This window comes from Pelodiscus sinensis, chromosome 10 (assembly GCF_052426305.1).
Source record: "Pelodiscus sinensis isolate ZL-2025 chromosome 10, ASM5242630v1, whole genome shotgun sequence".
Taxonomy (NCBI): domain Eukaryota; kingdom Metazoa; phylum Chordata; order Testudines; family Trionychidae; genus Pelodiscus; species Pelodiscus sinensis.
Genome location: NC_143061.1, coordinates 1240323 through 1382633, shown reverse-complemented (window position 1 = coordinate 1382633; position 142311 = coordinate 1240323). Strand labels below are relative to the sequence as shown.

The 142311-nt window shown below is 51.3% G+C and overlaps 2 protein-coding genes and 2 long non-coding RNA genes across 17 annotated transcripts; 2 read left to right on the top strand and 2 right to left on the bottom strand.

Annotated features, from left to right (window-relative positions):
• Positions 1–2642: 2642 nt before the first annotated feature.
• On the bottom strand, positions 2643–10172 carry LOC149523838 (uncharacterized). Of its 5 annotated transcripts, none has more exons than XM_089780686.1 (2): positions 9737–9867; positions 2643–5540 (listed from the first exon to the last, which is right to left on the bottom strand). In XM_089780686.1, exon 2 carries the CDS (start codon positions 5535–5537, stop codon positions 3777–3779), a length of 1761 nt encoding a protein of 586 aa, XP_089636812.1. In that variant the 5' UTR covers positions 5538–5540; positions 9737–9867; the 3' UTR covers positions 2643–3776. The 5 variants fall into 5 exon arrangements, with proteins under 5 accessions (XP_089636812.1, XP_089636815.1, XP_089636813.1 ...); XM_089780689.1 differs by having other exon boundaries at positions 9741–9847; XM_089780687.1 differs by lacking the exon at positions 9737–9867 and adding an exon at positions 9075–9352.
• A 17669-nt stretch (positions 10173–27841) lies between these two features.
• On the bottom strand, positions 27842–135524 carry ATP13A3 (ATPase 13A3). Of its 9 annotated transcripts, none has more exons than XM_075938299.2 (35): positions 132210–132364; positions 121507–121640; positions 114562–114639; positions 87905–87998; positions 84382–84555; positions 82204–82365; positions 81729–81799; positions 79729–79809; positions 76185–76254; positions 75339–75473; positions 72161–72233; positions 70962–71093; positions 69291–69470; positions 65940–66097; positions 63160–63348; positions 60767–60828; positions 59926–60076; positions 57962–58078; positions 56981–56998; positions 56716–56869; positions 56512–56632; positions 53767–53891; positions 52915–53093; positions 51521–51643; positions 51355–51434; positions 50041–50083; positions 49823–49932; positions 48501–48597; positions 46182–46254; positions 44961–45138; positions 43630–43817; positions 40566–40654; positions 40082–40162; positions 33085–33174; positions 27842–31890 (listed from the first exon to the last, which is right to left on the bottom strand). In XM_075938299.2, the coding sequence occupies exons 4-35, from the start codon at positions 87953–87955 to the stop codon at positions 31693–31695; spliced, it is 3753 nt and encodes a 1250-aa protein (XP_075794414.2). In that variant the 5' UTR covers positions 87956–87998; positions 114562–114639; positions 121507–121640; positions 132210–132364; the 3' UTR covers positions 27842–31692. The 9 variants fall into 9 exon arrangements, with proteins under 9 accessions (XP_075794414.2, XP_075794415.2, XP_089636810.1 ...); XM_075938300.2 differs by having other exon boundaries at positions 114604–114639; XM_089780684.1 differs by lacking the exon at positions 132210–132364 and adding an exon at positions 122885–123289.
• On the top strand, positions 104906–108702 carry LOC102451038 (uncharacterized). 2 transcript variants are annotated; one of them, XR_016350327.1, is made up of 3 exons: positions 104906–105294; positions 105370–105468; positions 106654–108702. It is a non-coding gene; the product is annotated as an uncharacterized LOC102451038 (long non-coding RNA). The 2 variants fall into 2 exon arrangements; XR_016350328.1 differs by having other exon boundaries at positions 106502–108702.
• Positions 129301–136311, top strand: LOC142830825 (uncharacterized). Its single transcript, XR_012906344.2, has 3 exons — positions 129301–129544; positions 131385–131492; positions 134922–136311. It is a non-coding gene; the product is annotated as an uncharacterized LOC142830825 (long non-coding RNA).
• Positions 136312–142311: the final 6000 nt, after the last annotated feature.

The following is a 142311-nucleotide window of genomic DNA, read 5'->3' as shown; positions in this document are numbered from 1 at the left end:
GAGGGGCTGGCTCGCCTGGACCAAGCGTGTCCACTGCCGTCTCGCCCGCCACAGCCACAGCCGGCTCTGGAAAGTCGGCCGAGGCCACGGCTGCGCAGGGCGTGTTTAAGGGCCCCGGGCTCGCTTCCTCCGCAGGGTGGGGCCGGCCCGGGTGGTGGGAGCAGGAGCAGGAAGGGAAAATCCCAAGTCAGCGCTTCGCCAGTGCGTTACCGGGATCCGCCGCCTCTCTCGGCGGGGCGGGCGCACTGATTCTGCCCCCGGCGGATCTCTCGCCCCGGCTCCGTGCCGCACTCGGGCCAGTGTTCGGCTCCCGGCTCTCACAAGACGTCCCAGAGCAGTGCACGGAGTCCCTGCTCGCTCACGCTGGTGTGAAACAGCAGTAGCACCACCGACGGCCAGGGCCCTACGCCAGTGCAACCCTGGTGCAAAGGGCCCTACGCCAGTGCAACCCTGGTGCAAAGGGCCCTACGCCAGTGCAATGTAGTGGGGGGGGTGTCTGCTCTGTAACCCGGGGTCCCCCTGTGCTGTGCGATTCCCACTGACTCACCCACATGGGGATTGGCCCAGACACCCAGGCCCATCCTGAGCAGATAACAAGGCTCTTCCCCGGGGGAGAGACAAAGGGGGGAGGCGGAGACGGCACCTGGCTGGGGGCTGGGCAGTTGCTGGATGGGAAACGTGAAGGGAACAGCCTAAGCTGGGGACTGAGGGCCTAGGGGGGGATGGACCCCCACCCCAAGGGGGCTGAGGCTGCCTGGCCCTGACTCCTGCAGCCACCCAGGGCTGTGCTGGGCTGTGTCCGGCGGGGTCTGTTCTTGCTGCTCCGGGGTGCAGGGCGGGGACCCGCCGCGCCGTCACAGCCAGTGCAGCCCTGGTGGAAGGGACACTGGTGGGGACACGGGCGATGGCCGTACAGACTGGGGGCGGGGCAGGGATCGGGCTGGAGCTGGCAGCGCCAGGGGCGAGTGCAGGGTGTCCTGGGGCCTGCTGGTCCGTCGCTCCAGCCAGCCACTGGAAAGCCGCTTCGACTGCGTCCCCGGCCGGTTCTCTGCGCGGGGCTGAGCTGCGGGAGCCTCGGCAGGTTCACGCTCCCCCGACCGTGCCACAGCGAAGTGACGTGCGAGCCCGGGGAGCCCAGCGGGTTCTGCCCCCGGAGCCAGCGGCTGTGGCCTCCCGGGAGGGGACGGGCGCTGCAGAGAGCGGGACCTGGGCTCGCTGAACGGGCCCCCCAGTCCAGGGGGGCAGAGGCCCCAGGCGTTTGCAGCTGCAGGGGGCGAGGGGCGTGCGGGGGCTGCCACGCGGGCGCCGTCCCAGCAAAGCTCACCTCACCGAGGCAGAGAGGTGACCCGCTAGCTTACGGGCTCGGGGGGGCTCACAGGGCATCGCCCCTGCCCTGGGCACAGGGGGAGACCAGGCCCCTGGCACCTGGCTCCCTGCCCCCCGGGCCCCTGCCCCCCAGACTCCGGGCCCCCTGCGCCCCAGATTCCTGGCCCCCAGACCCCTGGCCCCCCGGCCCTCTGCCCCCCAGACCCCTGGCCCCCCGGCTCCCTGCCACCCAGACCCCTGGCCCCCCGGCTCCCTACCCCCCAGACCCCTGCTCCCCTGGCTCCCTGCCCCTGCTTCCCCACAAGCAGCCCCCTGCCTGCCAGAATGGGAGCCCCACTGGGCCTGGGATGGCCAGTGGGGAGGGAAGCCAGCTCCACACCCTGGAGGGTTCCTGTCCCGTTCACACCAGTCCGCCCGTCTCCTGGGAACCTCAGGCAGCAGAGGCGGCTCCGAGCTGCAGGGCAGGCGCGTGGGGGGCGCAGACAGCGGGGGGCCCTGGGGAGGTGGCTCTCAGAGCTGTGCGTGGGGCGGGGTGTTAGTGACTTGCGCCGGCCACAGACAGAAGAGCGGTGGGGTGGGTCAGGGATACTTTATTGGTATTGTTCATGCTGCTGGGGAGCTAAGAACCACGGTCCCGAGCCAGACTCCCACTGTGCAAGGCGCTGTACAAAGGCTGAGCAAACCGAGGTCCCTGCCCCGTGGGGCGCACACGCTAAGTATTCACCGAGACACACCGTGGGTGCAGACGGCACGAGGCCACGAGGAGACCCTACTGGGGGAGGGGTCGGCTCTGGCCCCCGAGAGGGGAGATGGCTCTGGAAGCGGTAGGTGAGGGGTCCAGCCGGACTGGCAGTGGGGGGCGCGGTCCCATAGCCACGTGGGGAGAGGCAGACACTGGGCACTGCTGGGAGGGTTAGAGACGGGGGTGGCGAGAGGGGAAGAAATAGGAAGGTCTCTGCTCCACAATGAACAGCATGTAGTGCTGGAATGGGGGCCCCCTCCCCTGCCCACCCCGTACTGCGCTGCAGACACGCACCAACCCAGCCCAGCCCTCCGACCACAGCCGCTCCAGCGCCCAGCATCTGCGCTTTTCCTGAGTGGCCAAGCAGTGCCGTGAGTGGCCACGTGGTGCCGTGGTATCCACACAGTGCCATGGGTTGCCATGATACCCACGCAGTGCCATGAGTGGCCACACAGTGCCGAGGGTGGCCACGATACCCATGCAGTGCCATGAGTGGCCACGCAGTGCTGTGGATTGCCACGATGCCCACACAGTGTCATGGGCCACAATACCCACGCAGTGCCATGACTGGCCACGCAGTGCGGAGGGTGGCCACGATACCCACGCAGTGCCGAGGGTGGCCACGATACCCACGCAGTGCCGAGGGTGGCCACGATACCCACGCAGTGCTGAGGGTGGCCACAATACCCACACAGGGCCATGGTATCCACGCAGTGCCGAGGGTGGCCACAATACCCACGCAGTGCCATGAGTGGCCACGCAGTGCCGAGGGTGGCCACGATACCCACGCAGTGCCATGGTATCCACGCAGTGCCGAGGGTGGCCACAATACCCACACAGGGCCATGGTATCCACGCAGTGCCGAGGGTGGCCACAATACCCACGCAGTGCCATGAGTGGCCACGCAATGCCGAGAGTGGCCACGATACCCACGCAGTGCCATGGTATCCACGCAGTGCCGAGGGTGGCCACAATACCCACACAGTGCCATGAGTGGCCACGCAGTGCCGAGGGTGGCCACGATACCCACGCAGTGCCATGGTATCCACGCAGTGCCAAGGGTGGCCACGATACCCACGCAGTGCCATGGTATCCACGCAGTGCCGAGGGTGGCCACAATACCCACGCAGTGCCGTGGTATCCACGCAGTGCCGAGGGTGGCCACAATACCCACGCAGTGCCATGGTATCCACGCAGTGCCGAGGGTGGCCACAATACCCATGCAGTGCCGTGGTATCCACGCAGTGCCCCCCATAGTTGCCCTGCAGGGCTCTGGTTTTGTCTGAATTGGGCTGATTTCGTGCCCCCAGCCTGGGAGCAGGGAGCGCAGAGACCCGGGCTGTTCCCTGCCGCCAGGGCGATGGAGCTGGGCTAGTGAGCGGGATGACGGGCCAGGGGCCAAGGGCACAAACGCCCCCTCAAGCGCCCAGGGCTCTACCTCAGCCTTTGGTGCCTCCAGCGTGCCAAGGCCGGGCCCATGGGGTGCCCGAGGGGCAAGGGTGATGCCGTGGGGCAGGCCTCAGGCTCCAGGCCACAGGAGGGGAGAGGAGTCTGGGTCTGCGAGGAAGGCAATTTAGCTCAGTCCTTGTGTGCGCTGTAAGGCCTGCTGGGACCATAGGACCGACCCCCATCTCCCAGCCCCACATGCTGGGGGGAATGAGGGGCCCTGCAGCGCCAGTGCAATCCGCACAGAGCTTCACGCCCCGGCCTAGGCCTTGTTCTGGCCCTTCCTTCGCCTCCACCCCCCCCGGCCCCTCCTCTTACAGCCGAACGCGCCCAGCGCCACCAGCGTGCACAGCACCGCCAAGCAGCCCAGCGTGATGACAGCCACCACCACCGCGCTCTGGGTGCGAGTCAGGCCCCACAGCCCCTTCTCCTGGGCCCCGGGGGGCCCAGCCGGGGGCCTGCTCGGGGACCCGCTCGCCGTCCCTGCGTCCCCGGGCCCGGAGGCCGTGGGCGGCACTTTCTCGGGAGCGAGACGGCCGGAGGGGGACGTTTCGGGGTGACCAGGGGAGGTGGCGTCCGGCCCGTCCGTCGGGGCCCCGGAAGGGGTCTCCGGGGAGGAGGGCCCCTCCTCAAAGCCCACGACAGGGGCCCCCCTCACGAGCAGCGGCAGGGCGCACACAGGCGGGCTGTCCCTCACCTTCTGCCCGTTGGCTCGGAGCCAGCCCCGGAGCGCCAGGATGCCGGAGTCGCAGCGCCAGGGGTTGTCGTGCAGCCCCACCTGGCGCAGCCGGGCCAGCGGCTCCAGGAGGCCAGCAGGCAGGCTCTCCAGGGAGTTGTTCTGCAGCTGGAGGTTCAGCAGCTCCGGGGCGTGGCGAAAGAGGCCCCCCGGCAGGGCGCGCAGCTGGTTGCTGTGCAGGGAGAGGTTCTGCAGCTTGGGCAGGCCCCGGAGCAGCTCCCCGTCCAGGGTGTGCAGGGCGTTGGAGTGCAGGGACAGCTCCAGCAGCTCGCCCAGGCCCTGGAAGGCTGCGGGGGCGACGCTGCCCAGCTGGTTGCTGCTCAGGACCAGCACCTGCAGCTGGGTGAGGTTGCTGAAGAGCAGGTCGGGCAGGGTGGCGAGCTGGTTGTCGTAGAGCCAGAGCTCCCGCAGCTGGGGCATGGGCCCGAAGGTCACCGGGGCGAGGTCCCGCAGCGCGTTCCGGTGCAGCGTCAGCTTGGAGAGCTCGGGCAGCCGCAGGAGCAGCCCCGGGGGCAGAGCCTCCAGGAGGTTGTTGGACAGGAAGAGCTTCTGCAGGCGGGCATTGTGCGCCAAGAGCCCGGGCGAGAGGCTCCGGAGCCGGTTCTGGTGCAGCCCCAGCTCCTGCAGCTCCCGCAGCCGGTCCAAGGCGCCGGCCGGGATCTCCTGCAGCTGGTTCTCGTACAGCCGCAGCACCTGCAGCCGGGGCAGGCGCCGGAAGGCCTTGGCGGGCAGGGCGGCGATGCTGTTCTTCGCCAGGTTGAGCTTGGTGAGGCTGGCGAGCCGGTCGAAGACGCCCTCGGGCAGGGCCTGCAGGCTGTTCCCATGCAGCTGCAGCTCCTTCAGGAGGCCGAGCGGGGCGAAGTGGGCGGGCTGGAGCTCCCGGATCTGGTTGCCCGAGAGCAGCAGGGACTCGAGTTTGCCCAGGGGCTGGAAGAGCTCCGGGGGCAGGTCCTGCAGCCGGTTGCTGGCCAGGCTGAGGTAGCGCAGGGCGGCCAGGCCCTGGAAGGCGCCGGGGCTGAGGCGGGACAGGTCATTCTTCTCGATCCGCAGGGCGATCAGCTGGGAGGCGTTGCCGAAGGCCGCAGGGCCCAGCTCCTCCAGGCGGGTGTTGATGATCTGCAGGCTCATGGCGTTGCTGGGGAGGGGGCTGGGCAGCTGCGTGATGCCGGCTCCGGCGCATTGCACCTGGGCGGACTTGGAGCACTGGCACGGCTCGGGGCACTGCGCCAGCGCCACGCACAGCCCCTGCAGCAGGACGAGCAGCAGGACGCAGCCTCTCAGCGCCATGGCCTGGAACACAACACAGAGCGTCAGCGTCAGCGTCAGCGCCCGCCCGTGAGCCCCTCACCGCAGCCAGCCTGGCCAGGGACCCGCAGGGCGCTGGGGCGCTAGCCGAGGCGCCCTGCACCGGCAGGCCCAGAGACATTCCTGCTAGCGAAGGGCGACCCTCCGGGTCTGCCGGGCTCTAGGGACAGGGCCTAGTTACTCCCGCTCTGCCGTGGGGAGGTCTGCAGAGCATTGGGGCAAGGGCCCAGGTGCCCAGTCCTGGCTCTAACCTTTAGGAGATGCTACTGCTCTGATGAGCATCTGAGGGCTCCAGTCACAGCTGCTCTGGCCTGCCCGGGGCGCGGGGCCGACGGGTCACGGCCGCAGGGATCTCCCACTCCTGCCCCGGCTGGAACGGCCTCTGGGGCGCGGACGTGCCAGATTCCCCGCTCCCGGGGAGCCCCCGGCCCAGGCACACACATTCCCGCCTTGGGCAGATGCCAGTAGCCCCGGGGGGGACACGGGCAGGGGGCCATAGCCCGGAGCTGCCAGCCGTGGCCAATTGCCGACACTTGCACAGGGAGCACCACATCCCGCGGGCTGAGCCCCGCTGCAGCCGTCAGCAAGGCGCGTGCGGGGCTGGCTGCAGGGAGGGGCAGCGCTCGGCTGGGCTCTGCGCCAGACTGTGCACGCCCGCCCCGCCCCTGAGCAGATCCCAGCTGGAGGCCTCGGCACCCTGCTGAGGATGCAGACAGGCTGGGAACGGGCTCTGTGCCGGTCTGGGGTCGCCAAGATCAGCCTGGACAAACACGGGCAAATCTGGAACAGGCTGGGAGCAAAGCCAACGGGAGCGTCTCCCACGCCGCCCAGCAGCCCCCGCGCCCGCCGCTCCGAGGAGCCTTCCCAGAGTCTGGGTGGCCAGCAAGGTTTCCGGTGCTCCCGCTGGAGCCAGCGTGGGAACGGCGCCAAAGCAGAACCCGAGGGGATCTCAGCGCGACAGGGCAGGAGACAAAGCAGAACCCGAGGGGATCTCAGCGCGCTGGGCGTGGGAAGGAGACAAAGCAGAACCCGAGGGGATCTCAGCGCGACAGCGGCCGGCCTGCGCGCCGGGCGTGGGAAGGAGACAAAGCCAGGCCAACAGGGCTACGTCTACACTGGTTTGATTTTCCAGAAATTCTTTTAACAGAAAAGTTTTCCGTTAAAAGCATTTTCGGAACAGAGTGTCTGGATTGGCAGGATGCTTTTCCACAAAAGCACTTTTTGCCAATCTAGACGCGCTTTTCCGCAAAAAAGCCCCAATCGCCATTTTCACCATCGGGACTTTTTTGCGGAAAACAAATCTGAGCTGTCTACACTGGCCCTTTTGTGCAAAAGTTTTGTGCAAAAGGACTTTTGCCCGAACGGGAGCAGCACAGTATTTCTGCAGGAAGCACTGATTTCTTACAGTAGGAAGTCAGTGCTTTTGCGGAAATTCAAGCGGCCAGTGTAGACAGCTGGCAAGTTTTTCCGGAAAAGCGGCTGATTTTCCGGAAAAACTGGCCAGTCTAGACACAGCCCAGGAGCGCACAGCCACGGAGGAGCACAGCTCTGCCCATCCTACCCGCGCGCACACAGCACCCAGAGTTCATCGCCCTGGCGGCAGGCTCCTGCCCGGAACGAGCCGCCTCGCCCCAGAGAGAGGAGCTGCGGACAGCCAGGCCAGGTACTAGGCCAGGTGGCGAGGCCAGGGCCTGGGAACGCAGAGCCCTGGGCCGAGCCTCAGGCTCTCCAGCGATTCCGCCCTCGCACGCTCACGGCTCGCTCGGCAGCCCCGGGACACCCAGTGCCACTTCCGCAGCCTGGGCCGGACCCGCCAAGCCCTGGGCACTTTGGCTTGGTGAGCTCGAGGGGCCGGCCGGCAGCACAGGCCAGGGAAAGCCTCCCACATGCGGCTGCTGGTGGCCCGGAGCCCAGTCCCAACGAGCCGGGCTGAGCACAAGGTGCAGGAGGGCAGCCAACAGCTGTGCTTCGGAGGGCCGGGCCAGCCCTGGCTCCAAGGGCCCGGCAGCTCGCCCAGGCTCTGGTGCATCGAGGCGCCTGCAGCTGGACAGGCAAAGTGCCAGGCTCTGCAACCCCCAGAGTCAAGCAATCAAAGGCGGCAGCTCCCCTCCCCCCCCCCACCTCCCCCAGCGAGGCCGCAGCCGTGGGCCCGGCACCGAGGCAGCCTTTGCTCCCGGGCTCCCGGGCAGGGGCCATGCTGAGTCCGGGCAGCTGGGGATGGCAGGGGCTGCAGCTGCCCGGTTTGCGACTGAGTGCCCTCTGGCGGCTCAGGCCAGTGCCTGCGACCAGGCGGCGGGGGGCTCAGGCCAGTCCCTGCCTGTCCTGGCTCCACGCTGCACCCCAGGAGCAACCGGCAGGTCCGGGTCCTAGGCGGGAGCTGGGGCTTTGCTCCCGCCCCAAGCACCAGCTCCACCATCCATTGGCCAGGAGCTGCGGCCAATGGGAGCTGCAGGGACGGTGTCTGCAGGCCAGGGCAGCGCATGGAGCCTCCTGCCCCCTGCCTAGGAGCCGGACTTGTTTGGCCTCAGCCCCTCTGCGACTGACTGGCATTGCCCATGGTAAGCACAAGTCACAGCCTCCTGCCCTGGCCCCTCCCCCGAGCCTGCACCCCCGTCTGGAGCCCTTGTCCCCTCCTGCACCCTGAGCCCCTGCCCCAGCCTAGAACCCCCTCCTGACCCCAAAGCTCACCCCATCCTGCAGCCCCCGCACCCCAAACCCTTCTCCAGCCTGCACCCCCAGCCCGAGCCCTCACCCCAGCCCAGAATCCCCTTCTCTACCCAAACCCTTCATTTCTGGCCCCACCCCAGAGCCTGCACCCCCAGTTAGAGCTCTCACCCCATCCTGCACCCCGGCTCCTGCCCCAGCTTAGGGAAAGTGAGCCACTGGGAGTGGGGGAATGCAGCAAGTGGGGGCGGGGCCACCGGAAGGGGCGGGGCTATGGCGTGTGGCTTTGTGCCACCAGACACTTGGCAGCCCTACCCGGAGGGGCCGGGTCTCTCGAAGGACGGCTCGGCCCGATGGCCAGGTGCCAGCGTAGGGGCTCCCCCGGATGGTGCGTGGGTGTGAGCACTACGTAATAATGGTGCTCTTTGCACCATCCTCGTGCGCCCTGAGCCCAGGCTCTTTGTGTGGCTCCGAAGGCCCTTGGCCGACGTGCCCCGGGGCGAGGCTCCGAGCAGCCTGGCCAGGGGCTGGGGGAGACAGAGACAGACCCCCTTGGGAGCCCAGCCACTCTCAGCCTTGGGGGAGCACCGCCGAGCCCCAGGCCCCATCCAGAGCTCCTGGGCCCCCCAACACCATAACCAGCCCCCAGCCACCAGAGCTCCGCTTGGAAGGGAAGTCGCGGCTCCCGCCCCTCGCCGGCCGGCCCTTGGCAGCCTCCAGAGCACTGACCCCCACCCGGGGCACACACCCCGCTACCTGCCCGCGGGCCGGCTGCCCTCCCTCCCTGGCCTCTGCGCAGCACAGCCCCCGGAACCATTCGCTGGCAAGAGGGAAAATTCCCCTCCAGCCTCCCACCTTTGTGTGGTTTGCATCTGGAAACGGTTTGCATCGAGACCGATTCTGTTTACATTGAGCATCTTATACTTAACCGAGCCCTCGGCACATCAAACGGCTCTTCCTGCCGCCGCCTTTCCCACCAGCTGGGAGCATGCGAGCACCAGTTAATGAAAGGCAGCCGAAAACTGTTCTACTCCTTTGTCGGTCAGGGCAAGAATGTACCACCCTACAAAGGAAGTGCCCCAGAGAGAGAGACAGAGAGAGAGAGAGAGACAGACACACACACAGTCACACACACACACACACCCTTTAACAATCAACACACACACACACACACACACCCACCCTTTATCAACACACACACACACAGTCACACCCTTTAACAATCAACACACACACACACACACACCCTTTAACACACACACAGTCACACCCTTTAACAATCACACACACACACCCTTTATCACACACACACACACACACACACACACCCTTTAACACACACACACACACACACACACAGCCACACCCTTTAACAATCAACACACACACACAGTCAGTCACACACACACACACAGTCACACACACACACACCCTTTAACAATCAACCCATCTGAAACTTTTACTTCCCCCTTCTCCCTGGTCTCTCTGGGCGGCACTTGGAGTTCTGCTCCTCTTACCTACATATTTCTGCTCCCACAGTTCTCGGCTGGAATCCGTGTGCCGGAGCAACACAAGCCGGAGCCAGGCAAACCCGGAGCTCCTGGGAGAACTGGGGCAGGACGAGCGCTGCCAGCACAGAAAATGAAAAGAGACTCACCAGCCGGGGTCTTGCTGCTGGGCCGGGGCAGGGCCGGGGAAGCGGAGCAGCCCAAGCCCGGTGCAGCTGTGGGAGCAGAGTGGGGCTGCTCGGTCCCTCCCAGTATTTAAGCTGCTGACTCAATGAATCAGCAGAGGGGCAGTGTCAGAGGCTGGAGCAATCACTGGAACAGAAAACCCCGGGGCCGGCTCCCCCCGGGCTTGCAAGGGGAGCAGGAGGCTTCTCCCGAGAGCCGGAACGCCGTTCCCACCCACCAGCCCTGCAGCGGGTTTGGAGGAAGCGGAGCGCTGAGAACCGGCTGCTACAGCTGCAGAGATGTCCCCTGGGCAGAGCCCCCGCCCGCCCGGCTCACAGCCAGCCCGCCGGTGCCAGGCTGAGCCACCCTGCTGCCACACGCAGACTAGCCATCTCGGAGCCGGCAGAGCTGGGAAGAGGGGCGGCTGGCTGAGGTTTGGCAGCACCTCATGCTGCTCAGACTGCGCCTTTCCCCACCAGCCTCAGCAAGCTGGACCACAGTGGGGGAGGGGAGGCTGCACTTCTCAGATGGGGAAACTGAGGCACAGGGAAGTTAAGTGTCTTGCCCAAGGCCACAGAGAGAACAGAGCACAGGGCTGCTGAAGCCCCCCCCCCCCCAGCACTGCCCCCCCACTGGTGGCTTGGACACAGCTCGGGCCTCTCTGGAGCAGCCCCATGGCAGCCTACGAGCGCAGCAGCAGCACAGGGCCGAGGGGGCGCCGCATGCCCAGGGCAGCTCCCTGCAGCGGGCCCCTCGGGCAGCGACCTGCTCGGGCCCCCAATGCCGGCCTCATGCCACTCCCAGGGGAGCCTGCACAGACACCCGGGGCAGGCCTGGCCCCACCACACTGCCCACAGCTCCATAGCCTAGGGCACCCCGCTGCTCCCCTGCACCCGTGCGACCCGGGCAGAGCGGGGCCATGCCCAGGCGAGGAGCTAACCACAAAGCGCAGGCCGGTCAGGGCGCGGCCCAAGGCAGCGCGCTAGGCCGCTCCGGCTCCCCCAGGGCTGAGCAGTGGCCCCGCCGAGGCGCTGGGGGCCCGGGCCCATGAGCTGAGCATCAGCCCTGGAGCCCCGCCCTGCTGCTTCGCCTCGCCATGGGACCAGAGCCTGCTGAGCCCGGACCCCCCGCGCCACCGGCAGCTCTGCGCTCCGCGCCCCGTCTCTGGCAGAGGCGCCCCCGGCTGACAGGCACAGGCCTAGCACGGCCGGGACGGAGCCGTCCTTCCCGTGGGATGCTCTGGGACGCCCCCCGGCAGCCACCTCAACAGCCCGTGTGCGCGGGAGCGCGGGGCTCCGGGGGGCTCGGCGCAGGGCCCCCCCACCGCCCAAGGCAGAGGAGTCGTCCCAGGCGCTGCGTCTCCCTAGCGATGGCTCTGGCCTGGGACGTGTTTCCCCTTTTCCAATGGCGGCCCAGCTTCCGTCAGCCCCTGGACCGGCTCTGGCGCCTCTGGCCCCTTGGGGACAATAACCCCACGGCTACCGGGGCCACGCGCAGCCTGTGGCAGCACCGCCACCCTCAGCACAGGCACTGGCCGAAGCTCCGGGAGAGGAGCTGGCCCCAGGCCAGGGGCCCGCCCGCAGAGCGGCAGGGAAGCGCTTCCCAGCCCGGAGGACACAGCCCTGCAGCCGGTCACCCCGACCATGCGCCAGGGAACCAGCGCAGTGTCCCTGAGCCCCGCCCAGCTGGCGAGCAGCAGGGCCGCCGAGCTGGTCAGGGAGGGTGGCGAGGGCTCTCTGCAGAGGTCACCCGGGGAGCCCCTCCCTCAAGGCTGCCTGGAATCTCGGGGTCACTGCTCCCCTCGCCTGAGGGGGAGCCCCGGGGCCTGTCTGGCCGGGCGCCACGACCTCTGGGCGACCGGGAACCGCCCATTTCCCCCATCCCGTCTGAGCCGGGGGTGCCAGGCCGGCCAGCGGGCGAGAGCCCCCCGGGGCCGGCAGCTGCTCCCTGATCCGCACCCCGAGGCCTCGCCGGGCAGCGGGTGGTTCCGGAGCCGCCCCACGCGGAAGACGCTGGCTCGGGGGCTGCGCAGGTCCATTCCTGGGCCCTGGCTCAGGCAGGCCTCGTTAGCAACGCCGGGAGCTGAGCTTCATTGCACTTCCCAAGCCGAGACTCCAGCCGGGGGGTGTGAAACTCAGCAGCCGCATCACCCGGCCCCTGCCTGCGCCTCCCTGCCCAAGCCCTTCAAAGGCGCCTCTGCCAGGCCTGGCTCTGGGCGCCCGGCCCCCAGGCCGAATCCAAGGGCACGTGAGGAACCTGCCAGGCACCAGCGAGTGTGCGTCAGTGCGCACACGCCCACACAGGCACACGCTCACACAGTGCACACACGCTCACACACGCTCACACACGCTCACACAGTGTGCACACGCTCTCACAGGCACACGCTCACAGTGCGCACACGCCCACACAGTGCGCACACGCTCACACACTGCACACACGCTCACACAGGCACACGCTCACACACGCTCACACAGTGTGCACACGCTCTCACAGGCACACGCTCACACGCCCACACAGTGTGCACACGCCCACACAGTGCGCACACGCTCACGCAGTGCACACGCTCTCACAGGCACACGCTCTCACAGTGCACACGCTCACACAGTGCGCACACGCTCACACAGGGCGCACACGCCCACACAGGGCGCACACGCTCACACAGGCACACGCTCACGCAGTGCACACGCTCTCAGTGCACACACACGCTCACAATGCGCACACGCTCACACAGTGTGCACACGCTCACACACGCTCACTCAGGCACACGCTCACCCCCCAGGGCATCACCTCCCCCTTCCTGCCTGCTGCAGCTGCTCAGCCCCGCGCTCCCAAGCACAGCTCAAGCTGTTTCCCCATCGGACACTGCTGGATTCAGGGCTTCTTCCATCCACAAGCCCCCCCCACACAGTACAGCCATAGCCCCCCCACAGTAGAGCCATAGCCCCCCCCCCGCAGTAGAGCCATAACCCCCCATTAATCCTTTTAGTAGGAGGAGAGGTCAGAGCGACTCATGCGGAGTCACGGGGCCCAGCCACCCCCCCGCCGACACAGGGCTACTCACCCTTGGCTGGCCCAGGATCTGCCGGGCACGTCCCTGTGACACACTTGTGGGTCATGCCCCATCAGCTGAGATCTGCTGCTTGACACACACGCTGCAGGCAGAGGTGAGGCCTGAAATGTGACCCAGCCCCCTTTGGCCCAGGCCAGGTGTCAGGTCCTGGCGCACGGGGTCTGGCTCAGCCCCACACGACGGAGCCGGGGGGAGGTTTTCCGCTCTCTTCTCTGTCGCTTTTGACAGGAAGGAAGGTGGGGAGCAGGGGGGGGTCCATAGCTCCTGGGCGTGTCCCTCCCACAGCCTGGGACCAGCCCCAGCAAACACCGTCTCTCGCACACGGAGGAGCTGGACCAGGCTGCAGAGAGCCCCCCAGGCCAGAGGTGCAGAGCGCTCGCCTGGCTCCTCCCCAGGGCTTTCGCTCAGGTTCCTAGGACGCAGGCCCTGGCGGAGAGGGGCTGGTGCCCTGAGCCGGCTGTGCGAAGACGGTGGAGAGCGGGGCGCGGGCGGGAAGCCAGGCTACAGGGATGACTATTAACAGCCAGCTCAAGCATGTAGGGACGCAACTGGAACGCTCCATCTGTGCCAGCCATCGCCTTGTGGAGGGGGGAGCGGGACCCTTGGCTTTAGGAAGGGATTTGCTACTCTCCCATGTAAAGCAGCTAGGGAGACGGAGCCAGAAGAACCTACAGCAAGGGAGGCGCACGCTGGCTGGAAACGCGGTCCCGGGAGGTAGTGGGGGAAGGGCATTGCAAGCGGGTCCTGCCGGGATCTGTCCTGGATCCAGTTCCATTAACTGGATTTCCATACTGGCACAGGCAGTGCTCTTCTTGTGTTTGCAGAGGGCACCAGGCTGGGAGGGGTGGCGAGCGCCCTGCAGGACGGGGCCGTGACACGCGCGGGTCTGGACAAACTGGGGGAACGGCCGGAGGTCAACGGGATGACATTCAAGGACAAACGCAAAGTGCTGCACTTGGGAAGGAACGAGCAATCGCACGAACATGAAACGGGAACTGACGCCGAGGAAGAGCTGCGGAAAAGGATCTGGGGCAGAGTGAATCACAAAGAGAACGAGAGTCAATAACATGACACTGCTGCAAAAAATCCAACATCACTCTGGGCTGTAGGAAGAGGAGTGTCGCAAGCAGGACACGCAGGGTCATTCTTCCTCTGCTCGGCGCTGGGGAAACATGCCCGGCTCTAGGCACCACCCTCGAAACGTGGGCACAGACCGGACAAACACGAGCTGGGGGGAAAAGGGAAGGAACGGGGCTTGTTGAGCCGGAGGGGCCAGAGCAGTCGCTCCCTGGGTACAGTTTGTTATACAAGGAGGGTGACAAGTTGTTCTATGAGCCACTAAGGACGCGGCTGGGGAGTCGCGCTGCGGCGTCCGGACCGGCTGCAGTTACCTGGGCACTGACGGCTCCTGCTCTGTCCCACACGGGCCATCAGACTGGATGAGCCAGTGGGCCGGGCTGGCCGCAAGCCTCGAAGCAGGTGGGACCCTTGGGAAGGGAAGCGCAGATGTTCCAGCGCCCCCACCCCCCACCGGAGCCAGTCTGAGCCACGTGTGCAGACCACGAGCCGCCATGAATGGGGGTTGATGGAGCAGCCACAGCCCCCCCGGCTCTGCTCCCGTGAGCTGGCGGGCTGCCCAGACTCTGCATCCAGGCCCCCCGGCGCTGTCCCCTCACAAGCACTGTGCGCCCCATAACGAGCCAGACACCAGCCCCCCGCTCCGCCCAGGCCTGGCCCACACTGGCTGGCTGCTCCGTGAGTTTGGCACCAGTCTCTGCGCCCCCTGCACATGCCACTCCAGGCAGAGGCCACAGCTGCTCTAGCCTGCGTCCGGGGGATGCCGGGGGACACGGCCTGAGCTCCCTGGGGCCCTCTGTGCCCCCCAAGGCACGCCCCGCCCCCACCCGGCACGGGGATAAATCCCCACTGTGCTTCCGGTCCCCTCAGATGCTGCGGCTGCTGCTTCCAGCCCCCAAGGCCCCCCCTCGTGGGCCAGCAGAGGCCCGGCCCCGCGGCGATCCTGGAGCCCCGGCACAGGGCGCTGTGTCTCGCCTGAGGCGCTGCCCCGGGGCCGAGCGCCCGGCTGGGGGAGACGCAGCGGCCGAGGGGCACCGGGGAGCCCCCAGGGAGCTGACAGAAGGAACGTGAGTCTCGGAGCACGGCCCGCCCGTTTGGAAGGGAGGAATGTGACCGTTGGCTGCACCGGGCCCGGCCGCTCCGGCAGGAAATGCCTCGGCGTGAAGTAACGGCACCGGGAGACCGAGCGTCAGCTGGGCTGCTCCGGAGCCTTCCCGCCTCCCTCAGCCTCAGCACTGGCCAAGGCCTCGCAGCTGCTGCCCTCGCAGGGCCTGGCCGGCGCCGCCTCAGCCTTGCAGGGGAGGCAGCCCAACCCACCGCCCGGGGCTCCTGCGGGGGGGAGAAGCATCGTCGGCCCCACCAGGCCGCCGGGAGAGCTCAGCCAGAGACCTGCCGGTCAGCTGGGGGGGCTGGAATGGAGGAAGGGGGGGGGGGCTGGCACGGTGCCCTACAAGGTGCCTCATCCCAGGGCAGCCTGGCGCAGCAGGGATGGGTGTGGAACAGTCACAGTTAGTTAGAGCTGCTCTCTGGGTCGCCACGGAGCCGGAACGTTTCAGTGCCCAGGGGAACAGAGCAGCCGCTGATTACACAGTGCTGCACCACGCTGCACCACACACTGCACCACCCCCAGCACACTGCACCACGCTGCACCGCACACTGCACCACCCCCAGCACGCTGCACCACGCTGCACCACACACTGCACCACCCCCAGCACACTGCACCACGCCCTGCACCACGCCCTGCACCACCCCCAGCACACTGCACCACGCCCTGCACCACACACTGCACCACCCCCAGCACACTGCACCACGCCCTGCACCACACACTGCACCACCCCCAGCACACTGCACCACGCCCTGCACCACACACTGCACCACCCCCAGCACACTGCACCACGCCCTGCACCCCCAGCACACTGCACCACGCTGCACCACACACTGCACAACCCCCAGCACACTGCACCACCCCCAGCACACTGCACCACGCTGCACCACACACTGCACAACCCCCAGCACACTACACCACCCCCAGCACACTGCACCACGCTGCACTACACACTGCACTACACACTGCACCACCCCCAGCACACTGCACCACGCTGCACCACACACTGCACCACCCCCAGCACACTGCACCACCCCCAGCACACTGCACCACGCTGCACCACACACTGCACCACCCCCAGCACACTGCACCACGCCCTGCACCCCCAGCACACTGCACCACGCTGCACCACACACTGCACCACCCCCAGCACACTGCACCACGCCCTGCACCACACACTGCACCACCCCCAGCACACTGCACCACGCCCTGCACCACACACTGCACCACCCCCAGCACACTGCACCACGCCCTGCACCACACACTGCACCACCCCCAGCACACTGCACCACGCCCTGCACCACCCCCAGCACACTGCACCACGCCCTGCACCCCCAGCACACTGCACCATGCTGCACCACACACTGCACAACCCCCAGCACACTGCACCACCCCCAGCACACTGCACCACGCCCTGCACCCCCAGCACACTGCACCACGCTGCACCACACACTGCACCACCCCCAGCACACTGCACCACGCTGCACTACACACTGCACCACCCCCAGCACACTGCACCACGCTGCACCACACACTGCACCACCCCCAGCACACTGCACCACCCCCAGCACACTGCACCACGCTGCACCACACACTGCACCACCCCCAGCACACTGCACCACGCCCTGCACCCCCAGCACACTGCACCACGCTGCACCACACACTGCACCACCCCCAGCACCACGCTGCACACACACTGCACCACCCCCAGCACACTGCACCACCCCCCACCACACTGCACCACGCTGCACCACATACTGCACCACCCCCAGCACACTGCACCACCCCCAGCACACTGCACCACACTGCACCACACACTGCACCACCCCCAGCACACTGCACCACATACTGCACCACCCCCTGCACCCCCAGCACACTGCACCACGCTGCATACCCAGCACCACACTGCACCACGCCCTGCACACTGCACAACACACTGGACCGCGCTCTGCTCACTGCACACCCAGCACACTGCACCACGCTGCACAATGCTGCACCATGCTGCACGACATACTGCACCACGCCCTGCACACTGCACCACCCCCTGCACACTGCACCACGCCCTGCACACTGCACCACCCCCAGCACACTACACCACGCTGCACCACACACTGCACCACCCCCAGCACACTTCACCACGCCCTGCACCCCCAGCACACTGCACCACACACTGCACCATGCCCTGCACCCCCAGCACACTGCACCATGCTGCACCACACTGCACCACCCCCAGCACACTGCACCACGCTGCACCACATACTGCACCACCCTCAGCACACTGCACCACGCCCTGCACCCCCAGCACACTGCACCACGCTGCACACCCAGCACCACACTGCACCACACCCTGCACAACACACTGTACCGCGCTCTGCGCACTGCACACCCAGCACACTGCACCACGCTGCACAATGCTGCACCATGCTGCACGACATACTGCACCACGCCCTGCACACTGCACCACGCTGCACACCCAGCACCACACGGCATGCCCTGCACCACGCCCTGCACACTGCACCACGCTGCATGCTCAGCACCATGCTGCACCACACCCTGCACACTGCACCACGCTGCACGCCCAGCACCACGCTGCACCACGCCTTGCACACTGCACCATGCTGCACCACACCCTGCACACTGCACCACGCTGCACGCCCAGCACCATGCTGCACCACGCCCTGCACACTGCACCATGTTGCACACCCAGCACCACGCTGCACAACACCCTGCACACTGCACCACGCTGCACGCCCAGCACACCAGTGCAACTTTCCAGCATGACTCCTCCAGCTGTGCCAGCTTAGTGCCAGGCTGAACAGGGGGCAGCCAAGGGCAGGAGGCGGGAGGGTCGGGCCAGAGGGGAGATGTCCGGTACCGTCCTAGTGCAACCGGGCATCGTCCGAGGAGCCATTTCCCACTTCCTGCTCTACCTCACTCCTCTCACACGGGGGACAAATGTCTCCAGGCGGGGGAGGTGCCCGACTGGTCTCTCCGCTGAAGAGAAAACTGCTTTACCTCAGCACGGGGACCCGGCTGCGAGCGCGGCCCAGGCACGACGGCCGTGTCACCCCGCAGGCGTGAACCCGCCAGGCCAGAGGGGCACCCCGAACCCTGCGGAGGATTTGTAATGCGAAATATTGTGAGTGCAAAGGGAGCTGGTAGAGCGAGGGGGAGCTGGTAGAGCGAGGGGGGCCTGGGGCAGGTCATGTTACTCGCCTGCTGCCTGCGTGGGGCGCTGCTGCAGGGAAACCAGAGCAGCGAGGCCTCCGTGTCCCTGGCTTCTTCCCTTGCTTCATGGGCTAGAGCTGCGCTCCCCGCCTGCCCCCCCACCCCCGGGCCCTGTGCAGCCATGGGGCTGGCATGGCCGCCAGTCGCTCCCCGGGGAGCGGACACCCCAGCGCCCGAGGCGACGTGCTGGGAACAAGCTGCCACCTTGACACGGGCCCCCAGGCGCGTCTGTGGCAGGGCGAGCAGCACGGGGGAGGGGCTGGTAGTGCCCCTCAGAGCCCCGTGGAGCCCCCAGGTCCCCGTGCTGGGGCAACCTGACAAAGAAGCGACTTTCCCGGGGCCCTGACCAGCCTTCGCTCTGCAGGAGCCAGGCTGGCCTGTCCGAGCCACGGCAGGGCCCTGCCCTGGAGACCTGGGGGAGCCGCGCCGACCCTCGCGCCCTGGGCAGGGCAGCGAGTCAGAGCCCAAAAGCAGCAGAGCGGCGTGGGCACGGGAGGGGAGGCGGGGGCCCCCTCCCAGCTTCTATTCTTATCTCGCCACCGCCAGCAGGCCTGGCACCAGGCTTCCTGTTGTGCAACCCAGGAAGCCGGCTGTGGAAGGAGCTCACGCTGCTCGTGCGAACGCCTTGCACGCTGCATTGCGGAACGAGGTCGTTACGAATGAACTTGGATTCAGGCCTGGATCGGGGGAGGCCAAACTAGGCCCATTTCCTCACACCGCTGGTCCCAGAAGACGTCTGGTAGTTGGGCCAAAATCTTGCCCGAGTTGTTTTTGCAGCTTTCCCACGCCTGGGGAGACAGCTCCCGCCAGCTTCCAAAGCCCACGGCCCTGAGACTGAACGGCAAGGTAGCAGAGCGGGTGTGAGCCCACGTCCCACACAGGCCTGCACAGGCAGGGACCCGCCCCTTGGGGCAGCCTGCGATGCCTCAGTCGGGAAACAACTGGGAAACGCTTTCCCGCTGTCTTCCTGCTTCCTCACATGCGGGAGATGGGGGACTCTTACCTGGATCCGTGGCCCTGCCACGCTTTGGCCCCGCCCCTACTGCTCCCATTGGCTACGATTCCGGCCAATGGGAGCAGCTGGGAAAGCCTCCAGGTGAGCCGTTTCCTGCGCTGCCGTTCCCGCAATGAGGAGGAGGGAGAGGGGGAGCAGCAGCGCCCGGAGCCACTTCCTAACCTCGTGAGCCGGATCCCTTCCCCCCAGCGGGAAGCTAGACCTGACACTCCAACCTCATGGGGTGGGGGTCGGGGCTGGAGCACCAGCGCATGCTCCCCAGCAGGGGGCAGCAAGCCCCAAGCCTGGGCCCATCTGCAAGATCACTAGTGGTCCATGGAGCACACTGAGAACCGCTGCTGCAGTGCTCAGTAACGGGATAGAGGCTGGGAAACACAGGGTCAGTTTTCACAGCGGAGGGGGGCAAACAGCAGGGTCTGTGCCGGGACCCCGGCTGGTCGACAGTCACGAGTCATCTGGAAAGGGGAGGTGGCAAAACTTGCAGAAGATACAAAATTACTCCTGCTAGCGACGTGGGTTGGGAAGGCTTGCAGGGGGGTCGCACTAAACTGGGAGACAACTGGGTAAATTAGCTGTTACCACTCAAGAAAGATCTCGGAGACACTGTGGACAATTCTCTGAAAACATCTGCTCCAGGCGCAGTCAGTCGGAAAAGCGAGCAGAAGGGTAGGGACCTTTTGCAAAGAGAGGGGTGAGACAAACGACCATAATGCCACTGTATGGATTCACGGCACGCCCACACCTTAAACATGGGGTGCAGTGCCGGCCACCCTGTTCCATTAGCACAGAGAAGGGCAACAAAAGTGGTCAGAGGTTTGGAGCAGTTTCCATCCAAGGCGATATTAAAAAGACTGAGACTCTCTAGCTGAGAAAAGGGTAAGTGTGGAGGGCTACAATAGGTCTACACAATTGTGAATGGTGTAAAAAAAATATTATTTACCCCTTCAAATAACACAAACGCCAGAGGCAGCAGGTTTTAAAGAAACAAAAGGAAGTGCTTCTGCACACAACACAACACACAGTTGACCTGTGGAACTCCTTGCCAGGGGATATGGTGAAGGCCAAAAGTATATCTGGGTTAAAACAAACAACTCCTAAGTTCTAGGAGGCCAGGTCCATCGCTGGCTATTAGCCAGGGTGGTCAGGGAAGCAGCCCTACACTCTGGGTGTCTCTAAGCCTCGGGCTGGGTAACAATGAATTGCTCTGCTCTGTCCATTCCCTCTGGGGCTCCGGGCACTGGCCACTGTTGAAACAGGACACTGGCTAGATGGTGGCCTGACCCAGGGTGGCTGCTCCTACGTTCTTAGGCATTGCAGCGGGTGCAAATCCGTGGCACTAGACAATAAACCCCACTAGAAGCACAGGAGAGAGACATTTATCGCCCAAGCAGAGCGATGGCCGAAAGGGGGTAAGTGAGGAGCACGGAGGGAGGGGTTACACATTTGCCGTCTTTAATCACGTGACGTCCAGCGAGGAGCCAGACAGTCTGGGAACAGCCAGCGAGTCCTTGCTGGACACTCGTAATTTCAGGCCAGGCCAGGCCATTCTGAGGATCCAATCTGAGCCAGTGAGCCAGACTGTGACTCCAGCATCTGATGGAAGCCACAAGCGGCTGCAATTGCTACTTCAAGCCGCGAGGTCCCGTCTCGTCCGCGGCACCCGACTTCCCGCACGTCTGCACCGCACAGGTCACAACCCCCCCGGCCATTCCCGCTTCAAGCCTGAACGTCTGATGGATCGAGAGCGGCAGCACAACCCGAACAGCTGAATGAGCAGCAGGTGAGCGCGGAGCAGTATCACAGCTGGGACCTCCCTGGGCCGGCACTCTCAGGACCTGACTGGTCTCGGACGAGGGATTTTGCCAGACCAGGGGAGGTCATTTCTGGCCCCCTGCTGCCAGCCCCGCCCCACGCCCCGTCCCTCCCCCACCCAACTGAGCCACACGCTGCCCTCCTCCTGCATTGCACCAGATCCTGGGTCTCCCTGCCCCTCGCTGCGCGCCAGAACGCTGTGATCCTGAAACAGCCACGGGCTGGACCAGAGGGTCCCGGTTCATAGCGGTGCAACATGGAGTCAAGTGCCATGGCCAAAACCAGACGAAGTCTCCATCTAGCCGGTTTGTCACTGCCTAACGGCACTTGCGAAGGCCTGGAAATGGGCGGACGCTGGGGTGATCGCTCCAGGGAACGGCTGTAAAATGCACGTAACACGTGCCTGGTCAATACACAACGCTGCGCAGAGGAGACGCAAACACAGCTGCTGCCCACTGTGCGAGAGCTGCAAGCTGGCATCTGCAATGGGCGAACTGGGGGGCTGTGCCCAGCCGGCCGGTTCCTTCCTGGACTACATGCGCGCTGAGCTCCCCTCTGCGTTCCCGCCCGTGTACAAGTCTCACCAGTACAACGGCCTGAGCAGGGCTGCAAGGCGCAAGCTGCCCAACTTTACACCGCCCAGCCGCCGCCCAGCCAGACAAGTATCCGACCCCAAGGAACGTCCGAGAGTGGCCGAGAACGTCGAGAGTCTCGTGACAGCCAGGAGGGTGCGGCAGTGGTGGAGCGGTCGCTCCTGCGCGGTTTCTCTCGCTAGTCCAGGGGCGCTTGGGCAGAAGTCTGGGGGCGTGATGCGGACGCAGGCAAGGGCGCGGCAGTGGGAACGACAGGCCAGGCGCGGCGGGGTCTTCCAAGGGTCGGCCAGGGCTCAGCTGTAGGAGAAGACGGCGCGAGGGAGGGTGGAGCTCTCAAGTGGGGGCGAGGAAGGGCTGGGGCAGAAAACGATCATCCGGCCGAGACGAAGGGACTGGGACGTGGCAGGAACGTGGGTTCAGGATGTTTACGTTCTGCGGGAGCCGCCTGTTGAATCCAGTCACACTGCGCAGGGCGGGCCAAGCACAAACTCCGGCAGCCTGGGGTGAAGTCTCCAGAGACAAGCTGCGGCCTGCCCCGAGTTAGCAAATTGCCTGGAGATTGTGGCGCTCGCTGAAGAGGTTTGTAGGAAGAACGTTCATCTTGTTATTGAACGGGGAAGCCCCTGGCGTTTCTGCAGCCTATGGAAGATGCCCCCCCGGAGAGCAGAGAGGTTACTCGAATGTACAACAAGCTCGGAAGTCCACTGAGACCACTGGCCACGTACACTGACATCTGGACTGAGGCCTCACCAGTAGCTCGACAGCTGTCAATCACAGGACACAAAAGCTGGAGGAGTTGCAAGTTTGGTGTCTCACCCACAGACTCCGGAGATTGCTCGTGTCCCCAAATGGGATCTCCGGGAGGGATTTCCCCGATTCCCGCACAAGCGCAATTTAGTCGAGCTGGGCAAACGCAGACGGCGCCCAGGAGGGCACTAAGGCAGGGTGTTCTGAGAGCGTTAAATGTCTCGCCCAAGCAGGCTGTGGGCTGTGCCCGGGCAATGGACTGGATGCCATCTGGACGCAGACGGAGCGAGCGCCTGCAGGTCTCAGACTATCCTGCTCGCCCGTCTATTGAGCAGAGCCTGTTCACACAGCGCGAGCGTCTCAAGTTCGGTTCATGTGCTAAATAAAGCTCTTGGCAAGGCTGCCAAATAGTTTCTGGATAAGTTCAGTCGTTTAAGCTTGGCCGGGTTCCCGAGTGCTCCACCAGGAAGCTCCAAGCGATGGCCTTTGTTCAAAAGAGCTCCAGCGAGCTGACCAGTTTGTCCGAGAGGCTGTGCCCAGTGCCTTTCAGCACATGGCTGTCCAGGATCAGTGGCGGAAGGCCCCCCCGCTCCTCCAGCGGGAAGCTGAGTTAACTTGCTGCCAAGCAGCTTACGGGTCTTTAGCTTTCTCAAGCCTGGAAAAGCCACTGGGAAAACGAAGGCAATCTGGCTTGAAGGCGACAGAGGCCGTAGCCCCCCCCTTCCAATTGGCCGCACTAGTGCTTGTTGCCGGAATACACGGCAGGCAGACCTAACCGTGCCAGGCCTTGGATACCGGGACCAGAGCGACCGGCGGCAGCTTTCAGAAACCACGCGCATTTCTGAGGGCAAACCGAAGGAAAATATGGATGGTTGCAGCTAACCGAAAAACCAGCCTCCTGGCTGAGGTGCCTGGACTACGAGCAGCTTTAAATTAGTACCACAGGGTCCGGTTTCCATCTCGTAATAACTTGGTGTGAATCACAAACTCGACTGTACGAACGACTGTAGCAAAACACAAACTGAACCGAGAGCTCCCAGACTCCGCCCTGCTGTGCGATTACACGGGTTTGACAGTGCTCCAGGGCTGCCACCTTTCCAACCCTTCCCCCAAACCCCACCCCCTTCTTCCCTTGGCCCCACCCCTTCCTGCCTCTTCTCTCTGGGCCCCGCCCTGATCACTCACTCTGCCCCTCCCCCAATGCTTGTTGGATCGACTCCACTTCCTCTGCTCCAGGACGGGGTCAGTGTGAGTCCCAGCTGAGCAGAGGCTGGTGTGGGTTACTGACCCGGTGCCGCCCTGCCCCGGGGTGCCCACGGGTCCCCTCAAACCAGAGCTTGTGGTCAAACACCAGGCAGCTGGGAACTGTAAACGGCCCGCGGACAAAGAGCGTCCGGGTAGGAGCCAGATGGTGCAGCCCCGGTGCTGTCCCTAAGTTCTGAGCACTCACGATTTAGAATCTTTCATTTCTCATATTTGTATCAGCCACAATAAAATCCTCAGAAGAACACGGAGCAGCTGGACGGGGTCAGACCAGGGGTCCCTCCGGCCCAGGGTCCTGTCTGCCCACAGCGGCCAGGGCCAGATGCCCCAGAGGCAGGGAACAGAGCAGGGAATCCTCCCGTCTCACCTCCAAAGAAACAGGCCAGGGACATCCCTACCCATCCTGCAGAAAGGCAACGACGTCCTCAGTGTTCTGGGGCCACTGTTGATGCTGTAACCCCCTTAGACACACTCTCCCGTCGTCATCCAGACCAAGCACGCGTCCGGCTCCGGCCACCCCCTTCCACACCTGCCGCTACGGGGCTCCCTCTCCCCGCTGCGTGGAAATCCACTTGGCAGCTGGGTTTTAAGAGACGCGCGCCAGGCTCCAGCCATTGTAGCTTGAGTTAAACTGCCTGGAGAGCTCCGAGGCAGCACAATCTAACACAGCCCCTTGCACATGGGCTCACTGGCCCGCCGCCCCCCACGCAGCTGCCCCCCCCGGCGCCGCCCCCACGTGCACACAGGCCCGCTGGACTTTCTGGAGTTCCCCGCTCAAGCCGACACGCGCGGTCACACCCCGGTCCCACGGGCGCTGGGCTGCTGGACGCAATCTGGCACAAGCTGCCCACGGACAAAGCAGTAAGACACCAGGCCCGGGCGCGCAGCCAAGAAGTCGCGCCGAGGCAGCTGAGCTGCGGACAGGAGCATCACGTCGTTCGGCAGGGGAAGCAGATGTGGGGGCTCCTGCAGCGGGGAAGTGCCGAGCTGCGCCCCTTTCATCTGGCACCGGCACGCGAGGGGGAGGGGTCGCTGCACCCACCGGCCAAGCACCTGGTGGTCCCCGAGCTGAGCGGGGAGCCAGCGCTCTGCCAAGGACCACGGCCGGGGGCTGTCACTGCCAGCAGACAGTGCGTCCGGATCCCCTCCTCCAGAAGGCAGCGGCCACACAGCCGCAAGGGGCTTGTCACCGGCCAGAGGCAAAGCCCCGCCCAGGCCAGCACTCAGGGTGTGTCTAGACCAGTGGTCCCCAATGCGATGCCGCACCTGCCAAGTGATCAGGCTTTGGGGAACAAGACCCTCCAGTTTCTGCATCAGAGCTAGGATCCTGGCAGCACCAGCAGGGAGCGGGCACCTTTCTGCTCCAGACGTGGCTGGGCGTTTCTTACCTCCTTTCCGTGTCTCTCCCATTTCATGCCCTGGCCTCCACGAACAGCCTGTAACAAAACCCAAGGCTGGAAGAACCTTGGCAAAAGGTTCGTGTTGGTTCCAGGCTTGGGGCTGGGTTTCAAAAGAACCCGTCAAGCACATTCTACCGTAACCTTCCTTAAACAAACATCTTTGTCCGGGACTATGGAAGTGCAGTTCAGCGTGGAAAGGGTCTCAGCCTCGCTCATGATGTGATGTTTCCAGGCTCACCCCAGGTCTATACTAGACCCGGAGGGTCGGCTTCAGCCACTCAACTCCAGCAATGTAAATAACGTAGCTGGAGCCAATATACCTTAAGCAGAGCTTGGTGCCGTCTCCACAGCAGGAGGTTGATGGGAACAAACGTTCCCGTTGGCTTCCCTTACTCGTGAATCAAGGAATACGAGCGCCAATGGGGCGCCCTCAGCATTCAACTGAGTGGGTCCTTACTAGACCTGCTAAATCGAACGCCAGAAGATTGATCTCCAGCAAAGCAAGTGGAGACATGACCTTAGAGCAGGAGAGAGATGGTAGTTGCAAAGCAACAGTATTGGCAGGCAGATGTCACCCTGGAGGAAGAGCTATCGGCACAGCACGATGCAAGGAAGCTACACTGGAAGATCTCAATGATGAAACAGAAATGCCTCACTGCTCTTAGTAAGGTAAAAGTTACAGCCTCAGCATGGCCTTCATCAATGCATGATGCAGACACAGGCCACTAGCAGTGTTCCCTCTAAGATTTTCCATCCTTGGACATGCTGAATTTTCTTATCTGCAACACCGATATTGAGGTTGTGTGTGGATGTGCATCCACCAGAACAAACAAAAAGCATAGCGATAAATATATATTGAAATAGTCCATAGACGTGGAAGAAAATGTATTAAAACAAGGGATAAATAACAGAGCAATGCTTATGATCAGGGTTCCACAAATCGCTGTTTCTGCTCGCCCGTGGTGAGTAGATTTCAGCCGGTCGCCCCGTTGACCGGCGCTGCAAGCATGCGCAGTACCGGTCTGGCGCACACGCGGAGCGGGGCTGGTGAGTAGATCTCGCCGTGGCTTGTCGAGCCCTGCTTATGTTTAATATGAAATCAAAAAGAAAACTCACACTGCCCTTGGCTGTAGCAGCGGGTTGTGCCCATAACAGCTCATGATACTATTTATATATTTTTGTTAACCTAAAGGTGCGAAGGACCATAGTTGTTTTTAGTTAGACTAACACGGCACCTTTCGGAGACCTTGAAGCACACGGGTCATTGGCCTTTCGAGCAGACAGGCACATGGTAAAAGATCTTGCAAATACGGTTTCACCCTACGAAACAGCCAGTGTCACACCTAGTACTCGCTACTTCTGACTCTCGAGAGCCAGAACTCTACCACGTAGCAAAGATCTGGCCCTAATGCAACAGGTTCCCATGGAGTAATTAGTAACAGAGGAGTTAAAAAACCAAGATGAAAGGTTTAGATGATCTGCAACACCCCACAAACCGTTAAAAGAATCTTCTTCTTTCTTAACACAGGGGTGGGCAATAATTTCTGATGGGGGGGCCACTCCAAGAATTTGGTACGTGGTCGAGGGCCACACTCTTCCATGAGGGGCGGGGGGCTGGGGTGGAGGTTGGGCGCAGAAGGGAGCTCGGGGAGGTGGGATCTGGGAGGGAGTTTGGGCGAAGTAGGGGATCATGACCTGGGGCAACGACTGGGGTGCGGAGGGGTTGCTGGGGCAGGGATTTGGACTGTGACCAGGGACAGCGGATTGGGGTGCAGGGTCTGGGAGGGGGTTGTGACCTGAGGAGGGGATGTAGTTTCTGGGGGCTGGAGCAGGGTGCAGGTTTGGGTTACATGGGGTAGGAGGGAGGAAGGAAGGGGCTGGGAGACCTTATGTGGCTCTCAGCCAGCAGGTTTCTTAGCCAGGGTCCCTGCCTTCCAGCCCCTCTGCCTGCTATGGGAAGCTGCAGGAGCCCTGTGTATTGCACTAACACGAACACTGTGAGCCCGAGGGATGGGGGAGGAGGGCACTTCACATGCTGCCTGTCCTGCAAACATGCAACTGCGACTGGTGGAAATTGGCCAATGGGAGCTACTGGGGACGGGGGCAGAACGAGCAGCCTGGCTCCCCTCCCTCCAGGCTCTCAGCCTTCACACACACGTGGCCCTGCACCCAGCTCTCCGGAGTGCCAAGCCCCCGGGGGCGGGGCAGGCAGGGACCTGGCTGAGGCTCTCGTGGCCAGATCCAGCCTGCAGATCATCTTTTGCCCAGCCCTGGAGCAGAGGCTGGAGCCAATGTCTCCATTTAGAGCAGGCACCAGCAGCTGCTGCTTCTGCTGGTCCGAGAGGGCAAGTACCCCGCCCCCGCCTTCCCCAGCCAATCAGCTGAGCTCCCTGCCTCTGCACAGGGCTCAGGAAAGGGAGCCTTGGTCACTAGCATTGTTTCCAGATCAACCTTGTGCGTGGATGTACACGCCCATGCACACGTGTGGGAGCGAGAGTGTGTGCACAAGGGACTAAGCCACCGCCCTCTGAGCCATTCTGTCTGTTTCAGCCAGCTCTGAATCAAGCCCTAACCGCGCGCGGGGGGGAGCCAGAGGAACAGTCCCAAACACTGAGCACAGCAAAGGTGAGGAACGTGCACGTGGTTCATTTGCATTTTATTTCAAATAGCTTCAATCAGAAAAATGATTTGACAAGGCTCGTTACAATGATGTACAGTTCTGCACGTGTGCCTCTGACAGCCGGGTACCACGCTACAGCAGCATGACATGCTCTGAAATAGAAAGACACAGTGGCGCTCTGATTAGAACTAGCTTTTGGAAAGAGGAAGGGAGCTTCCAGAGGATGCTGAAATCACGAGTCTTCTATTTTTGTTAGTTTCAAGGAAGCACACCGAAACCAAGAGTAATTTCCAGTTCACAATTATCAAACAAGCTGTAATTTATTGAAAATAGCTGTAAAAAACCAAAGCTGTGCTGTATAAAATTAACATATTCAGGACTCTAAAAACTGTCAGAAAACCACCCCTTTCACTCAGACATATAAAAATCTAGTTTTGTAATTCAAAATTTCATGGAAGAAATTCTAAAGCACTTTCTAATTACTGAATGTTGTGATAACCAAGGAAAATGCTAAAAAACTTGCAGCATAAAAACGCATCCTGCATGTGTTTAATGTTAACATAATATATACATAATACAGTAGATGATTATTTACCCAATTTCAGATTAACTGGTTCAGCACAATCTTCATAAACACAGAACAAGGAATAAAATAAATAGAATAAAAAATTGTGACCATTTTAAAAATAAAAGTGCAATTGTAAAAGTCCCCAATTTAAAGTTTACAAATTTGGCGTAGCCACTTTTACCCAAACCTTATTTGCAGCCTATTTTACAGCAGATTTAGTTGTATAATGTGTGAAATCTAGTTACCACTAATTATATCTGAAGGGAAGGAGATTTTTAAAAATAACCCTGAGGGATACACATTTTAAAGATCTGGTTGCTTATTTTTTAAAAAATTAAGTTACATTTATTATTTAACACTCGCTTTCCTGGGTAAACCATTCCTTAAAGTATGTGCATAAATAATATTTAAATCAGCAATATTTACAAATCCTAGGACACTGAAGTAAGACATATACAGATTTAAATTTAGGTCTGTATACATTCAAATAATTTAATATGAAAAACTGAATCAAACTCTTCAGTGCGAGGCTGAATTATACAATAGAAAGAAAAAAGTCCATCAAGAGTAATTAGTAGGGCCCACTAAATAGTTGTTAATTTGAATTCATTAGTTTTCAAGAAAAAATTACACAAGGATTCTTTTATGCCTAAACTCTGAAGTCCAACACACTTCAACGTAGGAAACTAACTTGCTAATTTGGCTCTTTCTGTGCACCTGAACAACCGTCTCTCCCTTTCAAAGTGACACAAGCGTGCAGACGGAGCCCGGCCCTCGGGTCAGAAGGTGCAATTCCCAGGCACGTCAGTAGGAGTCGGGCTACTTGCATGGCTGCATTTGAACCCCAAGAGCTATAAACCCTTGTAACAAAAAGCAAAAGGAAACCGAGACAGCTGACCTGTGTCCTCAGCAGTAACGAGTGGTTCTGGGCCAAAGACACTAGCCAGTCCGTCCGCGATGGCAACAGCCCCACTCATCTTGGCTCCCAACTTGAAGAGCAGAGAGCCTGACCCTAGAGGCGCTGAGCTCCTACAACTCCACTGCCGTCAGACCAATGAAAATCGTGCTCTAGTTTTCACAAGCCGTGCGCCCAGACTTAAAGGGCACACTTGGCAATTCTGGGAATTCGCTAAGCAAACTCACTACTGGCCACGCGGCTGACTCCTCACTGCCTGGGCATTTCGAGCGGGTGGAACACGGCCGCTTATCGCCGGGCAGGACAGGCTGGGCGAGGGCAGGCGGGGCAGTGGCTCGGGAGAGGAGCACCACGCCAGGAAAGAGGCCGTGTGCACACTTGTCACTGACCAGGCAAGCTACAATGAGGGACGCTGACTCAGAAACCCCGGTGAGTTACTTGTAAGCAGAGGGGGTGGTCGGAGGTCACAGCTCCACAGTCTGAGGTGCATGGCTTCACACAGAAAGGGGCGAGAACATTCCTCAGCCGGCAGGCCCCCAGTGAGCGAAGATCCAGACTCCGCAGCAGCAGCCTCGGACAGCGACCGGGTTCATGCGTCTAAGGTTACAACCAGGGCTTGAAGTGGAACCGCATAACAAGGCAGCACAAGGGCAATTCTGCTCCACACGGAGGATGGGACTGCAGGTGAGGCCTCCTGGTTCCCGTTAACCGGGGGGCCGGAGCAGCTCCCTGCCCCCGCTGACAGGAGGCTGCTCCAGCCTCGCGGGGCCCGCCACAGGTGAGGGAGGAGGGTGTCCCAGCTGGCCGCGGCCGTGCACCCCCCCGTTGGTTAACTGGCTAAACAATTACACAGGGTTTTGCATCCCTGCTCCACACCTGCCCAAAAGGAAGCCAGGCGAGGGCGGTTAGTCGGCAGGGGCACAGAGCGCCCCAAGCGCATTAGCAAGGCCTGAGGAGTCACTGGTGCTGGCACTGCCGGGCCTCCCAGCCCTAAAGGAGCCTCCCACGTGCAGCGCCCAGAACTCCTTCCCGCAGAGCGCGGCAGACTCAGCAGCGAGGGGGTTACTAGGCACTGCCCTGTGACACACGGGAAACAGGCCTGAGCTGCAAACCCCCTTCCGACAGAGCCCTCGAGCCCTCCCTCGCTAACCCCCGCGAGCTGCCTGCCTGGGTCAGTGCAGGGATCACTCGGCCTGGCACGGAACGGCCCGGTGTCCTCCCCACAGCCCAGAGTGGCTTAGATTGGTCAATGTCACCGAGTTCCAAAAGGCAACCCGAACTGGAGCTTTTCAACTCTCTCCCACGAGCAGAGAGAACTGGCTGGAGCTTTCCCTCCGGGTTTTACTGCTTCATTAGGGTGCCGAAGGGTTTGCATTTTACCACCATTTTTATAGGCTTCTAAATGCAATGGGTTTGAAGAAGTCGCTGCTGCTCTGCTGTCTCGTATTTACAAGTTCCCACCCTCAGTAGCTAACACACCCCTCGTGAGGAGTCTGCGCCGTAGGCTCCCGTTTCCACCCTAACATAGCTGCACACAACTGCCTGCTGATTAAGACATTGGTAGGCCAACCCTTTGGCATTTACAAGCCCTTGGTGCCCAGAACTACTATTGGCTAATGCTACGGGCTGGTGAAAAGCACGTTCTGCCCCCCAGCAGCAGTTCTGGCCTCGCTGGTGCAAAGGGGCTGCCATCACTCAACTGACACAGAAAACCGGGTCTGGAAGTGAAACCGAACCCCGGGGCCACCGGCGTGGTGAATGCAGGAGCAATGACGTGGCCCCACCTCAGAGGCCCTAACAACGCGTCCTCCTGCAGCCCGGGACAATTCAGGATTAGCTGAGGAGGACCGATGTGCTTCCTTCCTCCCAGGGAGGCAGCGCCCTGCTCTGCTGCATCCCCCAGGCCGGCAGGGTCAGACGCAGTCCCCTCGTACCGCACCACAGCTGGGCAGGCTCGTGCGCTACTAGGGATGGCCTTGTTCGCTGTCCGTGTGAAACAGACACGCAGTCACGGCGCTTTCCGAGAAAGGGGAAGGAGAAATGACTGCCCGCCCGCTCCAGGCTGTTTCTCCAAAGGAGCAGGCAAGGCCGCCAGACAGCGTGCTGTGCCCAGCGGTGTTGGGGCCCAGGACCGAACCAACACCCCAGAGAGTCAGAGGCCCTGCTGAACTGCCCTGCACTTTACACACAGCTCACTTTGGCTAAGCGAGGTTCAAACTTAAAAAAATAGATATTCTGCTGTACACGCTCTCGCTCGTTTTTAATGGAGCCGCTGGGGGATGCCCAGCTCCGACTGCCGTCAGCGACCGTGCGACGGCACCGCCCGAGCCAGGCTCACACCGCCAGAGCCCTGATCGCTCTGAGCACGGCCACAGACGCGCCACGGCTACGTTACAGTGATGACTTGACAGGAGCCATTCTCCGGGGGGGCCGCCTTCGCTTCGGTGGTTGTTCTAGGTTTGGGGGGCCATTCCGGATCGACCAACAGTTCCTGAGCTAGGTGCATGTACTTGGCTTTGGGGATCTTCCCTCTGCAGCCAAACAGGGACGAAAGGAAGCAGCCTCGCCAGCGATCCAGAGCCTCCTGCAGAGGGAACAGGGAAACAAACAGGTATGGAAACAAGGCAGCAAGCAGAAAAAAGACACCACACGCCAGAAACCTGACAGTGAGAGCCCAGAGCGAATCGGACGTTCCTTAGCAATGGGCTGGGCTTGGGTTTTATCACAATGTGTCACGGTCGCACGCACCTCGCTTGCGTTGTGGCAGCAAGGAGATTTTTAAAAGGTACAAAGGTGAGGGGGAAAAAAATCAGACTTTGCATCCTAGTATCCAGCTCGCACACTTCCCCGGCATTTCCCAGCAAGCAGAGTCCTGCCTGGAGTCTCCCATTGCAGGTAACAGCCTTAAACCACGTGTCTAATAGAGCTGTGTCTGCCTGATGCCCAGATGGGGAGGAAGGGGGGACACCCAAACCCTCTACCCTGACACGCGTTTGCTCAGCTGTCTCCAAACAACAAGCATAAGCAATTTAAACGAACAGTGCCGATCTCACAGCGTGTGCTGTTAAAAAGCATGCAAAGCAATGAACTGTAAGTAACCTGCTAGTATGTGTGTGTCAAATTACTGATCACACAGAGCAGGGGTCTCAAACTCCCGGCCCGCAGGCCAGCCACAGGTTCAGGGGGAGCGGGCTGGTGGGAAGGGGAGGAACTTGGGGGCCAGTGTCCGATTCTGCAATCACTACGATCAGGGACCGCCCCTGGCCGGGAGTTTGAGACCCTTGACCGAGAGGACAATTTAACATCCTTTGAAGTCAACACAATTCATTTCACTGGGAGCTGGATCAAATCCCCCGACCCCTGATTTCATAAGAATCAAGTATTTCTAGTCCGACTCTACCGATCTGCTGACATGCAGACTACTACTACGGGTCTGCAATGGGCAGTGGAGACACTGCATGTTAGTCTCTGAAAATTTAATTGTGCCATTTGGGGGTGAAAACACATGTCAAAAGAAAAATGAGAGGCCTCAAAAGTGACAGGCACTCTTTCTCTCAAGACCTGTAAGTGCAGCTACACATCTCCATGTACACATGTAATGTGTAACGGCGCTTCGGTTACAGTCCTTTTTAACTGTAAAGCTACAGACATCAGACACGATTTCAAAACAGACTTTATAAGGGCAAGCACATATGCATGCCACTATAAAATGCATGGGAGAAAACCAAATTAATCTGCAGACAGTTGTAGGATTGACAGCAAAATACTGGTCTCCAACCTGAGGTGGCGGGGGCGTGGCGAGGCGATATTCTCCTTGCCTGTCTCGACTGAACACAGCCTTCCCAAGGATCATGTCCAGGAAGACATTCTGCAGGAAGGATGAAAAAGACTAATGATCATTTGTTGTTAGTGTGCATGTGAACACACAGTCTGATCAGCAAGGCAGGCACAATTAACTCAGGGCAAAACTAAACCCAGCTTTCCTTTGACAACGTTGATCTGGATCTGCACTGAAGAGAGAAAGCAGCCCGGCGTGCATGTGCTTCCCGAGGTTTCAGGAGCAGGACGCATGCTTCACGTGAACTGCACTGATTATGACAACGGCATTTACACGAAAAGGCGTTTTTAAAAGGCGCTTGGAGCCTGCCATTCGGCACGTTCTAAGGACACAGAGAATTGCGACTTCTCCAATGATCTGCCGCCTTCTGGTCAGTCTGATGTGCCGGGTATTTATTCAGCAGTGCTGATCGCAGTGCCAAGCCCGGTACTGGGCAAGGCGGAGCGGCAGGCTGCTCGGGGACACAGACACGGCGCTCGGAGGCTTGCTGAGTGTGCGTCCGGTCGGGCTGCTCTCAGGACACTGCAGGGGCTGTGGGTCCCTGCCCAAGCCATGAGAGTCACAGCGAGGGCCGTGTGACACACATCACCTCCGCACTGCGCACACAGCAAGACTCATTCCCCGAATGGACAGCCTGTGGCAGGTGGGCTCCAGGGGCTCGGCCTGTAGGACGGGGCTCCGGGCTCTGGGGCTCCAGCTGGGGGCAGAAGGTCTGGGTGTGGGGAAGGGGAGGGCTCTGGCTGGGGTTTTGGGTGCAGGCTGACTGAGGGCTATGCAGGGAGAGGACTCCTCCCACTGCCTCTCACTGCCGCAGCTCAAAGCCCAGGGAGAGGCGCCTGCCCAGCTGCAGCAGCTGCGGCGTGGCTGAGCCAGGGTGGTGGTGCCAGTGCCCTGCCCCCAGAGCCGGCCCTCCAGGGGACAGTGCAGTGGTACAGTCAGGGCTTGGGGAGAGGCAGCTCTTCCTGCCACTGCCCTATGTGGGGCCTAATAAGCAGCCAGGCAGCTCAGTGGTAACTTAGCTTGAGAGCTCCTGCAGCTAGTCACAAAAACATCCGAGCGGCCAGACGGGGTCAGGCCAAAGGCCCCTCCAGCCCAGTGTCTGGCTGCCCACAGCGGCCACTGCCAGGTGCCCGGAGGGAGGGATCACAGCTGGGAATCCTCACACGATCCCTCCCGTCACCCACTGCCAGGCAAACAGAGGCCGGGGCCACCATTCCTACCCGTCCTGCCTAACGGCCATCGATAGACCTAACCTCCATGAAGCTAGCTAGCTCTTTTCTGAACCCTGGTAAAGTCCTGCTTGCAGAACACACGTTGGTTTCTAAAAACGATAGATGACCATTTCCTAACACAAAAGGTGATGCACGCAATGAAGTAACGCTTTTGGACTTTGTGATGACAGAACTAGGAATGAATTACTGGACTGGAAGTTGGTGGTTGCTTGGCAACCAGTGTTCATGGCTTAATTACATTTAATAGTAGTAAACAGAGAACAGTCCCAACCAGTAACGTACATTCTTGGTGCTTCAAAAAAAGCTAATTTCCCAAAGCTGAGGACTATTATGAGCAAAACTGATTGAGAAGAAAATTTCAGATAGAAAAATGTGACTGAAAACTGGGAAGTTCTTAAAGAAGAGTTTAATAGGTGGCCAAAAAGTCATGATACCACAAACAAGATATACGACAGCTGTGATTGAAACCCCATCCTGGTTCAGTGACAAAGTACATCACCAAGTCAAAATAAAAATGCAATAAACAACAAATGAGGAAGCAGATAGCAAGTGATAAAAATGAGAAGTTATGAAGTACAGGAAATTGATACAGGAAGCTAAAGATGTCAGGGAAAACTCAGTGACAAGCAGCATTAAGGACAATAAGGAGTTTAGAAAACTAGGAGCTAAAAAAATTCTAGCAATTTTACTGGCCTACTATTGATTAAATGGATGCAGAAAAAAGAAGTATTCCATATTTTTTCTATTCTATTCTGAATTTGCAAAAGGAAGAAGTTGCTGTATCACATGCAAATGGAGAAGTCCTTTCAAACAAAGAAGGATGTTGACAATGTATTAGAAATAAATAATTTTAAAATCAGCAGGTCTGGAGAACTTCCTGAGCAGGGTTGCCAACCCACAGAAATTTCGTTTACAGACAAAATGGGAAAAAATTTACAGACACATTTTTTATTGAGATAATTTTTATATTATATTAAGACGACATAAATGGCCCAAAGTGAAGAGTAATCGTTGTCATTCATACATCACAAGAACAATATGCTATTTAACACACTTTCATTTAGTCAGTCATGGTCCTAAATAAACAATTAAAACCTCCATTTCTGCTGCTCCACAGTAAAATGGCTGAAGCAGCACAGAAGAAATGTAATCGCTAGAGAATAATTGCTGCTTTTTGAAATTTTACGAAATATATGGACACCTACATTTTTTTTTTTACGGACTTTATAGACAGGTCCAATTTCGGCTAATTTTTTACAGACTGTTCGTAAATTTACTGATGGGTGACAACCCTGTTCCTGAGTTAAAAATGTACACACTTGGACTGAAGTGGAGATGAATGTAGGAGATAGCTGTGTAGAGAGTCTCTGGGTTAAGCTGAAAGGGGTAAAAAACGAGGGTGATATCATGCTAGGAGTCTACTACAGGCCACCTAGCCAGGTGGAAGAGGTGGATGAGGCCTTTTTTAAACAATTAACAAAACTATCCAAAGCCCAAGATTTGGTGGTGATGGGGGACTTCAACTATCCAGACATATGTTGGGAAACTAACACAGTGGGGCACAGGCTATCCAATAAGTTTCTGGACTGCATTGGAGACAACTTTCTGTTTCAGAAGGTTGAAAAAGCTACCAGAGGAGAAGCTGTTCTGGATTTGGTTTTAACAAATAGGGAGGAACTAGTTGAGAACTTGAAAGTGGAAGACAGTATAGGGGACAGTGATCACGAAATAATAGAGTTCATGATCTTAAGGAAAGGTAGAAGGGAGACCAGCACAATTGAGGTAATGGATTTCAGGAAGGCAGATTTTGATAAGCTCAGAGAACTTGTAGGTAAGGTCCCATGGGAAGCAAGACTGAAGGGAAAAACAACTGAGGAGAGTTGGAAGTATTTCAAAGGGACGTTGTTAAGGGCCCAAAAGCAAACAATTCCGCTGTGTAGGAAAGATAGAAAATATGGCAAAAGACCAGCTTGGCTTAACAAGGAGATCTTGCATGATCTCAAAATAAAAAAGGAGTCATATAAAAAATGGAAACTAGGACAACTAACAAAGGATGAATATAGGCAAGCAACACGGGAATGCAGGGGCAAGATTAGAAAGGCAAAGGCACAAAATGAGATCAAACTAGCTACAGGCATAAAGGGAAACAAGAAGACCTTTTATAAATACATTAAAAGCAAGAGGAAGACCAAGGACAGGGTAGGCCCACTGCTTAGTGAGGAGGGAGAAGCAGTAACAGGAAACTTGGAAATGGCGGAGATGCTCAATGACTTCTTTGTTTCGGTCTTCACCGAGAAGTCTGGAGGTGTGCCTAACGTAGTGAATACAAGCAGAGAGAGGGTAAGTTTAGAAGATAGGCTACACAAAGAACAAGTTAAAAATCACTTAGGAAAGTTAGATGTCAGCAAGTCACCAGGTCCTGATGAAATGCATCCCAGGATACTCAAGGAGCTGATAGAGGAGGTATCTGAGCCTTTAGCTATGATCTTTGAAAAATCATGGCAGACAGGGGAGATTCCAGAAGACTGGAAAAGGGCAAATATTGTGCCCATCTATAAAAAGGGGAATAAGAACAACCCAGGAAACTACAGACCGGTCAGTTTAACGTCTGTCCCAGGGAAGATAATGGAGCAGGTAATTAAGGAAATCATATGCAAACACTTGGAAGGTAATAAAGTGATAGGGAATAGCCAGCATGGGTTTGTGAAGAACAAGTCATGCCAAACTAATCTGCTAGCTTTCTTTGATAAGATAACGAGCCTTGTGGATAAGGGAGAAGTGGTGGATGTCATATACCTAGACTTTAGTAAGGCATTTGATATGGTCTCACATGATATTCTTATTGATAAACTAGGCAAATATAACTTAGATAGGGCCACGATAAGGTGGGTGCATAATTGGCTGGATAACCGTAGTCAGAGAGTTGTTGTTAACGGTTCTAAATCCTGCTGGAAAGGGATAACAAGTGGAGTTCCTCAAGGGTCTGTATTGGGACCCGTACTGTTCAATATTTTCATCAATGATGTAGATATTGGGATAGAGAGTACGCTTATTAAGTTTGCAGATGATACCAAACTGGGTGGGGTTGCGACTTCTTTGGAGGATAGAGACATAATTCAAAATGACCTTAGCAAGTTAGAGAAATGGTCAGAGGTAAACAGGATGAGGTTTAATAAAGAGAAATGCAAAGTACTCCACTTAGGAAGGAACAATCAGTTCCATACATACAAGATGGGAAGCGACTGTCTAGGAAGGAGCATGGCGGAGAGGGATCTAGGGGTCATAGTGGACCACAAGTTGAATATGAGTCAACAGTGTGATGCTGTTGCAAAAAAAGCAAATATGATTCTAGGTTGTATCAACAGGTGTGTTGTAAGCAAAACTCGTGAAGTCATTCTGCCGCTCTACTCTGCGTTCGTTAGGCCTCAGCTGGAGTACTGTGTCCAGTTCTGGGCGCCACATTTCAAGAAAGATGTGGAGAAATTGGAAAGGGTACAGAGAAGAGCGACAAGAATGATTAAAGGTTTAGAGAACATGACCTATGAAGCCAGGCTTCATGAACTGGGCTTGTTTAGTTTGGAAAAAAGAAGATTAAGGGGGGACATGATAGCGGTTTTCAAATATCTAAAAGGGTGTCACAAGGAGGAAGGAGAAAATTTGTTCCTCTTGGTTTCTGAGGACAGGACAAGGAGTAATGGGCTTAAAGTGCAGCAGGGGAGGTTTAGATTGGACATTAGGAAAAAATTCCTAACTGTCAGGGTGGTCAAATATTGGAATAAATTGCCAAGGGAGGTGGTGGAATCTCCCTCTCTGGAGATATTTAAGAACAGGTTAGATAGACATCTGTCAGGGATGGTGTAGACGGAGCTTGGTCCTGCCTTGAGGGCGGGGGGCTGGACTCGATGACCTCTCGAGGTCCCTTCCAGTCCTATTATTCTATGATTCTATGATTCTATGAGTTGCTAAAAGAGCTGGCTGGGCAGACCCTTTGCCCACAGATATAAAATTTTAATAAGTGTTTGAACCCTAGAGACATTCCAGGTGACAGGAAACCCTGATCTCCTTCTTGGAATGAAATACAAGTGTAGTTGATAAAGGCAGCTGTGCAGATGTAACACACTCGGGGCCTTTGATTTACACACTAGGACATTCTGATTTAAAAACCGGCACCCTGAGATAGCTATAAACTCACCCCACATGAATTAAGAAGCGGCTAACTGACAGATCTTTACAGTAGTCCTCAATGGGAAATAGCCACTGAATGGGATGTTTCAAGTGGCATTCCAGGGGGATCCCATGTGTCCGACATTCCCATCAATGGCCTGGGATACACAGTCACTGCTGAGAACATTTGCGGATGGCAAAGATCAGGAGAGTGGCAAACACTGAGGATGAGACGGTCCTAGAGAGCAACCTGGATCACTGGAAACGGGGCCCATCCAAGCTACACACATTTCACTGCAGTGATTGGTCTAGGAATAGCGAGCACAGGCCAGCTTTCACAAGAGGGGACTGGATCCCAGGAAGCAGAAACCCAAAGGATCTGGGGGCGCTAGTGGACAAGCGGCTGAACGTGAGCTCCTCGAGCGATGCTTTGGAAGACAGTGCCAAGGGGGTGCCTGAATGTACAAACGGGGGAGCAGTAAGCAGCAACGAGGAGGAGATTTTACCCTGTTCACAGCACAGCTGAGACCTAGTGTCCACATTTTTAAAAGGCCTTGAAAATGGAGGCTGCGGAAAGGAACCACAAAGGTGAGCCAAGAAAACGCCTTCCAAGGCAGTGGCAGAGCCCGGTCTGTTCAGCTAGTCCAGCCGGAGAGGGGTGACAATGACAAGGTATAATTCCTTCGGGGGGCGCCTCAGCTATGCAAGGGCCTGACTCTAGCAGCGAATGGCGAGGCAAGAGCCAGCGCCTAGAAAGGGAAGCCAGGCAAGCACCAAGTAGGAGTCAGACATTTTTAACAGAGGACGATCGACCCCTGGGGAACAAACCAACCAGGGAGTGGGGGATTCTCCATCTCTTGATTTCTTCCAATCAAGACGGAAGCTGAGCCAAACCCAACTGACTGCGCTTCAGTCCCTGGCTGAAAGGGGGCGTGAGATACGGGAGGTCAGACTAGAGCAGTGGCTCTCAAGCTGTGGGGCAGGACCCCAAAGTGGGGTGTGACCTCATTTGCATGGGGTCGCCAGGGCTGGCTCCGACTTGCCAGGGCCAAAGCTAAAGCCCAACCAAAACCAAAGATGATGCCTCAGACTTCAGCCTGGCGGGGTGGGCTCAGTTACAGGCCTCCTGCCTGGGGCCCTCCTACCTAGGCAGTGGGGAGTGGGTGGGGTCTGGCTTTGGTCCCTGCCTGGGGTCACGTGGGAATTTCTGTTCTCAGAAAGGGGTCACAGTGCAGTGAAGTCCGAGAACCCCCGACTAGAGGATCTAGTGGCTCTTCCTGCCAGGCCCCTTCTACTGTTAAAGTGATGCACACTTCTGATCCAGCATAAGGCCAGAGATACATGCTGGAGTCGCTTGGACCGAACTCCGTACCAATGCGTAGGTCAGGTTAGATATTAATGATCTGTGTTATGAAACATTCTTGCCTGAAAATACACCAGCAGTACAAACACAACGGTACTCCATCAGCATTCAGACAGGGCGTCCTAACACCCAGGAAAGGGCTCCATGGAGAACCCCCTTGTACATCTGAACTACTTACCTCTACCAAGACGGATACAATTGCATTGATGATGACAATGATGAGAATTGTTATACGCCACTGATACGGTACACACACTAACTGCAAGACAAAGATGCCACAGGTGAGCAATGCGCGCTACGCACTGAGCAGTTATACACTAAAACAGTGTATCTGTGAAATAAAGCAAATTTGAAACAAGCTTGGTTGTAAATCTCGACTTTTAACGCCTCTGTTATTGCCTAAACATGAGTCTCTGCGACAGGGAAGATAAGGCTATCGCCAGAGGGCCAGTAGACAAGATTTTTTTTTAATTAAAGATTAAAAAACGGTGAAACTAAATGTATTTTTGGTTTTCAGTATGCCAGATTTTCATCTTCTGGTAGAACCTGTACTCTAGCTTTCAAAGGGTTAGTCTAGCCATTGGGAACTTTAGACAGGAAGAGAAGCCAGCCAACTTATTTCATGAGGTGTGACATTCACACACGTGCTTGTTGACTCTTACCTCAAGAAGGCTGTCAACGGATTCAAGTGGATACAACATGATGAAAAATGTGAGGATGTACAGAACTATCACAGATACAACAAATAGAGCTGTAAACAGAAAGAGAGAAATAGAACTTCAAGCATATTGTCCCTCTTGATTGTTGCATCTCTATCACAATAAACCCTGAACAATAATTCACAAAATGTATTCTGCATCGGTAGCCCATATACAAGTACATATTGATTAAATGGCTTTGGATTTCTTTCCTGAGAAATTATACTGCAATGATTTTATTGCATAAGTGAAAAAGTCACCTTAACAAACATCTGGTAACTTCTCATAAACTCATGAAAAAATGCAACGTATTTGACACTTCATATACAAAGAGTGTTCCCTTTCATAACAGAGCACAAATCTCAGATTACTTCGAAATCTGAATTATATTTATCCACCATTTCACTTTAGCACGTGTGCACACATGTAAAGCTGTCTCCACTAACCTTCTAAAATAATACCATAAATTAGCGAATATAACCCGTGGGTTATACACGTGTTTACCAACCACGCCCCCCACAGCCCCCCGTGGGGTATACATGTCTGCGTCTTATACAAGTTGATTTTCACTCCTTGGAGTCCCCCCGGGAGCATCAGTTCCCCTAAGTGGCTCTGCCCCCCTCCCCCCCCAAGCTTGCTGCAGGGGGACAGAGAGGGCCTGACGAGCTTCCAGCGCCTGCACTATGCTCTCCATTCCTCCTGCCCGGAGGAGGGTGGGTGGCACCTGGCTGCGGCTGCACGGGGTGGGCCTGGGCATGAGCGCGGCTCCCCTCACGCAGGCCGGCCGGCTCGCTGGCAGCAGGATGGCCGTCGCCTTGTGTCTGCTCGCTACGCTAGGCGGCTACCTCCTCACCTCGGCACTGCTGCTCAAGTGCCCGGGGTGCTGCCACATCTCCCACTGTGGCATCACAGACCACCTTTTACAAAGGCAGCAGAAGTGTCTGCGGGTTATATACGTCCGTGGGTAATCCAAATTTTTTTAAACACGATAGAAAACCCGTGGGTAATACACGAGTGCGTGTTATACATGGATGCAGGTTATATTCGCTAATTTACGGTATATACGGTACATATAATTTGATATAAATACAAAATGACTAAATTGCAGGAGTTCAGATGAATCACTGCCCTAGCAACAAAACACTGCAGATTTTACATTGCACTTTTCTGAACTCCTGAAAGACCATTTTAAATATACATTCTGAGGCCTACAATAGAGACCAGAATCTTTCAGAATTCTGAAAAACATTAAAGCAACAATCTAAAACTAAAAAAAAATCTGCATGTGAGAGCTCTAGACACACAAAACTATCTTAAGAATATCAGCAAGCTGATTTCTGTGTATGCAGCAAACACACTGTCCCAACAGAGTTAGAAGTGAAAAATGTAACTAGCATTTAGAGGAGAGAAAGGTGATCTGGAATAATCAACATGGATTCACCAAGGGCAATCATGCCTGACCAACCTAATTAGTTTCTGTGATGAGGTACCTGGCCCCGTGGACATGGGAAAGTCAGTGGATGTGACAGACCTTGACTTTAGCAAAGCCTTTGATACGGTCTCCCACAGGATTGGATAAATGGACTGTGAGGTGGCTGGAAAGCTGGTGAGATTGTTGGGCCCAACGGGTAGTGATCAATGGCTCGATGTCTGGCTAGTGGTCGGTATCAAGTGCACCTCGGCAGTCGGTTCTGGGTCAAGTTTTGTTCAAAGTCTTTATCAATGACCTGGCTGAGGGGATGGATTGCACCCTCAGCAAGTTTGCAGATGACACTAAGCTGGGGGGAGAGGTAGATACACTGAAGGGCAGGGATTGGGTCCAGAGTGAACTAGACAGATTAGAGGATGGGGCCAAAAGAAATCTGAGGAGGTTCAACAAGGACAAGTGCAGAGTCCTGCCCTTGGGACGGAAGAATCCCAAGCATTGGTACAGGCTGGGGACCGACTGGCTAAGCAGCAGTTCTGCAGAAAAGGACCTGGGGGTTCCAGTGGATGAGAAGCTGGAGATGAGTCAGCAGGGCGCCCTTGTAGCCAAGAGGACTAATGGCGTATTAGGTGCATTGGGAGGAGCATTGCCAGCGGATCCAGAGATGTCATCATTCCCCTTTAGTTGGCTCTGGTGAGGTCACATCTGGAGTGTTGAGTCCAGTTCTGGAACCCCCATTAGAGAGAGAATGGGGTCAAACTGCAGCGAGTCTAGTGGAGGACAACAAAAATGACCAGGGGGCCACAGCACATGACCTTTGAGGAGAGGCTGAGGGATTTGGGCCTATTTAATTTAGAGGACAGGAGAGGAGAAAAGAAGATTTGAGAGCCGCCTTCAGCTTCCTGAAGGGGGTTCCAAAGAGGCTGGAGAGAGGCTGTTCTCAGTGGGGGCAGATGGCAGAACGAGGAGCAATGGGCTCAAGTTGCAGTGGGGGAGGTCTAGGTTGGATATTAGGAAAAGCTATTTCCCTAGGAGGGTGGGGAAGCGCTGAGAGGGGAGGGGATGGAGTCTCCATCCCTACAGGTGTTTCAGTCCCCGCTTGACAAAGCCCTGGCTGGGTTGATTGAGTTGGGTCGGTCCTGCTTTGGGTGGGGGGCTGGACTCGATGACTTCTGAGGTCTCTGCCCGCCCTGGGGTTCTAGGATTATTCAGCATCTTAAACAAATCAGCAATGGGATGCAGGAGTATCCTGCGCCCAAAGCCACTGAGTCCAGGAGAAATGTCACTCAGTACCGCGGCAATGATGGGATCTCGGGGGCTTTCCCAGGCGGGCGTGCCATTCAAACGTCTTGTTGAAATGTGTAGAGTGAGAGAATGTTTGCACTCGTTTTCCCAGCTCTGCCCCATCTAGTGACACCTGCAAAACCCTCTCCTGCTTCTTCTCCGGGTGGAGCCCCACATTCCTGCCACAGCAGATCTGTTCCTGCAAAAGCAGCACCACACGCACCCAAAAGGATGTGCTGCCTGAGTGGACCATGCCTCGTGCTCTGGAATGCTCACCCCGAAAACCAGCGGGATTGTCTGTGCTGAGAAGAGACTTACTGTTTTTGTAGGAAGGCTGCCTGAAGGGCTTCCCTTTAGAAAAGACAATTGCCACTATGAGGTACTGAAAGCAGGAGATGAAAAACACCGTTGTGTTCTCATAGTTTTTGATATTGTGCTCATCGTGCTCCGTGTCATTCCCGTGTGGGGAGGCACTGGCATTTGCAGCTGCTGCTGGGTCACATGCACTGCAACAAGGAGAATATTCGACAGTCAAAATAAAGGGTACAGCATGCTTCAGCCTGCTCTTCACTGTGGCCACCATCCAGCAGCGCTTGCTAAGAGGCTCTGGTGGGAACAGTTCAGATCCGTGGTGCCCGGCACGCTAGGCACTGGCCACGTGGGGCTGTTTGGCTAGTTCACTTCAGAACTGGCTGGACACGTGGGTTTCCACATTTTGCTGTGGTGACTGACGTCAAGCAGAAAGGCCGCTGTGTGGGGTGCCTGAGCTCACAGGCTGGAGTGTCCCGTGGGGCCCTGGGAGCTGTGAATCCCAGTGCGTTCCCTGGCAATATGAATGGCCCAGGACTCTCTGCTGCCATGCCCTTACCCTCTCCCATGAGGGCAGATCCTCTCTCGCTCTGCTCGCCCTGGTACATCCTCAGCCCTTCATTCCCGCCACGCACCCTGAGCATCTGCCACAAGCTCCCCTTTCCAGAGCGCTCCAACAGAGCCTTACAGGCAACGGCACAGAGCAGGGCTACTCAACATGCGGCCCGCGGGGGGGACCCTTTGAACAAGGCCTCCACTGGGAACACGCTCCACAGCGGCAAGGCGGCTCCCAGGCGGGGCGAGCACTGACAGATGCCAGCGGACGGGCTGGCTGGAACAGACGGGTGCAGGGTGTCGGCGTTTCTAGCCCCCAGGGAGGAGGTGCCGGGAGCACCGGGGCATTGTGGGACGTGCTGGCTGCTTAGCCTGGCGGGCAGAGCCTGAGAGGTGCTGACTGGCTCACACTGGCCGCGTCCGGGTCCGGTGCCCTGGTTTAAGGCTTAATCTTGGTATTCATGCCCGTCAGTGTGAAAGCAGCTATTTGCATAGATTTGCATGTCTATGCAACCGCACAATTAGCAGCCCTCGGCATGTGCGGTGAGTGCCATTGTGGGCCCCGGGGCTTCCACAGTTGAGTAGCCCTGGGACGGAGGGAACTGCCAGTCCTGTGCAGGAGGCGGCAGGCCCGTTCAAGGCAAGAACCCTGTTGTAGTTTGCTTCTAAGAAGCCCTTCCCCAAGGCAAGGCCCCCGGGCCAGCTCTGCGCACTCGCCAGTTGCCACATGAAATGTTTTCACGCCGCCCCCGTTCCCAGACTGCAGTTACCAAGGCTCCACGTACTCTGACTGTGCGGTCCAGGGCTCATACCAGGGCTGCTGTTTGACCCAAAGAAATCCCACAGTTTGGAAACCAAGGCAGATGAGAATCTGAGACAGAACTGAGCAGAGAAGTTGACCTGAGATGAGACCTGACGGCGGCCTTTGTGCCACAAGCTGCTTCCAAGCGGGATTTAAACTCACTGTGCGGATAGAAAGAAAAGGAGGGGAGGTTAGAATCTGCCCGGGGCCGAGCACGAACCCGTCTGACTTTTCTGGGCTAAGCTATGTGAGCGCAATTCCCCTGCTCCTGTGTCAGCAGTGGGCCAGCTCTCCTGGAGCCTGCACGGGAATAAGTAGCCACAGTAGCACAAGTACCCGCCTGAAATTTGGGAGGCGGCAGGAGCGCTTGGCCTGGCTCAGCTGGCTACACAGCTGTTCATACTCCCGCTAGCTGGAGGAGAGCTAGCTCAAGGGTGTGTAAGGATGCATTCGCAAGCGGGGACTCGCAAACCCACTCACAGCCTAGAAAATGCTGCAGAGTGTTTGACTTGTGACTAGACTATCAAGCAATTTACCAAATGAACTGCAGCTAATGGCACTGGTAACAGTGGAACCCCATTTGGTTCAATATTTGTGGAGGGCTTCTACAGTCTCAAATGCACTGATTTCAATTGCAACACAAGCCCCAAGCGTACACAGCTCGCTTCAGATTTCTTTTCTCCTGCTTCCTGTGCTCTCGCCTACAGGTACGTGGCAGGTGGGGGTGGGGAAGGTCAAGCCTTCCCTACTCACCCGCAGTGCAGAGGCCGGGGGAGCAGCCAGCCATGAAACAGTAAGAGAGCATCCCCTGGTACTGGCTGAAAGCAGAGTCGCCGAGGCCAGCAGAGACCTGCGGCTGCACAAGGAGAACCAGGGACATACCCGCTCACGTGGTATGTCACAGAACTAGCAATGATCAGTTTGGCCTTTTACATGAACAAAGGGATTCCAAACACAGTGACAGGTTTACTGAACCCTCCCATGCCACTGCCACACGCCGAACTGCAGGGCAACACCTCGGGGCACTTTGTCAGGTCATTTACTCAGAGCGTTGAGCTGGCTCCTTTACAGGTATCAAAATACAGAAGTCAGCTGACAGCAGCAGGGCTATTTAACGAGATGCTAAAAAGTAAACGTGTGCCTGAGACCCGCAGTTGGTTTTGGTTTTTTCCACAGCTGACGGCTAATTCAGTACAATACTCACTAGTGAAGACAACCACCAAAATGATTGCCAGATCGATGAAGAGAAACTGGAAGTCTCCTAAATTGCTCAGGATCTGTGCAGAAAACACAAGGGCAGTATTACTCACTCCTTCACAGTAAGGAACACTGGGCAGCTCTAACACCTGCACCGAAACTTGCTAAAAGCACGCCCAGCCAGCAGTGGGCTGTGTCCAGTGTGGAAGTCAGGAGCACCATGCACCCTGCAGGACCAAGCCCTGTGTTAGCACTGGACTGTATGACTGCCGCATGCAGACTCAAATACGCTTTTAGGTAGTTTAGGTGCAAGTTGCTCTCTGACCAAATCAGTAAAACAACAAGGCCACCTATACCCAGGAAATGCAGGCTCTCAGACCCCAGAGCTCCCCAAGTATTGGACACAAGAAAATCCCATGAGTTTAATCACACAGCGGCTGCCACTCCCTTACTATATTAGGAATGGTGACAAGCACCAGAGGGGGAGCCGTGTTCGTCTGAATCTGCATAAACAACGAGGAGTCCTGTGGCACCTTACAGACCAACAGATTCATTGGCATCTGACCAAGTGGGTCTTTGCCCACGAAAGCTCATGCTCCAATACATGTGTTAGTCTATACGTGCCAAGGACTCCTCGTCGTTTATGAATCCCGAATGGAAGTCACACAGGTGAATTAACCAGCAGCTAGAGTGGAGGGAGTTTCCACGGAGAGACGAAGTTCAGTCATTTAGTCATTTCTGCCCAAACACGCACAACTCGGCACCTTCCAGGTGTTCTCTCTCAAGCTGTGTCACTACTGACTTTTACAGCCCTCTTCCTTTCCTGGTAGTTGGTAACATGGCACGGTAACCAATACAAACCAGGCCTTCGTTCTACCCATTCTGCTAGGCCAGTGGTCACCAACCAGGAGATCTGGATCTATCGCAGATCTTGGAGCCTCTGACAGGATCCTGACTGGTTGGGCCGGGAAGCTCTCAAGCATTGGCACTTCGGTTGCCCCTCCACCCTGCCTTGGAGCTGCCCCCCTGGGAGCCTCCTGCTTGCTGTGCAGGGTGTGGGGGGGAGAGAAGAGGGGCTGATGGCAGAGTGCCCCACCCCCTTCCCCCACTCCTGTAGCCTATCTCCACACAGAGGGAACTTGGCAGTGCACATCTCTGTGACTCTCACAAACACAGGCCGTCCTTCCCCCTCCTCTCCCGACCCAACTCACACGTGGGGGTTCTTGTTACGTCTGTTATCTGGGTTTTGACAGGTCTGCGTTTCAGTGTTTGCATTTCTCTCTGACGTTTACGTGAACGCCTGTGAGCAGTGAGTTCTCAAACGCCGAGCTGGAGTAACTATCCCTGTGGGAACTGCTCCTGGAAGTGGCCGGCATGACCCTGCGGCCCTGAGCAAGGCGGGGGGGGAACCGTGGCCAGGAGACACTGTGGGCTCAGTGCTGGTGGATGAGGGGCAGCACATGGCGCCACTGCTGTATGTGCCAGCTGCTTTGGAGCGGTGCAGGGCCAGCGCAGGAGTGGGCCTGTCTTACCCTGCTGCTCCAACAACCAGAATCCGTCTCAGTTAAATGGTGCCCAGCCAAGGCCTGCTTCCTAAACCCGCCCCAGCCCTGAACCCCCTCCTACGCCCAACCTCCTGCCCACCCCCGCACCCAGATGCCTTCCCAGAGCTTGCACCCTGAAACCCCTTCTGGACTCCAATCCCCTGCCCTGGGTTAAGCCCGGCGCCCCTCCCACACTCCAAACCCCTTGGCCAAGACTACCCCAGCCTGGTGAGAGTGAGTGAGGATGGGGGAGGAAGGGCGATGGAGTGAGCAGGGTGAGGCCTCGGAGAAAGGGTGGAGGAGGGGCAGGGCTTCAAAGAAGGGGCGGGAAGGAAGTGGGGCAAGGGTATTTGGGTTTGAGGTAGATCTTACATTGAGAAAGTGATCCTGTCGTTAGAAAGGTTGGAGAGCCCTGTGCTAGGTGTTTGCATTGTATTGCTCTGTGGCTACACACCTCCATCACAGCTCTTCTGTGAGCCATTTCAACCTGACTGTGGGGTTTGCCGCCTTTCATAAACAGAAAATCTTACCACAGTATTCCCTATACGAACTACAGAGCAGGAGATGAAATACTATGAACGCGGTGACCACGTTAGCTCGTTATCAAAAGCGAAGTAGTAACATTTTAGATGATCATTTTATACATGATCTAGAAAATGAAAGGAAGATGAATCTTGCAATCACCAAGCTCCCCAAGAAACGTACAGAACCAGCCAGGCGTTAACTGGCTCATCTGAACCCTCACGTAAGAGCTCTGGAGTGCTGTATTGTCGACCACTCACCGAGTACAGGAGAGTGACGCTGAAATACTGGATAATGCTGTACAAAGCCATAAACTTAAACACGCAAAAGGAAGTTAGTAAAGCAGCACGGCCTTCCCTGTAAAAACAAAAACAGACATAACGAAAGCCAGTGAAGTCAACAACGACACCCTGGCTGGCGAGACAGCTAACGCTGAGCTGAAGAGCAAATGCAGTGAGACATTTTCTGCTAAAGACAGAAAAGTCAAAAAAGGGGGGGGGAGGAGGGAGAATACATTTGATAGCTAATCACAATTCTGAACATACCATCTACCAAGAATCATCAGATTTCGGCTTGCTGCTGTTTCATTTTAAAAAGCTGTATTGGAAAATCAATCAATCCATCCGCTGAGACGCCCCTCTGCTCTGAAAGTGTGCATGGCGACACAGTCAGCAGCCGTCTGGCGCTCCCTGTGTGCACTCAGGACCAGATCCGTGGGCTCAAGGGACACAAACCGCTCGGCAGGACTTCTCACAGAGCTCACGCCGCTGATTTAGACCAAACTGGATTCCCGGGCACCAGCCAAGTTCAAGTTGCTGGGACAAAAATCAGTTCCCAGCCACCCCATTTGAAATTCCAGTGGGACTCCCCCAAAGTTATCACTAAGGGCAATTTTTAGTGCTGGTGATTATGCCCAAGCAGGAAAGAACATCACTTGCCTCTCAGGTCCCAGGGTAAGTTTGTAGGGACTGACAACACCTAGAAAGAGACATTTTTATAAATGGAAACAGAGTAACCCTGGCCCAGCAATCCTGGAGAGAAACATGGAACCCAAGTGCCATCCTTCACGGTCTCCCTTCAGAGCCAGGCTGAACTTCAGGGCATGAACAGAAGCTGTAGCCCACAACAGCGTTTTCTGCCTTGAATGGTCTCTTTCCAACAGCACAGATATTAGAATTCTTGTTCATTTAAAGCTTCCTACAAACTCCAAAAAATATTCCTGGTTTCTAATGGCAACACATCAATTTGTTGCTAGGAAATTTAATGCCCCTTCCGACAACTTCGGATGGCTATCGACACTCCCCTACCTTAACGGGCAGTTAATTTTATGTGGCCAAAAGTAGTAGTAAAACCCTGGCTCATGCTCTGGAAAGACATTACTCTCAGAGAGCCTCTGCCAAAGGCAAAAACTATCAAGGTGTATGTCTCATCCTCGGGAGCTCTCGGATCAAACAGCAAGTCGCACGGCGTATGGAGAGAGCCAGGCCTGCACTGCATTGGTTTCCCGTTGCTGGCATGCAAGATATTGGCTTGCACCCTGCATCCCCAAGGGGACCTGTCTGCTGAGCACCCGGAGCCTTACCTGATAAGGTCTGGCACACAGGAAATACTGGGAGATTTTGAGGTGAATGGGGATGCCACGGAAGCCTCAAGTTCAGACAGCGATATCCCACCATGGGCCTTCTTCAGTGCCTGCCAGGTATCAGGAGGAGAGAGAGATTGGTAATAACCCTTCAGCTCTTACACTCTCAGGAACGTGAGAGTAGCTCCTTCAAGCCAAACAAACAGAAGTGTACTTACACCACAGTCATTTGCACCATCTCCACACATGCCAACATAGTAACTAGAAAAACCAGACAAGTTTCAGTGTTGTGTTTCACTGTAAGACTCACTCCATTCTACACACCCCATGCCTCCCAAGAGCTGCACAGACCGTAGCGAATCATCAGCATCATGGGTTATTGCAATCTTCATTATGCAGACGGGAAAACAGGCAGAGCTGCTGAGTGACTGGCCCCAGGAGAAGCAGCAAGTAAACGCCAGAGTCAAGGTTGGAACTCAGAAGTCTGTGACCACCTTTCCCACACGTAATCTACAACCCCCACACTGCGCTGCCGCCATCGCTGGGAAAGGGGCACCTTGCAAGATTTTGTTACATATTTTTCCAACAAATTATTTCTAAGGTATCAGGTGGAAACTATCACGAAGACTAGAAACACCTCCACCGGGGGGAAACAGCTGCAAAGGTAAACCAGCCATTACACTAATCCCTCCAGTGTTCAGTTGTGCCAGGACAATAGGATGTGGGTGGAATTTGATTGTTTCTCATCAAATGGAAAGGGGAGGTCTGCTAGGAGGGAGTTACATTGCAGAATGACGGGGGGAGGGGGACAGAGATGGGGGGAGGGATAGCTGTAACCCCATTGTGCCAGGAGGGGGCAGGGTGGAGAAAGGGAGAGCTATCTGCTCTATATTTCAGAGAGTTTATCTGTGTGTGTCTGTCTGTCCCCCAGCCAGGGAACATGCACCTCTCCCCCGGCTGTGCCTGCTACAGCGGCAGCAGCCATGGACAGGCATGTCTCCCCTGGCCACAAGCTGTTGCAGTGAGAGAGGCCGGGGAAGCCAGCAGACTGACCCTTCCTCCCCAGCCCACGCAAGCAAGGTTCCAATGAAGACAAACACCACGCACTGGAGTTACTGACCCGAGCAGCGCGGGGTAAATATTCTAGTGACTGACTAAAGCAGAATTCATCCCATAATATTTGCTTGCTTAACAAGTAGAAATTAACTGGGGTATGGAACTTTTGATCAGACAGGGCAAGTCCGTGTTGCTTTAGTCTAATGACTGCTGCACCATTAAATACTTCAGCTGCAACCTCCGGAAAACGCAGCTGGTTAAAAACCCGTCTCAAAGTCCTCCATAAATCACACTGCTTATGAAACTGCTCTTTGAACTGTCCAGTTCACCAGCTCAGAAGCTTTTCCAGTCCAGCCTTTTTCCAGGCTAACCATAAGCAATTCAAGCAGTACAGTGCTCGGTGCTCCCCTAAGCACACTGTTGTAACGCAGTAAACACACGACATTTTCACAAACACACACCACATAAATACTCACTCTACATTTTGTAAAGCTTCCACTAGCTGGGTTTTCTGATCAGGCGCCATGCGGGCAAAGACAGTGCCATGCAACACCAGCTGAAAGACAACAAATTTCTTACCAGCATTAGTCACTGGAAACCTGCACAGCACCAGAAAAGCCAAACACCAGTCACGTTACCAACCTTGGGCACAAGGTCCTGAAAATGCTCCAGTATCACTGCAAATGACTTCCCATTCATTGCAAAATGGAATTTAGTCAGCGGAGGGTCCTCGAGGTTTTCATCGACCAATTTAACCGGAATATCCTGTATCAAAACAAGGAGCTTTGGTTACATTAGTTACCTAGTTTCTTTATAGCCACTACACAAAGGAGCAACAGAACATGGGATCTTTGGAAACAAAGCTTTGAAAAAGGTTGTGAGAATTGTACTTTGAGCTGCAGGAAACCCTGTAAGGTTAAATCACACTTATTCATAAGCACAACTTCTATGGTTTATTACCCGGTTAATTATAAAGAAATATTTTGGAATAATAAAAAATAATAAAACCGGGTTGATGAAAGAGTCGGTTGCAGCTGCAGCTCCAAACTACAGTTGATGGGATTTTGCTGCTGGTTGGTGTTTTACGACTGACCGCAGTAAACTGAACTAGAGCATGCAGAATGCAGGGCCTCTGGATGTAACTGACAGCAACCCACTGGCTGCCTATGTGTCTGGGGCCAGTCTCTGCCAATGGGCAGGACTTTGCTGCTTCAGAGAGGACTTGAACCTGCGACCCTGTCCTCCCCAGGTGAGTGCCCTATCCCTTAGGCCATGCAGGAACCCGCCCCACCACCTTACCGCGGCGGGGAGGCCCTTTATCCTGCCTGCCCCAGGGCCACCCGGCTGTTCCCCAGACCCGACCCAACCCCGGGGGAGTCGGGACTCACACCACCCTGCGCACTGTGGGGGCAACATGACACGGTGTAATATACCCTGGGGCAGTTGCGTTATGCAGGCCAATACTCAGGAGAGCTCTTGTCTCTCAGAGACAGGTTTCAATATATTTATTTTTTTCCAAAAGACAAAACCCAGCACGAAGTAAATCCCGAGCAGAGCTCCGTTCCAGTGTACTGTCATTATTTTAACGTTAACGGTGTTTCGATGAGAACAGCTGGACACACATTCCTGCTGTCACATCTAGCTGATGGCTAACCAATTACAGCCCTGGTTAGGAACTTGGGGTGCTGCCCAATGGACAGCTTCCGCAACAGAACAGCACCCCCTGCTGGCCAGCTGAGTGCGTCTGACCCAGACTGCCTCAAATGGCCTCAAACTATTTTTCCAGACTGAAAATGAATCCACTTAGTTGTTAATTAGATCAGAGTCCAACGAACGAGCGACTCATAGGCATTTCTTCCTCCCAGCAGCCCATGGTTCCAAGCCAGCCCTATACTGAATGGCAGCATTGTGCTATTGCATTGCCCGCTGTCCGTGAAGGAGCGCATGTAGCACTCTACAACTACACACTAGAACAACGTAAACACACCTGGCAGTAAATCTCACACTAACTCTTGCCCACAGCAATGCAGAATTACCTGGGAGTTAATGGCTGGCGCTGAGTTAGTGCATTTTGTGAGGGTATCTGCATAATGCCAGTTTATCCTGGCAGCCTGCCCATCCTTTGGAGGTAGCGCGTCAGCAATAATGACCTTCTCCTGAGGTAGAATCATTCCACAATCTCTAGCCACAGAGATAGCAGTTAACATGTTATCACCTATGGGGCGAGTAAAGAAAAAAGGGTTGTATTAAAGAAATGGCAACAGAAATGAGCAACACGCTCGAGTAAACCTGCTTTAAAATAGCAGCAGGCCTGTCTGACTAGCATCCACGACCTGAGTGACCCGCTTTGCTATTTCACAGACAAATCTTTTTTTCCCTTTTCCAGGATGGTAATGCCTTTTCACTGGGTGTCTGCTGTGCCCGAGCATCATTTCTGCAAGACATTCACCACCCCAGAGCTGCTCTGGGGGACCCCACACTCAGGAGATGTGGGGCAGGGGCAGTGTGGGGGCCAGCCGCAGCCTCACGGGCCCAGCTGGCTTCCGGCGTCACTCGGGAAAGGGGGGCTCATGTTTGCAGCTATGGATGTGGATACAGATCTTGTAGCTGCACAGGGCTCTACATACTTCCTCGCCTCAGATACCAAAAGCAAAAATGCTATTGCCCCTTTCTCGTCTCCTTCCTGTGCAATACCAGCCCTTTTCCAGATGAGAGAGAGAACCTGGACCAGAGATGCTAAATACCACATACCACACAGCTTTACATGCTGGAGAGTCACTGATGGTAAATATAACAACCCACACAGACTGGGGAGGGGGGAAGGATCCTCCTCTTCCAAAGCAATACATTCATTTGTCCCCAAAATGCTGGATTAAGCACATTCTAACCTGTAACCATGACAGTGCGAATGTTGGCTTTATGCAAGTCTTCAAGTACAGCAGGGGTTTCTTGCTTGAGTTTGTTTTGCATTACGATTAACCCCATAAAATCCATGTTGCTTTCAATCGCATCTCTGTAACAACAGGGGGAAACATTCTCAGGGAACGACAGACACGGTGTTATTGGGGGGGAGGGGTTAAACAACGTGCCTCTGCTTTTCTGGCAAAGCAAAGAGAAATTCATAATTAAAAATACAATCTCTCTTTCAGTTAGTTTATTTCTTTAAGAAAAACCAAATATGTTGAATCACGAAGGCCCAGAGAAGCCACTTGCTTGGTGCAGTAACTGGATTTCTTTGAGACGTGGGTGCTCAGCCCAGGCAGGCAGCACACGAGAACACACAGTGCTGTGGGGACGAACTGGCTCCCTCCTGGTGTCCACAGGACACAGACGCCAAAGAACCAGTCACTTCAGGAGAGGAGTCACCTCTTCTGCGGCAGAGCCCTGGGAGCAATCCCTCCGCGGGGAGGAGGAAGCTTTGAGATCAGGCCAGGACTGAAGACAGTACAAAGAGCCACATGTCACATCCCATCTGACACGGTTAGAAAAGGCAAGCACGGAGCCCCAGTCTCTCCCAGGAGCAGCTCCTGGGAGGTTAGGGAGGAGCGCGGGAGAAGTGGCCGGCGACCTGGGGGAGCGCCCCGTTATCATTTCAGGAGGTGAAGTACCAGCTGACTTGCAGCAAGCAGCGTTCCACCCAGCGCTCCACCTCATGTCTCTGAAGAAATCATGGACCCCGTGGATCCTGCTGCCAGGTGAGTCCCTGAGTTGCCTGGTCCTAGCCAAATAAAAAAGCCAATGTCTCTCTCAACTAACTTACGAAAGAAGGATTCATGTGAAGAGTTCTGTGGGTTAGGGAAACACCAGGAAAGGAAGGGACCAGTTAATACAGAAGTCCAACAGCATCTTAGGTAAAAATTTGAGTGTGGCCATAAGGAAACCTTGTCCTTGGGGGAAAAAATACTATAAATGGAGGAATCAGCCATCGAGGCCCCACTATCCCCAGCCTTGTGGACTGATTTGATAGCTACTGAAAAGGCCATTTCCACAGAGAAGAGAAACAAGGAACAGGGTCACACAGAGGTCCCGCGAGGTACCAGGTTGAGATGCCAAGTCAGAGCGGACTCTTTAATCTGGTTTCCCCAAACCCTTAATAAATCCAGAGAACCTCGGACGGGCAAACACTGAACCATTTAGTGTTAGGCTGTCGCAGCCAGATGAGCCTTAACAGAGCTAACTGATGACCCTGATTTCTTCGCATGCAGCAGGAAACCCAGCATGGCAGAGAGCAGAGCTGATCCATGCACAAGTGGTGGAACCTTTTCCATTTCTGAAGTGAAGTAACTGGAGCTGACCCCTTTCCCACCTGTTCTCCTGTCGAGCAAGTGGATTCGAGAACCACTGAGGAGCCAAGCTTGGCCTTGGAGGGTCCCTAGCTTGGGGTGAGGAACACACCCTGAGTTCTGGGAGAGGAGATGAGGGAGGTGAGAAATGTGAATGCAGGAGAAGCAGATAAGATACCAGGCTGGGATGACTAGATTAACCCTTGCCTGGCCCTGTTCTCTGAAAGCTAAAGGGGGAGGAGCTGGCGGGAATGCGGAAAACAAGCACCTTTGTCCATGGAAGCAGAAAGGCATCTCCCAAAGCACGGTGAACTTTTTTGAGACTACAAATGTGTTCGATCATCTTACAGTCTGACCCCTCTGTCCGCCTTTGGCATGAGAAAATAAAACCCTTTGCCCTACGAGGAGAGGGACCAGTTCTGATGCTCCTAAATGACAGATAGTGTCCTCTCGACTCAGTCTAGTCTTGTGTGAGTGGTCCGCTGAAGAGAGCTGGGAAAGAGGGAGGGAGATGAGGTGGAAGATGTTATATCTTCCATGACCCACCTTTCTGGTGTAATATACTGCCAGGCCTGTTGGAAATGGAAAAGGTGGTGTCCAAAAGCAGTGGGCAAAAGTTTGCAGCTTGCAAAACTAGACATGAAAGAGTCAACCCTCAACCAGGACATCAGATCTGTGTTTCAATAACTGGGTACTAACGAAGGGCGTGAGAAGCTCTTGCCCTCTGGAATTCCTCTCCCGGTAGGTTCAGGGATTCTGTGAAATCCAGTGCTCTTTATGCATCTGTGGAAGATGTTGTCTGGAGACTAAAAATGTGTAGCTTGCATAGTCGCCCTTGGCCATGATCATCTGACACTCTGAGATCCGAAATTGGAGAGTTACGGAGGAGTAGGCCTTTTGGTCAAAAAGGTCCAGTCTTTTCTGGTCTTCATCACATTTGGCTGTTGTGAACACCACACCCGGTGACACTTTTCATGGACACGTTAGTTTCTGTTTCACAAATCTACTCACATCAGAATGAAGAGAGTGGGGGTTGTCATGCTGACCTGTATCAGACACCACCACACAATCACTCTGGAACTCTGCAGGGCCTGGGATGCTCCAGACCATGCCCTTTATTACTAAAAGGTATTTGCTTGCCTTAGGATTCTGTCTAATGTCCAGGATATCAACATCACTGCACTGTAGTGCAGGTGGGTAGACACAAATGAAAGAGATGGACAGGAGAGGTCAGTTAGATAAGAACAAAATAAGCAGCCTTCAGCCAATCAAGGAGTACAAAGAATGTAAACAGTGCAGGTTCAACTGTACTAAATGTGTTAGTTCTAAATTCAAAGTAGCTCCTCTTACCTGTTAATATTCTGGACTTTGTGCCATGTAAGTTTTGATTCCAATTTTCTGTGAGCAAGAGCGATAACTCTGAAGCCCTGCTTAGTGTATTCTTCCAAAATCGTTTCAAAATCAACGGGAACTTGAAAAAAGTCAATTACAGAATCATTAGAACTTCTCATCTCACAGTTGAGCTCTACGAGAAAAGTCAGTTTAGTCCTTTACCTGTCTCCTGTTTGCACAAACTGGCAATCACCTCTGGAGCCCCTTTCATGAACGCATCCATCCTTTTCTCCCCCAGCACTCTTGTCACCACACACATGCGTTGCAAAGCAGAAGAAAATGGAAACTGACGCACAATTCCAATCTCATAACTGGCCTGTGTAAATGATCAGAGACAACAAAGGGGAGGGTTGCTGGGCAAATGTATCCCCTGAATAATGGTTTTAAAAGCCAGTTCCTTAGGAAGAGGAGAAATATTCACACTTACCGACAGCTCAAAGAGTTCCTAAAGGGAAAAAAAAGAAAAGTTTCTAAGTATCGTTTACAAATCTCCATTTCAAAGCAATGTTTTCAGTGCGCTTATCTGATCTGTATCATGCCAGGAATCCATCTGAGTGATATGATATGGCAGGTGCATCCACAAGATAGAATTTCAATTTAAACTGCACTGAATTGTAATTAGGCTTAGGAAGTTTGATATGAATGTCGTTCATTAATACAGTGCATCCGACCCCAAATGACCCCGAAGCACTTCCCAGCCTTGTGTACTAGTGAAAGCACAAGAATGGCATCAGTTGATCAGACTGATTCTCCATGTGGCCGCAGAGATGCTGTGGGCCCTCCCCACTCCATTCTTCTACCAGCGGAGGAGAGACATAACCCAGGTTTGAAAAGCACTTAGGATATGTTTACGCAGCACAGAACACGGCAGCTGGCCACGCCAGCCGACTCAGGCTCGCAGGACTCAGGCTGCAGCTTGGGCTCTGGGACCTTCCTGTAGACCCTTCGACGTACCCTTGGAGACGCAGGGATAGCGGGTGCTAGAGAACTGCTAAGTAGTACTCCTTACTGTTATAAATTCAGCCCATTATAGAAATTCACATGCAGCTAACAGCGCACTGCAAGTCTGCTCAACAGCTAAGGACAGGAAGTAAAGAGAACATTGCTATCGTGCTCCTCATGCAGTAGCTGCAAACTACTTAGGAGGGGGTAAGGATACCTAATTGTCTAAAAAAACATCCTAATATGTTCAACACTACCTAGGTGGTCAGAGCGTCAGAATACTGACACATTCATTTGGTGCCACAGGGAGCAGTGCCACCAACTCCTGCAACACCTGAGGGGACCAAGTGCTGATCAGTCCTGACCCATTCAGGATCAGAGCCACAGGACCACAATTCAGAGGATTCCCAGGCATTCTAACGTGCTACAGAATAAAATGCAGGCAGAGCAGAGGGAAATTCTGTACCATTTCCTGATCTGTGGCAGGCTTGGATTCTGGAAGAAGCTGTTTCGGAGGCCGAACCACAGTTGGCATTATTTGATTATGGAGAGCGGTTTCCTCTTCAGTTGCTTCTTCAAGAATCTAAATGAAAACAACACTCGAGTCACGCCTTCCATTAACTAACTATACACCAGACAATTATATTTCTGCAAACAACAACTCAGGTACTCGACAGCAAGAGGGCTGATCTTTCTTGATAGCTCTTAACAGAAATCCAAACAAGAATAAAAACCAGCAAAAGACCAGATAGACCACGGTCCCTTAAAAAACTTTAGCTAAAAGAAGATGAGTGGTTTATGCCAGAAACTGACGCCACACTGCCAAGATTAGGGAAAAAGTAAATCGCACTTCAAGAACTCTCTCAGCTTACTAAATGTAGGTTTTGTATGAGACCGAAGGTTTAAGACCTGAGTGTTGGTGTTGACACTCTCCTTTTAGAGCAGCAGTGGGCAGCCTAGGCTAGCGAGTGACCTCAAGGCTGTTCTACCCAAGCCAGTCTCTCAGAATAGGACAGTTTTACTAACTGCACTTGCAAAGCTAGAATGTGTCGAGTGCCAGGTGAACTGCGGCAGCACTTTGATAAGGGGCCAAGGGGACGCCCGCCTCTCTCGATGGTGTGTGCCATACGCATGCACCTCACTCGACATGCCCTTGGCTCATGCCCATGCCACTTTGGTAATATCTGTAGGGAAAAACCACGCAGGCGAAAACCAGCAGAATCTGGTAAGAAAAGGGCTGTGGGCCACACACAGAACCCGCTAGGCCGCAGGCTGCCCATCACTGCCTGTCACGTTGCTGGATCTTGAGGGGAGCAGCCAGATCCCTGATGCACCCATAGTTGGGGGTGCTGGCCCCAACAATGATATAGAAGGGGGCCATGTGGGGTATTGAATGGGAGCTTGTTGTTTGCTGATCCTGTGTATGCTATTTATGTGAGTGTATAATGTCTGTGTGTGTAGATAGGAATCTGTAATCTGTGTGGAAGCTGAATATTTCTCTGAATGTGGTTAAGCATTGCTATGGACGGGCTGAGTAGCGAAGCCCTGTGGGACAATGGCCCTTGATGGGCCAAAGACACACCTAAAGCAGGAGGGCGGAGACCCAAGAGCTACCAGTAGAGAGAGGGTGAGGACCAGGTGACCGGCTGAGACCAGAAGAGGCCAGGAAGGGGGTATAAAGAGGCCATGTGGTCAATGCCATTTTGTTCTCAGCTCAGCACTTCATCCCAGAGGCAGCATTGCAGGGATCGAAGAGCCCGGAAGACCTGTGAACCCATCCTGATCGTAGGATGTGCAATAAGAACTTTTAAACCAGCAGCTGTAACATCTCTGCTAGAGCCTGCATCGAGAACTGGGAGATTCGGTGCATGTAACGTAATATTCCTTAACAACCTTACTCTCATGCTTTTCTTTCTTGTGTTAATAAACCTTTAGTTTTAGATTCTAAAGGATTGGCCCAGCGTGATTTGTGGGTAAGGTCCAGAGGGTAAATTGACCAGGGATCTGTGGCTGGTTTCTTGGAACCGGACAGGACTTGTTCGGGGTAGGTGGGATTGGGTGCTAGGACCCCCCACCTGTGTATGAGGCCCGGGGCCATCTGGGGCACGGATATTGCTGGGGTGTCGGAGGGGTTTTGCTCGGGAGGCTTCAGGCAGGCAGCTGAAGCGCTCTGTGAGACTGGTTTGTGGCCTGTTTGGAGAGGTCACCAGTCTGGGGGCTGTAAGGAGCCCCAGATTTGAGCAATTCGCCCTGAGCGGACGCCCTCAGCTGTGCCCAGACACGGCCCGGTCCGTCACACTGCCCTAGAGCACATCTCCAGCACGGAGGCCCGTCTAGGAGCTGAAATCTTGCCATCTGAGGAAGCGCAGCACCATGCACCCGAGTACTAGCTGCAGTTCGGGTTCCTGCACTCCGAGAGAACGGACTTACCCATCGAATGGCTTCAAACATCTTCAGATCAAGCGGGTCCCCAGAAAGTGCGCCTTCAATGTTCGTGAGTGAATGACACGTTGCCATGCAAGCAACAAACTGAGACTTCACCAGGCTCTCGCTGCAGGCGCTCTCTTCTGGCAAAAGGAACCTAGCACAGAACACAGTAACGCCAATGGTTTACTCTGAGCTAGGTGAGCAGCGGAACACTGCCTTCCAGCTCTTCCCAAGCTTATCCCTTCCACTCTGCCCAGAGGACGGATTAGGACCGCAGGCTGGGATTTTTCGTAGAGCCCAAGGGAATTAGGCAACCTGCTCCCACTGAATTACAGCATGATATGGGCATGTACCTCCTGCTGGCTCCTCTGCAATCCCCATCTCCACTAGGGGAGTAGTCAGACACAGCTGGTTCGATCATTTGTAACTTCGCTTGGATCTCATCCAGACAAGAACTAAAGCTGGCTTGTCCGAATCCAGTCCCTGGTAACTCAGACGAAACACCCTGACCAGGCTGCAACGAGTGCACAGACCAGGCTCAAAATCCCTTTGCCTTGTTCTGTGCCCTGTTCCTAACTCCCAACCCACATTTTACAGCTGTGAGAACAGGTCGTGGACTTTCCACCAAGTCGTGCTCACATACGATGTGTAACCCTTTCCAGGCATGCTGTTGTGCACATTCAGGAACACAAAGGACCAAAAATTCTTTTCTGCTTTATGCAGGCTCTTGGATGCTCATGACCATAGTGTCTGAGTACCAGTTACATATTTGCTCTCATATCAATCCCACGGTGCCAAACCAAACCTCCCTCTCATGAAAATACTGTGGTACGCTTGTACTCACCGACCATTCTCCACTCTCTGGATCCCCCAAAGATCTAAGCCATCTTCAGTCAGAGTGCCAGTCTATCAAAAAGCAAAACAAAAAGCCAATCAGTTGCCACAGAGAAAAACTCCCTTGCCAAGATGGGCTCTGAAAAGTGCCGGTGGACAAATGACCAGAGCTACACTTGAGCAGGGACACGACAGCATTTTCACATCCAGCCACAATGCAGATGTGATTTTCGTTAGCTGTCCCTTGCAGAATACGTCTCCGTGCAGGTTCCGCAGGGCCCTGCCCATGGTACAGCAGCATCATATGACTGTCACTTCCCCGTGCCATGCATTCACTGCTCTCCACAGTCTGCGCTCACGGGACTGAAGGGAACACCCACTCCTCAGCCCTCACTACTGTGAGCTCACAAAGCCTGTGGTTTTGGGCGAGGAATTTCCTAACCTTGCACATGGAATTCCAAGTGAAAAGACAACAGATGACCGAAGAGCAACAGCTCGAGAGCTGGGCGCTAAGCTACTGCCCCAACAAACAGGTATTTGGAGAACTGTTCACACACCAGTTTGAATCCATCAGCCATACAGAGAAACCTCACAGCCGTGAAGAGAGTTTAAGGCCGTGGCGGCCAACCGGTTCTGAAGCAGTAGCCGCTATCGCAGCAGTAGCTACAGCGAACTAGCCACACTCAACCAGCCAAATAGCCACATTTGACGAGGGCTAGTGGGCTGCACACCACAGGTTTAAGGAGTTAGACAAAAATGTAGAGGGGAGAGAAGTCTGGATGAAGCGCTAGCTCAGTGTTTCTCAAACTGTGCTCCGTGGCGCCCCAGGGCTCCGAGAGACCTCTCCAGGGGCTCCGCGAGGTTGACAAACTGGAAATGTCGATAGGTACAACACGTACAGTCAGCGGGCCGCTGGGGCTCCGCATAAGTACAACACATACAGTCAGCGGACCGCTGGGGCGCCGCATAAGTACAACACATACAGTCAGCGGACCGCTGGGGCGCCGCATAAGTACAACACATACAGTCAGCGGACCGTTGGGGCGCCGCATAAGTACAACACATACAGTCAGCGGGCCGCTGGGGCTCCGCATAAGTACAACACATACAGTCAGCGGACCGCTGGGGCTCCGCATAAGTACAACACATACAGTCAGCGGGCCGCTGGGGCTCCGCATAAGTACAACACATACAGTCAGCGGGCCGCTGGGGCTCCGCATAAGTACAACACATACAGTCAGCGGACCGCTGGGGCTCCGCATAAGTACAACACATACAGTCAGCGGACCGCTGGGGCGCCGCATAAGTACAACACATACAGTCAGCGGACCGCTGGGGCTCCGCATAAGTACAACACATACAGTCAGTGGGCCGCTGGGGCTCCGCATACATTTTTATGTACGTAAGGGGCTCCGGAGCCCAAAAAGTTTGAGAAGCACTGCGTGAGCTGAAAGGAGAACACAGACGGGCTGTGTTTACTTGCGCTATTTATGACTTTTAATTCTCCCTGGTCCCACATAACAGTTTGGCCTTTCATTTGAAATTAAATTAAAAGAGAAAGGAGCCGAAGCCACAAAGTCTGAATCCCAAATTTTCCTAAGAGGTGTGGTGTGGGCCTTCATTCCAGTTTGATAATACTTACACCTCTTGGGTCTCTTGGCAAAGTAGCATCTGGAGTTTTGAGATTCCACTTACATTTTAAAGCACAGGCTGGACATCTCTTCCCCAGCGCCCTCGGGAACGGACCGGTCTCGAACCGGGGAGATTGCCAGACTAGCGATGGTTCCCTGCCACAGGCCAGAGCTGCTGACTCTGCCAGCGGGAGGGGCCAGGGGCAGAGGCAGAGGAATTCCCTCCAGCTCCTGGCAGGCTGCCTGCCGGGTCACTGACCCTGCTGCTGCTGCCCCGCCCAGATTGCCTGCCAGACTCCAGCAGCCCACGCTGCCACAGGCTGTCTGGGGCTCTGCAGCCCCAGACCCGGTTCCTCTGCCACAGGCTCTAGCCCCCCTTCCACAGGCTGCCTGGGGCCCTGGCTCTGCAGGGCCACAGGCTGGTGCTGGCCCAATTCTGCGCTGCGGGGGCTTCCCTGACCTGGCCCCAGTGCTGCAGGCTGTCGGCGGCTGCTGCCAACTCCTGCCCTGTCCCACTGCTTCAACCCTCCTGGATCACCCTCCTGCCACTAGACTACCAGGGTTCTCAGCTGCAGGAGCCAGAGAACTCCGGTTGGGGAGGGACGAGCTGTGTTTGTTTATTGTCTACCACCCAGGAACACACCAAGGGCCTGTAGCTACTGGAACAGAGCTCAGGTTCACAAGTTCTCCCGTAAATAATTATTACTAATGCCCTTCTAGCCACTGCTGTTACTGCGACTTTCAGTAACTAGCGCCGATTCCTAAACGTCACCTTATCGAAGCACACGAGATTCAACTGGCCACAGATATTTATCCTCTGAGGGCTGATGCAGAAGATACCAATCTTTTTTAACCGTCTCTGGGCATAAACGATCCCAGCCGTCATGGCAGCCGGAAGTGCAGGAGGTACAGTGATGGTTATGATATCCAGGGACTCGATGATTATAGTGTGAGCAGGAACCTAGAGTTAAAGAATGTACAATCTTAAGTGAATAAAATTCAGTCTCCCCTTAATACACAAGTTCAATGTAGCTTTGGAGCACAGCTTTCAGAGAGGACGTTCCTTTCCACCTCTTCCTGGGCTATCACAGGTCGCCGCCGCTCTTGTGCTCAGGAAGTTAAAGCTGCGGTAAGCTGCAATGCTAGCCATCCGATCCTGACAGTTTTACACCTGTAAGCAGCGTTCCCTCCAGGGTGCCTGGCAGCCCAGCCTCACAGCTGATTAATCAGCCTCGCTAGGAGCTGACTCACTGGGCGGGCTGAATAATTGGAGGGAATTGGAGGGAACACAGCTTGTAAACCCCCAATCTCTTGGGTGATACGTTAGTTAAAAGTCAAAGGTGAGTGACTCATGTGCAACAAATCTGATATATTGACATTTTCTATATCTCACCAAAAAACTTCTGTGAATGACCCTTGGTATGCAGCTCATTTCTACACATTTTAGCAATATCTAATTTGGTTTGATTGGCTATGAAAGTCACATGGTATCCTATTTCTCCTTTGCATCACAGTAACCTCTAGAATCAGGTTTCTGGTGCAAATGCTTGTGATTGTAAATTCAGATTTCACTTTCCTTCAACATGAGAACAGCCAGACTGGGTCAGACCAAAGGTCCATCCAGCCCAGTATCCTGTCTGCCCACAGTGGCCAATGCCTGGTGCCCCAGAGGGTACTGATCAAGCGATCTCTCTCCTGCCATCCATCTCCACCCTCTGACAGACAGAGGCTAGGGACACCATTCCTACCCAGCCTGGCTAATAGCCATTAATGGACTTAACCTCCATGAATATATCTAGTTCACTTTTAAACCTAGCCTAAACAACCTCCTCAGGCAAGGAGTTCCACAGATTGACATGCACTGTGTGAAGAACTTCCTTTTATTTGTTTTAAACCTGCTGCCCATTAGTTTCATTTAGTGGCCCCTAGTTTTTATATTATGGGAACAAGTAAATAACTTTTCCTTATTCACTTTCTCCACACCACTCATGATTTTATAGACCTCTATCATATCCCCCCTTAGGCTCCTCTTTTCCAAGATGAAAAGTCCCAGTCTCTTTAACCTCTCCTCATAGGGGATCCGTTCCAAACCCCTAATCATTTTAGTTGCCCTTCTCTGAACCTTTTCTAATGCCAGTATATCTTTTTTGAGATGAGGAGACCACATCTGTACGCAGTATTCCAGATGTGGGCGTACCATGGATTTATATAAGGGCAATAAGATATTCTCCATCTTATTCTCTATCCCTTTTTTAAGGATTCCTAACATCCTGTTTGCTTTTCTGACTGCCGCTGCGTGGACGTCTTCAGAGAACTATCCACGATGACTCCAAGATCTCTTTTCTGATTAGTTGTAGCTAAATTAGCCCCCATCATAATATACGTATAGCTGGGGGGTTTTTCCCCCCCATGTGCATTACTTTACATTTATCCACATTAAATTTTATTTGCCATTTTGTTGCCAGTCACTTAGTTTGGTGAGATGTTTTTGAAGTTCTTCACAGTCTGCTTTGGTCTTACGTTCTTCTATGTGTCTGACAATTTTATTCTTTACTATTGTTTCAACTAATTTGCCCGGAATTGACATTAGACTTACCGGTCTGTAATTGCCGGGATCGCCTCTAGGGCCCTTTTAAAATATTGGCGTTACATTAGCTATCTTCCAGTCATTGGGTACAGAGGCTGATTTAAAGGATCGGTTACAAACCACAGTTAATAGTTCCGCAATTTCACATTTGGGTTCTTTCAGAACTCTTGGGTGAATGCCATCTGGTCCCGGTGACTTGTTACTGTTAAGTTTATCAATTTGTTCCAAAACCTCCTCTGACACCTCAATCTGTGACAAGTCCTCAGATTTGTCACCTATAAAGGACGCGTCAGGTTTGGGAATCTTCCTAAAAGCCTCAGCCATGAAGACTGAAGCAAAGAATTCATTTAGTTTCTCTGCAATGACTTTATCGTCTTTAAGTGTCCTTTTGTATCCCGATCGTCCAGGGGCCCCACTGGTTGTTTAGCAGGCTTCCTGCTTCTGATGGACTTAAAAACATTTTGTTCTTACCTTTGGAGTTTTTGGCTGGTTGTTCTTCAAACTCCTTTTTGGCTTTTCTTACAACATTTTTACACTTCATTTGGCAGCGTTTATGCTCCTTTCTATTTACCTCACTAGGATTTGACTTCCATTTTTTAAAAGATGTCTTTTTATCTCTCACTGCTTCTTTTACATGGTTGTTAAGCCACGGTGGCTCTTTTTTAGTTCTTCTACTTCGTTTTTTAATTTGGGGTATACATTTAAATTGGGCCTCTATTATGGTGTATTTGAAAAGTACGGTCCCTTAAATTTTGCTTTCTTGCTGAACATTCCTGTCAATACATGTGCCTGCTACACCCTTAATGGAAAGCAACAACAGCCACAAAGGTTCCATTTAAAAATCAAGACAAATATTGGCAGAAAGGACTAGTAATAATAATAGGACTAGTAAGCAAATACAAAACACCAATCAGCCTCTACTTTTAAAATACAAGAGTAGGGCGACAGAGGGGCGGTAACCTTACCTTGTTTAGTATGCTATTGACAACCGTGTAAAGAAAGCCAGCACCTGCCACCACCACAAGACACAGCAGAAACATGAAGGCATCTCTGTAGAGCTTGAAGTCAGTTGGCTTTGGATATAGTATAGAACGAACAAGCTGTCCTTTCGACGTACTAAAGCCTATGATGAGATTTCAATGTATCAGATTAAAAGTGCAAACAGCAGCAGCGACAGTCTCATAGAACAGGAAGGGACCTTGATAGGTCATTGAGTCCAGTCCCCTGCCCTCTTGGCAGGACCAAGTACCATCCCTGACAGATCTGCCCCAGATCCCTAAATGGCCCCCTCAAGGACTGAACTCACAACCCTGGGTTTAGCAATGCTCAAAGCACTGAGCTCTCCTTCCTCCCACAATGCACCAAAAGCCTTTGAAAGAGTAAAATCCTGAGCTAGTCTTTTGATCCTCAGGTTTTGCAAGTGCTAACCCTATTTAGCATGCTGTATCTGCAAACTCTGACTTCCATCAAATCATCAAGAAGATGAAGAGCAAATGTAGTTATCAGTGTTACTCGCAGACATTCTTTATATGCTAGCTGCAACCCGGCACAGCATGGCTATCTACCCTACAGTGACAGGTTCTCCCAGATACATTGTGCACCCAAACGCCACTCTGGGTGTGCATGGGCTGTAAGCACAAGCGACTGGATTCTTTTTAAAGAGCAGTACCTGTTGGAGCCATGTCTACACCCCAATACTCGAGACCACTGTAGCTGCAGGGTGGCCTTAACAGCCACTCAGTTCCTTCAGCGAGAAGGGCTCTGGATTAGTGGGGAAGGAGGGGACCATGGAATCAGCACGAACAACACGTCTCAGAGGAGCCCACTTACTGCACGGCGAGTCACTGGTCTCTTTCCAAGAGACTGCCCAGAGAGCGCCCGCTCCGAGTACCAAGCAGTTCTCTCCAAGCGGGGGATGGAAGAGGAGTCCTTCCCGAGGGATTTATGGAAACCCCATCACACACTCTGGCCATCCATTATCCACCCGGGGTCTCAACAACTCGCTGCGTACCAGCGGGGGGATGCGGCTCTTTTTCTGGCACCCGGTCCCTGGCCTGAATTGGGAGCTCAACATGCCCCTCGCTGCCCCCTGCTGGCGCCTGACATGAGAAAAATCCCTTCAAACTTTGACGCTCAAGTCAGCACGTGACTGGAGAACCCAGAACGTGACCTAGATCTGCGGCAACAGATGTGCTACGGTGAGAGGTGGAGGATGAAAGGACGCCTCGGTGCCTGAAACAGGTTTGTGCAGGAGATAAGTATTCTTAATAGGCTTCCAGTGGGCCTGGGTTTTTGTTTTCTGTGACACCACCTGGTTTCCTTTATGGCCATTTTCATCTTGCGTTAACGTTCTTTTAAGAGGAGACCTAGGCACCGGCCTGCGACAGACTCCATAACACCACAGGTCACCAGCCCTAGGTACTCCCAAACTTACAGCACTGTTTTACTTGTCTGCAAACAGAAAAACTATCCAGGAAGAGTTTCAATGTCAAGTCCCTTCTCCAAAGTCACATATAACTGCCACCCTGGCCCTGGGCGAGACGCTGGGAGCACGTCCCAGATTATTAATGGGTGGAGTGGAAAGAAGGAGGTTGCCACGCGCACACAAAGGAAGGGACGTCTGTGGGATGGTGAAGCGAGGGTGTGAAGCTCAGCCTCTCAAGCGTGTATTCAGATGCTCTGCTTAGCCCCGGTTCTTATCCCAACCAACGTAAGGACAGGAGTATTGCTCTGATCTGAACTTGGCGATCAATAACTTCATCCACAGTCTGGCCTTTCTATGGCTTACTTGAGACTGAGAATGGGATAAAGCTGGATGTCGCTTGAATAACATGGCGAGCTTTCTAAAGGAGTTTAAAGTCACTGAATGCCTCACAACTTTTCACCAGTACCAGGGTAAGATGCATGGATAGATGATTTTGGATGAAAAGTTGGATGTGCCCTTGTAGCCAAGAAGGCAAATGGCACATTGGGCTGCATTAGGAGGAGCATTGCCAGCAGATCCAGAGAAGTGATTATTCCCCTTTATTCGGCTTTGGTGAGGCCACATCTGGAGTATTGTGTCCAGTTCTGGGACCCCCCACTACAGAAAGGATGTGGACGCATTGGAGAGACTCCAGCGAGGGGCAATGAAAATGATTCGGGGGCTGGAGCACATGACCTACGGAGGAGAGGCTGAGGGATTTGGGTTTGTTTAGTCTGCAGAAGCGAAGAGTGAGGGGGGATTTGAGAGCAGCCTTCAACTTCCTGAAGGGAGGTTCCAAAGAGGCTGGAGAGAGGCTGTTCTCAGTGGGGGCAGGTGGCAGAACAAGGAGCAATGGGCTCACGTTGCAGAGGGGGAGGTCTAGGTTGGATATGAGGAAAAACTATTTCCCTAGAAGGGGGGGAGGCGCTGGGGTTCTAAGTTTTCTCTCTCTGATTATGGTCCATGCACAGGTCTGTATCTAAAAATAGGCTTGCAAGACACGTAGGAGGAATCCTGGGCAGTTTTAAAATGCTATTTCACAATAGTCTGGGTTACAGAGCTATTAAACTATTGATGTGGTGGAACACAGGGTTATAAATAAAGCTAATAACTATATAAGAAGGTGACTGCCACTTGTGGGCACACACTGCCATTTAAATATATTTACTTCAACGTTAGAGACAGGTTTTCTCCATAGTCGAGTGAAGCCAAAAGGAAAACCAATACCAAAGAGACAGGCAGGACACACTCTTCCGGAAAAACACCACAAATTGGGTTTAATGCTACACTCTGAACCTCTCTAGTCCAGCACACTCTGGTCCAGCAGAATCTGGCAGGTTTTTAGTCAGTCAGATGTCCACTTCACACGGGTGCAGCCAAGTTTCCCACAGTCCCTTAACATTTCTTTACAACCACCAGCCCTGGCTCTCCATGTTCTGTGCTGCTATTTAGCTCTAATTTACCCCACTATGTCTTCTAAGAGCCCAGTCAGCAGTGGAAGTGTTGGTCATGCTGCTGGACAATATTGAACTTACGTGGTTTGGCAAAATTCTCTGGTTCGGCACCAGGCAGGTCCCAAGGGTGCCGGACTAGAGAGGTTCAATCTGTACTGCAAATGTTTCTGGGCATATTTTCAATCCCTTGACTTTAATGGTTAATAGTGCTGAAAAATTAATAGCCAGCGAGGAATTCTCAAGTACCATCGTCCTAAAAGTTTTCAGAGTAATTTTGTGAAATGTTTTAGGGAATATCTGTTTAATACAACTAAACTGACAAAAAGGTAGGAAGCAGCAGACAGCTCTACTTTTGAAATCAAATGGTTTATATGAATGAGAAAACTTAAAATGTGTACCTGTTCTCACTACTATGGCTTTGACGAGTTCTCCAGTATAAAAACGGGTTTGAATGACATTGGTCCCACAGAACAAAGTGTGTCGCTTATGTGCTTCTGGACTGTATATTTCATCTCCCGCTGATTTGGGGTGTTCTGCAGGATTTGGGAGATTAGTCTTTGTTACAGGAACACTTTCACCTTAAACAAAAAAAAAGGCTCTTCAGTTCATGAAAGTCAAATACAAACAATAAGCACTTTTCACCCCTTTTCTAGAATCATGTTATCCTAACGGATGTGGAAACAGAGTCAGGGTATATCTACACTACCACCCTAGTTCGAACTAGGGTGGTAATGTAGGCAACAGGAGTTGCAAATGAAGCCCGGGATTTGAATTTCCCGGGCTTCATTTGCATAAAGCTGGGCGCCGCCATTTTTAAATGTCCGCTAGTGCGGACTCCATGCCGCACAGCTACATGCGGCACGGAGTCCGCACTAGCAGACATTTAAAAATGGCGGCGCCCGGTGAGATGCAAATGAAGCCCAGGAAATTCAAATCCCGGGCTTCATTTGCAACTCCGGTTGCCTACATTACCACCCTAGTTCGAACTAGGGTGGTAGTGTAGACATACCCTCAGAGAGCAGTGATTTGTGTAAGTTAACTCACGCCAGGTCTATGCATGCAACTTCAGTTGTGTGAATAGTTTAGCTGGAGTTGACTCACTTGGTTCGAGTTACCATTGTGTCTCAACCTGAGACATGCTCCCGTCGGCTCCCCTTACTGTTCCCGCTCTGGTGGAATACCGGAGTCGACTGGAGCGCGATCAGCGTTCGATTCAGCAGGTCTTATCGACCCCTGCAGTGCCAATCTCCCCGTAAGTGTGGACCAGGGTTGAGCGAGGCAGCAGCAAAGCCAGGAAAAGAAACCAGGACTCCTAGTTCCCATTAGCTCATTCTTTAACCTTCTTGACCTCCCACAGAACCCAAGAGTCTTGACTGCCGACCTTCTCGCATCAAAATCACCACACCAATTAGTGAAACACGAACATGCTGCTGCTTGTAGTACAGAGGGTAAAACACAAAAACTTACCAAACACATTGCTGTAAAGACCCATTTGATAGAGGCAAGTCTACCTCTAGCAAGCTTTGTTAGCATGTGCCCCACTCCCTACACGCACCTTTATCCAGTTGTGACTTGCTAAGAATTCATGCAGTAATTTCAACACTTAAAACACACAATTAAAATACTATAGTGTCTTCTAAGCAATTAAACATGACCTCGGCCAAAAGCAAGACTCATCTTGCCTAACAGAAAGTCAATCCAAAAGGCTTTGTATGAATGAATGAGTCTTTTAGTGCAGTTCACATTTTAGGCAGATTCCTTTCTTAACAGAAATGTTTATTTTAATGAACATAGTGAAAAATAAAAGAGAGGAAAATACAAACAGTGTGATGAAGACACACCTCTTCCTTAGACCTTTCATTATAAAAATATATAGACTAGCATCTTGCACAATGACCAAGGTTTGGATAAATACTAACAACACTATCTTGAGTAAATTATAAAAGTGGACATTTCAGGGTGTGTAAACAAAGTCCTTTGGATAAGGTAAGGTGCAGCTCAAAAGAAGAACACCGACATAACGTTTTAGCCTCATAGCTCGGCCATCCAGAACGTAAGCTGTATTTCACCTGTTAACATGCTTTCATTGACGATGCAGGTACCACTGACAAGCACTGCATCACAGGGCATGATTGTCCCATTAGATGGGATCACCATGACGTCTCCAGGCACAAGGTCGGTGGAAAGGATCTCTTCTATTTCTGAAAGTAAAATTTTAGAACAAGCTCTTTTTCTGCAACAGTAAATGAAGTCTTGCAAATCAGCAGTTCCAACAGACCCCTCCATGAATATAACAGCCATGACCCAAACTGTAACAATTATGCTGCTGTTTCCATTATTAATTGTATAACTTAAAATGGTTAAACCAATGATTCCTCCTGCATGAACCCTTGGTTTTACACTGACGGGTGCTTCAGAAAAAACCAATATAATAAACAATTTGCCTCACAAAGAACCTAAGGCAGCTCAACTCTTGTTCCCCACACAAGAACGGCCAGACTGGGCCAGACCAAAGGTCCATCTAGCCCAGTGTCCTGTCTGCCCACAGCGGCCAATGCCAGGTGCCCCAGAGGGAATAATTAGAACAGGGAATCATTAGGTGATCCCTCCCCTCTCATCCATTGCCAGCTTCTGACAAACAAAGGCCAAGGACACCCTCCCTACCCAGCCTCGCTAATAGCCATTGATTGACATAACCTCCATGTATTTTGTGGAATCCTGTTATATTCTTGGCCTTCACACAACATGCTCTGACAAGGAGTTCCACAGGTTAACTGTGCACCATGTGCAAAAATACTTCCTTTTGTGTGTTTTAAACCTGCTACCTATTAATTTCATTTGGTGATCCCTAGTTCTTAGGTGAATCACACCAGCAGAACCTGAACCACCGGGAGATACGACCGCCAAAGGTTACAGCACTGCTCAGATTCACTGAAAGGTACTTAAAAAAAAGTCTCCCCTTGGAGTTTCTAACTGTATCCCTTCAGCCATCAGTAGCCTATTGCAATGGTAGTTGTATTCATAGAGAGGGACATAAAAGAAAACGGAGGAGGGACACGAAGGGCCAGTCTACATCTGCTCCAACATAAATCTTGAGCTGATCATCTGTGAGCGACACTCAAGTAGATTATCTTCCCCCCTTGAATGTCACACCTAACCCCTTGGCCCAGCAATGCTGCTAAGAGGTCACAAGGCCCGGTTACGTTAAGCACATGGAGCTGGGCCAGTTTGTGTGTCTCTCTTCAGCCAGGCAGCCAGAGCAACTTACCTTGGTTCGCTCGACCAACAGACACTCTGACAATGCTGTGAGCTGCCACCATGTCATGTAACAATATATATTGCTGGAGGGGGAAAGAACAAGGCGTTAATCAGCGGCAGCAACAGCCCTCTAGCGCTAGTACCGCCTGGCACTCACACAGGCACCCTCCAGCTCCACGGAGCTCCGGCTCAGCTCTGGGACTGTTCTCCGGAGGGGCACGGCTGCATTCCTGGGGGTGAGCTCCAGGAGTTAGCACGTATCCCAAGGTGCATTCGAGCTGAAGTGGCCCTTTCACTCATCTCCAGTCATAGGAGGAAAAGGAAGGGGAGGGGCAGAGGGTTATGGGTTGCTGTAATAAGCCCCAAGCCCAGTGTTTCTATTCGGTCCATGACTGGTAATGTCTAGCGGAGCAACTAAGCTCCCAGGCTCCACGTCTGAAAGCGTCACGCAGGTTTCTCTGGCCGCTCAGACAGAGGGCCGGCTTTGTGAAGAGGGCTTGCCCACAGGAGTGACAGGGTGGCTTTGCCTTTTATCATTTCTCTGTGTTCATTCGGGAGCAGTTTCACCCACGTAGTTGTTACTGGGGCCTGGGATGAGCTATACATGGCATCCTGGGCATATGTAGACCCCTGGGTCTGGAGAGGTGTGTTGTGCGTGTGATGGGGGAGGAGGTGGTTGGCCGTCTCACAGGAGAGATTTATCTGCAGGATCTGGCGCAACTTTTGAGTTGGTGGGTCCATGTCTGTGGGGAGCCGGCTTCTGAGGATGTGCTGGGAGGGGTAGGAGTTTGTTTAGAGGCTAAAAGAGGTGGGTTCAAGTATGGCCTGTAGTTGTTGAGGATACGTCACTCACATAGCTTTCAGTGCGTGGGGGGAGGTGCCAGCTAACAGCGTTCGAGAGGAGGGGTTTTATTTCTACACTGAAGCAGGCTCACTGGGCGGCCCAGGCAATAATGTGGTCTACCTCTCTTGTGGAGTGCCCATGTTTAGCGAAAGCGGCTCTGAGTGGATTACGGTGCATACTCTGAACTGTCTCCTCAGAGCACAGGCCACGGTGTCTGAGCACCTTGCTGTGTGGAACACAGTGCCTGCTGTTTGATCTGTGAAGGCAGGTGCACAGCTGTCGACAGGGTTCCAGGACTGAGGCTGATTATGGGGGCCAGGACGTTAATGCTAGTTGAGTGTGTTCCGGAAAGCGTTTATTGGATGGGTGGTGGCTGTTGAAGCTGTGGTGAAATCTATGAGGGAGTTTCAAGTCACTCCCAAGAAGATGAAAATATCCGTCTCTCTCAGGCAGCAACGGTTTCATGGTCCATTTGTCCAAAAATTCTCCTTTAAGGTGGCCCATGAAGAGGGTGGCTGACTGGGGACCATGCTCGTACCCCTGGCTGTTCCCATGGTTTGGACAAGGGGTTGGTTGTTGAGTGTAAAATTGTTATGGAGGAGTATGAAAGACGACTCTGGCCATGAAATATCTGAGGGTTAGCCACTGCCTTGGAAATATTTGAGGCCAGCTGCCGTACCGTCATTTTGAGAGACACTGGTGTTTAGGGAAGTAGCATCCGTGGTGGCAAGGAGGCTTTCTAAGGGAGTTTGTGGAGGAAGCTGGTTGTACCCTTGGAGAAGCCAGCCGTTTGTGTGATCAGTGTTTTGAGGAAGGTTTAGTCCGTGCTGACATTCCTTCAGCAAGAGTGGTGTGGCCAGACATGCTGTGTTTGCCTGGATTCTCTTGTTTATGTAACTTGGGAAGCATGCAGAAGTTCCCCGGGGCAGGCTCTCGTGGAAAGAGTTTGTAGAGTTTCTCAGAGTCATTTGGCAAAAGATCTGATCACTTAAAATTCCTGAGTAAACTGTAGTGTGGGGTCTTCTTTATAGTCTGTGGTGGCAGAATTGGTTGACACTGTATATTCTAGATCCATACTCCACCATCCATACCATAGAATAAGATTCTTTAAATGACTTTGAATTGCATTGCACTATGGGAACCCTGTTATACAGAATGTATCAGAATACGGAGTTGGGCCAAAAAAGCTGCAATGTGGAGTATTCTTTAAGGAGTACTGCAAGGTCCATATATTTACCCAGACTTCTAGAGAGGTAGTGAAAACTCACTGAATATATTCTAATTAAAGTTGATCAAGTTTTCCAGTGAAACTTTGATTCCTCAGAAACGGTCGATTTGTTGAGCCCAATATATTTTGGGTTCACTGACGTTTCAGTGAATCCAAGGCAGTGTTTCCACACCGGGGAGCTAGTGACTCCAGTTCTGCCAGGTTCACAGCTCCAGGACAGACACACCTAGGAACTGAGATACAAACGTTGGCATTTCTAGGATGAAGGGTTCAGGGCAGACTATTTTGGGGCAGTTTCTTGTTTCAGTGAGAAATTTAAAAGTGTCAGTTTTGATTTGATCCAACTGATTTTTTTAATTATCATATTTTTTGACTTAGCTCTCAAACCAAAAAATGAATTATTCTCTCTGCTCTAATCTAATGCAATCATAGTCACTAATGCACACACATCCAGAGAAATGCAGGTTGATTGTGAATGTTAATTGCTGCTCTTTTAAAAACCCCAAAAAGTCTTCTCTAACCTTGAGCATGGCTTTGAAATGGTTCCAAGGTTGCTCTGTCTTTAAAACCCCACAAACTGTTCTCTGACCTTCAGTAACCACAACCCCCTTCTGTGCTCTGAAAGCAGATCTCCAAGGAAGAGTCACTCATGCAGGGTGGAGCAAGCAGTATCAGCAAACAACCTTCTTTTGTAGGTGTTGTAATCAATAGAGAGACTGAACTAGGAGTTGCAGGGTCACTCCTCCCTACGGTCAACAGGAGGCAGAACATCCTCCATGACCAACCCCAAAGCCACGTTTCCAGTTTGACTTTTCTATATCTGCTTATAGGGGTCAAACTGAGAAACCAAATCCAAGCTTCCAGGAACTCTAGATCAGACTGCACCCAATTTTCATACTTTGGACCGTTCACTTCCCCGCATTAACTCACATACAACAAATGTTTGCAGATGTAAAGAGCATCTCCATCAAACAACAGGCAAAGGATTCTCAGGCCTTGTCCACTTTTGAACACACCAGGAAGTTTGAAGTAGGGTTTTCAGGGAATGATTCTGAAATGGATACTCTAGTAAAAATAGAATTTGTGATGATGGCCACCAAGGTAATGTGAACTTACCTTTCTGATGGTGTACAGTGAGCTAACAATAGATATCACAGACATAATCACAATTGCAAATGCATAGTAGTAATATTCATCGGTGACCCACACTATCACGCTGAACAGTTGGAAAATGTAAAATGGGTTTAGAACCTGAGAGAGAAAGAACATACTAAGGTTACATCAAATGTAACATGTCTCCTAGAAAAGCCTGAAATAAATTAAACTTATTCGCAGTGAGAAAAAGTTAGGTTTTTCAGTTCCTTATGCCTAGGTCCTTTCATTTTTGGTTTTATTTTCTTTAATTTTTCCTGCATATTTATTGGTCTTTATCACCACCACCAAAAACAGGTGAAAAAAAAAATCAGTGAAAAAAACAATTTTCAGGATTAATTAAAAAACCCAGTTATCCGTAAAAACAGAATGCTAGTCATTTGTGTGTACCGCCAAAGAAAATAGAAAGATAATGGAATAGGCTTAACATGCAATTTAGATCCACTTCTCTGATGGATAGTCTCGGTGTCTTTAATGTGTTTACAGTTTGAGAAAAGCATATTTAATGCCAAGAGTGGAGAAATGGCAGGAGCCGCCATGGCATGGGGTTTTGATGTGTAACTCTCCACAGAGAGCCCTCACATGATCTGTAATGCTCTTGTTCTTCGACTCAGATTTGGACTCTGGACCCATAGAGTTGGTTCCCCCAACCTGTAGATCTAAGAAATATTCTCACTTGTAAAGAAAAGGGCTAAAATTTACTTTATACATAATAGCCCCCTTTGAAATCCGACACACATTCAGTGCCACTCTAACTCCAAATATTCATTAATTCTAGATACGGCTTTTTTAATTTAAAAGAGTTCTTACCTCCTTAATCAGAAGCTTAAAAATTGAAGGCACTTTCACACCAATTTCATTTACTCCATAGAATACTTTTCTGTATGGAGGGAGAGACAAAAAGTTAGTTGTACTCTGGTTGTAGATAATCTATACCACAATACCTTCCATTATTTTAAAGCACTTTATATCTTCCCATTTATTTGAGTGTGTCAGGTTGTCTTTCACACAGTTGCTACAGCCTTTTAAATGCTAGCTAAGGATGTAGCAGCAGTAAATAGAAAAAATACATCTGGATGAGATGCTGCAGGCCTTGAACATGAAAATATTTATGAACTAGATATAAATTGAACCACAATCAAATATTCTGGAAATGTGAAAAAAAATCAGAGAGGTACTAAACATACAACAGAAAAAAACCCTAAACAAAGTGACCTAAAGAGATTAAAACTGAGATATGTGATGTTCCACATAAACACAGAATATTGAGAAGAAAAACACATACAAAACCAAGGAAATAGAGAGTAAGAGAAAGATATAGAGAAAATAGTGAACAGCAAACCACGTGTAAGTGTGAGGTTGTTGCCAACATCCCAAGATGCCCTTAAGCAAATCAATAGTAACTACTGGACGCTGAGAATGAGGAGCTCAGGCGGTGCTGTCATCTACCCTGCCAGCTGAAGGTAGGCCCCAGGGAGGGACCCACATCTGGAAGACAAATGCATGACCACAAAGATTACGGTGCCTGGAGGGCTTTGGTGTCCTCGGCCACAGGATGGTTCTCCATGAAGGACGACTGCCTTGTCCACTTGACACAGAAATGGAAGAGCCTTTTGGGACATCAATTTGCCAGTCGAGGGAGGATGACTTGAAACGAGCTGCAAAAGGGGCCAGGTAACAAAAACCCATAGGCAGGAAATAAAAAAGGTGACCCTGAAGAGGGCTGGAAGCAGGGAAGGAGGAGGAGACACGGAAATTTACAGTAGGGTTACAGGAGTAACAAGAGGGAAATCTGTAATGGAATCAGCTCTCCTCAGACATTTATACACAAATGCAAAAAAATATGGAAAATAAATATGAAGAACTGGAAGTCTCAGTAGACTGGCTTAACCGGCATCTAGGGAGTGGATGGGATCGATCTCGCAACCAGAATATTGGAGTTTGCTTGTTCAGAAAGGCAGGCGAGGAGACAAGGGAGGCGGCACTGCATCATGCCTCAGGAACGTATCTACTTGTTCTGAGGCCCACAAGGAATGGAGTTGAAAGGCTCTGGGTGAAGATAAAAGGGGTCAGCAGCAGGAGAAGGTCCTGCTAAATCAGGAGGAGCAGATGGAGGAGGCATTTCTAGAACAACAGTAAAATATTCAATACACAAGACCTGGTGGTAATGGCCCTTTTACCTCCCAGGCAAGTTCTGGAGAAGTGATGTGGTGAAACAGCATATCCAGTAAGTGCCTAGAATGCACTAGGGACTGCTCCCTTCAGATGGAGCAACTCACTGGGGGACTTCCATTTTCCACTCGATTCTAACTGACAGGGAGGAAATGGTTGCAAATCTAAGGTGGAAGAGAACTTGGCTGCAATGTGTTCTCTAGTCTTTTCAATCCATATGTGGATTTTTTCCAGCCATGTGTGGAACAAATGTTGAATGTGCACTGAGGCATGTATGAATGTGCACCACTAGTAGAAACCTAACTGTGGGTGCGCTGCTGATAAGCTGGGCAGCGTCTGAATCTCTCCTGAGCTGCTGTACAAGCGCTCGGCTTACAGGGAACACTGCTTGGCTGAAAGGATCATGAACTGATAGATTCACGAGCCTAAGGAAAGGAAGGAGTGACAGCCGACACTGAAACTCACAGGACTGGAAGATAGGTCCCACGGGGGAAAAGGAGTTCAAAAGAGCTGGCATTTCTCAAAGAAACAATATTAAAGACAACAGCTAGCTAACTCAATGCAAAGACAAGACAGAAAAAAGAGTCAAGGGGCAAGAGGAGCTCTTTAATGAGCTGAACAGCAAAAGGGACCCTAGGCACACCAGAAGCATGGACACAATGCTCTGGAGGAGTACAAAAGAACAGTGCAAATGCATAAGGAGGAGAATCAGAAAGGCTAAAGCATAGAATGAGTTACACTCAGGAAGGGCCATAAGAAGAGGCTCAGTAAACGCATTAGGAGTTTACTCAATACGGTTTGGTCCAACACATGCTGCAAAGAATTCCACGAGAATATCACAAAACGTGAAGGGGCAAGAAAATGTCAGATGAAAGTCCATGTTAAGAAATGCAAAGTAACGCACAACAGGAACCAGAACCCCAGCTCCACATATCAAATGAGGGGATCTAAATGTAGTTGCTTCCCTTCAAGAAAGATCTTGGAGCCATTGCGGATACTGCTCTGAAAGCATCCCCTCGGTGTGCCTGAGCAGTCCAAAACCAACCAGAATGCTAAGAACCATTAGGACGGGGATAGAGAACGAGACAGAAAATATCATATTGCCTCTAGATCAGTGTATGGTAGGCTCATACCAGGAACACTGCATGCTGGGGTGGCTGCCCTGTCTCCAACAAGATACATTTAGAATTCAAAAAAGTACAGAGAAGAGCAACACAAATTCCTTGGGGTATGAAATAGCTTCCAGATGAGGAGACATTGAAAAGCCTGGGACCGTTCAACCGTGGAAAAAAGACAAGTGATAGAGGTCTATACAATCATGACTGGTGTGAAGAAATGAATAGGGAGGTTTTATTTACCCTTTCATATTACACATGAACCCAATGAAATTAGCAGGCAACAAGCTGAAAACAAACAGAAGAAAGTGCTTCTTCATACAGCACAAGGCTCCTTGCCAGAGGACGCTCGGATAGCTAAAAATATAACTGGGCTCAAAAAAGAGTGAGTTAAGTTCCTGGAGAATAAGCCCTCGGTGGCTATTAGCTAACGTGGTCAGGGATGCAACCGCTGCCCTGGATATCCCTCCACCTCCAACTGCTAATAGCGGGATTGGACAACAGGACAACGCTCAAAGGATCCTGTTCTGTAGTCTAGAACGAGCCCTTGGTCTGACCCAGTATGGCTGTTCTTATGTACATTGGGTGTACCACACCCCATCTCTTCCCAGCCCTGCCCCCGCTCACCCACCTTCCGGCACACGTGACTGAGTTCTGACTCCTTTTGGACAATTTGTGAACGGGAAAAGATTATTAAGCATCACAAGAAGAATTAAGCAATTAAAGCCTTTATTTTTCAAAGACAACTGCCATTGCCGATTCCATTGTTAATAGCAATGCTATCTCTGAAAAACCAGTCTCAGAGAGAAAATATAGTTCTAGCCATATTCAATGAGGATGTAAGCAGTCCCAAAGGAGATCCCTCACATTTAGTATATCTCCTCAGTTCAAGGCTACACATTGTCAAGTCTTCTTCTGAAAGGAAGTTTAATGCCCAAACAACACACACTGATCACACTTTAATTCATTATGAGAAATATTCCAGAAACACAGCTGTCCATCCAGTAACCATGTGCCTTTCTGACATCTCTTTAACGCATATGCGAGTCTGAATATTGTACGATTACCTGTGCTCATGCACCCACTTAGTCAGTCCAGTACTATGTTCATTGTGAATTGAAGAGCAGGAAGTAAACTCATCCAGTCCCCTAAAATAATGGTAGAAATTAAACAAGTTCTCAGTAACAAGCTTCTTAGGCTAATGTTCTTATTAAAAACAAACCATTAAAATGCTTAGGAATTGTTATAAAGATGTTACATTTATAGCAGACGTTCAAGTTGCCTTATATAAGAATATTAAAAAGCAGTCAGCTAGGATTGTCATTTCCCTCATTTTTGCCTAGTTATTGCAAATATCAGAGAGCAGAAGACCACTGAATTCATTGTTTGGTTAGGCCAAGACAGCCCTGTTCACATCACTTATGTTTTTAAATGTAAATGCTTATTTCAAACACCGACTGGTGTAACTAGAACTGGAAGCTGCCACAAAGAAACAGGCGAGAATTCGGATTTAACAAAATGGATATGATATGGATTAGCTTTGGCCTATAAATTATTATTCAGATCCCTCCTTACATGCTTTGCACGAGGCCTACAGAAACTGACAACCGAGAGGCCCCGGGTACGATGAAACCACTGTCTTGCCTATTGTGCTGGCCAATATTATCTCACTGGTTCCTTCTACCCTCCATGCAAGCCCACTGTGCACACGCATTAGGGTACATTTTTGATTACACGACATACCAATTTTCCCACAGGACCTCTGCCTCATTCAGTGCACAGGATGGATTCAATATTTCTTTTTATCTTCATCGTTCACTGTGTGGCCCCACGTATTTACTGCACATCATCCAAACTACCCTAAATACAGAATTATTAGTTTCCTCGTGAGTTTCCTGTAGGGCTCATAGCATCATCTCCCCTTTTCAGAAAGGTTAATGACCTTCTCTTCACAACTCTCCTGTGAGCTGAGGTGGGATTCAGTTCCCCCATGAACAAAATGAGGAACTGGACACGGAGGGGAAGGCCAAACGGTTAAGTGTCCACGTCAGGCCCAATTGTTCAAATACTTAGCACTTCACGTGGTTGACAGCAGTGCTCCCACACACTCGGTTACAGTAGGGAATGCTTAGCTGCTCTTCTGCAAATCTGGCCCCAGGCGGGTGAAGATGGGTACACAGAAAATGAGGAACGCACGGTGGCCATCAGAGAACCTCTGGTTGATGTGCCTTGCCTAGAATCACATAGAGCCTCTGGGGCAGAGGCCAGGATAGAAGTAAATTCTCCCAGGGAAGCTGTACCAATGCCCTCTTTTCCCTTCCTGCATGTCCCTGCCACATTCACTATGCACCTTCCAACTTGTGCAACAAATGAGACAGGGGTCCTACACTCACAACCTCATTGACCGCACATCCCGGTTGATTCCGAGCTCGTACGCAGCATTGCTAAGCCTAATGCCACAGCGGCCCTGGCAGATGAGAGGCGCAGCTACACAGGACACCCAGCCCACCTCCTGAAGCCTGGGAGAGGGCACCCAAATTTAGTCTGTGGGATGGCATATGCACAGTCCAGTTCAGCAGGCGGGAGCTGTGAAGGGATGCGGGATGTTCAATGCAGAGGGAACCTTCAGCGGGCTGCTGTGGCACTAGACTTAGCAATGTGGACACCTAATGGGAGGAGCACACGTACAGCGGGACACGGAACAGGTCAGTAGGCGACACCCCCAACAACAAACCAGGCCTTTTGAAGGTGTTTACATTGCCGTTAAAATCCCATGGCTGGCCTGTGCTGCTTAGCTGTCCAGGTCAGCTGAAGCTGGACGGTCTACACTGCCATCAGCAGCATAGACAAACACTTACAGATGTGGCGCACTAGTTAATGGATTAACCAAGACCCCTGCTACCAATCATGAAAGTCCTGAAGTTCATTAGGAAATGAAAAAGGCAAATCAGAGGTTGGAAAACTGTGCTGCAATACTGTCATTTTTAAAAGCTTTTTGGGAACACAGACAACAAGACAAGACACACACTTGCTCTACAAGGCACTAATAACGAAGTAATATTCTTACTTTTTGACGTCAAAACTTTGGATTGCATCATTCCAGAAATACTTTACACTGTGATGTGTGAAATAGCGAATCTGTAAAGCAAATGCATGCAATTATATATTGAGCTGGCATTGCTCAACATTTGTTTTCTGTTAAATTTAGTATATCTGTTAAAAATTTGTAACAAAAATTAACTTAAATTAGCTATATTATAGGTATGAAAATGAAATACAAAACTTTGACTGTGTACCCTTCTCTGCTCTGCTGACAATATATTTTATACAAGATAGTTTATTTTTCAAAAGTCTTATTAATGTCTTTCATTAATCCCACAATACACAGATCTGTTATATAACTTAAAATATAGGGGCACATTTCCCTACCTCAACCAACTGGCCTCTGACAGTCTAAACAGGTCACATGCATTGTCATGTGTGTGCAGCCTAGTCATAGGTGCCTTGAAGGTTAAGGGTTCAGGTACCACAGGTCCACTTACAGGAAAATATTTGTGCGGGTAATTTCTATTTTCTTCGGCAGGGCTTTCATATAAATGACCGCTTGAAACTTTGTCTGCAATACATGGAGGATTCTGTAATGGGCTGGGTCCCCAAGAATGCAGAATGCGAATCTTTGCACAAAACCATATCCTGAATTCATCCTAACAAAGAAAAAAAAGTTGTTAATAGAGAAACAGAATAGTGTTCAATACCTTGTAAGGGTGCATAAAAGTGAATCTAGGGACACTTTCCTTTTTTTAAATAAGTATCAATGTTAACTGGAATACAAACCAATTAAATATCAGGTCCACATATTCTTACAGAAATGAAAGAGGGGACTTTACTTCCGGTCATGTGTCCATCAGAGAAAACATTAAGAACATTCCCACTTCGTCACAACAGGTACAACAAAATTATACTATACTATACTATATTATATTCACAATGGAATCCACAATGGGTTCATTCCATATTCAAAAGAGTATTAACAACATTAGAATCATAGAACCATAGAACTGGAAGAGACCTCAGAAGGTCATCAAGTCCAGCCCCCTGCTCTAGGCAGGACCAATTCCAACAAATTGATATTCTTAGTTAAATAATTTTTCTTACGATCATGATATTGTGCAATAAAGGGAAACTGTTAAACGCTTATGGTTTCCAGTCCATTTTTACATCATTTAATACAATAAATAATAGCTTATAGGGCGGGGGGGGGGGGTGTTACTAGACCCATTCTGAGCACCACCAAAAAATTATACAAACCCGCCACCCCTGATCCTTTGGGTATTCACCATTCTTCACGCACACAAGGCTACACAAGAAGAGTACAACCTTTTACAATTTTCACAGCAAAGGGAGTATTTTTCTAAAGTTCACATGATTTCATTTACCCTTGGAGGGGGCTTTGGGGTATGTCTAGACTACATGGCTCCGTCGACGGAGCCATGTAGATGAGTTTACTAGACATAGGAAAATGAAGTTGCGGTTTAAATCATCCCTGCTTCATTTACATCAAAATGGCCGCCGCGCTGTGCCGATCAGCTGTTTGGCGGCACAGTGGGGCAGTCTGGACGCTTTGTGGTCGACATCGGAAGCCTTTGTCGACCGCTCCGTTATGCCTCATGGAATGAGGTTTACCGGAACCGTCGACAAAGGCTTCCCTTGTCGACTGCGGAGCATCCAGACTGCCCCACTGTGCCGCCAAACAGCTGATCGGCACAGCGCGGTGGCCATTTTGATGTAAATGAAGCAGCGATTATTTAAACCGCCGCTTCATTTTCCTATGTCTAGTAAACTCATCTACATGGCTCCGTCGACGGAGCCATGTAGTCTAGACATACCCCAAGATTTCAGTTTGTTTTCAATTGGTAAACTAGCCTGTCATCTACTATATATTTGAGAGTTTGCATGTCTGTCTGTTCAAGAACTCATCCTAAATGCTAAGAGCTGGGACCACCAAATTTGGTAGGCAGCTTCCCCTTACCATAACTTAAAGCAAGGTCAGGGTTTGGTTGTGCCAGGAAAATGGGATATGCCTGGAATGGGATTGCTGCCCAGAAAACCATACAGAAAAGAAACAATCACCAGGCAGGTGAAAGGGGCTGGCTGGGGGCGCCCCTCCCATCTGGGACTGCCCCAACTCTGAGCCTCTCCCCCCACCCCCCAGAGGCCTTCTGGGGAAGCAGGAGGAGCTGAAGCTCCCTCCTCTCCAATTCATACGGGAACATTGCTGGCTGCTCCCGTGTCAGAAAATGAGAGGAAAGTGCATTCCCCAGGCTGGCTGGAGCGTGCCGGGGACAGATGAATGTGGACACGCATTCCTCCCCCAGCTGTGCCCACTGCAGAGGCCAAGGAGCGGCCCCAAGCTGCTACGCTGAGAGAGAGCTGGGGTCTCCTCTCTCCCGAGGGCAGCCGCATCCTGAACCCCTCCTCCGCAGCCCCAGCCCAGCAATGACTGAAATGAAGTCTGGACATTTTCATTTTATTCTCCAAAAAGCAAAAATGAAGGACCTGAGCAACGCCAAGTAAATCTTCTAGGTTATTTATAAACTGGGATGCAAAGACAATAATATCGCTCCGGTTCCAAGCCTGAGAGCCGATAACGACCACCTCTAACTTCTCCATTTCAATCACTGCATTCGCAACACTGGAGGACGTTCCATGCACAAACTTACCGTTGTTCTCAGTAGCACCACCCCACAGTCCTTCAGTGTAGTCCTTACGCATGTTGCTTTCACCCGCCACTGAGGCATCCAGTAGAGGAGGAGGAGGAAGAAACCACCAGTACAAAGCACCCCGACAGCAACTAAAACTAGCTTCCAGCGGCACAGCTTATACCCATAAATCTCCTGTACGGAAACGGAAACAGAAACAATGAACTTTTTTTGGAGGAAAAAGTCAGTAGTAATCTGTTACAAGCTGTGGCAGATGTGTCATACTTCAAAGGTGTTTCTTCTTTTCTTTGGTGGGAGGGTTTCATAAAGTTTATTTTCTATAGTGCATCAGGATGGTAATTGAACATCGTTCAATCCAACACGCAGAGTCTCAAACAACCCCAGTGAAGTGCCACATACACACCAATTTAACAACACAGCAAAAAAGAAACAAACTTCTCCATGGCCTGCTTCTGAGACACTTATTCAGGGAAACTATTACGTTACAATCTTGCCTGCAGTGCATAAGGGCCAGGGTCAGTCCCCGGCTATGAGGATGTATGGGAACATGGCATGGAAGCTGCTCTGCAGTCCAACAGCAACTGTAAGCAATTTAGCATATTTCTTTCTGTTCACAATCTGACCCCAAAGGAGGCTGAAAAAAGTGATAATTTTTTAAAACTGACTTATTTTAAATGATTTTTATTATATTATTTAAAGTACATAGCTTTTTCTTCTAAAAATAAGCCAGTTTAAAAGGAAATCTAAATTTAATACAAAATATGTCAAGATCTAACCTTATTAAGATCTCCTAAAATAATAAAAAATAAATATGCTGAATCTGTGAGCCCCTATCAAGATCTATGCGCTAAAAACTGCTTTTCTGTATAAATAATCAGGGGTAAAACATCCAATGTTTAGGTCATGCTTTATAAATAGGGCTCAAGAGATCATTTACTGTACCAAAAACTTGTTTTGTTTAATAAAAATAAACTGGAGGGTTTAAATTTCAGTTACCATCCTTATGCAACTTGACACAAAGCATAAGCAAAACCTGCAGAGGGGGAGCCGAGTTAGTCTGTAACAGGAAAAACTTAAACAACAAATAGTCTAGTAGCACCTTCTCTGAAGAAGTGGGTTGTGCCCACAAAAGCTCATAGAATCCTAGAACCACAGAGCTGGAAGAGACCTCAGAAGGTCAAGTCCAGCCCCCTGCCCTAGGCAGGGCCAGTCCCAGCTCATGATACCATCGACATGTTTTGTTCGTCTTTAAGGCGCTACAAGACTATTTGTTGTTTAAGTTTTTCCATAAGCAAAGTGATAGTAATCTATAAAATTGCATCATCATTCTAACACACAGGGCTCGACAATTAATGTAATCTAGTCGCCCGTGGCGAGTAGATTACAAGATGGCAAAGCACGGTCAGTGCATGCACAGCGTGCTGAACCGCGCGGCTGGCGAGCGGGGCTCGCTGCGGTTTGGCGAACCCTGCTAACACAGGAAAAATGTTAAATAATCTGAGAATATTCAGCTACATAATTATTTAAATAAATGTACATGGTTATAATGTACCCTTCCTAGGCAGCAAAAGAGATGTATCAAATCTACTGGAAAAGTAGTATTTAGCTGTAAATAGCATGTTTCAATGGTTATTATATCAACCAGCAGGAAAAAATCTTCCTTTAGAAAATAACTGAAGTTCAAGTTGATTTGATGACTTAAGTCAATGCTTTCCACTTGGTGATATAATGCATGATTTAAACTGCTGATTTAAATCAATCCACATGGTAACAAGCTGACTGACAAATGCTTTTCATTCTCTCAGGAGGAAATAAAGAGAGGGATGGGGCAGTCTGGAATGGGAAGAAGGAATGAACCAAACGACTCTCATTTTATCTTAAGCTTTGCTAAAGGGAGCCTGTAATTGGGAGGCGGTACTTCTCATCCACATGATACTTGGGAACATTTTGTCATCGAAAATTTGCAGAAGCCTTTCAGTGCTGTAACCTGGGAAGCTTTCAAATGCTGAGCTGGATTTCCGCTGTCTCGGGCTACATGGACCAGCTTTCCTGCTATGAACTATCTGCAACATGAAAGCTTGTCATTGAGACCTGCCAGCATCATTCAGACTTAAGAAAATACTGACACGGAAACCTGGTTTTGAAACATCATTGCACTTCAGAAGTCCTAGAGCTCCTTTATACTGTTCTGTCATTTTTTAATGAAAAATGCCTTTCAACAAAGAAAAGCTGTTGTTGTTTTTTTATTATTCTTGACAAATTTGTTTGGTTAGGGAAAACGTTACATTTTCTTCACATTTTTTCCTTGATGGGAAGAAGAAGAAGAAGAAGAAGAAGAAAAAAGCGTGCTGGGGAAGACCAACAAAGTAGCTAGCATGTTTTCTCTTCCCACCAACACAAAGGTCGTGGCGTTTTGTTTTGTTTTTTAGCAGCCACCTTCTAGAGCAAAAATGCTATTTTGCAATGTTCTGGGAAGTACATTTCCTTTTTCTGGACCAGCACAGGGGTTATTTAGTGACCAATGTGTTGCTCTTAGGTTTTTAAAGGGCCAGATCCTGGGCTTTGGTTATGAAGAAGTAACAGCCACGCAGCCCTTCCGTCACCTCCGCAGAGCAGAGCCTGTGCCGCATGCCCTCGCAGCCACCATCACTGTCTGTGCACTAAGAGCAGGGTGGCCTGCATCCGTTTTGGACGGGACAGTCCCTTGCTTAAGCCGCGTCCTGACTATTTCCCCAAGGGGCCACATCTCACACTGGCTCTAGCTGACTCAATCAGCAGGCCAGAGCAATCAGGACAAATGTGGGGTGTGGGCAGCAGGAATGAGTGGAGACGCCAGTCCCCTAGGGGAAGCAACACTGAAGCAGGTGGGGAGGGAAGGAGGAAGGGAGCAGGAGTCCAGTGAGAAGCCCTCAGGCGAGCGGCTGTGGGTGTCACATTTTCTCTTTGGGAAATCTGGTCACCCTAACTAAGAGTGGAAAAGCAGAAGGGGTGGAGGAGCTATGCAAATTAGCTCACCATCCCTGATCAATCCTCTCCGCAGCCTGCCTCTTCCCCTTCAAAGGCCTTGGACATTCCAAGGTTAGCCTTGGAGCCTTCCTCTTAAGCCTAGCTGCCCCCAAACCTTGACAAGTTACAGACTCCACCTTAGAGTATCAGAGGGGTAGCCGTGTTAGTCTGAATCTGCAAAAGCGGCGAGGAGCCAGGTTTAACTGCTGCTATCTAATAGCTACAGAGCTGCCTCCCCAAATGGGCCAGGAACTGCGTCTGTAAGCACAGCCAGGCACCATCCCACAAGTGACCAGGCACAGTTGGTTTCTATGAAACACTTCCTTGCTGCAGCTGTCCTTGAAATGGCCATTGAGAGTAACATGCGGTGTGGGCCCTGATGATGGACATTCGTACCCCAGCACTTGTCCTCTCCGACTGCAGAAAGGGCTTTGGAGGGCTGTGCCTAAAACAATATGCCCCACACACAAAAGCAGCATTTTCTCAATGAGTGAAACTAGGCCACCAAACTGATTACCATCTCATCCTCCTCATCTTCATTTACTATCTTCTTCTCATCCTTTTCCATGTTTACGGAGACGTGGAACTTCTCCACTTCAGAGACAGGCAGTCTAACAAGAGAAGAATTAAAACACTGGTGAAGCGATATTTGGACTGCTGTGTACAGTCACTTCTGGTGCTACCTTGGCATAACCACAATGCATGTGCATGAACGCCATACTTGGAAAGCGCGGACACAACCTGCTTTCCTCCAGCTCTTCACAGAACGTGTAACCCCAGGCTACGTTCAAGTGGTTCACTCTTCAATATACAGTAGTGCCCGCTAAAACTGGACCTCTCCCTTCACCCCTCAGTCCTAACGCCCTGCCCCAGCAGTGCAACTGCCCGCACTCTTCCCCCACTAGGCTCCTCACCCCACCTCTTTCCGCTTCTTGCTCCTGCAACACAGGGGCGCAGGGGGCATGAGTACCAGGTGAGAGGCACCCTGCTCTCAGTTCTCGTGCCCTGTCCCAGCTGCAATTGCAGCAAAAGTCAACCCCAGGCTGGAGCATGCCCAATGTAGCTGCAAAGCCCGGGCAAGTGTGAAGGGTGATGTTTCAAAGGCATGTGAAACTTGGCCAAATTGGGGCAGATTTTCATGTGGAAGGCGAAAGGTGTATATCCCTGCCACAAAGGCCACCTGTGTGCCAAAACTCAAGTCACTGCTCCAAAACATGAGGATGCTACCGGCACCCAAAGAGGTCACTGGAATTGTTAAAAGGGGCAAAACAGACTATTCTGGTCTCAGAAACAACTGAACCGTTTTAGCTGAAATTTCAGTCCGAACGGTTAAAGTTTGGCAAAGGTAAAAATGACTGAAAACATGGTGGAAGGAGCTTCAGGCAACATTAATGGGGAGTGAGTCCACCCCCACCTGTAACAGGAAGTGTATTACTGCATGGCGAGGCCTTGACCCCACAACAGAGAACTGTGCAGGCAGCCCCGGTTCCAACAAAGTCATCTGGGATCCAACTGGGAGCAGGGGTCCATGGAGTTCGTAGATGAGAATACAAGACTCACTATGAAATACAAATTCAAAATAATTCCTTTGCTACCCTTTTTAACCCACTGCCACTTCTAGTCACTGAATAACTGTGTTAACGTCTTCGTTCGAACCAAGCAAGCAACCTCCTTCTACAACAGTTCCAATGGAAGCAGAATCTCCACGAACATTTCCCATCCGTGAGCAGAGTGAGTTTTGTCTTGTGCACCAACACGGCCATCGTGTGCACTTGTTCAGGTGTGCTCCACTGCGGCACCCGCCAGTAGCAAGCAACATGTTTAGATAGAGACAGACCGATCTGGGCAGATCTCAGTTTAAATTATCTATGTAAGAAACAACACTCAACCAAGGGATAATTAACAAGATGCATGACCCTGCAGCACAGGAATCAGGGCCAGGGATAGAAGGGATGGAGGGGCTCGGGCCAGGGGGTGCAGGATTCAGGGCATGGGGGGGCGGAGAGGCCAGGGAGATGGCAGCTCCTTGCTGGGGGGAGGCTGGAGCTGGGCTGCCCACTCCCCCAGAGGTTCCTTGCAGGAGGTGGGCCCAGGACTGAGGTACCTGGCCCCCGAGGAAGCTCCTCACTGGGGAGAGCAGAGCTGGCCTGCCCAACCCCTGGCCAGCCCACAGCTCTTTATGGGAGAAAGGGCTGGGCTGCCCGGCTCCCTCAACCAGTGGGCAAGGGGGAGCTGGGGCTGCGCTGCCCAGCAGCTCCTGGGGTAAGGAGGCCAGGGCTGCTGGCTGGCAGCCACACACCTGCCGGTATTGCAGCTGAGAGCCGGGGGATAAGTTTGAGGGTCACGTGCTGCCATGGTGGCTCTGGCCCAGGTCAACAGAGCTGCCACCGCCACCTGTCATGCGGCGGCTCTGGCCCTGGCCGAGACCACCAGAGTAGCCACTGCCCACCACACAGCCCCACCAGCTAGGCCACAGCATCCTGCCCACCACAGCTAGAACCGGGGCCAGCCACACGGATAACCTCACTGTGCCCCGGCTCCAGCCAGAGCAAAGGGGGGCAGGGCAGACGCCTGCCACCCCACGGCCCCACCCGGCCACCGCCACCACCATTCACCTTCCGGTCCAGCAGGAAAGCGCGGTGGAGGCGAGGTGGGCGGGCATGAAGTGCCTTGTGCATGGTGCGCAGTTTGGAGGGAGCCCTGAAGACAAACTCCATTCTCACTTCATGGCTAAACTGACATTTCTATAGCATAGGACCAGCCAAAATCAAACCCACTGCTTTAAGCGCCTGGAACTCTAGCTGAAAGTTAGATTGTTTTAAATTCAAAAGCACACAGCGTACAAAACTGACTGCTGCATTAACTTAAACAACAAACAGTCCTGCAGCACCTTAGGGTATGTCTACACGCGGCAGGGAAACGGGCGTTGGAAATAAAGCCCTATTTCGAACTACCTGTTATTCCTCCTGCAATGAGGTTTAACAAGTAGTTCGAAATAGGGCCTTATTTCCAATGCCTGTTTCACTGCCGTATGTAGACACAGGCAGTTATTCTGGGCTTGTCAATTTCAAAAAATGGCGCCCGGCCGGGAAGATGCAAATCAAGAGTGGGATATTTAAATCCCGGGCTTGCTTTGCAATTTCGAATGCCTACATTTGCAGACCTATTTCGAATTAGGCTGCAAGTGTAGACATACCCTCAGAGACTAGCCAGACATGGAGATGGGGTCATGAGCTTTCATGGGCACAACCCACTTCTTCAGATGAATGGAGTGAAGAGGTCCAGGTGGCAAAATAAATAGAGAAAGAGAGGGGATGAGGAGGGAAAGAGACGGAAAAAATGGAGGAAAATTGTCAATTAGAGTGTCCGCGTTAAATGAAGCTGATAGATTGGATTCTAAGCACTCTTAAGTACCCGGTGCTTGGCTTTACAGCTCATTAGGATGTGGAATGTAGCGGGTAATCCAGTTAAGGTCTTTGTTTAAACCTCTATTGAACGTATCAAATTTGTAAATGAAATTAAGTTCTGCAGCTTTCCTTTCAAAGTGGTATTTTAAATTGGCTTGTAACAATATGCTAACTTTTAGATCCATTAGTGAGTGCCCAACAGGTTTGTGTGTGTTACCTTTTTGAATATCTGATTTGTGTCCATTCATCCTTTGTTGTAGAGACTGTCCAGTTTGGCCAATATTTATTTTATTTATGTAAATATTTGTACCCCGCCTCTCTATTTAAAATATTCAAAGCGGCTTACAAAAAATGTTTAAACACAATACACACACATATATATATATAAACATTTAAAATACGAGACCTCAGAGGGACATAAAACCTGCTAAAAACATAAAGAAGAGGAACACACACATACAGACTCAAACGTTAATAAAAGCGCAAGTAAAAAGGGTGGCTTTCACCTGACGCCGGAACAACGCTAGCGTAGGCACCATGCTACTATCCTAAGGAAGAAAATTCCACAGCCTGGGAGCAAAAGCTGAGAATGCCCTGTTCCGTGTAGATGTTAATCTTATCTCCACAAGTGGGGGAACACGAAGCAAAGCCTCCCCCGCTGACCTCAATCCCCGGGCAGGTTCATATGGGAGAAGACGGTCCTTCAGATACCCTGGACCCAACTCATTTAAGGCTTCATAGGTCATAACTAAAACCTTACATAGTGCCCGGAAACATACCGGAAGCCAGGGCAGCTGCCGAAGCCCTGGCATAATGTGCTCCGTATAACTAGTATTGGTTAAAACTCGAGCAGCCGCATTCTGGACCAGCTGAAGTTTCTGAAGGCTCTTTAGAGGCAGCCCCACATAAAGTGCATGACAGTAATCCAGTCGGGATGTAGCAAGCGCATGGATCACTGTGGCCACGTCATGTTTGTTCAGGAAGGGTCGCAGCTGGCGGATCAAACGAAGTTGCCCAAAGGCACTCCTGACCACCGAAGAAATCTGATTTTCAAATGTTAAACAAGGGTCCAAGAGGACTCCCAAGCGGTGTACCTGTTCCTTCAGGGGGAGAGTAACCCCGTCTAGAACAGGTGCCGTGCCACATTCCCGAACAAATGGCCTCCTGATCCACAGCACCTCAGTCTTATCTGGATTCAATTTCAGCTTGTGTGACTTCATCCCAATCATCACTGCCTCCAGACATTGATTTAGATCAGTCACCACCACACCTGGTTCTAATGTCACAGGGAAATAGAGTTGGGTGTCATCTGCATATTGATGGCACCGTCCTCCAAAACTCCTTATGACCTCTCCCAGCGGCTTCATGTAGATATTAAACAGCATAGGGGACAAGATAGAACCTTGCGGGCCCCCATAGCATATGCAGGCCCCCATAAGGCAGAGGGGCATGGCTGGCACTTGATGGCATAGATCACATTGGTGGATGTGCAGTTATATGAGCCTCTGATGTGGTGGTTTAGGTCTGTTTCCCAACCAGTAGTACGAGTACCCTTAGGGGTACTTGCGAGAAATCTGGGGGGGTACGTCAACACAACTGAAATTTGGAAAAAACTAAATTTTTTATTTAAGTTTTACAGCAATTTATTATTTTTGTACTTTTCATTCCCAAAAATGTCATGGCCTGCCTGACTACGATCAAGTTGTTTAAACAAATATGTTGCAATGGTAGAAAAAAATTGTGTGTGTCTGAAAACTGTAGGTACTGGGAGTACTTATAATTATTTTTTTAAAGGGGTACTTTATTAAAAAAAGGTTGAGAAACATTGGTTTATGTGGTTAGGTCCTGGGATGATGTCGCTTGTGTAGACAGAGCTGGACCGGAGTTGAATACAGGGGTGGGTTCCTGGGTGAGTATGATGGAGGTGTGCTGGGTGATTGCTGGAACATGTCAAATGCAAGTTTATGCATGCACCACAGATAAATCACAAGATTTTTTTCCCCAAAAAATGCCTAATGAATTATGGTTTATAGCAAAGTTCACAGCAATCATGAGAAAAGTGAGAAAAGACGTCCATTTATCATGCTGGAACTTGTTCCATCCATAAAAAATATGCATGTTACAGGTTGAATCTCTCTGGTCTGGCACCCCCAGGAATTGACCAGTGCCGAACCAGAGATTTGCCAAACACAGGAGGTCAATATTGTGTAGCAGCATTACTAACATTTCCACTGCTTGCTGGGGTCTTAGAAGACACTTGGGGGTCAATGAGAGCTAAATAACAGCACAGAACACCGAGAGCCAGGACTGGGGGCTGTACAAAACTTCATGGGACAGCGGGAAACTTATCATGGGGGTGGCCAAGTGGATATGTAGTTAACTAAAATCATGCTGGACCACGAACGTTTCCAGACCAGAGAAGTTCAATCTATACTACGCTACATTATCTGTATCAGTGCCTGGAGGCAGAGTTCAATTCTTGATGAGAATAGTGGCCAGCACTGAGGGGCAGAAGAAAAAATGGCACTAAGAAAGCACCACGGGGAAGAGGAATAAATGGTAATAATTATTCCAATTTGCATATCTGTTTGCAAATCAGAGGCAGCAGCATGGGGTGCTAGGCAGAACCGGTCTGTGAGCTCCGCACACACAGCATCTGCCCACCGCCCCATGCTGCTGCTTCTGATACAGAGGCAGCAGTGTGGGCTGGCAGCAGCCCCTGTCCACATCCCGCAAGGAGCTCAGACCCCCAGTGGACAGGGGCTGCTCCGTGGGATGAGAATAAGAGTTTGCAGGATTAGGACACAACCTCAGATACTCAAACATTTAGTCCGAGCAGCGAAAGCTGAAAGCTTTCCTAGCGGACGTTAATGGGAAAGCAGATAAAATCCTTTCATTTCACCACTGCGAGCAGCTCTCCCCCACAACTCCCCACCCTGGCTGGACTTCAGCTGCCAGGAGCGGTTTCATCTGAAGGCCCTCTCAAAGCAGGGAGCGGAAGCTTGCTCTACTCCCTGCTGCATGTAACTCACAGAAAGAAACAGAAACAGACACTGCAACCAACAGCCCTGGGAGTGGAACAGCTCCCCTTTTTGCCAAGCAGGGCCCTGAGAGAGAGCAAGCCCATGGCTGCCTGAAGACCAATGCCAAGGTTCAGCTGGCTCTAGCCACAGCATGAAGAGTCAAGATTAGAAGGAAGGAGGATAGAAGGACAGCAGCGCGACCAGGAAGAGTGGCACAACAAGGAAGCTGAAGCAACCCAAAAAGGTCGAAGGAAGTAGACAGAAGAAATGGCACGAGAAACAAGATGGCAGATGTGATGAGAAAGAGCAAGGGAAGAAAAAGCAAGTAAAACAGCTTAAGAATAGCAGGTTTTATTTATTCTAAATGCATTCCATTGAATACAAAGACAAATTACAAATTATATCCAGTTGGTTTAAGCCCTTATGTTTCTAGGAGCTTGCCGCTATAATCTGCTACAAAGCTGGAGACAGTCAACAAATGGGGTATTGTTAAGAGTGTTCTGGCTGTGCTCAGACACTGCACGGAGAGCGACTACAGTCCTCATTTCAAACCTTCATCTGTGGGCCTGGGGACACAGAGCCTGCCCGGTGGCTGGGGTCGGGGCTGGACCAACAGCACAGCCCAGGCTACTGGGGGCAGGGAGCCTGGGAGCCAGATGGCAGAGCGGACCCCTGCAGATTCCACAGTCCATCAGCAAAGGGGTCGGAATTGACCATCCCTGGTCCAGCAAAATCCTTCATTTGGGACGGGTCTGGTTCCCAGAGTGCTGGGCCAGGGAGGCCCAACCTGTAGCTAAAATATTGCTGATACAATATACTTAGACTTCGGTGGAGTCTGACTTGGTTCTGCACAATATTTTGATTGAAAAACTCAAGTGATACAAAACCAAGATGGAACACGTTACCTGGATTAAGAATCCGCTGTTAGGTCCAAATATGTAATTATAAAGAGGGACACATCAACTGGAGTGTTTTAGTGGGGTTCCATACGGTTCTGTTCTTAGTCTATGCTATGTAATGTTTTCAGCAATGCCCCGGAAGACGACAAAGCCACGACTGCAAGTTGGGAAATGGCACGAAGGCTGGGGGTGTCGTAAATAGGGTGCCCGGATCTGCTTTTAGGAGTAGAGCCGACGTTCAGGGCTTTATAAAGGTGCCTACTGCCCCCTACTCTCTGTCCTGATGTTTCCCATTTTCTATCTGACCACCCTAGTGGTAAATAATGAAAAGGAAAGGTCACAAACAGAGCAATCCGGACCGCATGGAAAACCAGCCATGGCGCTAGCCAACACTAGGTACGTTAACACAGCCGAATGGACACTCGCCTCTGGGAACCAAGCCACAGGGTGAGGGCTCTCTGGGAAGCAGTGACACTGAAAGAACAGGGGACGGGCATGGGAGCCAGGCTCCCAAGGGACATTCATCTGAACCTGAATTCCCAATGCGGCTCTGTGGCCAAAAGGGCCAATGCACTTGTTAGATGCATGAACATGGGCCTATCGACCAGAGGTGCGGGTTGTATTAGGGACAGGCACAGCCACTGCTGTAATACAATGCTGCTGCCAGATCGGGTCCTTCTGGCTCCAAGCCAGGCCAGTGGTTGACCGGCCAGTTGGGAACTCCGATTCTACGGCCCACGGCACCAGGCTCCACAGGCTGCCCCTATCGTTCTGTCCAACACACACAGCTTTGGCTACATCCAGGGTCACGTCCCTGACTCCCCGAGGGAGTTACAGTCAGGCACTGGCTCTGGAAGGGAAGAGGAGGGGAGAAAGTGTCTCTCTTGCAATGTCTGCCCACTTGACACCAGACTGCGCAACATATGGAATGACGCGGCCCCCTGGACTCAGCTCTCCTCTCTCTGATGAGTGCAGCCTCAGCTCTCTGGGCTGGCCTTCGCTCCTCTGCAGGGAGGAAACCCACCCAGCCACTCGAAGGATTAGTGGACTGTCAGGATCTGCTCATGTGATCCTCCTGGGTTTTGAAATGAGCTGCAACATATTTAAGTGTTGCTGTGCAATCCTGGGATTTCCAAGGGACTTAGTCGCCCAGCACTCTCGGGAATTCACTGGGGCTGGCTCCCCGAAGTTCTACCCGAATGTATCACTTGCACTGAGCTGACTCCTTTTGAAAGAACTGAAGCAGCTCACCCCTCCCAGAGCTACGCTAGAGGCAAACTCAAAGGACGTACTGTTCACCTTGCCAGTTTCATTCACAAGCATCCCAGTGCTTTTCTGTATGACAGCTGACACCCTGGAGAACAGAGCAGCCTGCGGGAAGTGCTAGTAGGCCACACTGCTGTGTAACCAGCCTAACACAAGCCCTGGTTATAGCTAGCCTCATCACCACAGTACCCAAGCACCTACCACAGCAAGAACAAGGCTGGCAGGAGCAGAGGACTGGGCCCACAGAGATGGAACTCCAGACTTCAGAATGATTGTGATCTTTCCAGAGGCCTCAGACCCTTCTTTGAATCTCTCTTTCCTTCCCTTCTGTACCCTGCCACTCCCAACGGCAGTCCCAGAACAACAGCAAAGGAAAATGAGAAGTCACACTAAAATAAGTACCAGGATAACAACGAAACTCTCAATGCAGGAAGAAGTTGAAAATACAATCTTGATTTCTTGTATGCTCGTGTAATTGTTGTTCACTTAGTCACCATTTTGCCAGGCATAGTTCAATTGCAGACATCCATCAAAATGAGACAACACAAATTCAACACAGCAAAGAGCAAGGCAATGCAAACTGAAAAGAACAATTTAAACCACTGCTGTAGCCAAGTGGGTTGCAAATTAATTGCATCCTCAGGAAATAAACATAGGTGTCACTGGACAGCTCAATGGTGAATAATGGGCAAACTGTTTAATATAATCATACAGAAAATCAGTCTTTATGCATGGTAGTAATTCTATTCCAAAAGAGAAGAGCAAGTTCAGGTTTGGTCACTTCATCTTAGGAACATTAGTAGAAATGGAACGTATGAACAGAAGAGCACCAAAATTCAGGAAAAGGGAACCTTTCGTGCATAGATTATATGACAGTGGAATTAAAGTTTGAAAATATTATGAATGGTATAAAAAAGGACACTTGGATAATCTTGCATAAGCTCTCTCAATAAAAAGGAGCACTGGAAAATTAAAGGCAACACATTTGACACAGATACAAATAAACAGTGATTGTGCAATACATAACCAGCCTTGGAAATGCACTGTCCTCAAATAGTATGATTTTTAAAAGGATTACAGCAATGTATAAACGACATCTGATGTTATACTTATTAAGATTAGAGGCCTACTAATCATGCATCAGTACAAAAATAATTATTAACTAGGGTCAGGAAGACCCTAGCTGCATGGGAAAATTGTATGAATTAGTGGGGAGGGATGGGTGACGTGTAAAGCCTTTTGCTGAAGCATCAGATTTCAACCTTGGTTATAGACAGAATACAGGAAGATTGCTGGCCTGTTTGGCAATTTATAATAAATATCTGAAAGCCCTAAACCTCCAAAGAGCACAACACACAACCTTTTGTATTACTGAACTGCATAGCTATGTGAAGAAAGCATTTCATTATACTTTCTAGAATCAATGTAACAAAGCACATTTTTAAAACAGACACAATATAAATATAAAAAATTATACATCTCAAAAACACTTACTCATTTAGAAATGAATGTGACACCTGAGGACCATGACTAGACTATTTTTTCGTTGGTTCTGAAATCAACTTTCTAAGATTTGTATAGTTTATAGAGAATACTTGTCACAATGTTTTATGGAAAGGGCTGTAAGACAACAATGCTGAACATTTGTCACAGGTATGCACAATACCCCCAACCCCCCAAAAAAGTTCTGCTGTAAGCATAAGCAGTCGGCAGAAGACAAAGAACAGGAAAAACTAAGCTAACTGAAAATTGCAGAATGGCAGGAGAAAAGGAGAGAACTCCGAACCTTGGGAAGAATGTCTCTACTCAAGAGGGGAAAAAAGGCAGTTTTGAAGAGACATATTTACAATACTAGGTTTTAAGATGGCAACATAGGTCACATCAGTTGTGTGTGTGGAGGAGGCCTTTTTGTTTGTTTGTTTGAAGAGTTTTGCCATGCAATTAGGTCTGTTAGAGATGTGAAAGACTAGTTGCTTCCTCCCCATCCTGCTGCCTCTATCAGAGCAAGAGGCAGCAAAGGGGGGGGGGAGCAGGAGCCAGTGCGGGGGGGAGCCAGCCCCCCCAGCTCTGTCTCCACGGGGGGCAAGGGCACAAGCAGGAAATGGCATGAGCAGAGACTGAAGCAGTCTCCACTTGCTCCCTTTCTGCTGCAATTCTGCTTTTGAAACGTACAAGAGCCTCTGGCTGAGGCACTGCAGGCAGCATGGGGCCAGCGGGTTCCACTGGGGCTCTCGTACATTTCCAAAGGAAGGCCTGCACTCCCCGTGGGGCTCCACTTTTGAACTGCAGCGAGAGCCCAGCAGAGCACCCTTATAGACTAATCACCTAGGCTGTGGAAATCCCATTGATTCATCTATCTGCAATATCCCTACCTTTGGTAGACGTTCCAATACCATCCCCATTTGAGTCTATTTTAATTACAAAAGAAAATTCTTTTCGCTTACTGGTAAAAAAGAAATGGAACAAAAGATGTTTAAGATTTACCTGCGTCTCAGATCTTTGAACAGCACGTAAGTACCTCCAAAAGTCTCTCTCACCCCAAGCAGTCTCTCACCCGTCCTCTCCAAATGCGTCTGTTATCATGAGTTCCACGATACGGTTCTTAATAACTGAGACTATCTACAAGGGAAGTCCTGCCAGTGAACTATTTTGTCTAAAAAAATCTAAAAAAAGTCTCCAAGGGCTTTTCAAACTGTGTTATCAAAAGACTAAAATATCACAAAGTTTGGCACTGCCTGGGTTTGGGTATTTTTGGAGGGGAGGGGGGACAATTGAAAGCCTTTACTTGGATTCATTTAGAGGATATGCCTCCAGCCATCAGACTGCTGGTACAGCTCACTCTATTCAAACCACTACAGCAGCTCGCCAGGGTCCTAGGACATAATTTCACGGGCATGCATGAGCCCTGATGTTATCTGCATGGCTATACACATATAGGATATTATGCTTCTGGCCAAACCCTTCCTGGTATTTACACCAAGCAGCTTTGAGCTCAACATTTTAACAAGAGTAAGCTCACAATACAAGACACACTCCTCAGTGATAGAGTGGTCATAGATGAAGTACAAAAATATATATTTATTATTCTTTGCTCCAAAGAATGTGGTAAAAAAATGTAATCAATGACGTGGACATGGTAAAGCAGATTAGAAACCCGTTAGATCTTGTAAGTGAAGTGGGACTGATCAATGCCCAAACAGGAAGGCCTCCAAGGCATTGACAGCACTTGTGTTCATAAATCAGCTGGTTACAAAGCAGGTAAATGCCACAGGGGCGCTATGCTGGGTCCTCCCCCTCCTACATCGCAACAGGCTCCCACCTCCCTGCATTGCGCCGGGCTCCTGGGCCCCCCAACCTCTGCAGCCTGCCAGGACACACTGACCCTGGAACAGCCGTGGTTCAGCCTGACCAGACAGTCCCGGTTTAGAGAGGAGCAACCTGTAGTAAAGACTCAACGTTTTGCTTCATCCTCGGTGTGAGTGTCTTGACTGTACACATGTGAGCAGTCACTGAAGCTAGTGACTTGGATTCTGGGCTTTCAACCCTATAATCCCTAGCTCTTTGATTAGTAATTAACTGGAAATCAATAATAATTAACAATCCCTACAGAACAAGGCAAAAGCCTTCAAAACATCCCCTGGCAAAAAGGTCCACACACTGACTTGTACACTATGAAACAGTACTTACTGTGTCTTAAACCTGCTGGCTATTCGTTTCATCCAGTGAGCCCTGGTTCTTGTGTTGCACGGAATAAATACTTCCTTATTCACTTTTTCTACACTATTCATGATTTTTTTAGCTCTCTGTCACATTCCTTCCTCCCCCCAAGTCATCTCTTTTTTAAGATAAGTAGTCCCAGTCTTTTTAATCTGTCCTCATATGGAAACTGTTCCATACTCCTCATCATTTTTTTTGTTCTTCTTGATAACTGGTTAAAAATTTGATTTATCAGCCAGTTTTTTTCTGGTTCACCACTAAAAACTGTTTTAAAAATCAGCATTACATTAGACATCCCCTAGGCCTGTGGTACAGAAGCTGATTTAAGTGATAGATATTAAATTACATGCAGTTTTGTAAACTGAGTTCCTTCAGAACTCGAGTTGATATAAGAGAGTTACTGACCCTGTGTAGTAACGTCTGTTCTTCGAGATGTGCCCCCCCGGGGGTGCTCCACTCGAGGTGCTGGGCTCGTCCTGGAGCCACAAACCGGAGGAATTTTCATTAGCAGTAGCCCCCTACCGGACCGCGCATGCGCAACTGCCCCTTCGCGCCTCTGATCTGAGCGCGGTCCGGTCTTGTCAGTTTCTCTCCAACCGTCCGCAGCCGCAGACGGAGTTAGATTAAGCTCCCTTCCCCTCTCTGAGGGAAAAGGGAAATCTCTTAGTTAGTTAGTTTTCTTGTTTAGTCATAGATAGTTACCAGTTATAGTGTTAGTAGTTGTAGTCCCCTGTTTAAAAAAAACAAAAAAACAAAAAAAACCACCGTTTTTCCTTCAGCGGTCAGTCAGTGCCTTCCTGACTGAAATTGACAAAGAAATAAATCAGAAAGGGAGTCAGGATGCCAGGATCACCTGGCTTCAAGAAGTGCCTTCAGTGCCAGGAGGCTATCCCTGTCTCCGATGGACACTCCCGGTGTGTAAGGTGTCTCAACTCTTGAGTTGATATCATCTGGTCCTGCTAACTAATTAATGTTTAATATACCAACTGATTCCAAAACCTCTTCTAACACACCTCAATTTGGATAGTTCCTCAGAACTACTTAAAAAGAACGGCTCAAGTATCTCTCAACCTCTGCAGGGAAGACCAATGCAATTAATTCATTTAGCAGTTTTGTCTTCTTTGAGTGCTCCTTTACCACCATGGTCACCCAAGTGTCCAAATGACTGTTTGACAGGCTTCCTGCTTTTGATGTATTTAAAAATGTGGCTGGTCATCTGTGTATCTTACTAGTTGCTCTTCAGGCCTTTTTGGCCTAATTCTAGTTTTATTCTTGACACTGCATTTTCCTGAGGGTTTGACTTCCAACATGTAAAGGGTTTCTTTTTTACTCTAACTGCCTCCTTTATTCTGTTTAACAATGGTGGCTCTTTTTTTGGTCATTTTACCGTATTGTTTTGTTTTTATTTGGGGTATACAATTAGTTTGCATATATTATAATAGCCTCCCTGCAGCTTGCAGGCATTTCACTTGTCACTTTCTTTGAACTTCTATTTTAAAAAAGTGAAAGAAAAGGAAAAGAAAGGAGTCTTAGCAAGTACTGCCTGATCCTGCAGCTGCCGCATGGGCACTGTAGATGCAAGGCAGATGAGGAACTGACTACACAAAATAAAATAATACAAGTTACAGTATTAAAAACTGTTGCACAACACAGTCATGGAAAAGAGTGAAAGAAAAGCCATAAGGCCCAATGACAGACTATAGAAATATCTACAAACGCAACCTTATGAAACTACATTGTGTAAAAACTAAACAGCAGCTTTTCCCAGTAAAAAGAAGCCTGTTTTTTAACTTCTCCATTAAATAGCTAACTGGGCCTACAGCTAATTACAAACTTTTTTATTTTCTTTTAAACTAAGGAAGCTTGATTATAGGACAGCCACACAGACTTGGAAGTGCATGTGATAGGACCTCAGCACCAAAACAAACAAAAGGCATTAACTGAAAGCTGGATTCCACATGCCCTTTACCTTTGTAGCCATCTCTCAATTGCCTCAAATCCCTGGCCTAAGATGTCAAAGGAAAAATGGATTTCAAAATCTCCCTCCACTCCTGCGCACGCCTCCTCCAAGCAGCTCTCCTATGTTACAAATGTCTAATCCAGAATCTTTACATGGACTTGGAAGTAGATTCCACATCAGGAAAGACGTGGAGAAACGGGAGAGGTCCAGAGCAGAGCAACAACAACTGAAGGTCGAGAGAACATGCCCTATGATGGGCTTGTTTAGATTCTCTCTCTCAGGGCTGGTCTAGATCAGGGTCCACTCACCCACAGAACAGTCAGTTGGGGGCCACATGCATGAGGGAAGCAAAAAACCAAACCAAACCCTCACTGGCCTGGCCCCCAAATGAGAGGCAGGGGAAAGACACTCGCCTCACTCCCCTCAAGCTCCAGCCCCAGGGAGAAGTGGAGGAGGAGCCAGACTCCCCCACAGGGCCAAATTAACTCTTCTGACGTCTGGGGACCTCGTAGATTTTGTGGTTCCCCCCCACGGCTCTCGGAGGGAGCCAAAAGGAGGGGTTCGGTGCACGGGGGGGCTGCTGGGGAACAAGCGGGGGTACAGTTGTGGGGTCTGATGGGAGATGGGGTTTAGGAGAGGGCGAGGGATGTTAAATGGTAAACCGGCAAGCGTGAGGCTTACAGGTATGTTTACTGGCTCCCCAGCACTTGCCAGTGAATTCTGGTGATGACCATCCACACCACTCAGGAGCAGCCCTGGCCACGGAGGGGAAGAGGGATCCCACGGCTGCGGCAGGGACAGGAACCTGTGGCAGGCCCGAAGTTAACACGGTTAACCGGGTAAGAGCTAGCATTTTGTTTTAACTTCCCTACCGTGGCTGGGGGGCTGGGAGGAGGAGGGTACAGGAGCGGGCGGGGGGCAAGACTGGGCCATGGATGCAGGGTCTGAGCGGGAGTGGGGGTGCAGGACAGAGGAGGGGATTGGGGTGCCTATCCGGTGCTGGACCCAAGGGGCAGAGGCAGCTCTGCATGCTGCAGGAAAGCGCTCCACACAGGCACTGCCCCTGCCACTCCCACTGCCCGTGACTCCCAGCCAACGAGAGTGGCAAGGGGAAGTGTCTGTATGCAGCACTTCCCTACTTCCTCCCCCTTCCCACCAGGCAGAGCCCACGGGCCTGACGTGGCCAGAGCTTGCCTCGATTAGGCCCACCAGGCTCGTGGCCCTGGAGTGCAAGTGCCAGTGCTCCACTGTGGGGTGGGGAGAGCCTCAAGCCGCATGCTAAATCCAGCACACAGGCCACGGGTTCCCCATCCCTGGTCTAGATGGTGCCTGGTCCTGCCCTGAACACAGACGACTGGACTTGCCGATCTCTCAAGTTTCCTTCCAGTTCTATGATCACCAATGCGATTTCCATAGGGCCAGCAACAGTGGATGTCCACTGCCCTGTATGAGACTCATGGAAGCGCTGCTGGTCTGCATGATCAAGAACCTTCAGATGTGGACTAGAGGTAATCTCCCCACCTCCATTATACCAGTTGAGATTCCTGTGATGATTCAGCTTCAGAAGTAAGAGTCTCTTCCAGTGCCAAAAGGTGCGATATAGGTCCAATATATGCCATTATACATTGAAAATATTTGTTTTTGTTTATGATGCATTAGCTCTTACAAAAAAGTTTTTTTTAGCATGCTGGGTTTTGTTATACATTCCAGAGCCAACAATAATTAAATGACCAAATAGAGAAGGTAAAGGGACTCTTACAGAAAGACATTTCTAAACTAAGAAATGCACCTTTACAGAAATGTAAGACCCTGCCATTTCCAGTTCTGCAGTAGATAGACACCATTAAACATGGTTCTTTATCCCATAAGGTAGAATACATATTTGGATAACGCATGCAATTTGTAATTAGTATTCAAGTTCAGGATCTTCCAACTACATTTTGAAAGAAGTTGAGGTTATTATTTGTCACAGCAAACAAAGCTTAACACTTTAGTCAACTAACCAACCCCTAACAATAAGAATGACATAAGAGTTTAATGAATACATGGAAATTTTACAAGTACACCAGCTAAGTTTTAACAAAGCCCTCTGCTCAATACCCATTTTATCACTTCCCATCTTGGACTTTCTCTTATAATGCAGGCTTTTGTTTCTGTGCTTATGCTTAAGGAAGACCATTGTATCCAACATACACCAAACCAAAACTATGTTTACATTCATAAAGTGTATTCTTTATATAATTATTCTTGTCTGTAGGCTGCAATAGAAATTGCAATATTTACAGTAAAATACACACTACATTCAAGAAAGAGTTTTATGTAACATCCAAAACCATACACATCATTATAATTGAACAAAGGTTTATAATTAATGTTGTTCTGAAAAACCCATTACTAGTGTACCTTCAGATTCAAATAATTTTACTAGATAACTGGTTAACATTTTCTAGAAAAGTAGCTTGGGAAAAACAAAGTTTTATCAATATCAGCTGGTGAAGCATCTATCACCTGCACTTCTTGACCTCTCATAGTTTTTCTATTTTAAATTGCAGACAGTCACATATTAATTAATGGAGCTCTGTGGTTAAGAAACCCAACACTCAAGGCTAAAGAATGCCTGAAGTTAGACTGTCTGAAACGCTTAGACATACATAGCGGTAATATCTGTGGCAGGGTGGGCCCGGCCCGGAGAGAGTGACCCCCTGTCCACAGCACAATGGGCCGGCCTGGCTGGAGAGGCCCTTTGCCCATGTCGGCAGGGGGGCTTTTCCAGTCTAGCCGGGCCGCTGGTTAACCGCTTACCCCATAACCCTTTTCTATTCCTATACTGGAACAACTGCCATTTGAGGAAAACTCTCTCTCACCACTGAAGTTGGCCTGGTAAAGGTATTACCTCACCCACCATGTCTCTCTAATGTTCCGGGACCCACTCAGCATAGACACAGTCTCTTCTATTTCTCTCTTTCCTATTACAGGACTAGCTGCCGTCAGAGGAAAAGCATGGCAGAGTCAGTGTCATGGGGTCAAATGGTTACCTTTGGAATCGGAGTGAGATTTCTTAACTCTGCAGTAAAGACCATTTTTCCTTTAACTCTCCTCGGGCTATTTAAAACAAAACACGCATACGCACACTCCCCAGAAATCCCCCCCCCTTTTTTTGTAACGTGTGGAATGCAGGAGCGCTGCTTGCTTTGCCAGCACAACTTTTACATTTCTTGAATCACAACTGCGCAGTTAACAATTTTAACAGCTACCTTTGTTAACTGACTAAATCAGCAGAGGGGTGTCCAGTTTTATCTTCTCTTCTAATGCACATGTGAACTTGCCATCTTCCTATGGTCATCTGTTTAAAACTACAGAGCTGGGTTTGTACCAATCTGACTTGTTTTAAAGTAAAAAAAATTAAAACAAAATAAACCAAGTATTAAATTTGTAGCTTCAGTATTAAATTTGGACGAGTCATCTACCTTAGCGCGAAACGTAGTAAAAGCCGCAAGGTGAACTTTACCGGGGCTCATTGCGAGGACCACTAGTTTAAGGTGCAGAAGATAGTCGAGGATGGTAGGTAAGGAGGATGTTGAAGGAACCGGCTGGTGACAAGCACACTACATTGAGAATCTTTTCCATTTCTGAAGGTAAGTTTTGCAGGTACTCTGTGCCCAACTGCATATAAAGACCGTTTGTACTTGCTGTGAGCATGTCGATTATAGGTCAGCGAACCAGCCAGGAGCCATGCCTTCAGGTGCAGTGAGTGGAGAGTTGATGGCCGTCGTGAGAGCCCAGGTGAAGAAGGAGATACCTCACGCAAGGTAAGTGGATCGGTGGGGTGTGGGACGTCACCACGAGGAAGGGAAACGATCGCTGGCATGGCCATGCCGGTGCTTTAAGTATGAGATGAGCCCTGTCCCTCCTTATCTTTGAACTACTCTGTTCAATAGAGGTATAGGAGGAAATGCATTGAATAGGTGAGCTGTCTCTGCAATGAGAAAAGCATCTCCCATTGACCCTTGCCTATTCCTGCCCTGGAACAGAATAGGGGGTGCATTGGCTGTTGGTAGGGTGACCGCACAGGCGGAAGATGTCCGCCAATAGATGCGGTTTCATTTGCCACTGATGTTTGACCGGGAAGGCTCTGCTGAGTGCAGCTGCTGTTGTAGTCAGGGTGCCAGGAAGATGTACCACGGTGATAATCGTGTTTGTGTTTCAGGCACCAGTTCATAAGTAAGTGCTATGACCTCTGTGCAAAGTGCGCAAGATCAGGCTCCGCCCTGACGATTTACGTAAAACATTGCTGCGACATTGTCTATGTACAGTCTGATGTGTCTGTTGGCGATGAATGGGAGGAATTTGATACATGCATTCCTGGCTGTTGGAGTTCTAGGACGTTTATGTGAAAGTTCTTGTCGGTGCAGGACCGCAGGCCCGGGCAGGTGTGATGTCGGAAGTGAGAGGCCCATCCTGTACGAGATGCATCTGTCGTCATGGAGACGGATGCTTCTGGTGGATGGAAAGGGACTCTGGAAGCAAGGTTCCATGGGCTCAGCGTCAGGATTTCTTTGCTATCTCTGGAAGGGCTAGAGATTCGGGTAGTAGATGGAGATTGGGTTTGTATACCTGTCCCAGCCAGTCTGTAAACATCTCATGCACAGATGCGCATTGCTGACTACTAAGTTGCACGCTGCCATGTGCCCTACCAGCCGAAGGCATTCGAGTGCTGCTGAGCGGGGCTGGATTGTAAGGAATTTACCAAGGCCACAATTTTTTAGAAATGGTCTGTAGGCAGGGTAGGGGTGGCTGTTGTCAAATTGAGGCATGCTCCGATAACCTGTATGTTTTGTGTAGGACAGAGCATCGATTTGGTTTCATTCACCTGAAGGCCAAGATGTCAGAATAGGTGTCTTGTGACTGACAGAGAACAGCAGGAATCGTTGTGTGAGTGTGGCTTGAGGAGGCAGTTGTCTAGGTAAGGATATGATAACTCTTTGTTTCCTCAGGTACAGTTTGACAACCACCAGCACCTTTGAGAAGACCCTCGGGGCCATAGAGAGTCCAAATAGAAGCACTTTGTATTGGTAGTTCTGAGAATCTACAACGAAAAGAAGAAAACAAAACATCTGAGCGCAGGGTGGACGGCAATGTGAAAGTATGCATCTTGCAAGTCGAGGGATGAGAACCAATCATCCTGTTTGGATGCCAGTAACATGGAAGCAAGCGCTACCATCTTGAATTTTGCTTCTGAATGAATTTATTGAGGGCTCGAAGGTCTAGAATGGGCCTCTAACCCTCCATCCTTTTTTCAGTCAAGAAGTAATGGGAGCAGAACCCCTTGCCCCTAAACTGTGTGAGGACGCGTTCAATCGCCCCATGTGAAAGAGGAGCTCTACTTCTTGTTGGAGAAAGCTCTTGTGAGAGTGGTCCCTGAAAAGAGACAGAGAAGGGGGGTGGCCAAGGGGGTATGGACACAAAGGTAATAAGGTAGCCTTTTTCAATTATCTGCAGGAGCCATCTATCAGAGGTTATACCAGTTGTTGAAGAAGGGCAACAATCGATGCTGGAAGAGATTTGCTTGCGTTGATGGCGTTGGAATAGGTGACAGGCTCTACAGACCCTCGATCAGATGATCGAGTTTGCTTGTTGGAGTGCTGCGACTGTTGGGAATCGGTAGAGGAAGGGCGTCATCATTGGTTTCTGCCTCTGCCTTTGTTCTGTTGCTGCTGGTCTTGTCTCCTGCAGTGTTGTGCATATGGGGGGGTATCGAGGTCTGGGGTAGGGCTGAAACCTACACTGCCTTCTTCTAGGTACCTGGGTGTGGATCCCCAAAGACTGAAGCATCACTCTGGAATTTTTCATGGAGTGGAGAATTTCGTTGGTGTTAGCTGCAAACAACTTCTGGCTGTCGAAAGGCAGATCTTCTACTGTAGAGTGAATCTCCCTGGGGGAATGGAATGGAGCTAAACCATGATGCCCTCCTCATTATACCGCTGTTGCTATAGAACGTGCAGCTGTGTCAGCAGCCTCGAAGGCGGCCTGTAACGCCGTTCTTGCAATCGGGTGACCCTTGGATACTGTAGCCTGTCACTTTGACACCTCATTAATATGTATCTTTAGTTATGAATATGTATTAGCTGTATTCATATTCAGTTAGAAGTTTCTAGGAATGTGGCACACGGCACGCAAGTAGCTGCACATGTCACACTGTGCTGCTGCATGCAGCACACTGATCCAGGCTGTTACAACTTGTTTATCAAAGCAACCAATCAGGGACCCTTATTTTCCTGTACAGGGGCCTATGATTTTAAAGATAAAGATCATGAATATTTATGAGAAGGGTGCTTTGAAGGCCTGGCTAGCAGTTGTCTGTGTTCGTTCCTGCCACCATTGTCCCTGCTTGTCTCCTGTCTGTTTATGTCAGTCTATAGTTAGTCAGGGTTAGCTAGATCTCGTCATCGAGTGTGTCCGTTAGGATTAGTGCGTCGGTTCACTGCACCAGCGGCCGGGTACTTGTCCGTGACGGGAGCGTCGTGTTAGCTAGTCAGGTTTTGTGTCCAGGTGTTAGGGATAGGTAGCTGTCTATCATCGGTTCCTGCTGAAGAGCAGAAGCCACCTGAAGATCAGCGCCAGGCAAGTCTCCACCGGTGATTCCTGCGCCTAGGAGCGGAAGGCCCCAGACGAGGATCATCACCACCTGCCTGCACCATACCCGTCCCCAGGGACTCCGAGGGATCGCCTCTCTGTTCCTCGCTGAGGGCTCGGAAGGAGCCTAAGGCTTGAGGTCGAGAGCACCGCAGAGGGTCACCGCTGCGAGGGATCTCCTCCTTGTCTTTCACCAGAGGCTTTAAATTAGCCAAAGGTTTGAGAGACAGGAGCTTCTCACCCACTGTCAACTACTGGACTGAGTAATTATTGTATTTTGTGTAACCTTGTGTTTGTGGGGTACTTTTCTATCTTCTTTCCTTCTTGGGGTTGGGATAAAAAGTGTTTACCTGCTTTTCCTTGTTGTGCTTTTAAAACTTTTACAATATATGGTTTGGCCCTTTTAAAGTGAGCAATGTTTTTATTTACTGCGGCATTCTTGGGTCAGCAAACACCTATGATAGATGAGATTTGGTGGTATCTGCAACTTCCACTGAGGCTTAATTAATAATAATCAGATGCAAATGTAGGTACAAGCTTCCCTCAGTGTAACAATACCAGTGCTTTGTAGTGTGCCCCTTAGCCTCAAGGATGTCTGCAACAAAGTCATTCAGTTTGGTGTAATTTCTGTAATCAGATTTGCTCAATTAAGCTGCGTAATTTGAAATGCGAAATTGTACAGCAGAAGAATATATCAAACCTCTCGCTATCACGGTCCAATAGAGTAGACCAATATTGTTGTTGCTTGAATTTTAGTTGTGCAGCTTCCACCACGAGGGAATTTGGTGCTGGGTGAGAAAAAGAAATTCGGAACCCTTGGGTGAGACATAGTATTTCTTATCAGTTCTCTTAGCCGTCGAAGAAAATGACACCGAGTTTGCTACACCATCTTTGCCGATTCCATTGTCAGTGGATTAACTGGCAATGGTATTTTTGATGTTGTTACTGAGTGCAGTTTGTCTGTTAGCGCGTGCTGATTTTCCACAACCTCACGAAGAGAAATGTTTAATTCTGCAGCTACACATTTAAAAAGGTCTTGGAAATGTGCAGCATCGTCTGAAGTCATTGAAGCTGGGGCCAGAGACTCTCCCTCCACTGGAGGGAGGTTACTTGGGTCAGCAGGGGGTACTGCCTCCTATGCGAGTGAGCCCCCTTCTTGTATGTGTTTGGTGGAGGGATACTGCACTCTGTGGTGTTCCCACCTATGCTAGTGTTCGTGATCATATTGCCATTTGTGCCAGTATTGGCAGTAGGGCTAAGGTTCAGGTGAGGTTCCCAGGGATTGCCATAATATGAAGGCATATTCCTAGTCTGGAAGAGTAAATATTCCGAGCTGTGTAAGGAGAATTCTCTGGTGAAAAAAACCCCTAGAGAAGTCGTCACCAGATTCGGATGAAATTTTTCCCAGAGAGTGATCTCTGTGATGTGAACACAGCAGAGCGTGTTCAGCTTGTAAAAGTGGTGAGTTAAAAGTGGATGAGACTAATAAGTCTCTGTGTTGAGTGTAATGCCCAACAGGTGCTGGCGGTGCCATAGCAGGAGACACAGAGGCTGAGGCACTGAATCATGCCTCGGAGCCGAGGGCAGCTGTGCCACATCAGGTGCCTCTGTGGCAGCAGCTGAGATGCCTGTTGATGTGATTGGCGCTGCGCTCTCGTGCTGCGTCGGCAAGACTGTATCCTTGCCGGATGGTGCTGCAGCTAGTGAGGCAGGCAACTCCAAGCCTGTCACCTCAGAGCACGATTTAGCGCATGCCTGCTTTTCATCTCCGTTGGGGTCTCCAAAGACGCCGGCAGCATCATACGTTTTTGGCGAGCTTTCTGGATCCCTGCTGCTCACGTTTCTCTGGCTGCTGGCCCAGATCAGAGGCTGGTCTAAGCGAATTTTCCAATAAAAATAACTGAAGCAGGAGGTCTCTGTCTCTCTGTGCCCACAGTTTTAGCTTTGCACAATGAGGACATTTCTGAGCGTAATGCTGCTCTGCGAGGCAGTGGACGCATTGTGAGTGGCCATCCGATATCAGGATAGGCTCTTTACATGAGGTAGAGCACTTAAACCGCGGTGAGCCAGGCCTGCCTGAGGAAACAGTCAGAGACTGCAGGAAGGGATTAACTGGGAGAAAAAGAAAAACAAAACAAAAAACACCCTTATACTAATCGAGTTTTTTTTTTAACTAACAAAGTAATTAAGTATTTAAACTCACTAATTAACTACTGTGACATAGTTGGGAGGTACTTTGCTGGTTGCTATGCTGGGCAGTGGGTTGTGAGTGACCTCCACTGTCTGCAGCACGGCCCAGCAGGGCAGGAGAGGAGTCATTATGCAAGGGGGCTTCAAACCTGTCTGACCAGTGATCTCCCAGGGAGCGGAACAATGGGAAGAAGGGGAGTGAAGCCCTGGCTGGGGGCAGGGCTGGAAGTGAGTGAGTTAGGTTTCTGTCTGGTATCATGGAAGAAGCAGCCTAGGCAACGGGTTGGGATTTAGGGGCCCAGGCTCCCGCATCTCCAGAGGGGCTGAGGCATCCTAGGCCTGCCCTGTAACCAGATTACGTCTGTGCTGTATCCTGGAGAAGCAATAAACTCCCTCTGTTCTACTGGCTGGTGGAGTCTGTCCGTGCCACTACGGGGGTGCAGGAGACAGGAAAACCCCAACGCGCCGTCACACTGGTGTCAGAAGTGGGATGTACTGCACTCCGTGGACGGAGCTCCCAGCAGCGAGTGACAAAGCGCAATAGAAGCAAGGGCCTTAGAGCCAGGCGTGCAGGAGACGGGAAAACCCCAACGTGCTGTCACAACTACTATTGTGAATGTGACTGTTTTAAGAAGTCTGGTCATGTAGACGCGAAGACGCTAGGGATCACGGATGAGTCCGTCGGTAGCTGGAGGCAACAGAAAAGGAACTGAGGAGTACGGGGGTCGCACCTGCGCAACGCCTGCAGCCTAACAGCGCACGGTGGCTGGTGTGCGCCAGCGCAGCCCCAAGGACACTGCTACAAAATCTCCGCTCTGAGGTGCGGCGCTGGCGCACCAACCGAATGGGGAGCACCCACGGGGCCCTCTCTGGAAGAAGAGCACCGATTTACAAAGCACGTTCTGAACAGTCCCATAGTTAGGCTAGGAGACAAGGACGACTTGAGATGCATGTCAACTGCCCTGAATATGTCATGATGTTGTGCTCCTAATCAAGGGCAGTTTCGGCGGGGGAGGGGGAGGGCGCAGCAGCTAGCTTTTCATCCCATTCCCAGGACTGTCCGGGCGTGTGGGGAAAGTGCCTGCATTCCGTGCATGCTTCTCGCCCCTGGCTGCTGCGCTCCCTTCACCAGCCTGGGGTGAGAGGCATGCATGGAACGCAAGTACTTCCCCTCACTAAGGCCGGGAATGCCATGGCAGAGCCCACGGCTGCGGCCCCTCCACCCTCCCGAAACTCTGCCTGAGCTCATAACTGTATCCATTGTTGAGGAAACAAAAGTTTACAGGATATCTCTTCAGGGAGATTTTCCATCTCTACATGCACCGCTTATTATTTGGTAATCTATGCACAAGCTACCACAAGTTCTGACTCAAGTCTTTGAGTCAATTTTACAAATCATTTCAAGAATGCACCCCTTTTTTGTTTTTAAGAAGTGAAGAGAGAGAAAACCATCTTCGCCCTCTAGTGGGCACTCACTGAAAATAGACTGAAACTATCCCATGGACTGTAATTATCAAGTACTACGAAAATGATTAGGGCCGTCAAGCTATTTAAAAAATTAATCATGATTAACTGCACAATTCATCACACTGTTAAAGAATAACATAATACATTTTATTTAAATAGTTTTGGATGTTTTCTACATTTTCAAATATAGTGACTGTAATTACAATACAAAGTGTATGGTGGTCACTCTTTTTCCATACTGAAATTTTCACTGTCAAAAAGTTTTCAATTCCCCTAAGACAAATACTGTAGTGCCGTCTCTTTATCATGCAAATTGAACTTATAAATGTAGAATTATGTGTAAAAAAATATGTAAATAAAACAATGTAAAACTCTAGAGTGTATAAGTCTACTCAGTCCTATTTCTTGTTCAGCCAATCTCTCAGATAAACGAATGTGTTTACATTTGCAAGAAATAATGCTGCCTAGTTGTTCAGAATATCACCTGAAAGTAAGAACAGATGTTACTGTTGTTGTTGGCATCACAACATATTTACCTGCCAGATGTGCTAAAGATTCGTATGTCCCTTCACATGTCAACCATCGCTCCAGAGGACACATGTGCAGGCTGATGATGGGTTCTGCTCAATAACGATCCAAAACAGTGCAGACTGAAGAGCTCATTTTCGTCATTTGAGTCAGATGCCTCCAGCAGAAGGCTGTAGGGACGTGAATGGTTTACCAGTTACAGTTAACTGGCAGGGGCTGAAGCAGCCCCCCGCAGGCAAGGGGCTACTCCAGCCCAGTGAGACCCACTGCACCACAGGCAGGGGTGCTCCAGCCAAGCCAGAGCAACCACCACCCACAGTGGACCCGGCCTGGCCAGAGCAGCACGATGCGTGCGGGGGTGCTCCAGCTCGCCCACAGCCCCTCCTCCCCCCCGCACCTGTCCCCAGTTAAACAGTTAACTGGTTAAACATAACATTTAACCAGAAAACTGATTACAAGGGATCTGACATCCCTAAAAGGCTGACTGCCTTCTTGGATGGTATGTGCGCTATAGTTTCTGTATCCGAGGGTTGCTCTTTTAAGATTTCTGAAAGCATGCACTACTCCTCTTCTGGAGGACACTTCAGACGCTTGAACCTTAGGCCCAGGGCTATAGCTAGCTTTAGAAATTGCACAGTGTTACCTTCCTTGCATTTTGTCAAATCTGCAGTGAAAGTGTTCTTAGAATAAACACGTGCTGAGTCATCAGCGACTACTAGAACATGAAATAAACACATGGCAGACTGTAGGTAAAACAGAGACAGAGACAGAGACATACAATTCTCCCCCCAAACAGTTCAGTCACAAACTAAATTAACCCATTTTATTTATTTTTAACGAGTATCATCAGCATGGAAGTCTATCCTCTGGAATGGAAGCCGAAGCATGAAAAGGCATAGGAATGTTTCGCATACATGGCCCGAAAATACCTTGCAATGGCAGCTATAAAAGTCCGATGCAAATACTTGTTCTCACTTTCTGGTGACTTTGTAATGTGAGTCTGGTCACTTTCTGGTGACATTGTAAAGAAGAAGTGGGAAGAATTAGCTCCAATAAATGTAAACACACTTGTTTGTCTTATCAATTGGCTGAACAAGATGTAGGACTGAGTGGACTACTAGGCTCCACAGTTGTACACAGTTTTGTTTTTCAGTGCAGTTATGTAACAAACAAACAAAAATCACATGTGTGTGTTGTACTTTCACGATAAAGAGATTGCACTATAGTACTTGCATGAGGTGGTCAATTGGCATTCTATTGTTTAACCATGTGATTAAAACGGAGATCAGTCATGATTAATTTGAGTTAATCGTATGAGTGAACTGCGATCATACAATGTCCCTAAACGTAATCACAGGCAAAACATTGTATCATCACAGGCAGCAAACATTAGAATACCTGTCAGTGATTTCTTCATCTGTGCTATGGAAACACCCTTGTTTGCTGTGATAAGCAAACAGCTATACTGGAATAAAAGACGCCTGGCATGGCTGTAGCTGGCCAAGGCTATGCAGATGTTTGGGCTCCAGCCCCTGCCCTCTCCCCGCAGTGAGGGGGGTAGGAGCCCAGAGCCTGGGCTCCCACCCAAGCCCAAATGTCAACAAAGCAATTTTCTAGTCCCACAGCCTGCACCACACAAGCTCATCCAGAGCAGCCATGGATGAGATGGTACATTCCACACCCTAATGACATAAAAAGCTAAGCACCAGGTACTTAGAGCCCACTCCATTAGCCTCATTTAGCAGGGACACTCTGACAATTTTCCCACCCATTTTTTCCCATTTTTTCTTCCCCATCCCCTGTCTTTCTCTGCTATTTATTTGTACCCTGAACCCCTTAACTCCAGTCACCTGAAGAAGTGGGTCGTGCCCATGAAAGCTCATGATACCATCTGCATTGTTGTTAGTCTCTAAGGTGCTGCAGGACTATTCATGTTTTTTTTAGTTTTAACATCAGAGGTCTGTAGTTTAGCTTTCCCTTAGCTGAGTGGGGCTTGGCAAAGAAAACAATGAGATGAATCATTTGATTCCAATGAAAGTGCAAAACAACCTTCAGTAAAAACCTAGGATGAACCTAAGGGTTACCTTATCCTTAACGAACATGTAAGGTGGACCAGATGCAAATACCTGTATTTCTTCTATACTTTTGAGTTGGTGGTATACCTAGAGAGAGAGAGAGAGAGATATTAAGAGATAGATGTAGCAGTGCCAATGTTGCTAGTGGCTCAAGAGGAGAATCTAGTAACCCAAATAAAACTACATTAACCTGTCAGAAATGGGGGAGCCCTCTCACAATGGGGAAAACACATGAATGATTCCCTTAAGGAATCTAGCAACTGGAGGATGCTCAGAATTACAACATACTGCCCAGTACAATGATTTGCTGATACATGGAGTTGGTGGATAACCCTGCATGCTGTAGGGATACCAGACAGTCCAGAATACCAGGAATCTGGGGATACGTCTACACTGCCAGGGTTAGTAGATCTCAAGCTAGCAGATCTGTCATTTAGAGTTAGGGTTTGAAAGCCTACTCTCATTTATAGTCCCAGGGTACGTCTAGACTACAGGGTTTTGTCGACAGAAGTTTTGTCGACAGATACTGTCGACAAAGCTTCTGTCGACAAAGAGCGTCTAGACTACATTCAGTTCTGTCGACAAAGCAAGCTGCTTTGTCGACATAACAGTGTGGACGCAAAGGACAGTGCAGATGCAATAACGCCTTCTGGCGACAGAACTCTGTCGACAAAAGGAGTTATTCCTCGTAAAATGAGGTTTACCAGCGTCGACAAAACTGCTGAGTTCTGTCAACGTTATGTCAACAGAACTCAGCGGTAGTGTAGATGCAGGTTTAGTTTTGTCGACAAAGGTCCACTTTTGTCGACAAAACCCTGTAGTCTAGACACACCCCCAGGGTCCCAAATTGGGGCTCCAGCTTCTACACCAGATTATGAGGCCCCATATTCCAGACTTCCTCGCACCTCCCCAAATGTGGCCTTTTTAGCCTTTGGTTTATGGTGCAGCTTGGGAAAACATCACTTTGGAGCATCAAGCTTGGCCAATAGGACACAAAGTCGGTCTGTGGGACTGTGGACTCCCAGAGCGTGAGTCCAGGAGGCTCTCTACACAGCAAAGCTATAGGGCTTGAACTCTGGGTCCCAGCTTAACTCAGAGTCAGACCCACCACTTCTACGGCATTCCGGGACCCCAGATTTGAGCGCTGGGCAAGTGCAATTTGTGTGCAGATGGACGGTTCGGCTTGAGCCTGAACTGAAACTTTCAGCTTGTAATGCAATAGAGACAAATCCTCAGAGAAACAGGTGGCACCGAACAATCTCACGAGAACCCTATTCCATTTGACTGCATAGGTCAGCCTACTTGAATCCTTCCAGGTCAGCACCAATAAACAGACTTCAGCAGAACAGCTTCTTTTTACAATTGGCCAGCCAGCAGCCACGGTCAGATAAAGGCTGGGTCTGGGTATAGCCTCCACCCTTCTTTGGGAGCTCCCACTGGGTGTGACAGGGAATATCCGGGGCTGAGGAGGCACTTACATCAGGGCAGAGTATGAGAATGCTTTGGCTGGAGGGGCGGGAGGGTGATCAAGGAAAATGTTATTTATTATTGAGAGAAAAATGCATAACCCTGGACTGACAGCAAGTATTACTACAAAAGAAGGCAGGCAATAAGGCAGCATAACAGCAATCTGCTTAAATCTTCTATGATGGTATTCAAACTGAGTGTACATAACCTCCTCCACCAAGATGAGGTAAGAAATAAGACACTTCTAGCTTCTGCATTTTTTAATAAAAATCCAGTCAATTAATTCATTGGTTTTGGTATTTTACCAAAACAAATTGTGAGAACTAAAGATTCACTGGAATACTGTACATTGTTCCACTCACTGTTAAAATAGCCCAGTAATAACTAACCTGACACTTTTCTCTAATGCCTTTTGATCCCACCGCTAATGGAGTCTAATAAAAATAAGACACCTGCAGAAAGGAGGAAAATTGTTCATCTTGGGACAGTTGCAGAAGAGAATGTTCAAGGTCAGAACATTCCCTCTCCATTTCTGTACTCATTCATGCTTTGCTGATGCAGTAATCGGGGTTCTTTGCAAAAGCATCGAGAGGTCCTATTTTCTCAAATAAATAAAAGGCTGTCGGCATAAACTGCGAGGGGGGTTTTGTATGTGAAGAAGGAAGGTTAGAAGGCATAGAGACTTAAGGGTCATGCAAAGTTTTAAAACAAGCAAATGAATCAGAAGGAACACTTAGGCCTCTGGAAATTGACATGGGGATCACTCAAAATCCAATTTTAAATAAGGTAAGCCACTCTAAGAAGTTATCCTTAAACCGAATATAGAAATTTAAGCAGTAGAGATTGCAAGGGATCTCTAGTACTTAGATGATCATGAAAAACCAAAATTCAACAAGAAATGCAAGACTTACCCTACACTATTGGCATAAAAAGCAAAGAAATGTGATGAGATTTTTGAGGTAAAACTATAAAAAAAAAGCACAACCCTGTGTTGCATTAAAACATAAGTGACAAAAAAGGATTTTATGGAAAAATATAGGTCCACTGCCGTCTGCCGAAAACAGATTCTGAACCCTAATACTTGACATGGGAACCTAAATATAATTTTCCTAAGATTTAGGCCTTTAGAAGCTTAAAATTCCATCACCAATGGAATTTAGACTCCTAAGTACCTAAAAAGCTTTGAAAAATTATTTAATTTCCTAAATCAATTTGTCACCAAAAATGGGGGTATGTCGCGACTCTTATCGTGTCACAATGGGAACAGTTTTTGTCACCAGAAAGGGTTTTTTGGTGACAAAACTTGCAAGTGTAGACAAGGTCTAAGTCACATTCATAATTCTCTCCCAGCGGTTGTGCCATGTACACTCTGTTACTAGCAGGTAGGGATGTAAACAGGTAACCAGTTACCTAGTAAGCATCACCCTTACTAGGGATGTAAGCAACTAGTCACGTAGTCGACTACGCAATAAGCCTAGACTGTGCAGAGCCGGTTCCCCCAGCACCATCTCTGCGAGGGGGTAGGGGAGGCAGAGCCACAGCGGGGGACCCGGCGCAAGCCAGGACTCAGCTGTTCCAGCTCACACCTGGTCCCAAACCACAGCGGCTCTGCTTTTTTAAATGTAGTAAGAGTAAGCATTGAAAAAGCAGAGGTGCAGCGGTCTGGGACCTGGCGCAAGCCAGGACCCCCACTGCGGCGCCTGCCTTTTAAATGTAGTAAGAGCCTAATGGCTTTTACTACATTTAAAAAGCAGAGCCGCAGTTGTCCTGGAGCCAGCGCAAGTCGGGACTGCTCAGTCCCGACTTGCGCCACCCTAGGAGCTAACCCCCTTATCAACTAATCAATGGACATTCCATCAACTACTCTATTAGCTTACAAATCGCTATTTAACATCCCTGACCCTTACTGGGAGATGCTTCCCAGTAACCAGTGCCCAATCCAAATGGAGCACCCCCCAGTTGCTGTCCCTGGCGCAGGGCCGGCAGCCCAAGCCCTGCGGTTAACCATTTTGATCGGTTACATGGCTTTACATCCCTACTAACAGGTATCATTCTTCTGCTGGGGTAAAAAGCTGGAACTGAGTTTCTGTTAGGTACTGGACTATTTCAGAGCTGCAAGCAGACTACCACCATGGACTAACAGCAACTGATCCTTATCCTCGGCTATGTAGGTTATTTAACAAAGGAAGTAACTTTTCCTCAATGAAACTCCTGATTTTTATCTTACTATACAACAACATGAAAGAGGAAACATTTCAGCATACAGCTTTAAACATTCAAACTAACAACTATCTAAGAAAAGATTATTAGGTAACAATAGCTACCAAATCAACAGGTTTTAGTTTTGGGCGCTGTTATTTACACTTTTAAGACTCACCATGTCAACTGCAAATCCAACTTCATGCTCTATTTGAACTGCATGCCTTATTTTCAACAGTGGAAGAACACATGCCATGCTTATTTGTACTACAAGCGTGCCTGGAGGCATGAACCATCTCAAGGGACAGCTGCACACAGCGCCCCACAAATCTGTAGTAAAAGACAATCACCCTCCCAAAGAGCTCACACCCTGAAGCCCAGCGCCTCCAAATACAGTCAAAGCAGCGTTATCTGGCACCTTGCTCCGCAGAGAGAACCTGGCATTTCTGATCTCTCCCCGTGTCAATCTTCAATCTAGTAACCAAGACCAATGCCAGAGCTAACTGGAATCGATGCCAAAGCTATTTGAGACCCAAGCTGGGATGCAGCCGTGGGTAGGCCGGGATCAGCCACAGCCCATTCACTTAGCATCCAGGCCCAGCCATCACAGGCCCCCGAGTTGTCCCTCCCTGCCTGCCCATCTGCTCGGTTCTCCAGCAGGCAGTGAGGTCTGGAGCTAACCCGTTCCTGCCTGGCACGCCAGCCAGGGGGCAAGGTCATGGGCTTGCCCTGCTCCACCTACCCCATGTACTCCCCCCACAGAAACAATGGGCAGGGGGCTGAGTGTGTGAGGGTGCAGGGCACCCATTTGGCTAGGGCCCCAGGCACATCCCTTGACTCAATGACTAATCCACCACTGGGAGGAGAGCAGGTGAGGGAGGGGGTGGCACAGGGGCAGCAGCGGGACTCTCAAAACAGATAAGCCTGCCAACTGGGGACCCAGCACAGGGTGGGTAATCGGTAAGAAGAACATGAGAGCGGCCAGGCTGGGTCAGACCAAAAGCCCCTCCAGCCCAGTGTCTGCCTGCCCACAGCGGCCACTGCCAGGTGCCCGGAGGGAGGGAACGCAACAGGGAATCCTCCCGTGATCCCTCTCGTCACCCACCTCCAGACAAACAAAGGCCAGGAACACCAAGTTCACAGAATTCCTGATTGGCTAGCACTCCTCATTCCCCCACAATGCCGGATACCCAAGCTTTCCTGTATTTAGGAATGGTCTGTGCTTGAAAATGAGATCAACTGAGCTATGTCAATCAGCACTGTGAAAATTGTTGAGCCTTGAGCACTGCAGTCAAGTAGCCACATCTAAGTCAATGGAAGAATTCTTCCAAACTGTCGCCTCTTGGAGAGATGGATTAACTACATCAATGGAAAGCCCCTCCGGCCAATGTTGGCAGCATCTCCCCTACAGTGCTACAGCAGCACAGCTGCATCATTTAGCACCTGTAATGTAGGTATGCCCGCACACGCCTGCTTAACTGACTGCCGGGGGCAGTGCAAGTATCCGAATGACTGCGGCCTCAGAGACTTCTTTAAAGAGTGTAGTGGGTACATAAGCAGCAGCTACATAATGTGGGTCTTGGAGTGGAGCACTGGAAAGAAATCATATTTCCTCATGGAAATGAAAGTAAATTTTTAGAAAATTCTTCATGAAAGTTGCTTCTGCTTTAAAAAGTGCCTCCTTTTACAGTGTATTGAGGAATGTTCTGCCTTCCTCCAGCATAAAGGAAGCCAAAGCAGACTGACATTTAGCAAGGAAAATTTTAGACCATTCCCCCCGTTGGTTTTCTTTAATTCTGTTAAGGCACAAGTTGTTGAATTCAATGGTTCTGGCAAGAACAGTATATGTCCACTTCCTAAAATGAACCTTAGCCAAGCAAAAGGGGGAAATCTTACTCTTTTTGTATTTGACAAAGATGCAGGCTCTGAAGACCTCTAGAAAAGGAAGGATGGTCCCACCATTAGGTTTCTAGCACAGAACTCGCATGTCCCATGTTCAATTCTTTGCTCAGCTATGGACTTCCTATGTGTCCTTGGACAAGTCATTTGAGCCCAGATATTTGAAGAAGTATTTAGGCACCTAAATACGTTTCCATATTTGGGCCTTAGTGTGTTTGCGCTTCAGTTCCCTATCTATAAAATGGGGATAAGAGCATTTTTCCAGCTCATAGGGATTTTGGGGGGTAAATGTATTAAAAGATTCTGAGGCACTCAGATACTAATACAAGAGCCATACAAGAACCTAAGAAAATCAAAACCTGAGCAATACGAGTCCACAAAATATAGATACGATAAATCACTATTCCTCTTGAAAAAAATCTGTAACTCGCCTTGCAGACCATGTTCTAGAAATTCATTTATTCATTGCTGAGACAGACATTGGAAAAGTCAAAAATACTTAATGATAACTGAAATACCAACGAGCAGAAATGGATGAGGTGTGAGAGTTAAACAGTTAGAATGGAACTAGAGTGGAAGGAAGGGTATCACTGGAAAGTGACATTTCCCATAAACAAACCATTTCCAGAACAGCAGGCGCTGGAACACTTATGACTGGCTACAAAAATGAACAACCCAACACCTCTGGCTTTTTCAGCACTGTGCTGGCTATGTGCTCTGGTTCCTACTTCACACACTGTAATTTCTACTACTTCGAATTTCAGATACGAGTGAAGACATTTTGAAATCCAGCGGAGGGCAACCAAAATGATTAGGGGGCTGGAGCATATGACCTATGCGGAGAGGCTGAGGGAGTTGGGTCTGTTTAGTCTGCAGAAGCGAAGAGCGAGGGGGGATTTGAGAGCAGCCTTCAACTCCCTGAAGGGAGGTTCCAAAGATGATGGAGAGAGGCTGTTCTCAGTGGTGACAGATGGCAGAACAAGGAGCAATGGGCTCAAGTTGTGGTGGATGAGGTCCAGGTCGGATACTAGGAAAAACTATTTCCCTAGGAGGGTGGGGAAGCACTGGAATGGGTTCCCTAGGGAAGCAGTGGAGTCTCCATCCCTAGAGGTGTTTAAGTCTCGGCTTGACAAAGCCCTGGTCGGGTTGATCTTGTTGGGATTGGTCCTGCCTAGAGCAGGGGGCTGGACTTGATGACCTTCTGAGGTCTCTTCCAGCTCTGTGGTTCCATGATTCTAAGTCGAGACAGCAGGTGTATGCTACAGCCATTCATCAAAATCAGACCCTGACCCACAGCTTAGGCAGGGTCAGCCCAGCTCAACATTTGGCGAGAAGACATGCAAGAAAAATCAGTTTCTACAAGAAATCATGTCGGTGACTTGACTTGACCTTTGCCCAGGGGCTCGCTCTTGTTCTGTCTGTGGAGTGCTTTGGGGGACTCTGGTAACTCAAACAACGACGATGAGTCAGTACTGTACCGAACTGGACTGGCGCACGGGGAACTGTCTTGTTGGAGGCGCTCCCTAAGAAGAAAAAGGTCCAGATTAGGGATGTTGGCGTGCAAACGACAAACCATTTAACTGACAAGCAGATGTGTATGGGTGTTGGTTACACTAGCGACGCCTCCTCCCTGGGAGTGGAGCCAGGTCTGCAGGAGCTGACGGCCCCACTCCCAGGGAACTTCGCTGCAGGCTCTGCAGTAGCTCATCTAGAGGGTGCTTGGTCCTGCCGCAAGGGCAGGGGACTGGACTTGATGACCTCTCGAGGTCCCTTCCCGTTCTAGTGCTCTATAATCAATCTCAGCAGTTAGGATTTTTAACAACCCTAGGCCAGACCCTGCCATTTTTCACAAGATTAGAAATGCTAATCCTAATGCTAACCAAACTCCTATTTCAATCATGACATTTCTGCCTTCCTAAAATGTCCCCTGCAATCAATAGTGAATCTGTTAAAAACCACACAAGATCTATGCTAAATTTCACAGTTTCTATACCCTGACCCTCTCAGGCTGCCGTGAGTCGTTTCTGATCCCCTCCTCCTACCCTAGGAGGGGTCAGTAAAGCAATAGCTGCATGCCCCACTCTTGCAAACTACCGCCCACCTTGCGGCACACGCTGTGTGCTGCAGAGCAAGCATGCCAATGAGTCCACACCACACTGCTCCGCTGAGGAATAGCATCCAGCAAAGCAGGACATGCTGCCTGCCCTTGGGGTTGTCATGGCAGTGGCTGCAGGACGTGACCAAAGATGGATCACAGGCACAGGGAGAGGGAAGTCCCCACCAAGCCAAGCCCTTAGGATGACACAGCAGCAGCAGCACTGACAAAGGTTCGGTCCCGGGGATTCTAAAAACACTCAACACTCTTGGAGCAAGTTCAGGTGAGCTTCTTGGCCTATAAAACACCCCTCTCCCTTACAAAATCCCCAAATATGTATTCCTTACTACAGAACTTTGTGTTATTTTAGAGCTCGGTCCAGGTGAAAATATCAAGTGCCAATAAATCCCAAAGGAAGAAAAGAGTAAAGATTCACACAGACACAAACAGCAGCAGCATAAGTATTTGCAACTTACAGTATCTAACCTTCAACAAGGTTACAAAGAGAATAAAACCAACCTGGCCAGCTGTTTTTCACAACCTAAAAAGTGCTGACATCATCTACTCTAGAGAAGACAATGCTCAATAAGTTAATTTTATTCTAAAAAGTAATTGGAAAAAAAAGCAGCAATGTTCTCAAATGCAGCTGTTCACAGAAAAAGCATGGCTAACCTGTCTGGAAAGTCAGTGCAGACTAGAGTCAACAGCTGAGTCCCCTGCTATAAAAAAGTGGGAAGGTCTTAAAATAATAGTTGGAAGTTACAATTTCAGTTGCCCTGTCAAACAAAGAAAGTGATGAATGCCATCGCAGCTGGTTTAACTAGAGCTACACAATAAATGAACTGGACTTTTAAGCATTGAAAATACAATCATATTTTAATAAACCACAAGTGAAAACAACTAAACATTAGGCTTGGGTAACTCACGTGGTCTGACCCTATAATCACTAAGTATAGAACATACTATTAGGAGCAAAAAATGTTGTTAAAAACCCAGTATAGTGGTGTTTTTCAGGGGATGTTATTGGCTTTTCATTTTTAGTACTTGTGTGACATTCTAAAGTAATTGCGTGATGATATAGTGACAAAGTGTTTTATGTTTAATAAAAATAAAAATTAGAATTCATTAATAAACTAACTAGTCTAACAATTTAAAAGGGAAGTGATGAAAATATCATGGCCCTTCATTTTCTTATGAAGAAACAAAAATTTAGAACTGTCTAAAATAGAAGCCTTGAAGGAGTCACTACTGATGACAAAGGCATGACTAGTTCATTTAATAAACCATAACGATGTTCATGTGGAGAGGGGGGTGCAGCAGATAAAGCTGTATCTTGTAAGGAGCGTTGGCCCTCCAGAATTTGGGAGTTTCTGGAAGTTGGACTGGGTATCCAATAATACTGTTCTGTGCAAAGCTACCTAGCTCATCTTATCTTTCGGCTTTCACAATGCGGTGGTTTCTGACTGCAAAGGTAGTGAAGGCATGCAAGCTGTTGATCAATAATGCAAAGGTGGGATTGACTGGTGATTACCAAAGGTCGGTACAGAAAAGGAAGGGAAGATGCAAAGAGCAGACTGAAGGTGTTAACATGGACGTCTATTTAGTCTCAGTTGCTGAAGAAACTACCCAGGAATTCAAAGAACACTGCTAAGATTTGCCATTTGTTCTGAATGACAAAATCAAGCACAAGAGATGTGAGAATTATTCAGGTAACACCCTAAGCTGGTGCTGCGTGGGTGTTCAGCACACTTTAGTGCAGAATGCAGGGCTCACCTACCCAGAGGCCAGGCACAGTGAGAGCACACTGCTCAGCAAGTGCACTAGCTTCTAACTAGGTTTCAGTATCTCTCTGCCCTGTGACACACTGCAACAACTCCCAAGGGCAGCAGTGATTTGAAGAGTTGTTGGCCAGGCATTTCCCTTAAAGGGTCCTCAGTGCTTGAATGTGAGCTTCTCCTTGGCCTGGCAAAATCTTGATTTACTGACAGTCATAAGATCCTGCAAGCTCTCCCAGGCCTTTGCTAAAGAGATGAGATGCAGGATGGGGGTGGATGTTTGAGAGAGAGGGTTTTGCTGTGCTGTTGCTACTAGAATGTAGTCTGAGGTTAAATACTTGTGGTTTGGTATTATCATCCAGGATTACACAATTCAATTACATAAATGCTAGAAGCCAGTCAGAATAGATGCTTTCAAATAAATTTGAAAACAAAAGTAAATAGTGAAAAATCTTAAACCCTTAAAATCAGGTGAGTTTAAGTTGAACATATCCTATCAAAACTGAAGCAGGTATGAAGGTTTCTTACAGGAAACACATTTCTTGCAAAAGTTACCCACAACTTGTGGTTGCCTAGGTATAAACTGGGGGTTACTGAACAGTAAGAAGGTATGTGATGTGATGAGAAAGTGGCAGGATTGCCCTAGTTATACTTAAAGATGCAGTTTAATCAAGGAACAAAGTTCAAGGGGTTTGTTATTGCCACTAGAATACTTTACCCCACAACAGAGTTAGGCAAACATTAATGTAAGTTATATCTGGGGTTAGAAGTGCTGAGTCACTGAATAACTAATATATGTAGTTCGATAAATGACGCTGGAGAAATTTAAAGCATTTTACATTAACAACTGTGTCAAGCTGCTGAAGAGCCAAGATATTACTGAAGCTTGCATTCTTCAAATCCATTTGTTTCTCATGTAGCTATTACATACTTTTGATTGGATTTGTTGATGCCCGAAAAGCACTTCACATAAGCACAAACTATCAAAGCAGTTTTCCTCAGGAGTTTGCTGCAGAATACCCCCTCACTTCTCATTTTATCAGACTTGGATGGAGAAAATTCAGGGGGATGAACGAAGTAGTGTTCTTCCCTACCAAATAGTATTTGCATCTACTGTAATCACTAAAACACGGATACTATGCAAGAGTATAAGCAACCAGAGCCCAGTCTAAATCTAACCTTAGCTAATTACATTCTGCTCACCTACAATTCCCAGAAAGTTTCAAATGGTCATCATTTTCTTCATGATTTATCCCAAAATGTGATAAGTCACTTGTCTACGGTTATCAGAGACATGTTTTACCCCAGAATGGTAGCATTTAGAATGTACAGAATGCCTAAAAGATTGTTATAAGGAGGAGGAAGAAACATTGCTCTCCTTGGCCTCTGATGATACGATAAGCAGCAATGGGCTTAAACTGCAGCAGGGGAGGTTTAGGTTGGACATTAGGAAAAACTTCCCAGCTGTCAGGGTGGTTAAGCACTGGAATAAATTGCCCGGTGGGAGCGTTGTGGAATCTCCATTTCTGCAAATATTTAAGAGCAGATTGGACAGACACCTGCCAGAGATGGTCTAGACCAGTGGTCACCAACCAGTAGATCGGGATCTACCAGTAGATCTTGGAGCCTCTGACAGGTGATCTCAACTGATTTGGCCAGGAGGCTATCAAGTGCAGACACTTCAGCTGCCCTTCTCCCCACTGCTGTGCAACTCCTGCCCTTTGCCTTGGAGCTGTTCCCCTATCTCCACAGAATGGGGTTGTGGGGCATAACAGGACTTGGAATGGGGGGAGTTTGCTGGCTGCTTTTGAGAGTGGTGCAGGGCCAGGGCAGGGGTGAGCCTGGCTCTGCCCCACCGCCCCACCACACAGAAGCCACCTGTGGTAAGCAGTGTCCAGCTGGAGCCTGCATCCTGAATCCTGCCCCAGTCATGTACCACCTCCTGCACCCCAAGCCCCTACCCTAGCCCCGAGCCCCTCCCCCCGACCCAAACTCCCTTACAGAGCATTAATCTGAACCACCTCCTGCACCCTCAACTTCTGCCCCAGGCTCAGCTCAGAGCCCCTCTCACACTCCAAATCCCTTAGTCAAGGCCAAAGCCTGCACCCCAACCCTCTGCCCCTGCCTGATGAAAGGGAGGAGGGATGGGGGAGGGAGGGAGGAAGGGTGGCGTGAGCAGGGGCGGGGCCATGGAGAAGAGGCATAAAGGTATTTGGGTTTGAGGTAGATCCTGGATCGCACTTAACTTCAAAAAGTGCTCTCATACTTTAAAAAGCTGGAGACACCTGGTCTAGGCGGTGCTTGGTCCTGCCATGGGGGCAGGGGACCCGACCAGATGACCTCTCAAGGTCCCTTCCAGTCCTAGTGTTCTATGATTCTAGAATGCAGTCATCGGTGGTCCGTCATGTAGGCGATGGAGGGCACAGCCCTCCCAAAACTGCCTACATGACCGACTGCCTAAGGCTGGGGCTGCAGCGCAGCAGCCTGGTTCTGTCTGGCCACCAGGGAAGGCAGCCCAGCTCAGCAGCCTAGCCACCGGGAAGCAATAAGCCACTACATGGCAGCCCAGCTTTTCCCCACCGCTGGGGATGCATTTGGCCACTACACGGCAGCCAGGCTTTCCCCAGCTGCTGAGGAGGGATGGGGCTGCAACTCCGCAGCTGTGGCTCTCCATGTGACCTGAAAGCCTTGGGTGGAAGGGGGCGGGGCTGGGGCTTGCCTTCCCAGGCTGGCCTGTCACCACCCAAATACAAAAAGTACTAAATTTAAATAAATCTGTGGAAAACCTAGCCCTCAAGTGGACCCTCTTAAATAGATATAGGTACACTTTAGATCTACATAGCTGCAGTCACTGATGAAATCACTTCTTAAACAAGAATGCTAACACAGGGGAAACGCACCACAACTTTTTTGAACAGAAAAGACCTCATTTCAGGCTGGATGAAAATCTATGATTTTCTCTGAAACAATCAAAAAATCAGATTATTTTAGTTAGACTGGATTTTTTTTATTTTGTCATTTAAATAAGGTAATTTTTAAAACAAATTTGTATTTCATTTTAAACAGGTTTAATACAAAATAAGTTAAGGCCTAAACTTATAAATTAGTTGTAAATGTGAAATATGTTTGGATAAGAAACGTTTATGTAAAGACAATTAAGGCTGTTTTGTTCAATACAAATAAATGTTATATGCTACTTTGTGTTTAATTAAATTCTAGTTAACATATTTCAATGGTTTTATCAACCAATGAGAATGCACCTTTCTTTAGAAAGTAACTGAAGTCTAAATGGAAAAGTTGATTAGAACAGTTGATTTAAAATCAAGACTTTCCACTTAATGATTTAAATCATTATCTTGACTTAAACCATTCTACCCTGCCTCATTTCACAGGTTCCATTAAAGCATTCCCAATGTCCCAGTTTAAAGGTTATTTTTACACCTAAGTAACAGACAAATGAGATTGGTACTTAAATAAATTTAAATTCAGTTAAATTCCAAAGGTAAGTAAATCTAACACACTTTGTAGCTCTGCTTCTCTTGTTCCTCATCATCACTTCAACTAAGCCTTTTGTTATACGCCAATTTTATGAAATTCTCCTATTTGAGCGGCAAAATACAAGGAGCCCTGGACATACAAGGGTTACCATGATCCTTCACCAGAACTGAAACCCCAAAAGACTACTATGTCTAAGTGTTGTACAGGCAGTCCCCGGGTTACATGGATCCGACTTACATCGGATCCCTACTTACAAACGGGGTGAGGCAACCCCGCACTAGCTGCTTCCCCCCAGCAGACCAGAGAGATGCAAAGCTAGCGCCCCCCCCCCCCTCCAGCAGACCAGGGAGACGCGGAGCGGCTTTTCTCAGCAGACACCTCAGCTTGAGAATAAAGGACTGAAGGAAGTGAGGTGTGGGAGAATAAAACTGAGCTCTGGAGAAATGTTTGGCTAGAGTTTCCCCTACAATATGTACCAGTTCCGACTTACATACAAATTCAACTTAAGAACAAACCTACAGTCCCTATCTTGTACATAACCCGGGGACTGCCTGTATATAATATTTTGAAAGCTACCTAAAATTCAGATAGTCAGTCTGGGACACAGCAAGTAGGTAATAAGAAAACTGAAGGATGGCAGTAGGAGAGGGGACCTACTAAAATAAATATAAGCACGTGGCAGAGAAATGTTGAAACTGGAAAATATGTATGTACCCTTAAATGTGCAGAAATTAAGGCTATAATTTGACTCTTGTAGCTTAGACGATCCCTCAACAGACGAAGTAGATTTACTACTTACAACTAAAGGATGGTCCACTGTACCACTAAAAACAATATTATTTGTATTACACTACCCATTTACCAATAGATATTTCAATTTAAAATAAATCCATATGCAGGTTGGATCTCCCTGGTCCAGCCCGGAACAAGGGAATTTGCTGAACCAGGGGAGGTCCCTGCCACCAGTCTCCACCGGCTCCGCTCCTGGCCGTGCTGCCAAAACACACCCTGACACGAGGCAACCAGTCGCACCGAGGGGCTCCCTACAATGCCAGAGCCCCCTTGCTGTGGGGCTCCTGGCCACCCCATTCCTGGCCACACCACCAGCTCCCCCTGCCGCGGGAATCCCAGGCCTGCGGCTCTCTGGTAGGGAGGTACAACCTGAAGCTGTTAAATAATGATTTGTAGGCTCACTACAAATAATTCCAAGTCTAATTATCACAAAAGAACAAAGACCCATACTAAGCACCATAGGGATCTGTGTCTGAACAACCATGTCGAAACACTACCAGCATTAGTATTTACCACATTTACCAATGGGTTCTTGCCAAATGAACATGCAAGTGGAAAAACGCTGCCTTGAATACTGGAAGACTAGTTTATCAGCTACATTTTCTGAATGAAGTCTAGCAATGTAATATGCATAGCTCAGTAACTTCCTTACTTAGAGGCTGACAGAACAAGATTGTGAATGGCAAGACAGGCTATTCCTGGCTACTACCAAAACCATGGAAAATAAGCAAGAATTTGGTTTGTTTTAGGCTTATTGGGCTTGGGCTTTTTAAATTTTACAGTCGCTTATGGCTTTTTTTTTTTTTTAATTGGCTCCTATCCTCTGCCAGTCAGAAAGCTCCACTGGTGATTGGCATTTGGCTCCAGCTACCTGTGTGGGTGAAACACAGGTGGGGGAGGTGACTGCGTTTTAAGCAACGTAAAGTTCCTGGTTCCTACTTCCTGCCTGGTTACATTCTTGGTCTCAGCGCCTACTGCAGAGCGGCTTGGCAGAAGGGTAGGGAATGGAGGGGTGAGCAGGTGAGGGAGGTTGGATGAGGTGGAAAGGAAGCAGGGGAGCAGGGACAGCACAGGAGCAGGAGGAGGATGAGTCGGAGCAGCTGTACAAAGGTGGCACAGCCGGGGAAAGGAGCCGGGTTGGCCATAGCAGCAACAATCACTGCTATGCTGCAACTTATCTTGGTCCAGAAGTGAAACTGTCTGCATCATCATGAAAGAACTGGGCTTGTTTAGGGGACATGAGAGCGGTTTTCAAGTACCTAAAAGGGTGAGTGTGTTGGAGGGTGGTGGGGGGGGGAGAGGAGAGAATTGTTCTCCTTGGCCTCTGAGGACAGGACAAGCAGCAATGGGCTTAAACTGCAGCAAGGGAGATTTAGGTTGGACATTAGTAAAAGCTTCCTAGCTGTCAGGGTGGTTAAACACTGGAATAAGTTGCCTAGCGGGGTTGTGGAATCTCCATCTCTGGAGATATTTAAGAGCAACTTAGATAGACATCTATCAGAGATGATCTAGACAGTGCTGGGTCCTGCCACAAGGGCAGGTGACTGGACCTCTCGAGGTCCCTTCCAGTTCTAGTGTCCTGTGAGTATACGGTTCTATCCCTGTGAAAGGAAGGAGGGGAGAGCCAGACAGGGGATGGCAGGAGGAGACAAGCGGTAAACAGGAGCGGGGAGATATCTGGATACCCAGTCTGGGAAAGGGAGGAGCCAAGCTTGGATTGGGGGGGTAAAGCTTGGCACGGGACTTGGATGAAAGGGGACAGCAGAACCGGGCTGAGAATAGGGGGGGCTGGATTGGGAAAGGAAAAGAGCGGGGGGCACAGGTGGGCAGAGATGTATAGGAGAATGGAAGGAAGGAGCCAATGGAGATGAGGGTGCAGAGCCAGACACAGGACCATTGGGACGCACAACCGGGCTGAGGAAGGGAGCCTGGCTGGGGGCAGTGGAGGATGAGAATTCGCTGGAACAAATCACAATTAATTTGGCTCAGGGAGATTAAATGACTTGCCTAAGAAACCCCTGTGAACCAGTGGCATAGAGAGAACACCCAGTGTGCTGATCTAATCTTTAAGCAGTAGTATATTAATCATTCCCTAAGTGTAGATACAAAGGGCAATATTTTTATTTTCAGATGGTTGCGTGTGCAAATGATTGTGTATGATCTTACATGTACAGCATGCCTTGGAAGGTATGGGGGAAAGATTATGATTTGCTGAAAGCTGCATGGCTACGTCTACACTGGCCCCTTTTCCGGAAGGGGCATGTAAATTTCATGAGTCGTAGTAGGGAAATGCGCGGGGGATTTAAATATCCCCCGCGGCATTTAAATAAAAATGTCCGCCGCTTTTTTCCGGCTTTTAAAAAAGCCGGAAAAGAGCGTCTACACTGGCCCCGATCCTCTGGAAAAAGTGCCCTTTTCCGGAGGATCTTATTCCTACTTCAAAGTTCAACTGAAATTGACCAAAACGGACAATGAATTTGGTAGGGCCCTAATCATTAATGCATGCGAAGTTATGAGAATTGTGCTGTACAGTGGTCACTAAAACATGCTTTAAATTGAGGAATCAGACAGAAATGAGCTCTCCAGAGGCAATGAGGAAAGTAACCCACACTCAGGCAGGGTGTCAAACCACCCATGGATAACCATTATCCAGCAAGGCATTGTGACAGCACAGGCTGGAGAGAGCACGGAGGTGGTCCGATGCTGCCCTGGGGATACCGTCCCAGAGGACGCTGGGGTTCTTTTAGGGACTGGCTTGTTTTGGTCTTGTTTAAAATGGGGTTTGTTTGTTTTTTGGCTCGTTATGAAAGTCGTGTTGCTTATTTGCATTGTGAAAGTTGGCGACTCACAACCATCTGTGACTGCCTACGGAGAGGTAAAAGCAGGCTGACCAAACGCCATTGTTTGCAGCTGAACTGAACAGCCTCACACAGCATCATGCACAGTCAATTCTGGGCCATTTCAAACGGATGGAAAGACTTGGGAAGAAGTTGCCCCAAAGTCAGCAGTACTGTCCAGGAGCCTGTTCATTTTGGCAGCTGGGACCCCCACAGCCACGTGGCTGGTCAGTGTCCATCAGGGTGACCAGGTGTCTCTTTTTTAAGCAGAACACCCAGTAGAAAAGGGATCCTGACAGCTCCCTGCTGCAGCCAATGGGAGTGGCACCTGTGGGAGCCAAACAGGGGACCTGCCACTGCTTCTGGGAACTGCTTGAGGTAAGTCCCATCCACAGCCTGCCCCCGAGCCTCTATGGCTCCAATTTCCTGCCTCAGCCCTCTCCAGCTTTCTGGCCCCTGCCCCAGCCCGGAGCCCCTTCTGCACCCCCAAGCCCCACCCCCAGCCAGGGCCCTGACCCCTGCCCCAGCCCGGAGCCCCTTCTGCACCCCCAAACCCCGCCCCCAGCCAGGGCCCTGACCCCCTGCCCCAGCCCGGAGCCCCTTCTGCACCCCCAAGCCCCGCCCCCAGCCAGGGCCCTGACCCCTGCCCCAGCCCGGAGCCCCTTCTGCACCCCCAAGCCCCGCCCCCAGCCAGGGCCCTGACCCCTGCCCCAGCCCGGAGCCCCTTCTGCACCCCCAAGCCCCGCCCCCAGCCAGGGCCCTGACCCCCTGCCCCAGCCTGGAGCCCCTTCTGCACCCCCAAACCCCACCCCCAGCCAGGGCCCTGACCCCCTGCCCCAGCCCGGAGCCCCTTCTGCACCCCCAAGCCCCGCCCCCAGCCAGGGCCCTGACCCCTGCCCCAGCCCGGAGCCCCTTCTGCACCCCCAAGCCCCGCCCCCAGCCAGGGCCCTGACCCCCTGCCCCAGACCAGAGACACCCCCCCTGCACCCCCAAGCCCCGCCCCCAGCCAGGGCCCTGACCCCCTGCCCCAGCCCGGAGCCCCTTCTGCACCCCCAAGCCCCGCCCCCAGCCCGGCCCCTGCCCCCCCGCACTCACCGGCGCCCCGCCTAGCTCCGCCCCATGCCGGCGGCCGGGCCCGGGCCGGGCTGCGCGCTCCTGGGAGGCGGCGCGCGGCGGAACCGCTTCCAACCGGCTCCGCGCCGACCGGGGGCCGGATGTGACGTCACCCGCCGTGATCTGCCGGGGGAGGGGCCGGAACCCCCCGCGCGGGACCGGGGGTGGGGGGGGCCACGAGGCATGAGCTGCCCAGAGCACGCACCGAGAGCGGGTCACGTGTCCGCGAGTCTGTCCGAGCGCTTCCAACCGGCCGAGCTGGGCGCCTGCCGGGGAAGGAGCAATCAGATGGGAAGCGACTGTCTAGGAAGGAGCATGGCGGAAAGGGATCTAGGGGTCATAGTGGACCACAAGTTGAATATGAGTCAACAGTGTGATGCTGTTGCAAAAAAAGCAAATATGATTCTAGGTTGTATCAACAGGTGTGTTGTAAGCAAAACTCGTGAAGTCATTCTGCCGCTCTACTCTGCACTAGTTAGGCCTCAGCTGGAGTACTGTGTCCAGTTCTGGGCGCCACATTTCAAGAAAGATGTGGAGAAATTGGAAAGGGTCCAGAGAAGAGCGACAAGAATGATTAAAGGTCTAGAGAACATGACCTATGAAGCCAGGCTTCATGAACTGGACTTGTTTAGTTTGGAAAAAAGAAGATTAAGGGGGGACATGATAGCGGTTTTCAAATATCTAAAAGGGTGTCCCAAGGAGGAAGGAGAATTTGTTCCTCTTGGTTTCTGAGGACAGGACAAGGAGTAATGAGCTTAAAGTGCAGCAGGGGAGGTTTAGATTGGACATTAGGAAAAAATTCCTGTCAGGGTGGTCAAATATTGGAATAAATTGCCAAGGGAGGTGGTGGAATCTCCCTCTCTGGAGATATTTAAGAACAGGTTGGATAGACATCTGTCAGGGATGGTGTAGACGGAGCTTGGTCCTGCCTTGAGGGCAGGGGGCTGGACTCGATGACCTCGCGAGGTCCCTTCCAGTCCTATTATTCTATGATCTACTATACATTTGAGAGACTTTGTCTGTTTGTCTATCTGTCTGTCCCCCAGCCATGGTACTTACACCGCTCTCCCGGTGGAGTCTGCTGCAGCAGCCATAAATAAGTGTTTCTCCTCTGGCCCCAAACTATTGTAGTGACAGAAGGCTGGAGTTGTCCTCTCTCCCTAGGGCAGCCTGCATCCTGAACCCCTCCTCCCCAGCCCTACTCTAGAGCAATGATTTCAATAAAGAAAAACAAAACTTATTTCAGCTAAGGACCCAAGCAACACTGGGTAAATCTTTCAGTGGTGAATAAACACAGGAGAAAAGCTACATGAAAGCACACATAGCTGATGTCAAGTACACAAGTATAGATGTGTATACACTATATTTCCCATAATTGACTTTTCACTACCTTGTTAAGACTTTAATTTTGCAATCTGTTAGTTATGTGTTTAACTATAAACATGGCTTTGTGTCCACACTCAAGTTGGTTAACACTCAATAGAAAACTAGTGTTTTTTCCTTGTTAGCACTTAGGGCAATACATAGTTGTCTTCCTGTAATCCGCTTGACTCAAATTAGGCAGCATAGAGTGGACACTCTACCTGTGTAACCTGTGTAGCCTGTATTCCTTCCTCCCCTCTCTGCACATCACAGTACAGTACCTGCTGCTCCTTGGAAATGCCCTGTAGGTACTATTCTTTGTGCTGCTGCTCACAGATTTCCCTAGTATGCAATGGTAGGAGCAGCTTGGTAGCTGTTGATTTATAACAGGGGTGGCCAAACCCATTAAACAAAAAGAGCCGAAACAGCAGCGGAAAAAATGTGAAGAGCTGCACCAGAATTTTTTTTAAGCAATTTTTGTTGAGCCAAAAAAAAAAGGGAGAGGGATGCTGCCCTTTTAAAAGACTCAGCTTTTTGGCCACATCAGGCTCCCATCGGCCGACGCCGTTTTGAATCACTGCACCAGACAGCTCCCCGCCGGCCTGGTGAGCACAGGGAGCCGGGGGCCATTTTTAGGGGCACAGGGCCAGCTTCGCGAGGGAAAAGCTGCGGGTTGGCCATGGCTGTAACCATGCTGCAGGGAGCCCCTGACCGCTGTCGCGGGGGAAACTGCACTGTGAATAAAGCTCAGTTGTGTTTGTTGCTACAGATTCAGTTCATATCACACGCTAGTTGTAGAACGGTAGGTGCACGTCTAGCGTGCGTGAGGTTCAGCTCCTTTGCACAGTCCTTAGTGAGTCAGGCCCTGTCTGTATTTGGGATTCATCAATGCAACCTTAGTAAATGGATGAAAATGTGTAATTGATGGATTTCGGAAAGTACCTGTAAATGGGGAGCTGGCCTCCAAAGGAGGCATTTGAAATGGGGTCTCACAAGGGTCTGTTCTTGAGCCAATCCAGTGGTGGATGGAAACCCCCAGCCGGCCCTTTAAATCACCGCAGGAGCACCTTGCCACATGCTCTGAGGGCTGCAGGCAGTGGCGCAGTCTGGGCGGTGCTGTGGGCTGGCTGCCCAAGGCCCTTAGCCTCTCCCCTGCTGGGGCTGCAGAGCCAGCTCTCTCTCCCCACCTTACTTAGAGGCCCCCCCGAATTCTAGTATATCTTTCTGGATATGGGGTGACCAGGACCGCGCCCAGTATTCAAGGCGTAGGTGTATCATGGATTTATACAGCGGCATTTTGATATTCACGGTTTGGTCTGTCCCTTTCCTCAGAGTTTTGAATTCTAGCTGTTTGTCTGTCGCTGCACACCGAGTGGATATTTTCAGACAACTAACCACAATGACTTGAAGATCGGTACATTGAGCAATCACAGTAAATTTAGATCCCACCATCTTGTATGCAGAGTCAGGATTATGTTTTCCAGTGTTCAGCACTTTAAGTTACTGATCCATGAAAGGACTTTCCCTCTTCTGTTTTAAAAGAAGTCACAGGATAAGGTATTGGATCAGCTCAGTATGGCAAGAACAAGGAAGAAAACTAGTGGAACAGTAGGAGGAAAACTAGCCATGAGCTCAGCCGTATGATTCAGTCCACATTTCAGCTGCTCAGCATGGGACTCATTAACAGTGGGAAATGAACCATATAACCCAAAATTCATCATTGTCATTACTTTTGAAAATGTTATACTGGCTGTGAACAGCCACAACTTCCTAGAGACCTTGCTTTACATTTCACCCTACACCTCCCTGGAGCAGGCAAACAGCTTGGGAATGGAACATAAAAGTAACTATAGAAGCTGTGTTTTGGCAAATTCAATGACCGTCTGCAGAGTTCATCATTGTAGATTCACTCACCTTCCCATCTGGATCTGAGCTGTAAATCTGACTTGATACTTGCAATTGGCATTATTAGCAAATCTCCTTTCCATGCAGGAAATTCTTTTTGGCTCTTTCCTCACAAAGGCCAGTCCTAACTTTGTCACTGCCTGTCACCAGACCCTTCACAAGTGCCTTTCAGCGTAGCATTCTCTTACGATGATTTTGGCCACTCTGTCCTGCTGCACTAAATAATTCTCTCTCACGGATCTGGACTTTCTCTCCCCTGTGGTAATCCTGAACTGCAGCACATGACATCGCCTTTTCCCTAGTGCGTGCACTAAAACTAGGGGTTGCCAACTTTTGCATGTTGTCAGTAAGCGCACGACTTTCACAATAAGCAAAAAAATTAAGCTATTCTGTTTCAAAAGAAGCCAATCCCTAAAAGAAGCCCAGCACACTATGTGGCTACATCCCTCCAGCGTGCACTCTGGGTTCTGGAACTGTGATGAGCCTGCTGTTCACCCCAAACTCTCTCCCCCTTGTCCCTGCTTGCCAGGAGCCAAGAAGACTCAATAAGCCACAACAAGCTGCAAGCAAAAGAATAGCCATCACACTTCTTAGAAGCCAATTAAACCTGAAACAGCTGATCAAGCTGTCACCCATCCGCCTCTATCCATTTTTTGTCACTTGTCACTGACAGATTGTGCCCCTGTATTCACACGCTATTGTAATAATCTTTGTACACAGTATGCCTTGCAAGATATCATTTGAAAACTCATAATTTGCTGATCATTATTGGCCTTGTAATGTATGTATGGCAACATGAAGTTATACATTTCCACTGTATGGTGTTATTAACATATGTCCCCAGGTTAAGCAGGGCCTGGAGGCAGGGGGAGCACATGCAGTCTCCCGCCCTGCCCCCACCCTGCATGGCCACACACCAAGCGCCTTTCCCTGGGATCTCTCCCATTCTGGTTTTCGGTGACATGCAATAAAGCCCCACAGGTCCCTGGGGGGCCTGATGAACTGCCCCCCTTTGAGTGCAAGGCAGATACCTGATGCAGTAGGCTGCAGCCTCTGAACACTGTCCTGCCCCCTCCCCCGAGCCCCATGCCAAGTCTCCCCAATGGGCACTTCAGTCCCAGTTTTAGGCTTCGCTGCAAACCACAAACCTCCCGCCAAATGCTGCAGGCGAGAAGCTCACTCAGTGCCTGGGTCCTGGGCACGCCGCTGCCTCCACTAGGTGCCAGCCTGGAGGCCTGTGCTCTGTCTATGCCCCTGCCTGGCTCCAGGCTGTACCCCACCGTCGGCAGAGCTCCTGGACATTCTTTCAGCCAACGGTCAGGGCAGAGAGAGAGAGAGAGAGAGAGAGAGTGTGTGTGTGTGTGTGTGTGTGTGTGTGTGTGTGTTTCCAAGAAAAGGTTTAACGTCCGTGTCTTTACTGCTAGGACCGGGGTCCCATCGCAGAGGGTGGCCAGCAGGCCAACAGACGCCCCTTTATAGGAAGAGCTTATTACACCTCAGATTTTAGCTGCTAGGATGCAAAAATCCCTTCGCAGTGGGCAGCCTGGGAAAGACTGAGAGGTGCCCCAACGGACCTGTCACCTGGGAGTGACACAGATCCAAACGCCCAAGCTCTTTCTATACCTGTCCCTTATGACTGGCAGAAGTTCTTTTAAATTGTGCCTGGTTCTGTTACAGCAACTGAAGGAGTCAGGTTAAAAACTTAAACAGTTACAGGTTTATTAAAAAAAACGTATAAAAGCATATGGTTACAATGGCTATTGCTCTCTTTCTTAACTGTTAGCAAATACAGATTTTAAAAATAGTTACAAAGAAAATAAAGATAGAAAATAGAAATAATGGTACCAAGTGACAGCTTAATCTTTAAAGAGCTCTAAGTCTATGTGTGCACTTAAGACAAAGGACGACATCCAGGTACAATTTTTACCCCTTTCTGTGCCTCTCGACTCCAGCGTGTCAGGCCTGGGCCGGTCTCTCAATTCCTAGGAAAGACGAATACGAGGTGGGCGTCCCCTTGGAACCTCGGGAGATCAAACACCAAACCCAACCAGCAGATAGATGGTAGATTGACACTCAGAGAAAATGTGCTGCTGGACCCATCTATATACCCCTGGGGGCCCGTATCCTCTTTCTTATCTAAGATGCCGAATTGTACTGGTCCGTTTTGTGGCGCCAGTTCTTACAAGCACGTTTCAAGTTAATTTACACTTGCAAGAGAGAGAACTAAATTGTGAGCACTGGGCATTCTTTACTGGGCGAGAGATTCCTCCCCCGCGGGCGGCTGTGTGTTCGTATCAATATGGGTTAAGTCAAGGGCACTCCTTGGCAGCCTCTTGGTCAGCAATTGGCGTATCTCTGTTTACAGCCATTCATGGTCACACAGCCTGGGCCTTCTGCTCTGTGTGCCCTGCATGCTCCAGGCAAGCAAAAATGGATGTTACAAGGGGGGGGTTCCTGTCTGGCTACACCCCCGAGCATCCAAGCCCTCTCTCGGCCTGCCCTGAGTCCCCGGCCTGGTGTCCCTGGATCCAGGGCTGCCTCTCCTGAGGCGAGGCGCCCGACCGGAGCACGTGGCGGGGGCTAATGGCTGTGTTGTGCCCGCGCGACGCAGAGCAGTGATCTGGCCCCAACTCGGTGCCCTGAGGCTGTGGGCGGCTCCGCAGCAGGGCCAGGGACACAGGAGGCTGGACTCTTGGGGTCTCTCCCTCTCCATGACCTGGCACAAGTCGCCTCCCCTCCTCGTGCCTCCACCCCCCAGCTCCAGACGCACTGGGAGGGGCGGCTGGCTAACACCTCTGCCCCCTTTGGCAGGCCTTGCTGAGGGGACTCGCAGGGACTACCGTCCCTCCACAGCTGTCCAGGCCCAGCCTGGCCTTAGGGACCCACTCAGGCTTGCCGCCGGACGTGCCGAGCGAGGCGGAGGCTCAGCAGCGCCTCCCCCGGGGGGAGCTCGCTGGCGAGGACAGAGCAGCGAGGGGGTGGGGAGAGAGGTGGCACACACCTCAGAAGTACCTGGCGCAGATGACAGCCAGGCTTCCCCCGGCTCCAATGTCAGGACACTGGCGTCAGGACCATGAACTAAGCAAGCAGAGGCTGTCTCTTTCCCTGGCCTTTGGCTGCACTCGATCACCTCGGCCTGCCTTCTCCACAAGCACCAAGGCTGGAAAGGCCATTTTTCTGCACAAGGGCTGAGATTCGTCGTGGTGCCAGCCAGGCACTGGGGCGCTCTGCAATGGATGCCCATTAAGGGGGCCTAGGAGGGTCTGTACCCCCTGGAAGTTTGAACCCCAGGATTTCATACTGGAGTCTGCTTAAAGCACATGGCCTAGCCCAGCGGCAGCGCTTCACTGCAACAGAGCTCAGGCGCTCCCAGCCTTGCCTTTGGGGCAGGGACCGGTTGTCAGTCAAGTGACTGAAGGATCCTTAGATGATCCTGCAAACATTGCTGGGCACCGCGCTTAACAGCTGGGGGAAGAGCCATCTGCACGGGCACCAGGGCTGCTCGACTTCGGCATCCATGATCTTGAAAAGGGGCTCACGGAGAGGAGGCAAAATCTGCAAATGACACAAAGTTGCTCGGAATAGTTGAGGCCAAGGCCACCAGCAAAGAGCCCGGCGGGGATCCGCAGACCTGGTGGCTGGGCAGCACACGGGCAGATGGGAGTCAGTGATCAATGCTAAGTGATGCCCTGGCAGAACAGCACCCCGCCGGCTCAGACAAAGTGCTGGGGCCGAGTCAGCTGTCACCGCTCCCGAGAGCGATCGTGGCGTCACCGTGGAGAGGTCCCTGCAAACGTGCTCGGCGGGCGGCGGCCGGCTAAGAGCTGGCAGAGCACGGGAACCGTTAGGAAAGGAACAGCGGAGCAGGCAGAACATATCACCTTGCCGCTACACAAAGCCATGGGGCGCCCACACCCCGAATGCTGCAGCGGATCTGTCACCCCAGCCGCACTGGGCCTGGAACAGGCACAGGGCAGGGCAGCAGGAATGACGAGGGTGAGGAACGGCTTCCGCGAGGAGAGATGAACACGACGGGGACTTTTCCGCTCGGAAGAGACATGGCTAAAGGGGGGAGGGTGTCAGAGGTCTGGAAATCATGAGTGGGTGTGGGAACATGGGCGATGGAAACGTCATTTCCTCCTCACGCCGCTGGCATTAGCAGCCGACCCAGCTCCACGTATGTAAAACAAAGGCTTTCTTCAGTCAGGCTGGGAACGCTCGGCCAGGGGACGGTGCAAAGGCCCAAACTCCAAGTTCCTGGGGGGTGGGTCCCTCGCTGGCGCCTAGCCAGGCCGGGCAGGGATGGTGGATCTAGCCTGGGAAGGGAGGGGTCACTTGGTGATTCCCGGTTCTGTTCCCTCCCCCGGGGCCCCGGGCACTGGCCTTGGCTCTGACCCCGCCTGGTCACTGATGGTATTAGGGCTGAGGCGTGGGACAGGGCTCAAGGCAGGGGGCTGGGCTGTGGGCTTAGCTCTGGCAGCTCCCAGTCAGACACAGCAGGGGGCTGAGGCAGCTTCCTGCCTCTCCTGGCATCCCGCCAGCCCCAGGCCTGACTCCCGGGTGGGGTGCACAAGCAGCTCCCCCCCACAGGCACGGCCGCCCCAGCTCCCATTGGCCAGCTCCTGTCCAATGGACACGCAGGTGCTGGCAGCGGGGGCGGGGCAGTCCCTGTCCAGTGGGGGGGCTGTGCTGAGCGTTCTGCCGGCAGCTCCCAACCCCCCTGGGCCAGGAGCCTTTCTTCCCACGTCCCTCGGGGAGAGGAGCTAGAGTGAGACCTTCGGCTCCTCCTGCCCCCAGGGAGCCTGGGCAAACGCATGAGGGGCAGGGCCCTCGGTGAGGACTTGCGCCCCCAGCTGCTCCAGGAGGACAAGAAGGGACCCAGGGTCTCCACTGACCAGGACTCGTCGGTTTCCTGCCCTGCTCTGTGTCTGCCTGCCCCGGGACACTCCCAACCCACGGCCCCTGCAGCCGCAGATCCTACAGCCTGGCCCCAGCCCCCGGCCGAGAGGCCGTGCCAGTGCTGAGCAGAGGACGATCGTCTCCCGCGGGCACAGGCCAGAGCTCAGTGGCCTCTGCCCTGCCGCCTGGGGCACCTCCCGGCGCTTTCCTGCCATTCCCAGGCGGCAGGTCACCCCTGCATGTCTGTGTAGCCACAGCCTGCTCCCCCGACTGACCCCGGCAGCATGGCTACTATTCGTGGGGCGACCCCAGCACAATCAAACCCCTCCCCCCACAACCAGGCCTCCACGTGGGGCGTAGCTGGTGCCCTTCCCCGAGCAGCTGAGGGCTGCACCTTCCAGCGGTAGCACCCGCTGCCCCTCGGCAGGGCAGCCCCTGGGCCGAGCGAGGCAGCCCTTCAATAGCCAGAACCCCCGGCGCGGGCCCTGATTTCCCCCCGAAGGCGCCAGGGCGGGAAAGTGCCCTCGGGGGAGGCAGGGGAAGGGCAGCCAAGAGGGCGGCTGGGTTGTTGCTTGGATATTCCAAGACGGTGCCCCCCCCCGGCCGTTAAATCCTCGTGTTCGCCCTTGCACCAGCTGCTCCGTGGGTCCTCTGCCTCTGCTGTCGCCTGGCACATCCATCGAAGGCTCTCGAGGCGCATTACGCAGGAAGGGAAGTAGCTCCACCTTCATTTCAAAGAGGGGAAACTAAGGCACCGGGCAGTGAAATGATTGTCCAACCCACAAAGGCCGAGTGGCAGAGATGGGACTTGGTCCCCTGCCCTGGCCACAGAGCCAAACCAATCCCTCGGCTTTGCTGGCTGGTCTCACACAGCCCAGGCCACGGAGCCACCTTGCCATGCTCCCTTGCTCTAGAACTGGCTGCGGATTGGCCGAGGGGCTGGGCTGGAGGGTCCCTGCCGCTCCCCCGGCAGCAATGAAAAGCTGCAGCCCGCTGCCAGAGCGCACTGAGACCAGCACTCGCCCTCCTGCCGTGCGTGCTCGGGAGCCACGGCGGGCGCAGGAAGGGGCATTGTGCTGCCTGTGCTGCCTTATCGCCGAGAGGAAAGCAGGACGCCGCCAGGTCGCATTGCTGCCGCTGGAAGCAGCACGGGCTTGCCCGTAATCACCCCCATTGTTCCACCCGGCGGAGGGGCCGCCTGAGGTCAACGCGCCCCCGAGCCGGGCAGGGCTCGCCGCCCCACATTGTCTGCGCTGAGGCCGGGCCGCAGGCAGCCGAGCCCTTATCGCTGCCGGCAAGTGCTGAGCCACTGTGGCCGGCAGGAGAGCGGGGCTGGAGCTCCTCTGCACGGGAGATTGTATCAGCAGCCCTGGCACCGAGCAACATTCCTGCAGCCTCGGCTGCTGGGGCCAGGGCCAGCCTGTGCGCCTCTCGGCCAGCAGCCCCCACTGTCCTGCCTCGCCCGGGGCTGCTCCAGCCTGGGAACGATGCTGCAGCCGAGCTGCAGGGTGGGGGCCCTGGCAGGAGTCACAGGCCAAGGGAGAAGGAAGCCTGCGGGGCTTTGCCCGGGCTGCCGTGGGCCCTGGTTGCCGAGCTAGCGTCCCCTGCCCGTGCTGGCGCGTGCACACACCCGACAGGGCCAGGCTGGGCGAATCCCACTCACCCTCCAGCCACACAGCAGAGCACCCGTCGACGGGACAGCGGCGAGGCAGCGGGGCCTGAGAGGGCGCGTGGGACGTGCCATGGGGCCACGGTGGGCAGCGGTGCCTGTGTGTCTGAGCTGGCGAGCCTGGGGCAGCCGGGGCGTCGCCCTGGACTTGCTGGGTGGACAGAGCACAGCAGGCGAGGGTGAGCGCCCTGCATGGGGCAGCCCCAGCACGGCGCTCGCCACAGCCACCGAGGCAGCACACGGCCCTCT

What these genes read in the sequence shown, in the direction of transcription:
- LOC149523838 (XM_089780685.1), bottom strand. Translation starts at nt 5,537, where the DNA reads ATGGCGCTGAGAGGCTGCGTCCTGCTGCTCGTCCTGCTGCAGGGGCTG.
- ATP13A3 (XM_075938303.2), bottom strand. Translation starts at nt 87,955, where the DNA reads ATGGAAAAGGATGAGAAGAAGATAGTAAATGAAGATGAGGAGGATGAG. An exon ending in TGTGTGCCAGACCTTATCAG is followed by an intron (nt 48,598 to 49,822) that starts GTAAGGCTCCGG and finishes TTGTTTTTACAG; the next exon opens with GGAAGGCCGTGCTGCTTTAC. An exon ending in GCGTCACTCTCCTGTACTCG is followed by an intron (nt 46,255 to 48,500) that starts GTGAGTGGTCGA and finishes TTTTCTGCACAG; the next exon opens with ATCCTGAGCAATTTAGGAGA.